The 108243-nt window shown below is 42.2% G+C and overlaps 1 protein-coding gene across 1 annotated transcript; it reads left to right on the top strand.

The window, feature by feature from the left end:
* The first annotated feature begins 21403 nt into the window (after positions 1-21403).
* EFHC2 (EF-hand domain containing 2) lies at positions 21404-82911 on the top strand. The gene is made up of 15 exons (XM_050902055.1): positions 21404-21462; positions 30793-30981; positions 35370-35520; positions 43349-43572; positions 46447-46698; positions 48306-48416; positions 48747-48885; positions 56832-56997; positions 58031-58173; positions 63301-63497; positions 68045-68178; positions 71562-71759; positions 72327-72419; positions 80043-80148; positions 82596-82911. The coding sequence occupies exons 1-15, from the start codon at positions 21421-21423 to the stop codon at positions 82689-82691; spliced, it is 2241 nt and encodes a 746-aa protein (XP_050758012.1). The 5' UTR covers positions 21404-21420; the 3' UTR covers positions 82692-82911.
* Positions 82912-108243: the final 25332 nt, after the last annotated feature.

Raw genomic sequence — 108243 nt, 5'->3', positions numbered from 1 at the left:
AGAAGGCTTCAGTGGTCACATCCAAGCAGCACATCTATGGGACTGTGAAAGTAGGTGTTATCCCACTCAGCCCCTCAGTCTTTCTCCTGGGTTTAGCCTCATGTTCCTGCACATCTGAATATACATCATAAATGCTCTTCTGTGGCTGGTCTCTTCTTATTATTCACACTAATCAGGAAAAATAGATGCTGAAGGTATGTGGTACTGCAATTAATTCCAGTTTTTCACTTAAAAAAAAAAAAAGCAAATTTATTTATTATATCAGCATTGGAAAGGTCAGAGACCTGCCAAAGGCTTTTTGTGATATTGGATTTGCTTATAGAAAATTAAGATCTTCTGATAGGTGACATACAGGAACTTGTGTACATGTGTGATTTCCTTGGAGGTGTTGCAGCAAATTCTCAAATATGGAACAGCCAGAAAAATTAATTTCTTTTTTTTTTTTTTTTAATAGGCACTCCTACACTGATTTAAAAATAGTAAACTGGAGCAAGGTAAGTATCACGGAGCCTGATGTGAAAAAGTACATTGATAGAAAATAAGGAATAGAATATGTGATGAAGATTGACATCGCAAATGAAAAAGGAAGAGGAAAAAAAATAACACAAAATAACGGAAGATGCAGAGTGATTAGGGAGCACCGATAGAGAGACGGGAATGGAAAGTTGGTGACAGATGAGGTTGATAAGGCAAAGGGCCTAAAGGAATTCCTCGCCCCAGTAATCTCAGAGGCAGCAGAAGGCAATATCCCAGGACCTGAGATTTGTTTTCCTCAGGGAAAGAAGGAAAATGTCAAAAGGTTTTACTCTTGCACTGGAGTGGATAATAAGGCAATTAGTACTATTAAAAGTTGTCAGCGCACCCAGACTGGAGTGATAAATCACATCCTAGGATTGTAAAGGGAGAGGGAGGTGCTGGAAAGCTTTTGTGGAGCAGTTGTGATAACTTACTGGAAAGAGAATTATTGAGAACTGGTGTTTAATGAAGTTTACACCGAAAAATGAGAGGGAGCACTGCAATCCTGGCATTTACAGATCTGTAAGCTTGACTTCACTTCTGCAGGAGAAACTAAATACTGGTGAGTCATGGCTGTGTACATTTGTAAGTGGCAAAATGAATATATTATTAAAAATACATTGTTTTAACATACATGCCACAGGAGAAGTACATACAATACAAATGATCTGGAGTCTGCTGCACAAAAGATTTATGCAAATAATCTCTACTAATAGGATTTCTCAGTGCAAATCCTTTCTTGTCAATATGAGAAGAGGTTTTGGCAATGTTATGCTCATGATTTACCTTTCCAAAGGGTTTCTGATGTTTCTACAGTTTCAAATGTCGTTTTTCCCTACATTAATACGTATTATAGAGGAGGTAACTGCTAACCTTTCGCAAAGCTCTGTAAATATGTGAACTATGCAGTTTATCATCCGCAGGTTGAATAAGAAGGGAGAGGAATACAAATACTCCGTATGCTATACCTCCACGCACCTTCCCTCGTCTGGTCTCCACACCTTTTTATTGCTTGATCTATATCTTTAGATAGGAATGTGGGTCCTTTATGAAATAGTTGAACTGCTGCTGATAAAAATAAAATAAAAGTAATGGGCAAACTTCTCCGCTTGGTATTGTGGGCTGATTAAATCCTGTGTTGCCCAGGGAAGCAAGATCCTGTTACCCACATTTATCCCCAGGGACCGGGGCAGCAGGGGCCCGCCATGGGAGGGCGGCAGGGCAGGGCCTGGCAGCCTGGGGCCCACCCCACCGACCCAGCCCGGAGCAGCTGGGGGCACCGGGGCAGCCCCAGCCCTGGGCATTGGACACCTCCCTGGGTCGGGGACGTGGGCCCGTGGGTGGGGGTCAGGATGAGCAGGGCCCGTGGCTGGGCAGGGCTGCACCACAGCTTGGGTGGGGACTGGGACGAGGGTCTGCACTGGGCGGTAGCTCCCCGAAGAGGCTGCCCACAGCTCCTTCTCCCACAGCCCTCTTCCCAGCGCCGGCTCCAGGGTCAGGTGGGGGCTGCCCTTGGGGCCCCCACCATCAGCCTGCATCTCCAGAGATGAAGAGGGGCTGAAGGAGTGAGAGACCTGGTAGGAAGAAGGTCACAAGCTCTGGAGAGTGTTTCATTTACCTTCTCCTACAGCTGCATGTAGTACCTTCCTCAGGAAGCACCAGGGAGATCTCTGCTCGAGGGGAAAAAAAGGAGATAAGGAAATGGGCTGGAAAAATCTGAACCCCTTGAGGGGAGCTGCCTCTGCAGAGAGCAGTTGAATAAACCAGTCCATCTCCAGCTGGCAGGAGGAATCATCTGCCAGAAGATGCCAGCTGAAGGGGGGCAAAGATGCTTTGCAGAGTGTTTCCACGGTGCCCAGCACCAGCAGCACTGCTCTGACTGGGCTGGCTGAAGAAAACCAGGGAGGCAAGAGCTCTGGGAGCAACAGACTGTGTTAGAATAATCACCACTGGGAAAATGAGAGGAGCGTTTAGGGACACCGAGGCATCCTTCAGGTCCTCCCCATCTACAGCGACCACTCTGCCCAGTACACTTACATAGCACCTGCCATGAGAGGTTTCTTCTCCAGGACTGGTGCAGGCCCAAATCCTAATCGGATGTCAATGGGACATGGTCATCACCACAGGGTGGCCAACAGACCCTCATTAGATACCTGCAGTTGTTGTGTGGTTCAGGCACGTGCCCAAGGCTGGGAGACCTCATGGGACCACTGTGCAGCTGCATTGCAGAGGCAAAGAGCTGCCAAGGCCAACCTTGCCAGGATGCCCGGAGGCATGACCACCCAGGGCTGTGACCGTGGGCAGTCCCCGTGTCCTGCTCCCATCTGAGGAGGAGCTTCCCTCCTCCTCAGCTCCCCATGGACACCAGTTCATCCTCCAACATGGCCTCTGCTCTGCTTGGCAGCTGCTGTGCAGGTTTGGATGTCCAAACACATCTTTGGCTGAATTTCAGGACTCGGGAAAAATAAAGGCACAACTTAGTCCAGCTGGAATTAGCCCGCTAAGGGCCAGAAAATCTGGTAGCAACCCAGTGAGTGGCTCTGTGTCTGTGCATGTGTGTGCACGTCTAGACAAGCACCATGTTCCTGGGGTTTGTGCACTGGTCCAGCAAGCATGACCCACCTGCGTCCTTGCTTCACCTCGAGGTGTCAAAATTAACACCTGCTTTTCCATGCCGTGCTGCTCAGACAGGACATGGCCATACCCCTGGTGCTGTTGCAGCAGCATCTCTCCATGCATGGAACAGAACCCCTGAGGCTGGACATCTGGGGCTCAAAGCAGGCTCATGCACCTTTGCTACAAGGGACGACGAGCATTTCAAAAAGCCCGTTATCTCCATGCAGTGGGAGGTAACACCAATGATGTGACTCGACCATCCCTAATTTCTGACCAGCTCCCAAACAGCCTCACTTTTTTTTTTTTTTTTTAAAGGATTCAATACCTTTCCCTGCAGGTATTTTCCCTCTTGAATTCTTGAGCTCTACAACAAGCCTGTCTCAGCATCCCTACCTCTGACTGTAATTTTACCTCTCTTATCTGTGTGCTGACTTTCTCATGGCTCTTTCTCAGCAGCCCGACTCAAGGTTACACAGCTGTGCCGTATCAGAGTGGGGCCTTGGGTCCTTGATACACAGGCAGCTGAGCTCCCTGGGGGGGAGGTTACAGAGATAGGGGGGTACAGCACTGCACTGCCTGTGTTACAGTATGGGTATTTCAGGAATGACGACCAAGCCTTCAAAACCATGCTTTACTCCTCAGGTCACATAACGGATGGGCATTGCTTCAATTCCTATTGACTTAGGGGTGACAAGACAGTGCCCACCGCTCTCACCCATCACTTTTGCTCCTCCTTGCTATCATGTCACACCACTGAGCAGCTATATAACGTGTAAAACTAGTGTTTTCTGAGTGAAACTTGAGCACAAGTATTTCTACAAATGGCTAAAAGTGATACCATTCCTGTGCAATATATATTATTCTCAATTTTGGGTTTGAGTTTCTTCCAGCCTGCTCAGTGTCAGGAGACACGCAGTCTTGTTTGCTGCTTGCTTCTTCCTCAAACCAATCCCTTTCAAGATAACAAGCAGTGATGGACTTGATCTCCCCAGCTCCATAATCTAAACTGGAACGGTAGTGTGAGGCACCCACAGGTTTTGCGTTGCTTTTCAAAGGCTGTCAGCGCTTCTCACGGATGAATGGCAGCAGTGCCAACTGATTCTGGATTTCAGACAGGATTCCTGTTCCTTGATAAATAGGTTTCATTTTTCAGAAAAGGCAAATCGAGTTTTGTGCAAGAGGTTTCTTTTTGAAGAGAGGAGGAGACGTGGACACCCGCAGCCCGAGGTTTGCACCAGAAGCCAAACACGCACAGCTGAAGTGGCAGCATCGGTCCTACACAGCTGAGAAAATGCTCCTGAGTGATTTCTAAAATCAGTGTATTTTGGTTTTGTTGATTATCTGCACTGCTTTTCTTAATCTCCAGCTTTGTAAGAAGTGGGAAATCTATTGTGTTACTATCCAGATTACCTAATATAGCTTTCCTTGGCTCAGCAACTAGTCACTTAGGCCACTGCAAGTTCAATAAGGGATCAGAGGCATCAGTCAGTTAAAGTCTCCAAACATTTTTGTTGGAACAAAATTGCAAACCTTTATCTCACTAGAAGGATTTACAGATTACACATGACACTGATAAATAAGAGTATCAGTTTAATGTCTGACAGGTTGCCTCTCAGAGGACTAAAGCCTGCGTTTGCAGAGGGATAGAGATGCTTATCAAATGATCGTTCCTGTCTCTTTCTTTTATGAAAACTGCCTATTTTGTGGCCAAGTGGTACAAAAGCAAAATAATTTGGAAGAGTTATTTTAAGGCCAAAATCAAGTTCTCAGAAAATCTGTCTCCCAGTCTTCCAGTCCGTACAAGGTTGTTATAAAGAGGATTATGATCAACTGCTCATCATGTCCATCAAAAGAAGGACAAGAAGAAATCAGCTTAAACTGAAGTAAAGAAGATTTAGGCTAGGCAATAGAGAAAACTTCCTAATGACAAGAATCATGCAGCACTGGAAGACATAACGCAGGGATGTTTTGTTCAACTTTTCAAAGAGAAGATTAAGGAAACATCCAGTACTGATGGTTCAGAAATGCTCAGCCCTGTCTCAGTGCATGAGGCAGCATGGGTTGGGAGGGTGTCCCTTCCAGCTGTGAATTCCTGTGACTTTGGGATGCGCTAATTAATGCAGGGAGAGGCTTTTCAGGTAGCCTAGTGTTGCTGAGGGATTCACAGAGGCATAATGAAGTCCTTCAGGCATTTTGCCCTCTTAAGCATCCAAAATTTCACCTGATGGACCTCTTTAGTACAAAGTGCCATCCCTGCATGCATGCAATTGTTTATCCAGGATGTTGCCCAGGGTGCCACCTCATCTCTGGTGGGGCAACAGAGGGGGCAGGACTCAGGTGCCTGAACAGCGGTGTCCAGCGGCCTTGGGACACCTCAGGATATCCAAGCCATCCATGTGAGGTTTTGTGTCATCTCTACCAGCTATATATGGATGACTTGGATACTGTAGCGTGTTTCACATGGGACAGGGTGCCTCTGCTTAGACAACTGAATCATAGCCCCGAGAGATCCAGCTTGTCTCTACAGCTGGGAGTCTCACCCTCACCTCTATACAGCTCCTGTTTGAAAACATGCAACCAACTCCCAACCTGTCTTCTTTCCCAAATGCAAAACTGCTGAGCCTGAAATGTTTTTTAAAAAGGGGGCTGGGTTATTTTTCCAAATATCGTCATAGTTACTCAAACCTCCTGTAAATTATCTGCAGCAAAATAGAGCAAACATTGCACCCCGAGGAGTCTCTCAGCTGAGAGAGGAGTCATGGCCAGAACGATCACACTCCACATGGAACGATGTCCCTTCCCTTTCCCAGGACCTTGAGTTGATATGATACCTGATCTGATCTGAAAGGCAGATACTTTCTGTGCTCAGCTCTTGCTGGCAGCTTGGCCCTGCAAAAATCTTCATGCTTTAAATTACCAGTGCCTCCATACCAATCCTCACCATGGCTGACCAAGCACTGAAAACGTAGAAAACTGTGGTCAGCCATAGCACAGGACAGAACACGACTCATTTTTCTTGGTAATGGGCTGACATCATGCTCTGTGCAACTTGTCACTTGATGTGCAGACTGTAAAGTTGTGATTAGATAACCTCCCCTCACCTTCATGTTCTCACCTAAGAGAGAAACTTGACAAAAAAATGGAAAATGTGATTGCAAAGCTATATAAATTAGCAGAGGGATCCCAGGATCTGTTAGTTCCTGAGTTTATTTAGAATTATTTTTTTTTAACTGCCTAATTTCAGTTTGATGGGTCCCTTTGAGAACTAAGCAGGTCATGTAGCTAAACTAAGCAAGAGCTTGTCTTCTTCATGAACTGCTTCTGAGTCATGTTTGTACTCAAAGGGAACAGTGTCATGCATTAATTGAGTCTCACTGGTTTAATTTCCAATTGACAAGTAAATAGTTCTGGTTCTTAAAAAATAACACAACAGAAAAAACTCTCAGTAATACTCTGGTGACAGTCTTCCCAGGTACGTATTTTTTTTTCTTTCCAGATCAGCACAAACCGCAAACGCAGTTGATATTGCATCATTCTGTTTCAATGGATGTTATTATAGTTCATTGTATTAATCTAATTATACTGAATTTTGGCTCTTATTTACAGTTAAATTAACTTTACTTATTTAATACAGCTGCATGTTTAACACTTAATGAAGTTGCTAACCATTTCAGTGAATCTGATTTTGTCCCAAAGCAAAATGCATTAAATCTGCCAAACTGCTGGGTGAGGAATACGGAAGAAAAGCAGTATGGACACAGTTTGAGGGTCAGCCTTTCCCAGCTGTTTACAGATGCAGAAGAGAATTTAGGCCTGTTGATCTCTCCACAGGGAACAAGAAAGTTGGAGTGCTTATTTTCCTGATTATAGACATTACAGAGAAATCAGCTTCTCCTTTTGCTAGTTCTGAGATTGTGCTAGGGTGAAGGAGTCCTGGTGGGGGAAGACAGGAGGTAAAAGGGGATTGTGGCTGGGATCTTCTATGTATAGAGGTCAACCCATCACCCTAGCTGGGTAGCACAAACCAGCCCAGGCCACTTTTGCCTCAGTTGCATACTTGCTTCTTGATAGGAGACTCGCAGCACAAGGGAAATGTGTGAGATGGCAATCACCTGAACACAGAATTTTGTCAGAAGCCTGGTAGGTACTTCAGGAACAAAGGTATGTGCAGAGGAATGGGCCTCTCTGTTGGGGTGTTCAGCTCTGGAGGTCTGCGGGCTGAGAGAGAAGGTCTCCTGCTACCTTCACCCCCCCCATCCCCTGCCCACCACAGCTAGGAGAAGACCAGTGGGTAGTGGTGGACATATCCGCACCTGGAATACCTGGGGCTCTGCACAAATAAACCTCCTGCCAGCAAGCATGAGGTCCCATCTGTGCATGCACCCAACTGGCTGTTACTTTATTTCAATATGACATTGCATCTAGGAAAAAGACTGCTTAGTTAATCGTGAATTTATTTATATACCTGGGATAGGAATCTCACGGACTCCTATCAATAGAGTCCAACTATTTGAATAAAATGGAAAGTGGCAACGATCACAGTATACAGATCGCTGCTTCTTGACATTTGCCTGTCCCGCTTGAGACAGCTGATGAAGAGAGAGGGCTTTGGAGGGATCTAGCACTCGCCTTCCCACACCTACAGGGAGGTCACTGAGATGAGGGAGACGGGCTTTTCACAGGGGTGTATGGCAGGACGGAGAGAGACAACGGGCAAACATTGAAACAAGAGAGGTTCAGACTGGACATGAGAAGGAACTTGTTCCCCATGAGGACAAGCCCGAAGTGGAGCAGGTTGCCCAGAGAGGTTGTGCAGGCTCCGTCACTGGAGGTTTCCAAGTCCTGACTTTCTCAAGCCATGACCAACAGCGGTTGATCTCAGACCAACAGGGGCTGATCCCTCTCTGAGGCCCCCAAGGTCCCTTCCAACCTGAGTTATCCTGTGATCCTATGATGACTTTAACACTCACTGTTGGCAATGCATCTCCCACAGGTGGGATCAGCCTGACTGGAGCTCTGCCCCCCAACTCCCCTCTCTGCTGCTATCTCCCCTCCCAGAGAAAACAAGTTATCCTCTGGCCAAGGCTACTTGGTGTTGTGTCACCTGTTGCAAGGCTGGTTGTATGTTCTAGGTGAGCAGTAACTCACCTAGACCAAGATACGGGACAAGATGTGAAAGGGGGAAAACATATGGCAGGTTAAATTTGAGCCTTGTAACTTCAACACTGTAATTTCCCCCTTTGGTAAAACACACAAATGTGCTTCTCCTTCTGTGTTATGTGCCACATTGTGGGGCACATTTTGCAGGTCATCTGTGGAGGTAATTCCCTCATGTCAGTGCAGTTGCACTACTGAGTATATAGTGGAACTGCTTTTGCAAAAATAGCCTTTGCTATTGCTATTTGATTATTGGCAAAAATGCCTTTGATTAGGGATATTACTCATTTACTTCACAGTAGCAATTACAGAGTCTTGATGCCATTTAGGAATACATAACATTAATCTCAAACTATGTTTTCACACCTTGTTTTCCTTGACCAGCAGACTATAAAAAAATAAGAATCCGTTCCTAAGAAACTGTACCTTTATAAAGTATTTTGCTTCACATATAGAACACATTTTAATTTACTCATCTGTATGAATTGTGTTCTTGTAAATTACTCAAAACTGTTCAGTATCTGGGTTGATCATTGTAGCTTAGCTGTGATGGCTAGCAAGAACCACAAATTTTTACATCTCCAAATCTATGACTATGATGAAGCAGGCACAGAACACAATTAATATGTTCCTACTTTATTAAAGAAGAAGGGAGTTTCACTCATCCAAACATGTCCTAAATGTATAGGTCTTAGAAAGATGGCCTCTCTCCCCTCTTCATCATAAATTAGAAAAAAAATAAAGTCCAAGAGAGAATCTTCTACTGCATCTCAAAGTCCCTTTTATGTTGTCTGTCCAGCCAGCATGGATCAGAAATGATGCTGCATTTTCTCTGTGCCCATGTAGTGATAGTACATTTACCCAGAGACTGCATCCTTGGTCAGAAAAACAGTCCATCTAGTCCAGAATCTATATGGCCTCCTAAATGAGAAGGGGTCCTCTAAATAATCATCTGTATACCCATGACTAAAACCTACATTGCTGTACAGAGGGATTTAGATCACAACTACATAAGAAGCCTTAATCCTGGCATCGCCTATCTTTGTAACTGGAATGTTTTTTCAGTCTTTTTTTTAGATCCTGTATTAACATGCCAATGAATTGTATAACGATGAGTGGTATTTGCAGTATCTCTTTGTGATCTAGAAAAGAGGTGGGGGAGCAACATCTGAAGGTGACACAGAGTTACTTAGGTTAGGCTGAGCCGATGGAGAGAAAAGAATTCCCAAAAGTTTTGTCCAGCCTGAGCATGTGGGCAGTGGGAAGATAAAGCTATGTTGGTGCTCATTAATGCAAAATCATGTCCAGTGGATGGACTAACCTGAAGCACTCTGCACAGTGCTTGGTCCTAAATCACAGACAACAAAGTCAGGGAAAGACTGGGACATTCACCTGGAAGCTCAGTGTAAACCAGTAGTCAAATCACAAGCAAGATGTTGGGGTACATAAGGAATGGGATGGAAAATATTATGATATTACAGTGCCATTAAGGTTTAGTGATTCACCTGTGCTGTGAATCACTATCCCAGCCAAAACCAGCACAACCTGGAATACTCCATTTAGTTCTGGTCAGCCTAAAACTCTACAGAGACCTACTCAGAAGAGTTAATTTAGCTTAAGGAACTTACTCTCCCTGAGACCCCTCTGCAGGCAAGAGCGAGCTTTGGGCTCTCTCCTACGAGGTGTTTCAAGCATCTCGCGGTAGGTTACTGTTCTCCACCATCCTTCAGAATAACCTGGCTTTCTCCATTAAAACAGAGGCTCATGTCAGCCCTTTCTCTATCAAGACACACAGAAATGTAAGGCACAGTTAATGAAAATTGTTAGGGAAGTTGGGGAAAAAAAATTAAGACTGAGGAAGCTGTTTGATTTACATAGGGAGCAATCAGAAGTATACAAGCTAAGGAAGTCAAGAGCAGGTAGACATCGCGCTTCTCCCGAATTTTTCATAATAAGACAGCAAACCCCATCAGTGACACTGAGAGGCAGAGGATGAGAGAGGAAGGCTGTTCCACTCAGTAAGGGGATGAAGCTTCATTGCCTCGACAGCCTTGCAGGATTAAAAAAATGTCATCCACTCCACAACTGACGAGACTACCAACAGTCAGTTGCTTATGCTAGCAAGGGTTAAAACACGAGCAGTCTCAGGGCTTGGGTAGCTGTGCTTCAGATGATTACGACTTAACTTCTTAATGTAGAAGCTGGATTCTCATATTTGCCCTTCTTGCACCGACGAGCAGTTTACTCACTGGTTACCCACTCACACGCCTTCAGCATTTCTCCCCGAGGCGTTTGGCACAGCCGCTCCCAGAGACAAAATATCCCACCTGCTGGATCGGTCCTTGTGATCTCCTCAGCCACTTCCGAGCAAGTATACAGTTGCTAGCTGTGCAGAAGGAAAAGAGACCACAGGCACAAGCCTGAACGTGCACCTCAGAGCAAACGATAAGCCAGATTGCCATGAGTGAAAGGCCGCCCATTCCCTCACCTTTCCCGTGGGGTTCCTGCCAGGCCATTACTGCAGATACACATCATCATATCCTGGGTGAAAAACAGTGCTGAAAGAGACTGCGCAAACTCATTTACAATATCCCACTGACCCTGGGGTGGATCAGCTGTACCTAAGCCATACCTAGCGGAAATCTGTCTAAGCTGTTATTATTACAAGCACTGGAAGATGAGGACGCTCTGCTCAGCAGGGGTGTGACACTTTTCTTCGCCATCCTCACCACCAGAGCATTTTTCTGCCGTGACAGGATTACTTTTTGTCATGTCTTATCCACTACAGCCATTAAACATATATAAAGAATCACAGCTCCAGAGAGATACTTTGAACTTTGGGCTTTCTTACATGCAGCATCTTTCCCCACATTTGGTGCTCTCCTTAAGGCATTGGCCCAAGCATCCAGGATGCAGAAGCACAGCAAGATGCTGTCAGCACTGGGAAGGCTGGCTCCCTCTTATCTGCAAGGCTTTTAGTGTCTTCTCCTTGGCCACACCTTTTCCTGCCATTCAGCTCAGAAGCACAAGGTGCTCAAAGCTTTCAGCTCAGAAGCACAAGGTGCTCAAAGCTACGCAGCAAACAGCCCCACCAGCCCGCAAGCACTCCCTGCGTCCTCCCCTCCTCGCTGCGCATCCTCTTTTTTAAAAGGGCCACAACTGCTCTCAGCCGCAAGAGCACTGCAAGAGCGCACCCACCGCTCATGTCTCCTCTCTCTCCCAGCTCCTTTCAGCTCTGGTGCTCCCTGCATTGTACAGCTATTACAGACCGCACAGTCTTCAGCGTAGGCAGCTGCATAAGCACTGGTAGCAGGAACCAGAGGGGATCTCACATTTTGCCTCTGTTTGAAAGCCCCCTCCAAGTGTATTTGTGGTAGGCCTGTCCAGTCCCCCCCTGACTCGCAGCGCGCGCACACACACACACACACCCCCCCCTCGTGTGTGGCCCATATTGTCTCTCTTGTACCTACAATGCCTGTTTGCTTGTCATAAAAGGAAATTTGGTGGATTTGGAAAAAGGCAAATCATATCAAGCTGCATCTCCTTTTAAAATTTCGTGGAATTATAAATCACCTGATTATTTGTTTTAGTCTTTTCTCAGGAGTTACAGGGATGGTGATTATATCTAATTCCCTGGCTCCACAATTCCCTGCCCCTACTTTTAACAGAAGCACTATGTTTGTCCTCTTCTAGTCCTCTTCAAAAAAGGTGCTAAGCTCTCTGAGCTTCTCAGCATCATCTGCCGATTTTCCTACCCATAGGGTAATTCTTCCCGTGGTTTCCCTTTTTGTTACTATCAAAAATGCCCTTAAAATGCCTTATTAGTATAAGCAAAGAATAGGAGCATTTTATTTTGTGCCTTAGACTTTCTGATTTTGTCTCCGTATGCTCATGCTGAGTTTTTTTTAACATTCATTTTTAGATATTTGACCTAGTTTCTATGTTCTGTACACTCCCTTCTTGCACTTGAGATCATTGAAGAGCTTGTGATTTCACAGATATCTTTTACTGCATTTTCTATCCTTTCTACACGCTGGGATATTTTGTGATTCTGCTCCTACTGTCTTTTGTTTATTTATTTATTTCTTTAATGAACCATCAACTCTTTCTGGAGCAATTTTCTTCCACAGATTTGATTCCCAGAGGAATTTACCTGCTAATATCCTCTGTGTTCATTAAAGTCTGCTGCCTTTAAGTCCTTTGCCTTCAGGTTTGTGTTATCCTTCCTTCATTCCCTGAGGCTTACAAATCCTGTAACTCTCTCACCAACATTGTCCTCCACCTTCACACTCCCCAGCTGTTCCTCTCCTGTGGTAGGAACTGACTCCAGGATCGCCACCTGGGAAGCTGCTTTCTGTACTGCTGCATGACAAAATGCCAGTGACACACTCGTCAAGCAGGCTGAGCCCTAGTTTATCACGTTTTTCATAACTATTGGAGTAGTTAAAGGATGCCCCCCCCCCCCCCCCCGCCCCAATCAATCAATATCAGCCCTGGTTTTTTTTAAATTATTCTGCTAGCTGCTCAAGAGCGAGCCTCATCTATCTGAGTTTCTTAGTTAGGGGAAAGAAGATGAGTGTAATGGATGTGATTTTTTACCATATTATTTCCTGCTACTATGTAGAGATCAGGTCTATTGCGCTCTACACTCTTTGTCTGAGAAGAAATGTATGTATCTGCTTTTCCCTCGCCAGTTCATATTTCTCCAGTTCACTGCTTTCCATTTCTTCCTCATGTACGCAGTCTCATGTAGACTCTGCAGAGCATCCTAATGGGAGGGGAGGGCAGAGCTCTGGCAGTCGCTGAACCTTCCCTGCTTGTGAGACATGGGAGTTGCACAGAGAAGTGCCTCTTTGCAGGCAAGACCTCTAAGTGAGACTACTTCATCCTTCCAAAAAGTCACATAAATTAGGCAGTAAGATTTTGCCCAAACCAGTAGCCATGATTTGACTATGAGGACCACTTTATTCTGCGTTTCTTTAATAGGCAGCTTTTCTTCTTGAACCTAGACAGTTTAAAATTTGGTGCTGAGACCACGCTGGATCACTCAGTTTAGTCTGATGATTTGATCTTGTCATCTTCATTATGAACTGACCCTGCAATCTGAAACAGAAACATCATAGCTACATTAAATACCAATAAAATTACGTGCAAATACAAAGATTAACTCATTCTAACTTGACTTTTCGCTGCATGATCCTGTCCTCCTCATCCACATAAAAGTTATTCAGCCGCAAAAGGCCCTTGAGCATAACATGACATTTACAGCATCTCTGAGTATTTCTTGTTTATTTCTCATAAATTTCCTTTGGTAATAACTTAGTCACTCAGCAACACTACAGTATACACACACATGACATGATTATCTCATATTTTATAAAACACACATTAAAGTCATTAATTTTCCCAGGCAAATGTCATACCATTTAGTTCATCGTTAGGAGCCAAATATTTGTGCAACCAATTGTTACAAATATATGCATAACCACAGAACACTTCAGCTCTGTGGTATTTATTAAGTGTAATTTAAAGGGACACTGGCGAGGTTGTTACAGTCTCAACTTTCACATTAGTTTTTGTTCCACTCAAAATTCCCTTAAGGATTCAACCTGAACTCATTTATTTATTTGTTAACTATCCTCGCTACAGCATTTAGCACACAAAAATAAACATGGTCTCACTGTGGTGTGGAACATGCTAACGACCAGCTAATGTCATGCCCTAGCATGACAGAAGGGTTTCATCTCTCATTTAAACCTTCTTTATCCTTGTCATTGACGAGATCTGGAGTTTGCCCCATCTTTAAGGTAGAACCATAGCAAATAAGAATAGGTACCTCCTTCATAGAAGAACTGAGTTTAATCACAAGTTTAAACTGAACTTCAAGTTAAGGCATTTCTTTCCGTGCTAACACAGGTTACCTCCAAACAAACAGACAAAACCCCATCAGGACAGCGGCTCTAATTTCAACAGATGGAAGACGAGTTAGCCATGCAGCATCAGGACCGGTTGCCTTGAAAAATACATTTTAAGGGCATGAAACCACCTCTGATAGATAGTGAAGTCTGCTTCTCCTATCCCCTAAATTAGGTCTTACCCCTACTCCTCACACACTGATACAAAAGCCCTTCAAAGCACATTTAGAGAGAGGAAGAGCAGCAGTGGAGCTGTGCAGTAAGAAATTGTGCTCAGAGACTCGACAGACTGAACCAGACGGCTCCGTTCAAGCTAACAGCCCAATAAATCCTATTCCCCGCAGACCACTTATTCTTCAGCACGTTCAATCAACAGGTTTGGAAAGGGGGACCTGACACTTTTCTCACTTATTTTGGCCTTTGATGAGAAAAGCAGCAGTGAAGAAAAGAAGCAGAACCAGAAGCGGTACAAATGGGAATGAGAAGGGGTAGGAGGAAGTGCAAACCCAAGAAAGCAGAAAGACAGGAGAAAGAAATATTGAGAAGACACAGCAGAGCGACAGCAGAGATGAGAGTGACTGGAACAGTGCAGCACCTTGGTGAGACTTCTTTTAGGTTATTGTGAATAGCTACCTTGATTCAAGGAAGACGCACTCAGACTGGAACAGGCAGAGAGAAAAGCAGACCTGGTTGTTCAGAAGAAGGATGAGTTATCACACAAGCAGAGGAGTGCCAAAAAGTCTGGATCGCTAAACTTGGTGAAAAGCTGAAAGGAGATGTGATTGCTATCTGCCATTACGTAAGGAGCTGGCATCAAATGGCAAAAAAGAGATACATTATTCAAAGGACAATGCCAAAACAAGGACAAAAAGGATATGTTTCCCATGAATGCCTTTAGGCTGCAAGTTAGAATAAAGTCCTAATCAGCAAAGGAATTAAGTCTGGGGTAAACCTCAATTCGTAACTTATTCATAATTGACTGATTTCAGTCAGTTTTGAGAAGCTGGTATTGACCAAGACTTTTGATCCATACAGATGACCTCACTATCATTAAGACAGAGATTGATTAATTTAAGAAACAATTTCTGCTGCGGTGCCTGCAATTGCCAATGTCTTGGTCTCTGTGACGGAGGGGATTACTGTCACTCCTGTTCTGTTATTATTCTGGCAGACTTCACCAGTTTTGAGACCACTGCTTGGAAACCCAAAATGTACTTGCTGCTTTGATATCTTACACTGCCTTCATTTTTTCTATGGACAATGTGCTATCATATTTGAAGCAGAATGGATGAGTTCTCAAAGCAGCTTTGATCTGTCTTACATCCTCAAAGCAGCCTGCAAGGATAGCTTGAAAGCTTTTTATTTAAAATAAGTGGCATTTCCTCCCCTCCCATTTTAATTGAAATAGATGCTGAATGCAGGGCAAATTGTATTGTAAGCTTGATTGCAGAAAGCAAGTATACTTCTAAACCAGCCTTGATCAATAGCAGTTTCTAGTAATTGACTGTAATCTATCTATCTATTTATTGCCATAGGAATTTTAAAAATTGTTGGGTTTTTTTTGTTGTTTTATCCATCAGCTGAAAAGATCAAACTGGAAAATGGAGGATGGGAAGAGAAGGAGGAATTGATCAATCATGCAGCCTCAACCGATGGCATATCCTCAAGGCAACTTGCAAGACTTGGAGAAATGCCGACAGAATTTTCCTAGGCAGAAGGAAGCAGACAGGCAAGTCTGGCTGAACAGAGCCAGGGCTGGTGTTTTCGAGTGTCTTGCGGTGCCTCAATGGCTGGATGGGAGAGCTTTGACAATGGGCATGGAAATTCAGGCTACAGGCAAGTTACACCACTGGTGGAAAGAAGGAAAGATGTGTATTGGCACTTCTGCTGAGCCAAAGCCCTCGTTTTTGTCGGCAAGGCAGTGTGAGAGCAAAAAGAGGAAAGTCAGGATATGTTCGTGATTTGGATGGGTTCAGTCCCATTAACATCCCAAACAGGTCAGGAGTAAAGGAAGGAAAACCAAATACAGTCAGGAGGGCAATAGCTGCCTCCCTTCTTTATTGTGGCCGTGAGCGTGACCCACCGTTCTGCAGTGTCTGACACTGTCATCAGGTGTCTGGATGCTGCAGTTGAGGCGATAGCGGCATTTCCCTGACTTTCATGGGGCTGTGTGGGGGTGGCTGCCCTTTTAGGCTGCTCCTGTTAGAGAGTCACCATGCCCCCCTGCCACGGGGGCTTTGCGTTCCCCAGTTATTTGTCTTCACTCTGAAATAGATGTTACCGGGAGGGAGGAACGCGTGCTTCGCTCTTTGCGCAGGTGACAACATAACTTGGAGGCCTCGACTGCATTCTGACGAATGGTTATGTTGCTGCCGAGCGCTGTATTCGTACTTTCCTCCTGTCGGTTTGTTAGGTGTGTTACTTATCGCGGGTTTTTCCTACTCTTCCCAGCAACTACTGTGTGCTGTATTAAATGCGTGTCTATGGTTTAATTGCAAAAAATCTGCATTCTGCTTCTGAATTAAATTAGAGGCTTTTCTGTCAGGTTCGTTTTGCTGGCGTGGCTGCATCTCAAATCAGCCCACGTAAGGAGGGTGAAGAGGAACCGAACAGCTACTCTGTACTGCAGATCTCACTGAATATATGCAGCGGGGGCAACTCAAAGGTATCTACCAGGCCCAGAATATTTCTTTTTTGTGTACTTTCAGAAGTGTGGGGGACTTAGGAAAGCGGCCCCTCATATTCTTCCCGACTTCAATGACAGGGAAGTCAGGCTGATTGCAAACATCCCTGAAAAGCTCACACCTTATGTAAAAGAGCTGGGTATCAGATGAGTCGGAACTTCAAAATGCTTTAAACAGGCATGGCAAAGTGAAACGCGCCCACCGAGCTTGTTCTGTGAGACAGCAAACTTCTTCCATCAAGTTTCCAGAGGCTGATGAATTTGTGAGATGGTGTGATGGGGTGGGGACAGAAGGGGAGGAAAACCAGCCTACTGCACGGCCTCTAGCACACAGGCTGCACCAGGGAGGTAGCACCAACGGGGGTACTACGGCTCCCACCCTGCTCCCTGCCCAACACCTCGCTTCCCCAAAGGGCACGGCAGACCTGAGCGAGGTGACTCATGTGCAAATGTGCCGTATTAGGACACAGTGAATTGGAGCAATTAGCCGTGGAAAGGTCACTCTGGCTAAAGGAAACCTTCCAGCGAGACCAGGCTGGATGTAACTGCTTTTCTGTTCTCCTATCCCCCACAGCATCGCCAGGAGAGAAAGTTATGGGCCATGAGCTGTGGAAATTCATGCTTAATACCTTGCCTTCTTGGGGCAGTGGGCAGCTGCAGCAATAATGCGCCGAGCACCCATGTGGTACATGGCCAGCACAGACCCGCGGCCGCAAAAATGCCCAATTTTCCCTGTGTGGGTTTTCTGGAGCACTCCACAGCTGCAGCCAAAAATGGTGGTCTGAGCGTTGTTTTCTGGCCACTGAAGAAGTATCTTCAGACGCTACATGTTCACTGACCCATGAAAACAAAATGAATGAGGTAATAAAAGACATGGGAAAACATAAGGAATCCACATTTATAAGGATCATTCATTGATGGTATCAGTTGACCCACACTGCACCGCAATGAACAGCCATGTCAGGATTTGCCCTTTTCCCCCTACACTAGCTAGCTACAGGTAGGGCTGTAGCTCTCTCTGTGTGTGTGTATGTGTGTTTGGTTCCTCTAATCCTATCCCCTATTGTGATGTCTGCGATGACTGTCACAGTGTTTGATATTTTTCTAAGACAGGCCTAAGGAAGAATGTACTAATAGGTAATAATTTTCCATTCTTTATTTCTGGTACCTAATTAAGTGTATGTCAGAGTTCAACTTATGTTCAGGTTTTAGTGTGCTTGCATGATGATCCACATAGGGCCATAATTCACTTTAAACTAGGCAGCCTGGGAACAATCGGATTTTGGACAGCCCAGCCTTAACATGGCCTGTAAAAACAGTCCCAGAAAGAGGATGAAGTAACATGTATGACGGAAGCAGAGACATGTCTGCACAGCGAAGTGACACTAAATTATGCTGATTTTAGTCAAACTTTCCTGGTCTCCTCTTCTTTCCAAACTTTCCTATTCTAAACTGACACAACTTGGAAGTGGAAGCCGTGGTCTTCCACTCAGACAAATGGACTAACAAGGGTCTGGAGCCAACAGCATTTGGTCAGAGTAAAAACCAGTATTTTTTAAAAAATTAAGTCTTTTCTGGAAAGTTTTGGGTTGCTCAGAAGTTTACAATTTGAACACCCTTACTGATTTCAAGTTCGCTAGTAAAACTCAATCCCAATACAGAGACTAGAAACTCTTTTTATCACAAAACCAGTATTATCCATGTTTTCCCCAGCTTTAGCTTCCCTCCTGCTTTCTTCCTCCTTTGAACTGTACAACTAATGCACTCTTACATACATTCACCATTATCCATAGAGTACTGTCAGAATATACAGTTAATTTACTACTGCCAACTGCTTGCCTTTGTTGTCATTAACAATCATTTAATAAAAAGCTTTTATCAAAAATGGTTTTCCTGTAGTACTTTTATTTTTCCCAGAAAAGGCATTAAAATTAATTTGTTTTCACTTGGTCTGTATTCTTGAGTGAATATAGCAAGGACCAAAAAAGATAAACATGTGAGAGAAACGCCAAAGGGAAGGTAATGTAGAAAGAAACAATTTTGTTCTAAAGTAGAATATACTCTTCTTTTTTTTTTCCCACTTTTGAAAGCAAAAAAATGATTGAAGACTGGTAGAAAACATCACATTGCAACCATGCTTTTGGCGTACAAGGAAGATGCTCCCCTTCTCCACAGCTCCCTGCGGCTTCTTCACTGCGTGAGGCAGAAGGTAATCCTATGCAGAAGGATTTGACCTGAAGGTTAGGGACAATTCACGGGATTTTCTGCTGGAAATGCATTGGACTCTCTATGGACGCCGTGCATGTCACTAACCTTCCTAAAGAAGTGCTGCTGCTTCCCTTGCGTGTTTTTCGCATACAGCCTCTGCCTGTACTGCCTGAAACCTTGGAACAACAGTTTATTATTGGTATCAGAAGAGTATTAAGACATTTCAACCGCCCCGCTATGTAACGAGCCACAAAAACTAAACAGGAGATACCAATTCTGGAGGATGAATGAAGTGAAGAGAGACACTAACTCTTCACTATCGTGTTTTGACGATGGTTACTACCCCAAAATGAGAAGTTGTGCCATTAGTTGCAAGTGGCCTATGGGGATTCTGCACGAAGCTGCAGCTAGGCTGGTTCACTAATCTCAGAGACACATTGGCGCATACACGTCATAAAATGCGTTGGATCCACTTTCTGAAGATCCTCGCTCTCTAATGACAGCTGCCAAAACTGAAAGGTATGTTTCATGAGTATGCCAGCTGTCTCCTGTGCAATGTTTGTCAGGTACATAAAGACATATTGAAAGGATATGGGGGGATCACATGAACGTGGCATGAACAGCGGGCGATGCTGAAGAGCTTCACTGCTGAAGTACGGCAGTGTTGCGTGCCCTGCAATGACCCTTTCAGAATTTGCACAGCTTGCTTTCCTTCCTTCCTCTTCCTTTCCTTCCCTTCCCTTCCCCATTCTAAACTTTTGGCAAAAAAATAGAAAATGAAAGAATTTGCACTGAAATTACAGCTTTTGAAATCAGAACATTTTGGCCAAATACCAATTCACAGAGATAGCGAATGCTGCACAAGCGCTCCATGGGAGCTGTACGGGGAGCGCCTCCTAGACTCGTTCAGACCGAACACATTGCCCATGCTGTTCCACCAGCCTCTGTTTCAGGGAGGAGAGATGACATGTTATGGGAATTTCATGGTCTGATGCACTATACAGTATGAAATATGGCAGGGGAGATCCACTCCATCTATGAGAATAAGGACATTAAGCAACTGAAGTACAGCTCCTCTGAGACAGCATGATGGCATATCAGAATTGAAATATTTGGGTTTCAGCTATTTTATCCATAAGCTCATTTTTCTGTAAAAAGCACTTCTAATTAAAAAAATATATTCATGAACAGCTTTATGTAAAATGGAGGAACATAACGTAGCATCGTTGCTGTTCTCCGGAATAGGCTTTGGAGGCAATCTGGAATGCATCCTCCCTTATTAACAAGGAAAATGTTACTTCCATTAAAAGAAACAACCCTTCCCCCCCCCCCCAAGCCATCCATGAGAAACTCTCACTGTATTTTCTGTTTGAAATTTAAATTTGAGCGTAATACCACCCACTGTATGAAATGAATGTGATTTAAATGATGGTTCCTTTTATTTTCAATTAAAATAAATTTTAAATGTTTACCTTTCTGCACTAAATGCAAATGCAGGTGCATAATACAGCACTGGGAAACCAGAAAGTGGAAACCCACTGACCTAGTTGCACCATCCCGGTGGACTAAAATGCAAAAAAACAAACAAAAAGATGTAAAAGCATCCCACCCCTCACTCCCCCAAGCCCGCCAGGGCCACGAAGTAAAACATGCTGTATAAAAGTCACAAAACGAAAAACATTAAAAACTAATTCGTGCAGAAAACGGCAACTGTGGTGGGATTTGCCCCATCCATGACCCCAGTTCCAGAGTTATTTTGGGGGGGAAACATGTTCAGACAGAGGTTACTGCACCCCGGCAGGCGGGCGGGAGGGAAGGGAACGACACAAAGCTTTGGGCCTGACGTAAACGTTGAGATTTGTGAAGAAGCCGGCAATGAATTCTGAAAAATTAAATAAATGGATTCGTATTGAGTTCTACTTCGGTCCCAAAGGCCGCAAACCCTGACTCGCGCCCCCCCCCCCCCCCCCCCCCGCTTCTGGGCCCGCACCGCCGCCCCTCCCGCACGCCCGCGGGGCCGGGGCTCCTGAGGACGAAGGCGAGGGCCTGCCTCCCTCCAGTACCGCCTGGGCGGGCTATAACACCAGGGGAACCGGCGGCAGGGCCGCAGGGAGCGGGTAGCGGTGAGCCTTTGGGGCCCGCGGCTCCCGGCCCCCGCGGCGGCGCGGCCCCACCGGCCCGCTCCTGCCGCCGCGGGGCGGGGCCCAGGCCGGCAGCGCCTCGCTCGGCCCCACCGCCCTTCGCCCCGCCCGTGACGTCATCGGCCGGTCTCCAGGCAACGGCCCCCCCTCAGCGGCGCGAGGCTCCCGGCGGGCCGGGGCAGCTATGGCGCTGCCGCTCCTGCCCGGGGCCTCCCGCCACCGGAACGTGAGTGACAGCGGAGGGGACGCCCCTTCCTTCCCCTCCCCTCCCCTCCCCTGCCCCGGTGCCGGGGCTGCCGCCGGGGCCCTGCCGGCGTCGGCGTCGGTTGGCCCGGCCGCCTCCCTCAGGCCAGGCCAGGGCAGGCCAGGCCGGGGGTGACGCGGCCGCTACGTGGTGGGCGCCGTCGGCGCTCCGCTGGCCTGAGGGGTGAGGAGGGCGGAAGAAGATGCGCTTTGGCTGTCGGTGGGGCCGGCAGGAGGGGCTGAGGCGCGGGTGCTACCTGCGAGTCGGCCCCCGGGTGGCGAGCGAGCGCCGGTGCCACGGCGAGGCCTTTCCCCCCGCCTCCTTACCCGGCAAGTGGAAGGCGGGATGCTGTTGGGTGTACAACCCTCCTCCGGTTTTACCTTGAGAGTGGGAATACTTTGCAGCTAGGCCGGCACTGAGGGAGCTGGCAACTGCTGTGGGGCAGTTTGAGCTCTTGTTGCGTCTCTAACAAAGCAAAACGGGGAGAGGCAGATGATACCCTCTAAATAACCCAAAAAGTCTTTGTGGGGGCGGGGGGGGGGGAATGCTAGGGATGATAATGTGTCTTTTCAGAGCTGCCAGTGCTATTAAATACCGATGGCAGTCTGTGAATATGTAAGATGGTATTTTTATCATGAGCTACAATAGCAAACAAAAGAGAAGGCTGCTGTCACTACTTCAAACTTGATCAGCAAGGATAGCTAGAAATTTACTGAATACAATCTGTACTGTGTAATGGTGTGGTAGGTAAGGAAGGATTTGGGCATGGCACTGTAGCTGGTGCCTTTAGGACACCAATGAAACAGTGTAGACTTTCTTAATAATGTTAAAATATCTGGAAGGGAATCTGTGGTTTTCACACTATGAACATGTTCTGGCCGTTAGAGCCCTCATTTCTGCATCCTGACTGCTGGGATGCTTTGCTAGCTCCTGAGTCTGGTCCACCCTATGAGGGAGTGTATGGAAGGTGATAATGTAGTTCAGGGACAATTTGCAAATGATTTGTCAAGATGCATGTATTAATGCCTATCATACCATAAGTGTCAGTACCCCTTCAATATGAGACTTCTCCATGCTGTTAGCATATCTGGAGCCTACTTTATGAGCTATGAATCAGCTTGCATTAAGTGTGGACCAGTATAAAACCTCTGGCAGCTCTCTAAAAACACGAGACAGGTAGATACAATTGTAGCCGCCCAGGTGCTGGTACAGGGAGCATGAAATTGCATAGAAATATGTGGACTCCCCAGCCTTACTTGGTGTGTCAGCATTGCACAGGTGTGTGCAAACACAGGACCTCTTGCAGGAGGAGCCCAGCTTACATGCAGTGAGGATGTTTCAGGCAACTTCTTCCCTGCGAACAGCAGGCTGGGTGCCATTGTTTTAGAAGGAAAAAAAAAAGGGGGGTCTGGTGGTGAATACTCAGTCTCTCTTTCTGAACTCAAATTTGTATTGTAAAGAGTTGGTTGTGTATATAACACTTGAGTTAGCTGAGTAGGCATATCAGCAACGTTGAAATAGGTGTGTACCACTGGTATCTGCTGGGTGGAAGCAGAATAGCTCAGCTCAACGTTATCCGTGACTTTATTGTTCTCCAAATTTCAATTTAGCTTGATAGGGATTATTGGTTTTGGAGTATGATGGAGTAAGTTGTGTCCAGAGTTTCACAGGAGCAGTGAAGAGTCTTTGTGATAGACATAGTGCCTCCTTTTTCAGAGAAAAGGCACAGTATTTGGCTTCACATGCTTGGGAAGAGTTACATATAGAGAGCATTGAACACCCCATGCTGAAGTATATATAGTGCATATATGTGTTATGAGAACGAAAGGTGTGAAAATCAACTCACAATTGCCACAAGACAGCATTGTAAAACCATGATTATACCTTTACCCTTGCTTTGACAGGGCCGTGCTCACATAAACATTGCTGCTTATCTTATTGTTTGAACAGTCCATTGACAAGACAGCATGTAAACATGATTATACTTGTAACTCGCTCTTTTCATTGAAAAGCATTTCTGTAATCCCTTCTGAAGCATTCTGATCTTAGTTGTTGGCTATTAGATTTAATTTTATTTTCATATAGTTCCGCAAATGAGAGGCTAAGAAGAGCATATTTAAAGGGAAAAAAAAAAAGTGTCGCTACTATAGATAAATTGAAAAGGAAGAAAGTATTTTCACCTGTTAGTACTCTAAGCATTGCCATCAACGCCTCTTATTGCACAGAAACAACAGTAGCAAAGCATCCCCTGAAGAAGGACGAGCAGAGGATGGGATTGCTGTTCCTGTCAGCCCTTGGTTTATAATTATCGGTATTAATTCCACTTTCATCACTGTTCAAACTGCTGCTGCAATCCTCTTTTCTCTGCCCCTAATACTTCCACCTGCCTCATATATAGGCCCACGAAAGGCAGTGGAAGAGGAGTACATATGTGTTTTGTCTACCTTGGATGTGTTTAATAAGGCATCTGGGCTGTCTCCAGAAAATCAGAGCTTTAAGGTAGTTAGGGACACAGAGTCTGACTTCAGGGCAACAGGGACTGCATTGGCAAAGGGGAATTAAGAAATCTTTTTGCAGTGCTTAGGTCTCTGGATCTAAGAGCCGCTGGCCCTTGTATTACCCCTCTGTTATGATTATTATTACTTCTAGCTCGCTCTAACAGGAATGATTACTTCCTCTCCAGCCAGGAGCAGAAACGCTTCATCTGGCTGGGAGCAAGGGCAGTGAGGCTGGGCAGCTCGTAGCTGCCTCTCGTGCCAGCACTGCGAAAGGCAGCAGCCGCTGACTGGTTTTTACTATTTTTCCCTCCCTTAACTGTAACTGACTGGTGCCCGATTCAGCAACATCCCTGAGAGCGATGCTGCTGCTGCAGTCCTGCGTAGCTGGGACAAAATCTTGCTGCTCGGGCATCACAGCTAATGAGACTGGAGGGAAACATAGGGAGGTGATAGGCACTTTTAAAACAGACAGAGTGGTTCCTACGGTAACGTACGGTAATGTTTCCTTTGCACTAAATGAAGAGCAGGGATGAAAGGGACAGGCATAGCACAAGCAGTGCCATGTTTGATGTTTGGTTTGATGGGGTGGAGAAGAATGACAGCTAGCAGAAGGTGTCAGGAGCATAAAATATTTACTGTCTACAAAGAGAGTAAAAGGAACTGCCCCTATTTTTTCAAATCTCTTTAAAATCAAAATTACAGTAGTTTGTGTACACGTAAGTCCACCCATCAAATAAACCCCCTTACCTCCTTTAAAACTCCTGTGCCTTGAACAGAAGTCCAAAGATAAGCTGCTCGTCAGCAGTGCCTGTCATGTTTGCACGTGAGTGATCAGGAGATCTAATGACAGAGCACGCTGGTGTTTTGAGCACAGATTAGCCCATCTCCTGCCTGCTTGTGAGGTCCCCCTCTTCAGGGGGCTGGCTAATGGGCAGAAGTCAGGCCTTTCCCCTTTGCAGAGGCTGGGGAGGCCGGAGTCTGTGCTGGGAGTGCTGCTGCCCCTCGGCAAGGCTGGTGCTCCTCTGTCCTGACAGCCTTAGAGAAGTGCCCTTGTCTGCCCGGCAGTGGCAGTGGCAGGATGTGGTACTCACACACCATTTACCATCCTGTTGCATTAAAGAGTTTATTCATTTTTTTATTTTCACAAACAGTAACTTGTGGGTTACCCCTTTGAAAATTTTGCTACCTGTTGCATACCCTCGAAAAGGGGAATTCCTCAATTCTTTTCTTTTGTTCCTGCCACCGAAGCCAATGTTTAAGAGCCACGGGGAGACCTAGGTACTGTGGCTTCTGCCTGCAGAGCCTAACTGATATCGAAATTGTGCAATACTGAGATTTTCAGTTTTGTCCATACAAGTTATATGCGTGTCGTCTGTTTTGTCAGGACAGAAAATCACAGATCTTGATAACCATGTTTAATCCTGCATGTGGTGGAAACATAGCATATAATAGGTTTGTTCTGTTACTGCAAGAAAAAGTTTGTGCATTTGGAGTCTGGACTGTGTTAGGGATGACGCTGGTTGCAATGCAACAGCACTGTTACTTCCTTTGTTAGAGTTACTGGTCTACCTCCTGTTCTCAAAGGCAGCTGCCCCTTCTGATACCAGATTGATGTTCTTGCCTTATATCAGCAGCTAATGGAGAGGATCACACATTCGCGTGGGTCAGATTTACCAAGTGCTAGCTGACCAGTGTATTTTCTTGCCTGAGGTTTGAAATCCCTCTCAGAGAGAGAATTCTGTGCAACCATTCTGCATGGCATTTCTCAGAGAATCGGACAATAAGTTTATAGATCTCAAGGGGAAAATACATCCTTGAGAATATCAGTTTCTATTGCAAACTTTAGTGGCGCAGCAGAAATTCCACATCTTCCTTGTTTATTGCAGGAGCTTGGAATTGCCCTTGACTGTGCTACTGTTGCTGCCTCTGTGTTTCCTGGCTTGAGTATTTTCTGCTGCTCTGTAATCATTGGCGCCAAAACAGGACATTAGTTTTTCTTGACAGAGTGCTTGCCAACCTCTTTATAAGTAAGCCTGCCTGCTGTGCCTTCCCTCCTTCTTTCCGTGGCCTTCTTTCCTGAACCCCTTCCACTACCTCCTGCCCTTCAGCCCCACTCCCCCAGATCTCTGTTTGTTCACAACCCCCAAACCCAAATCTTCCTGTAGGTGCCCATCAGGGTTGCATTTTGGACCCTTTACTTTATTTCCATCTGTTGTCTTCTCAGGCTGTGCCAGCTCAAGCAGTAAGAGCAAGCTAATAGAATCACAGAATCATAGAACGGTTGGGTTGGGAGGGACATTTAAGGGTTGTCTAGTCCAACCCCCCTGCAATGAGCAGGGACATCTTCAACTAGATCAGGTTGCTCAGAGCCCTGTCCAACCTGACCTTGAATGTTTCCAGGGATGGGGCATCTACCACCAATCTGGGCAACCTGTTCCAGTGTTTCACCACCTCATTGCAAAAAATTTCTTCCTTATATCTAGTCTGAATCTATCCTCTTTTAGTCTAAAACCATTACCCCTTGTCCTATCACAATAGGCCCTGCTAAAAAGCTTGTCCCCATCTTTCTTATAAGCCCCCTTTAAGTATTGAAAGGCGCAATAAGGTCTCCCAGAGCCTTCTCTTCTCCAGGCTGAACAACTCCAACTCTCAGCCTGTCCTCATAGGAGAGGTGTTCCAGCCCTCTGATCATTTTTGTGGCCCTCCTCTGGACCTGCTCCAACAGGTCCATGTCCTTCTTGTGCTGATCCAGGCTGTTAGTGTTGATGCACCTTGTTCTGGGATGTGTTAGAGGGGCACCAGAGTTACTGGGAACAATGTCTTAAGGTATTCCTCCTTTTACAGTACCACTTAACCTCTGAACATACTGAAACCTCTGCAGCAAGCCGGGGATGATAAAAGAGTTGAAAATTGGTCACATGAATTTGACTGGCACAGTGTGCAGCATTTGCTTTTATTTCTGTTGCTTAGCCGAAGCAACCAGGAGACCGTGTCAGCAGCCTAGAGTAGTTCAGAAACACCACAGTTCATCCTGATAAAGGAATTGAGCAGGACCTCCACAGTGCAGCTGCTGTTCTCAAGGTGGGAGTTAAAAATGGATATGGGGAAGAGACTGCTACCAGTGGCTTCTGCCATAACTCCCTGTGGGACTTGGTTAAAAACACATAGCTCCTGAGACAGTGTGTGTCACAGGGTTCCCTCATCGCTCCAGCCGCTGTGGTGAGAGATTTCCAGTTGTGTTTGGTTCAGCTGGAACGTGCAGCTCCGTGATGAGTTTGCTGTGACTCTGTACCGGAGTATTAAAGAGTAAGATGGAGAGAGCACGAGGCAGTGTTCCCCAAGGACTGCAGTGGCTGAGTTTGCAAAGCCAATAGCTGCAGTCAGAGAATCCTGACCTTTGCATTAGTCACTATTGAATGTATCCTCAATATTTATTTCAGGCTCACCGCACAGAAAGTGGCCAGCTTTGTTCAGCAGATCTACAGCCTGTTCAGTTTAGCTGCATTAGCACAGCAGACACAGTAAAGCTCTTTCCCTGCACTCTCACAGAATTCTTTTAGAAGTCATTTAATATTGCTGTGGAGGTAACATGATGTTCTGTCACTATTTTAGGCTGGATGTGGTCTGAGTTCATTAGCTGAAGTTTCCCAAATGTAATTTTTCTCTTTTGTGATCTTCAATTATAACTACTCTTAAACTTTCTTTTGTTTTTTGTTTATTGTTGTTTTGTTTTGTTTTTTTAAGAAATAACTGTATAGACTTTTAGAATAGATTATTTTGCATATGGATTTAGGTGCTTTTCATGGAGAAGGGGCTTATAAGTAATTCTGTGATAAGGAATCTAAAATAGTCTTTCTGTCGAACCCTAAAAAGTTACAAGAATGCCACAAAAGGTTTTGAACAGAATTGCAGCTGTTGGGCCATGTATTTTTCATATCAAATTGTGAATGATGTTGTGATTTCATCCCTAAATTCTGGAAAATTTCCAGCAGGAGCAAACCTGGATTACTTTGATGAACACTTTACCACACTGTTGCTCACCAAAACCCAGAAACAGATGAACAGCAAATGCTTCTAGAAGAAGCTTTGAGGACATGAAAAGCTTTCCTTTGCCTAGGAAAACTGCCACCCTCACTGTGCTTTGATAACTGTGCCTTTCTCCCTAACTCATGCTTTGGTAATAGGGGGAAAATAATTAAATACTTGCTGTGCCAAAAAGTGGATCTGTTCTATAGCACCTTCAGTATAAATCAGATGTTTCTGCCTAGAAATTTCCCTTTTAAAACTCAGCTTGACTGTAGTTATTCCACATTTGAACTGATAAATGCAGAAAGCTCCTTTCCATTCTGACTTCTCCCCAACTCTTTATGAGCTCACTGAGGAACAAAATTATTAAAAAAAGAAATAGAATAAGAAAGGGCAGCTCAGTAGCACCCAAAGGACAGGGAAAAAACATCCCAGGTGCAGAAGTGTTACAAAGTGGGTGCCAGACCCCATCAGTGCCCGTCTGTTCCAGACTCCTGTACCAGGAGAGCACCTGTGCTCACTTCTTGAGGGAGGAGTGGGATGACCACATGAAGAGCTGCTCCTAATGCCTAAATGTCAGTGCTTACACTGCGCACCGAAGCATGACATTTTATATCACAGCTCAAAAAAATGTGCTGATATGAAATATTTTATTTTGGGCATTATTCCTGCAAATATGCAGCTCTCTTTTTAATCTTGTTAAATTCCTGGCTTGAGCAATGCTGTGTGGCGGGGGGCCCGTGGGCTAACTAGTCATTGCACAAACAAGTATTTCCTTTTACTGATTTTTCTTTTTTATTCAGTAACCCTTGTTCTTGAGTGATAAACATATGGTTCAGGAGTACTTCTTGTACAACCTTACCTTGTTTTGCAATGACTGTTTCAAAGGGTGCTGGCTAGCCCAGTTTTTGTTAACCTAAGCAAGGTATGGCCATTGATTATTACGGTATTAAAAATAATAATTTGTAAAAATAGTAAGTAATTTATTATTTTTCATACCACTGTCCTTGCAAAAGTAGTATGCAAAAGGATTTTAAGCAAAGGTTAAGCTAAAGTAGTGATTGAGCTGTTTGTGTCAAGGGCAGCTCTCCGTCCTGTGTCGTTGGATTTAGAGCACTGCAAGGCAGGTGAACAGTTCAGGTTGTAACCTTCAGTGTGCAGTAGTTCGTATATATGAGCATTGAATGTTATGAGCCATGAGGTTGGTTAGCTGCCTTTCAAATTCCTCACTCTCATATTGGCAGAATGAAATAACTACTTGGTTACTTTCAGATTTTGCTGCTTCACTGCTTGCACTTGTTCCCAGAACGGCTGTGCTGAGCGTGTGTTATGTTATCTTGGAGCACCTGAACATTGCCATGATGAAAAATGATTATTTGTACCATTTTTTGATTTATGATAGTAACTTAGTGTTGTCTACACCTTTCTGGGAAGTAGCGGTTTAAATATATTTGTGTGGTAATTAGTGATGCCCAGTCTTCCAGATGTAGCAGGGGGAGGCAATTTTGGCCCTCTGCTACTTTACCAACATACCTGCTCCGGCGCTGCTATGAAAAATTTTGCTGTCCAGCCTTTTCTTCTACGCAGGGCCTTCTCTGTGCTCACCCATAACATCAGTTCCTCCCCCTTCAGCCTCATCTTCCCTCGTGCTCACCCAGTCCCAGGCCGAGGGAGGGCACAGCTGCAGTAGTCTCCGTCTCCCCTTACTAGGTGTGCCGGGGTGCAGTTACCCAGTGGCCCTTCTCTGCCTTCCCAGTCAAAGTGTCTTGAGGATTTGAGAGGGCGAGGAAGGGAGGAATAGTTGAGCGAGAGGAGCTAATGAGTCAGGATTGCTGCTCATGGGAGGAAGGGTTAGTGGAGCTTTCTGTTGGCTTTTCCTATTTCCCTATCCTCTCATGTGAGACTGATGTGTGGGGTCATTAGGGGATTGCTGCCCGAGCGCAGCTCACACTGGCTGCCTCCGTTCGAGGGAACTGGCCAGCAAAGCACGCAGCTCATTAGGAGGGACATTTCTACAGGCAGGACTGATATTCATGTGAGGCCAGAGGCTTTTCTGCGTCACTTCAAGACTGGCTCCAGCCCCAGCCAAGAAATGCGAGTAGGCAAGATGGGTTTCTTTGCAGTTGGTTGTGCACATTTTTTTAAGCACTCCATCCTTAATTGCCTGAAAAAATAGTAATAATATAAAGAAATCACTACAGAGACCTTCTTTTGGAATAAGCCCAGATGGAATTAATGTTCTGTCTTTTGATTCAGATCCAACCTCCCAAAATTCAAGTGTGTTCACTAGTACAGAGCTATGTATTTTGCACTTGGGGATGCAAATGTAAATAAGATCTTTGACATAAGTAAAGAGAGCAGGCTGTTCTCCGAGTACTCCTGAACTGTTTCCATTTGTCCTCTGGAGATCTATAGAAAGGGCTTTTCCCCCTCTACCTTTTGCAACAGTTCTTGTGGGTGACTTGCTTCTTTCTACCACACGCCTCAATCCTTGTTGCAGGGAAGGAGGTGGGGGAAGAATGGCGGGTATCATCCTGTGTCTCAGCCTGGGTAAATCACTGAATGGAATATTTTTCCATTTTCATCTGTAGGGCTGGCAAACTGACTACTGAAATATGTCAATTCACTTACACCATTCCAGTTGTTACAGGTTTTTAGACTCTGTATTAGAAGTAATTACAGAGGAACTTTTACATGATTAATCCCCTTTGCCTAGATAGTTAACTTAAGGATTTTAAAACAAACACACAGACTTTTTTTTCCTCCTTTTTTTCCAAACTTTTGACAGATAGGGAAAGAAAAGTTCCACAAGTCACAGCACTGGGGTTACTGCAATAATGTTGCTATGCTGGTTGGAGAAGATAAACCTGGAATAGGAGGTGAACCGTTACCTGGTCAGAAGCTGAAACCTAAATACAGTGTGTTTCCTGAAGGGATGGGAAGTGATGCTCCTGCTTGGGTAGCATTTGACAAGCAGGTACGTAGAAATCTATATCTGTATGTTTTTTATGAATAGCTACAATATGACAAAGACGGTATAAAGGTGAAATTCAGTTAGTCAGATACTTCAGAAGATTATTTTGTGCATGCAATAAAAGCTCCTAGATAGACAAAAAGAGTCATAATATCTATTTTTCCATCATATTGGTATATTGGACAATTACTATAAACATATATCATGCCATACAGCAACATATAAAAATATTTCTCTGTTGGGGTACATCTCCTACAGGATATAATAAAAATAAGGGAGCGGTTGACATATTTGTTTTTAGTGAAAATGGTGACAGTAAAGGAATTATTTGGCAACCTGGTAAGAATGAATGTAAGGTAGGCCCCAGTCCAGGAGAAAATGTGCATGGGCACTCGGCAACCATTAACCTTAGTGGAGTGCTATAGGCTCGGAATTAGCTTATGCCATCCTGTTTGCTTGCTCAAAGTCCTGTTGACTTTTGTGTGATCTGTTCATGTGTAATATAGGTAGATTGTGTCTGTTATAGATACAGGAATTTAAAATTAGTATTTTTTTATTTTGCAAGAATGTAATGACACCTTTAAAGTTAGAGAGTTATCAAATAGCTGTAATCTGTGATGATATGAATTTTGTAGCACATTGTCATTACTTTCCATGTTTAAATTTACATTAAATTCTACTTAGCGATGTTTTATTTCTAAAGCAAAAAGCCTACAATCAGAGAAGGAAAATGATCCAGAAAAAGAAATCATTCAGCCGATTGCAGGAATGTTGCATGACTAAATTATTACAGTATTTAAATATTGGGAAGAATGTCTAATCTCATGATTTTTCCTTTAAAAGAAAAGCCACGCAGGTAATTGCAGTACAATTACGCATTCGTCTGTTTGGCAGACCAGAACTACTACAAGAAAATGTAAGGTTTGAACAGATACACGTGGCTTCGGTTAGCATTGTCTGTGAAATCCCTAGTATTGCTCACATAGTTTTCAGCAATGATGTGCTGAAGTATGAATTGGTCTAATGTGCCAAAGCGTTAAGGCTTCAGCCAGTCCTGCACTTGCTTTATCTGCACCCTTCTTTCAACGAGGAGGTGTGCATTGGCTTCTCAGGGCCATATGTAAGTTAGCAGGACTCGGACCCAAGTTTATGAAATAAAGGGGTTAGGTAGGAGGCAGTGGGGACCTGCCACTGAGCATCAGGCCCTGAACTTGGCTGGTGAGATGAGCTAGCTGGCCTTTTGACGTTCCTTCTCTAATCAGTGTATTCCTCCCCAGGGCAATGCAGGACAGGAGTTTGCAGGTTCGGAATTGGCCTCTGGAGGGCTCATGTGTTTGTATTAGTTGCAGACTGTTAAAGGGTACTACCCAACTAATTCAGCTTCCCCAGTTAAGAGCCTAGAATGCAGCTATGTCCTCCAGTGCTGCAGTTTGTGACTCAGCAGAATGGACTACATGAAAAATGGTTTGAGTAGGTGTTTATCTTTTTAAATGTAGTCTGCTTTCTTACCATTTTTCTTTGGTTTCTAACTTTCAGCAGTACCATAGTAATTGGAGGAAGGACAGGCATAAAACTTCATTATTAAGTAGGTTGAGAAATAGTTTTTGCAATTTCATATGCCTAATAGGAAGCAGGTGTAAATGTGATTTCTTCTACGATTAAGTACACACACGAGGCCTCCTGGGCTTGAAACAATGTTTATAATTTGACTACCACAGGTGCCAGGGAAACCTTGTGCCAACTTTACAAAATGCCACAGCATTTATTCAATGTTTGTTACTTTTGGCTTTCATAGGTAACATTTAATTTTTTAAAGAGTGGGATGGGAACTTTGCACACAGCAATGTACTACAGATGAGACATGAGTTAGAAAGTGTTACATTTCAAGTAGTTTTAAAATTAGCTTTGCGTTAAAATGAAAAGTAAATCATCATCTTTTCTGTCCCTTCCCCTCCTCACCCTTCCTGAATCATCTGTTTTGATCTGCAGAATTGCAGTTGGCTGCTGCATATATTTCAGTCATACACTAGCATGTTGATAAGGGTATAAAGAGAATAAAGTTTAAGTGCAGAAGAACTTGCACAAACTTCTCGAATGGAGTAAACCAGGACATAAGTGTATGCTCAGTGAAAGAAGTAAATACAGTGTATTTAGGACCCGATTGTGCTTGGAGATCTATGCAAACAGACCATTTTGCCTGGCTGGTGTCTCATGAGACAGCCATTCTCAGAAAAGATCATCGACAAAATTAAGAACAATTAGTAATCAAATAGGGCATTTGAACAATATGTTTGTCAAATGACTATACTCTAGTAGGACTAGCAGAATAGGGAGAAGAGGGTATAGCATCTAAGGAAGTTTCCAGTGGTTGCATGGCTTATCAGCAGCTGGGCAAGAAATGAAATTCAGCTCCTTGTCAGCTGAACCACAGGATGTTCAGACTGGGATATAGTGGTTCCACCATAGTACCATTTTATGTCCCCTGGAGTATTCAAGAGATTTACACAGGACTCCTGGTTGTTCCAGAATAGTGGCTGGAGGCCAGGAAGGATACCTTGGTCACCAAAAATGGTGGAATTTACCATTTACCATACGTTTACACCAATGTTTAGACAAATGGAAGGAAGAAGAGGAAAGGACGATAGAGTTTGTGTTGGCTCTGTTGTATGTCAGATATTTTATCCAGTGTTTTTGTGTTTGATACATGAAACAGTGGAATCCACAGTTAAAAATTACATGTGGCCAGAATGATTTTTTATTTATTTTCAACTATTTTGTCTATAGGTTGTACAGAAACTTGCCTGTTGTACTGCTTAAACAAACCATAACTGATAGTGTCTAGATTCTTTTGTGTGAAGATTTAATGCCATCAGGTTTAATAGGTAACAGTTATGTCATTTGATTATAATTTAAATTTTATTTCTCTAATGGTGGCAGGTCACAGTGCAGGAGAATTGATGCCAAAAATGTGTCTGCCATATTGTTTAATGCATGCTGAAAATCAGTGGGATCTTAGCCTTTGAAATAGTTTGTGGAAACAGAGTTTTCCTCATCTTGCTCTTAACCTGCCTGAGAGAAGGGAGAGTGGCCTATTGAGAAGTCTGACTAGGACACAGGGCAGCTGTTCTCGTGTGTTCCTGAGCAAGCCGCTGATTCTCTCTCCCCAGATGTAGAAAAAGAGGTTGTGTTTGTCCATTAGGGTGTTTTAAAATCTCTGTCGCTAGTATTCCTGGAAGTACTTTGAGGCTCTCAAAGGCACGTGCTAAAGGAATACAGACTATTAACCGGTCTGTTCTGTCATACCGGGATCTCGGCCAGCTTACTAGTTTTCAAACATTTTCAAGCCATGGTCTGCCAGATGCTCATTGAAACATATGGAACAGCTAAGTTGTCTTTTTTTCAATGCTTCAGTTTGTCTAATGAATCAAGAATAAAGGTAATTGAATTTATTAAATAGCATCATCGTGAAAAATGAAGTACGAATTAGCACTGATTTGGCCCAAATGTGTTGGGGGGCAGGATGGAAACCTTTTTTAATTAATGCCTTCCTGCAAATACTTACCACAGCAAGCATCCTGGTAGATAATGGACTACTAAGTAGATACTTCTTGCACGTTCCCTTAAAATTGGTCTTGGTGATTAAAGAGTATAAATGATACCAAGAAGTGCAAAACTTGTGTAATGGTTTGCCAAGTTTGAGCTGGGATCTCCAAACATAAAGGCCACGGTAGTAAACCACTGAGCACCTCATCTATGAAGGTTTTTTCCTTGCATTATTGCTATTGCAAGAGACCATGAAGACCAGTTGGTGTACTCTCTGAGATTTCCCCACTCGCTGAATTGCAGAACCAGGTAAGTTTTGAAATGCCACTATTGCACAGCTCTAAATGACTCCTGAAAAACGTCATTTCTCTCTGATAGTCTTCAGTACCATTTATTAGACAGCTTGCAGGATCTGCTTAAAAAGAACTCTCCTTTCCACTTACCTCAATGGTAAAGCCATTACTGTCATAGTGCACTTTATTTTCCAGCAATTCATTGAATAGTAGTCTAAAATTTGCTTCAGGACCTAGGTAGCTCATTGTGTTATCAAAAGTGCTTTGTTCAGAAGATTTTCCAAGCAGCCTGCTGATAGTTTTATGTTTGATTTATTTCTTTACTTTAGAGTTCCATCTCTGCTTAGATGTTGTGATAATAAAAATGCCAAGCAAAGAATTTTATATTTATGTGATTTAATGTGGATTTCTGTTCTTACATTTCTGAGAAATAAATCTACCTCCTGAAATTCATACATTTAGTTACTTATAATCTAAACAAGTTTATTTTATTGACATATTTTGCAAAGGCATTGGAGATTTTGCTGCTTTATACTTATTTATTGTTTTTAATAGGTATTGTCTTTTGATGCCTATTTTGAGGAGGAAGTGCCTGACAAAAATCAAGAGCTGTATAGAATCAGACATTGTAAAATATACTTCTACCTTGAAGATGATACAATTCAAGTGATTGAACCCCAAGTGAAAAATAGTGGCATAACTCAAGGTATCTATTTTTAATAGCACTCTTTTTTTGCCCTTTATATCTTTCTTCAGTACAGTCTTGGTCCATTCCAAAGGATATGTAATGTGACTTCTTGTAGTTAAAATGGGATGTAAGTGAGCAGCTATAATTGCCTTTTCTTGTTACGGATCATAATGTGAACTTTTTTATTGTCTTAGTTTCTGAAGATGTAGGTTTTGTAAGGCAGAATCCCCTCCCATACTCAAACATACATTTTTTTCTCTAATATAGTTGTTTGTAAATCATATGATAGTAAGTCTTTTGTCAGTGTTGTGTCACTTCTGCAAAAGCAATTTGTGTTCTAGATCTCCGTTCCTGAGCCTGGCTCCTCCCATCTTGGCACTGACAGTAAGTTCTCTAGCGGCAGGTCTGTAAGTGTTCATTAGCCGCTGCAGTATCTCTGCCATTATTGAAGGAGAGCGCCTTTTGTGCCTCTGGCTGTTGGTTCTTTTATGATTAAAGTGCCCTTGGTACAGTAATTTTTCCTTGATGCCTCTGAGTTAAGAAGCTGCCTTGCCTCAGTGTCACATGACTGCACTTGGGCCAGCCTGAGGACTTTTGGAGGAGGGTTTACTGAGCTGATTTACTGGAGTATTAATGGACTTGGTTTACATTAAGAAAATGTGATCTAGTGGTCAACATCCTGTTGCAGAAGGGGAACACAGCTGCTGCTTCTTGGTGTTTATGGGTCACTGCCAGAATTAAAAAAGTTTTCAAGGGATATAGTCCAGATAAGCAGGATGTCTTGGGATGAGTATCTTGGGATGACTGCGCCTCCCAGTCCCCAAAGATATTTTGTACATTCTGGTGGATTTTAGCACAGCAATTTTCAAAAATAAGTTAACCGTTTAACTACCATATTCTTTTCCAAGTTGAGCAGATACTATCAATTTCTATGTCTACAGAATAGGATGATATTTAAAGGTGTTATGTACATCATTACTGTTAGACCTGGGATAAAATTACCTGTGAATCTTTTCTTAAACCAGTACTTCAGGCCCTGCTCTCCCTATGTTGAGTAGTTCTTCTTGCCAGAAATCTTGTTGGCTCTTCAGCAGGAACTGATTTTGAATTCAGAGGAACCTCGTCCTACTCCTACCTGGGCAAGTGCTTTTTCAAGACCTGAAGAAAAGCATGTTGGATCTCTTCTCCTGGGAACTTACACGTTACTTACCCTCTCCCTGCACTCATATGCATGAGGCAGGAGACATCATCGGGTTTAGGTTTTTCTTGACTTGCATGTCACAGGAGTGGGATTGGCTGTTTCTGGATTTTGTGGCTTAGAACAAATGACCATCGACAAAAGAGGTACAGTTAATCTGAGAGGCAGAGGCGACATCTTTGAGAGGGAAGGTGGAAGCCAGGTTCATTAGAGCAGGATAAAGCAAATTCAAAGCTGATTCCTTTGAATCTAGCTATAGGAATGAGTCATTTTCATTGTCTTTGTAGTATGGGTTATGCAGGCTGCCCCTTCAGGCCTGATGTTCCTGGCAGTCTAGTCATGTTCCTGTGGTGACAGGAAGGCTACAATTTCCCCCTATTTCCTTGGTTGTGTCTTGTGTTAATGGTTGGAGTCACCTTTGGTACTGGATCTAAAATTAACTGAATAGTATTAGAGAGAAACAAGAATTCTCTCAGTCTTCCATGCAAGGATGTTTTGAAGGCCTCTGTGACTCTGTATGAGTACTTTATGTGGGATACATGTGTATACACAATGTATTAAACTGATGGATTAAAAATAAATGTTCCAGGATCTCAAAAGTGCACTTAATTTATTTGTTGCTGGTACCTGGCCTGGTAAGAAAGCTCTATATATTGATTGTGTTTAGGAAGGAAGAGATACTGTAGATTGAAAGGCCCAAGGACTATTTGGGATGTGTTTAGGCTTCACAGTTGATGAGAAAATCTGGGGCCTATACTTTATCATAAACATCTACATAAATATTCTTATTATCCTAGAGATTAATATGATGTAGAGGGAAAAAGGTGGTGGAGATGCCTATCAGAGGATTCTTTACTCACTTGGCCATTGGCTTCATGCTCCATAACTGAAGAACAACCACAAAGTTGTTATGTTAAAGGCACTAAATATTTGTTGTTGAATATATGCAAAAGCAGTGTTTCTTAAAAAGAAATCCCAAGCCATTAACTGCTAGTCTTATTCCATTTTCAATCAAAAATTGGCCCATTCTCTCTTTTATTATAATTATATATAACTCTTATATTATTCAAATTCCCTGTCCTGACTGGGAATTTGTAAGCCTGAGAACAACAGAAGTGTAGCTGTCTGCATTGTGAAGCCGGTAAACTGAAGCACAAAGGAATGAAAATCTTGCCCGTGATCATGCAGAAAAGGTCGTAACAGGATGAGGAACTGAACGGAACTGAAGTTCAGGATCTTAACCGTAATGCTGTCCTCTGCATGTCTGCTGAAATATGACATTTCAGTTAATTAAAATGCCAGGGGTTTGTAGAGGAGAGTTCAACTGTAGGAGAGCTTGAGTTGTTGAAAGGCAAACTGCACTGAACAAAAGAGCACAGGTGTGAGGATGTGGTTGAAGAAAGAAGTGTGGGAACATCAGGAGCAGGATAGGCTCAGTCTGTGTGAACAGTGGGAGTTGCAGTGGTAGGAAAGGGGTTGTGCAAAGGATGAACAGCAAAAAACAGTGATGGAAAAAGTGGAATTGAACTGTTGAAGGCAGAAGGTGGTGGTGACCTTAATTGAATGTTTACCTCAGCGGAAAAGATGTAAGAGACAGCTGAAATGGCTGTTCTCAGGAGTCTTCTTGAAGAGTAGACATAGCAGTGGTGGGGTAGATCAAAGGCAAATGGTGGGGTAGATCAAAGGTAGATCTTCATAGCTTGGCTGATTAATGCCTTGAGGCCATGGGATTACCAGTGCTTGTGCCATAACCCACAAATGAGAGCTTGATGGTCTGAATGGGTGTCGCTGGGCATGGTGGGATCAGAGAAATGTAGTAGTTTCCCACTGTACTCTCCACTGTGGGTAGTACTTGTGGCTTTGCAGAAAAATCTTGGAGAGGCTTATGGACTGCAGGAAGATCTGGTGAAGGAACAGCTGTCAAAGAAGTTAGAAGAATTTCTAACTTCGATTATGATTTTACAAAACTAAACCAAATTGACTTCGGGGAAAAAAAAGCACCAGAAAATGTGCTTTTACCATTGATCAAAATCTCAGAGTGACAAAGTAAATGATCTGTGGGCAATGTATTTCAGTGACTTTAAAAAATGCTTTATGGAATTGGCTGCTGTACTTGGACATGAATTTGGACAGATAAGGTTTCTACTAAATAACTGAAATTTAAACTTCATTTAATTTTGGAAAGTGCCTTGCTATAGTTTGAACTTTGGAAAATATTAAAAGCATTAGAAGAAATCTATACAAACAGAGAAATTCAATGCAAAACACAAAGGAATGCAGAGGCCAACCTGAACTTGAGAAACCAGAATCAAAGCAAAAAATACCAGGGCAATCACAGTGCGCAAGAACTAAATAAAGATAAGGGAGTACAGAGTGAAGAGAAGGACAGTAAACTCGACCACATAACAAACTCCACTATGTTCTTTCAGAGCCAGAATGCTAATTATTCTTCCCACATAAAAAGAAATTCTCCCATAGAGAGCCAGGCTAGATATGGCAGTGCAAGTGTTTTGTAGATCTAGTTCCCAGTTAACAGGACTGTGGCTGGCTGATACTGTCTTATCAAAAGGTCACTTATGTCCCATGGGGTTGATTGTAGCTTCCAGTGCAATCCAGGCCCTGCAAGCCAGAGCAGAGTGGAGCAGCTGGCTGGTTTCCTCAAGGTCAGCCAGCTGAAAAAGAGAGTGGAGCTGCCTGCTGGCTGGGTTCCCAAGGCCGGCTGGCTGAAGAGGAAAGTACAAGCAGGAAAGTGAAGTCGCAGTCAGCTCCTCCAATATAACCGATTATCTAAGAGTTTAAGACCTCCCCTGAGGCCTTGAAATAATTGTGATTTTGCTGTACTTGATGGTGGCCAAATCATGACCTTGCTGTGTTCTGGGATGGGCGAATAAGTGAATGCAAGAAGCCCCCTTGTTTATTGGGGTGAACTCTTTGTGTTGCAGGAATAGTAGTGGTTGCTTCTCCTCCTTTCTGTGCAAGCAGTCAAAGAGTGTACAAACTCCAGGTGTTACCCATTCCTCTCCTCTCTCTAATGCACTCGAGTAGTGCAGAGGGAGTCAGAAAGCTGTGCTGAGGAAATTCTTGATACCACTTTATTTCTTCTGCAGAGCGGTGTAGCAGCAGAGACCAAATCATTTGCTGCCCAGCTTCATGAGCCGCCCCATAGTTAAAAGGCAGCCACTACTATTAAGGTCTCCTTAAGCCGCTGCTGTAGTTGCCAAATAATCAGAAGCCCTGAAAGAAAAGAAGATATGCTACAAATTATGGTGTGGGAACTCGATGCCACCACCACTGTCAGAGAAAAGCAGTACCCCAACTCCCTTTACAAGAGCACAGTAGAGGAGAGCTTTAGCCTGACCAGATGCAAATATTTAAAATAATGCTTGGTGGTGCAGTAGGATAGCCTGCTCAATAAACTGACAGCAGACAAAAGAAACATCAAGAATAGCCATCCATCCTGAGCAACCTAAGTGTTGCACATGCCCAGATCCTCCTTTAACAACTTGTAGCAAATTTCTAGAAGTAGAAATGTAATTATTTTCCAGAAGGAAGGACAATTTTAAAAATGCTGAGACCTAACCTCAGCTGATCGGGTTTTATTAAATTTCAAATTCAACAATATAAAATGTATCCTCTATGTGTGTAGCTCAGGCACAGTGATACCTAATAAAAGCAAAGGATTGCTACAGATATCTTTACAAGACATTTTCCATTAGGAAGGAAATTCTTATCCCTCAGAACAAAATGGGCATGTGTATTATACTTTGAAAAGTGATATGAAGAACTAGCTGAAGGCTTATTCACCAGTTCTGAGGTGAATATACCCTCAGAAAACACCTCATATTAGAAAATTGTCAGCCATTATATTTTCACTAAAATGATGATTCAACAGGATTTGCATTTATGTAGAGAACTGTTCTAACTTAGCACATTATCTGTTGATTTTTGTAGGAGTGACCCAAGGATTAGCCAAAATCAGGTAACATATTTTAAAGTATGTGGTTTTGTTAATGCTAATGTGATGCAGTTTTGCATTGTGTTAAAATGTGCTAATTACCATGTTTTCCAACTAATATTTCCATGAGGATGCATCTTAAATAAATGTATAAGTATGTTTAAGGAGATAGAGGTTCAAATTTATTTTACAGTCAAAAGTCAGTAACCAGAATGTTGGATTTGGTACACGTGAAAACATCAGGATGCTGAACAGGTCTTAAATAATTATTTTAATGGGAACATAAAGTAAATCTGCTTTGTTGCTTTATTCCCCTGAAAAATTAAGGGTATGTTTTCATTGTAGGAGTTAGAATTTAACAAACAACTCTGATAATGTAGTAGTTGAAGGTAGTTCATACAGATTAGTCCTTAGGGAAATAAAGCAAACAATAAAGAATTTCCATGGACTAACTTAGGAATAAGGCCCTTCAAACACCAAACAAAAACACACAGCAATATCTTTCTTCCTCCTCCTCTGCCTCTCTTTATCCCCTCTCTCCCCATGCCCCCGTCCACCCCCGCCTACCTCCAAAACAAAATAGCAGTGCTGGAAAATCATCAAACGGGACTCAGTGGGAAACACTACCAGATGCACAGCTGAAGGGCACTGGAAAGAGATCCAGTTCTGTAGTGAGAGATAATGAGATAGACCTTTGAGATAATTGTGTCTAATAAACTATTATTGTAGTAGTAGCTTAGTACTGGAACTACTTTTAGTTTTGGAATTTTTGTGTGTTTACTGTAGTTGTCTTAAAGTTGCACCTTCTATAATTACTGTAATTTTAAAGTTGTTGAGAACCTATGATGGCAAGGAATTATTATAATAGTATGGGTTGGTGGTTCCTGTCTGGTCTTAGCCAGTGGGTATCCGCATTATAAAGCTGGTGTTACAGAGGTGTCTGGGTTGGTAAGCACAGCAAAGAGCCTGAGGTTGAAGACCGGACCATCTTCTTATTCTCTGCAGGGTATTTTCACACAACTATATTGAGGTATTGATGTGGCAAAACTTTCACTGTTGTCCTTTTTGTTCTCTCATAATGTTGAAAAAAAGAGTTTAATCCCAGCTATGCTGATCTGCTGTTCTTTGTGAACTCTAACTTCATTCAAAATAAATCATAGCTTGTCATACATGCAGCTGCATACCTTTCTTTAATGTATGTGTTACATATTTGTTTAACCTACTGAGGCTGTAGCTTATAAGTTGTTTCTAAAATACTTGTAGTATCACAAAATTGTTGAGGTTGGAAGGGATATCTTAAGATGGTCTAGTCCAACCCCCCTGCTCCAAGCAGGATCAGCTAGAGCCAGATGCCCAGGGCCATGTCCAGTTGGGTTTTAAGTATCTCCAAGAATGGAGACTTCACAATCTTTTTGGGCAGCCTGTTCCAGTGTTTGATCACCCTCACAGTAAAAAAGTGCTTTCTTGTGTTCAGATGGGATTTTATATCTTTTCATTTGTGCCCATTGCCTCTGGTCCTGTCAGTGGGCACCATGGAGAAGAGCCTGACTCCATCTTCTTCATTCCCTCCCATCAGGTATTTATAAACATTGATACGTTTCCCCCCCAAGCCATCTCTGTTCCAGGCTGAACAGATCCAGCTCTCTCAACCTTTCCTCATATGAGAGATGCTCCAGTCTCTTAATTATCATCAGTGAGTACTTTTGAAGCATTACCCAATTCATCAATGTATTTGTGAGTTTTCAGCTGATAGACCAATAGCAGATTCCTTCTCTTTTAATGTGGTAAATGTAAACAAATACAATGCTCTCAGAATAACAGTCCTTGTATTTAAAGACTATCAATAAGAAAATTTAAGTGTGTACTTACTTTAACAAAGTTAAAATGTCTCTCTTTTTTCTTATCCTCCCCCCTCCTCCCCTTTCTTTTTCTTTTGGATAGTGTTCCTGTTAGACTATGGGTTATGAGTTCCTGGCTCCGTATTTTTGACATGGTTTCTTTACTGCAGCCCAGCAATGAGCCCAGCAATCAGCCCAACTCATCTCTGTTGTCAGTGTGCCCCTTAAGGAAGCTCAGTGGAAGGCGCCTGCCTCCATGCTTGATAGGTCACACTTTTTTCCTTGGTAGGGCAGGTTTTTTCTGTAACCTTAGTTACATATGGCTCTCCTCACCCTGCAGAGCATACAGACAAATCTTGTCCCTCCCATACACCCCCACCACAAGTTTTTTGCACAACTTTTTTTGTGGTTTTTTTTTAAAGAAAAATTAATGTTACTAGTGAGTACTGGAGACTGCTGTTGCTTTTCAAAAAAAATGAAAAAGATGTCTCTTTTCATAATGAGAAAAAATACTTTGAAAAAACACTAACTGTTACGTTTGCACCAACAAATGGGAATTTATTCCAGTGGTTTCCTGTTTGCTCCAGAAGGTGGTAATTTTCTGTATTAGCTTCAGTCAAATACTAGAACTTGAGGTTCCAGAAGACGATCAGTGTAAAGTATTGTTGTTAATAAAAAGGATCCTCTTACCTAATAGTTCTTTTGCTGAATGAAGGATAATTTTGTTTGTCCCGTATGGCTTCATCTGTTTTGGTCATATCAGCATAGAAGATTAGCAAGTCTGTGAAGTGATCCTTAGAGCAAAGGGTCTAATTTATTATAATTATTATTGAATTTATTCTAATTCTTTTACAGGAACTATTGTTCAACGGCATCGAATTCCACTTCCACCTCCTCATGAAGATCAGTTCTATACTATAGATCATTTCAATATCAACATAGAAGTAATCCTTTATGCCCGAAAATATAAGATTATAGATTGTGACCAGTTTACAAAAAATTTCCTGAGGAAGATGGGAGTTAGATTAAATCCTCCCACAGGTCGTCCAGATGACCCGTACACCAAAGAGCGGCAAAAGGTCAGATGAGGCAGTAATAGTGAAAACTTGATTTTAATAGAAGTGCCATTGCTATTAGTAATATGCATTATATAAAATATTTCTCTAATAGCAAATAGAAAGTAGCTATTTCAACATAATAAATCCTGAGAGAAAACTTGCTTTTAAAAATTTTATTATATGGTCATTGTACTAACATAGTGAAGTCCCAAATATAGCTGATTTTCTCCTGATGTGTTCACACACCTTTTGAAACAGAACAAAATTAATTGGTAAAAATAAAATAAACCTTTTCAGTATTAAGCTGAAAAGAAAAAAAAATGGACCTATTATTTGTTCTACTTATGATTTTGCTTGAGCTAATTTAATGATAATAAACACTTTTAAAGTGTTTAAAGGAAGATCTAATTGGAATTGTGGTTCAAGCACATCCATGGCTTCCTGCAGACTCACTTGGTCTATTCATATGTCATCTTTTATCTCTACCTCACGTTATTAACAGCTCTTTGCATGTGTAAAGCAAATTCTTCTACCACACAGAACCCAGCACTCTGGAGTTTTAAGACTTGTGAGGTTTTATTTGAACACAGTTCCCTCTTTTATGAGTATATGGGAACACATACACACCTCCTCCAAGAATCTCACTCACAGCACCTAGATGCTATGTGGATTCCCCTCTGCAGGATTTGGGGTCTTTTCTCTGGGAATAGTATGGGAGTGATGTTTTCTGTAGGGAGTAATGACAGTTTCTTTCAGTTCTGTTTTTCTTGATTAATATGAGTGCAGGTGGCACTGTATTTTTCTCTTGACCTGACTCTGTTAGGACTGTTGGCCCACGATATGCAGCCTATTGTGATAGATCCAGCCTAGTACTCTGAAAGCAACAAATACTCCATGTGTCTGTTGCATTCAACTTAATTCTCCTATTGAGAAAACTGCTGCAGGTCTCAGCAGCAAAAATGGAAAGTAATTATGACTGAGATGTGTAGGACAATTTGCATGTCTTTGAGGCACTCTCAGGCCAACATGTTGGTTTCACTTCATTCATGCTTTCAGGCTTTTTGCAGTCCCCCGGTGAAAAGTAGTATTTGTAATACGTCTCCTGGTTCTGCATAGTGGTGACTAAGGCTGGCCATGGGTTGCTTTTCCCTTACTCAGGCCTTGTAGGTAGCAGGTGTGTATTAACACATGCTGAGTTGTCTTGCTATTGGCAGACTGTGTCAACATTATATATAGTACTGCATAACCTGCTTAGATTTTTTTTTTTTTGTAAAAACAAGCAAAACATTCAATTATTGTGCATATGTGTGCCTGAAGAGAATGGAGAGGGGAAAAACGTTTGAGAAATAAGAGTACCAGAAGACCAAAAATTACTGAAATCTATGTCTTAATATTCTCAGTTGTTGAGAAATTACAGAGAAGTTATCATCTAGCAAATTCTGACTGCTTTATGCTCTCACTTTCCTGTGACTAATTTGTGGAAGGTAATTTTTTTTATTTATTAGGGGTGTATTGCTCTGGACTGCTTTGAGCAAAGTTAAATCAGTTTGCACCAGATTCCTAATAGAAGGCCAGAAAATGAAGGTACAAAGGAAAATGAGGTATATGATGAGATAGAAAACGAGACCAATGAAAAAGTGTAGCAAACCCCTTAGATTCATATTTCTGTATTGTTGGAGATAGTGTCCCATGGATAATGATGTTATCTGGCTCTGTGGCTGTATTTGGTTGCTCGTTGCATCTTCAAGGATTAGGAAGGAGGAAAGATGGTATTGGGATGGTAAATACCTGAGTTGTAGCATATGATGATGATGAGGCCGGAAATGGAAACAGCGCTGCAGATTAGCAGGGACATTGGCAGGCGAAACTTGGTTCGCTTCTCCTTATTTTAAGATTTGATGCTCTGAAAGAATGGGCCTTTTCCCTCTCAGATTTTTAAGGCCAGAATATGTATCAGTGGATAAATAGAAATTTAGACAATGATATAAAGTGCCCATAGCCAACAGTTCTTTCTGTTCAGGCAGTTCAGCTTACATTGTCTCATTGATGTCTGTCGCCATTCTTCTTTGGAAGCAATTTTGTAGAATTTTGTACATTAGAAGAACTGTCTTGCCTCTTTAACCCACGTTGAACATGATGGATTTTGACTTAGGAAAAACACCCTGTTCAGGTCACCGTTTATATATGTGACTGTAACAGTATGTAAATGCAGTCCTCGGATTGGATCATCATCCTAGGATCTGATTTAATGCAATGCTACTGGTTTTGCAGCAACCACGACTGTAGATAGCATCTTGTCACAGATCACATTAGCTTGAATATATCTTTAGTTGGAGATTTGCTATTCCTTTTCAGACCTATGGATGTATATTGAGAGGAGAACATACATACCCAGTACCTGCCAACTGTATGACATGAATCAAAAGTTAATAAACTATGTTTTAAAGCTAAAAGAAAGACAACACCAAAGGGAAAAGAAAGAATTAATTCTTTATACCACATCATCTATAAAAAATAATTTTTAAGGAAGTGAATTGGGAAGGGTGATGCTATTTGGAGTTGTAGTCATCTGATTACCATGGGCAATTTGTTGAAAATGTGAGCTGTACTATAAATAATTTAACAATTCTCTGATCTGAAGGACCTTATTGCAAGAAAAACAAGGATCAAAACCAATCCAAAATTGTTTTCGTATATTTTCTGAGGGCACAGCAACCCTGTAAATAGTTCTTTGGTAATGGCGTAAATAGCGTTTCATGTATCGTAATTGTGTGGTGTTATTTGAAAACCCTAAAAGCATGTTCTAAGATTAGACGATACCCTGCACTTTGGTATCCTGTTTTTAAGAGCAAATAATTAAAAAGGTGTTTCTCTTAATTTCTCCTTTATCTGCAGATTCTGGATAGCATGAAGCCATTGCGCCCTTATGAGCGCATTGACACTTTGAAACAATTTCTGGAGCATGATGGACATGTTTTACGTTTTTTCTGTGTGTGGGATGACCCAGAATCCATGTTTCATGACCCACGGGAACTTGTTCTGCACTATTATTTGTCTGATGATACTATTGATATAAAAGAAATTATACCAGTAAACTCAGGCCGGGATGCCGTTCCACTTTTCCTCAGAAGAGATAAGCTTCCAAAGGTGAGGAATGAAAATTTCAGCTTATTTCAAATTCTTCTGCTAATTAAGAAATATTAAATGCCTTGTTTTGAAAATCCTGTATTAGGATTGTAATGATATTTAGAAAGTGTTATCAGAGCATTAATCATAATTGCATGATTTAGGTTTTGCACACATATTCATATAATAACTTAGTAAGTGATGGAAAAAAGTAAGTTTAGGCTTGTCATGCTTAAATTAAAAGGAGAGAGAATTTAGGCCGAAAGATATCCTATGATTTCCTTTCTCCCATATTAGTGTATTAAGGTAAATGTATTAATAAAGCTCTGCAGTAATGGAAGTCCAGAAAATTAATTAATATTGATAGATAAACTAATGTAAAACTGAGGTGAATTCAGATTTGATCCATATGACTTATTTGGAACCTTTGGAAAAGTCCAATTTTAATATTCCATAACATTACTTCTTTGTAGCAAATCTAGAGAGATTTCTTAAAATTGAGTTCCTAGATTTGGGACCTTATGCAAAGCTAGTTAAAATCAATAGGAATCCATGAATAAGCTTTGTCAGGCATTAATCAGGTGCTTATTTGAGAAGGCTCCTCTCAGAGAAATCTTCAAGGGGTTTGAGTCCTCTGTAACCTATTATGATTATAAAATTAACGAGCTGGATACACTTCTATATCGCTCCAGACAAATCCTGATGATAGAATAACGTCAACCCACAGATGGAGTAAAATTCTGGGGAATCGTTTCCTTCCTTTCCTTCTAATACTGGTAATCTATTTGTGATACCATAGATGTACATGAGATTTTATGGTAAAAACCTAACAGCAAAATATTGCACTTTTCTCACCTTGTGCATCCTGTGTTCCGAGATGCTGATTTAGCAGTGGCTCTATGTTAACAGACTCCTTCTACCATTGAAGTGCATGTTGCAATTTTAAGGGCTGGCTTCTTCCTCTGAATTCAGTGGAAGTTTTGAGAAGGACAGCAGAGGAGATCAGGCAAAAGTTGGGGTGTCAGGGAAGGTGGTAAGACAAAATAACCCACTTTGGTTACCCTGCATCAGCAGTTTGTGCATAATTTGAAAAAATGTAATGTGTTTGTGTATTAAGTTTGATATATTGGGATAAGTTACTATTGTGATTTTGAAACTCACAGTAGAAACAAAAATACTAACATTTTTCCACTAGAATCATGCTGACTTGAATCCCCTGTATTTGTGCAGTGCTTAGCACAGTAGGACCAACCCTGAGTGGTTCTTTTGCATGTTTTTATAATTATTACCAATCAAAATAATAGCCTTTAGAGCAGGTGTTGACAACGATGTGCTACTTTGGGTGTGCTAACCTTTGCTTTCTGTTTGCTTGCAAGAAAAAGGAGACTTTACTCTTGGATGCACAGGGAGATTCTGAATGCTTCTTCTGGTACACCTTCTGGCTTTTGACATACACACTGGCTTTTAGGTTTGGTGGTGTAATATTACCTTAGAATTTACTAAAAATTCTCCCAAGAAAGTACTACAGTAACAGTCAGTCTGTAAAAAACCTGCGAGTTCTAAGGTAACTGAGTTCTCTTTCTTCACTGTTAACTGTATTTCTTAAGAATTGATCTCTTTTCTTGCAGTATGCTCCCACCGGGCTGTATCAGCTGGGCACGATCACCAGTCGCACTGTTCTCAATGTGTTTGGAAAGTTAGTAGGAAACAGAGGCCGTTACATTCTGGACAATCGTAAGGTCAGATATTATTGAATGCCTCCAGCTGTTGAATGTCTTTTGTAGTAGTTTTTGTAATTTCCGTGGTTGTTATCGTCTACAACAAAGAGAGTTATTTATAAAATTGTGTTGCCACTGGAGAATAGCTCAAATGAAAACCACTGAGATTTACTGTATGTAAATTCTGCATTTGTGAAAATGAGGTAGCTTAGCATGGGGTGAAAAATACTTGCAAATGGACTACGAAGGTTATATTTTAAATCACACGCACTAAATGACCTAGATTTTAAGAAAGGTTGTGGGATTCTGAGATTTATAGAGCTGCTGTATAAATGTTCCCTCTTTTATTAGACAGGAGCAGTGCATCAGGAATTTTACAGAGACAGTGACCTGAAAATAGGAGCCGTAATTAATGTTTGGGGAAGGAAGATAATACTCTGTGATTGTGATGAATTCACTAAAGAATATTACAGGACAAAGTACGGAATCGGTAAGCAGTGATAATTATCCTTTCCTTATGAGCGTTTTTATACTTCTGAGTTTGACAGGGCTGTCTTCGAATTTTATTACTGACAAAACATGTTCATTAAAACCTTTAGCAATAACAATCTGTTGTAGGCTGTTAACAGCAAAGCAGTAATTTTGCAGGTGATCCAGAAGGGCTTTCTTATATGTTACTCCATTGAAAACTAACACATAACGTACATGTTCTGTTCCTAACTGCCTCTATTTTAAAACTAGAATGACAAAATAGTCATATGGATAGACTGCCATTTCTTTTCTCCTCTCCCATTCCAATAGCTGTGTTTGCAGTCAGAAAATAATAAAAAGCACGTAGTGAGTGGGTAAGTAGAATGAGCTCAATTATTCCCCATTATACTATGTTTCATTTTATATGGATGTCAGAATCCTCACATAATAAGATTTTCTGACATAACAGTAGTAGTCTATCACATTATTGGTTTTTACAATGCAGTTTTGTGTATTCTGGACCATTAGAGTATGTATCCTGTGAAGTTTCAGCACTGAATTCTGGAAACATTTAGCAACTATGTCCATAATGGAAAAGCATTTTGGAAATGTGTAACAATAGGGGCTTTCGTTTATCTGTCTTTGAATTCCCTCAGTCAGACTTGCTAATGGTTCTATTATGGACATCTTCCTGCAAAAACGACTTAGTTAATTTCTGGCAGTTTAGTCATTCAATAAATATGGCTAAGTGTCTGACTGTTCAGAGATGGTTGGAAGAAAACTACTATGGCCTTTCTCTGACATTGTGAAACAAAATACCTGAGTAGACTATTTCTTTCAGCTTGACTTGTGATCAGATAGTGTGTAGTGTTTGGATCAAAGCTTGTCTGCTGCATTGGGGGAATTAAATGATGTAGCGCTGCCATTAAAACACTAAATTTCTTAATTGGCAAAACATGTCTCATTAGGACTTTTTAAATAATAGCTTGGCATGTCTGTACCAAAGTAAATCTTTTCTTATACTAGCCAGTGTGTGAGGAAGCCATATTCAATAACCATAGTATTATCTATAGTAATAGGTGTCTAACTCCAGAGATGCAAAACAGGGGGTTCTTCCCTGAGAATTTCTTCAGCCAAGACCACTGCTGCTGTTTGGCAGCAATGTCCTCTGTCTGAGCAAAATATACTGGAACAGTGAATGGGGATTTCTTACTCACAGCAGGCAATAAATGAAATGCAGCTGACCATTCTGTATCAACCAAGCAATGCAACCAAGTGTTACACAAATGCAAAGACTCTTCCTCTCCTATAATGCTGGCTCAGTAATTACTGCTTATGTCTCTGGATGTTAAAGTTAAGTGGTTTGCAAGTTAGGAGAAGTCAGAAGTTGCTGATGTGCAGAATTCTAGAAAATTGGGACCATAGGTGATCTAGTCTATTCCCATTGTTCTGAGGCAGGATAGTGTATATATATAGGTTGTCACTGCCTGATGTTTATATAGCCTTTTATCAGCATCCTCCAGTAGAGGAGATTTCTTTGCCTCCTGAGGTATCTTGTCCTAACCTCATAGTTAGAAATGCTGCATAATAGCTACTCTGAAGCTGCTTTGTGTAAACTGAGAGAGTAACTTTTTTGTCTTACCTTTGTTGGACATGGAGAAAAACTGCTCAGTATCCTCTTTTTGTAACAACTTTGTACATATTTGAACACTATTCCAATACACCATCTTACTACCCTACCCCCCTCCCGGGCCATTTGCTGCTAGGGGAAACCCTTCAGTCTTTCTCCATAGTCCATTCTTTTAAATCTGTGATAATTTTTCTGGTTTTTCGTAGTGCTGTCTCCAGTTTCTCTGGCATTGCCTTAACACAAAACACACAAAGATGTACTCTAGCTGAGACCTTCGGGAAACTGGGAAGTGGTTTTGCACATACCTTTAAGGATACATGATGGCAGAGATTGTGGCTAACACGAAAAAACCATCCATCTTGATGCAGCTGTCTTGTTCACAGAGAAGACACACTTTCTTAGAGCTGAGAGATTTCACAATTTGCTGTGAAATTCTTTCCTGCTTTCCCCATCAGGATTAAAAAAATGTAGGTATGACTTTTTAACTAGAAGGGACTAGGAGTAGAATCAGGGTAGGTTTTGGCTTAGAAGCAGGTTTTGAGAGAGAAGGGGTGAGGGTTCACTTTTTTTCTTAGTGAGTTACAAATTTTGTTTGTGTCTGGTGGATGTACAAGGTACTCTCAGTGGGCTCAGTCCCACAAAGTGCCCAGCATTCTGCTCCTATCCAATTAAACACTGAAGCATGCTTAATTGCAGTTTGAATCCAGGGAGACCATTTACTTGAGTGAGAGTAAGCAAGTAGATAAATTAGTTCTTAGATCAAGGCACAGTGCTCAGCACCACGTGGCATCAATCCAGCTGTTTGTTGTTGTGTTTTCACATTACTCCCCTTCAATTTATACTCTTCTGCCAAAGCCATTAAAGAGGCCAACATTTATTTTTGACTCTGCAGTTTCAGCATCAGTTGCTTGCCGATGGAATTTGCCCTTTAGGAGAATTAAGGGCAGTTTAGATTTCCCTTAAAGTGCATGATTATGATATCGGATATATTTCCAATGTTGGTTTTGCCTGTTTTACTCTTTATACTGTTTGTGAAAAGCAAAGGAGAGCTTTTCCATGGGTAAACAATAGATAATGCCCTTCAATAGGAAGCTAATGACATTACTGTCATCTAGCAGTGCTATGAATGCAAGAGAAAATGCCTTAATGTGTGATCTTATCTGTCCAGACTTGCTAGTGCAGCCTCAGAGGAGGAGAAAAATACTCTATAGCCATGTAGGTGTTGTGGTCACCCAGCTGAAACGTGAAATATACTGATGTGCAGTGGGGGGAAGCTGATACTTGTTCTTCTCACTAAATACAGTATCTTAGCACAGAGTTGTGTATGAAGTGTTCTCTCTTAAATAACAGATTGTTCCTGAAGGAACAAAACCAGTAAAATCTGGTTTCCTACTGATTTGTATTCAATGTCCCGGCACCTCCCAAGCCCGTCTGTTACGCCTTTTCGCAGCACCCTGCGATCCCTGTCCTCTCCCAGCTCTCCTCGCCCTCCCACCCCCTCATTTCTCAGGCTCCCTCTCTGACCCGCTGCCTGGGCAGAGCAGCGTGCGCAGTGGTCGGCTGGCCAGTACATGTGTGCTTTTGGCCAGGCAGCTGCTGCTGGATAACAGCTGACTTCTTGCTTTTCCCTCAGTGGGGGCATTAAAGCCTGCTGCCAATTTTCACTAGACTCGTCAGAGATCAGAGCCTCTCTGGCGTCTAACCTCTCCGCTACATGTGGTGGAGACTGAGCAGCAGCTTCTAAATATAATTGTGCATTTACAGATGCCTTTTTTCCTCAGGTAACTGGAATAATCATGAAGTAAGGCTCTGTAAAAGGAGATTTTCTTTGAATCAGAATAAACACCGTCATGTTTTAGCTGCATGGATGGTTCTGTGAGCACTAGATTTTCTTTAATCCTGCATGTAAAAGTTGTGAAGATGGTGCTATTGCTTTCTTATTTTACTTCTTACCTAAATTGTGAAACAGACTCTCACAAAAACCAAGTCTCAGCTGTTTGTTATACATCTCCTCTTATGTATAGAGAACATCATGTTAACAATGTCATCCCTTCAGGTTATCACCACCTCTTATATTGTCCAAGGCTAGTGGGATTTCTTTCTCCTGTTCTAGGCTGTAATGCTCAGAGGTGTCTGTCCTCTTCCTCTGAAGGCAGAATTTCTTGCCTGCCTGCTGTATACTCATATTGAGTATGGTTATCACTCTAATCCAAAATACGTAGCACTTGTCTCTTCCTTGAAATATGGTTTTATCTAACAAACACATGAGGGTTTTTCTACAGTTCTTCAACTGAGGGCAGAAGGTAATCTTAGAATGTATACCAAAATCTTACAGTGTATATTGAAACTGAAAGCAAACTCATTCAAGCTGGTTTAATGCTGCCTCTGTGGCAACAAATTCTTCTTGAGGAGTTTAGTTTTTCTTACTGAGAAGGCCATGCTATCTTCAAATTGTTTATATGCTAAAGATGTGGCTGGAGCTGTTTTGTTTCTTGCTGTTCCCAGTGCTTCTTCAAATCTCACTCAGGTTTTGATGTTGTGAGAAAAAGTTACTAGTATGTGGTAGATGTTTGATATACTAGGTGAAATAAACCCCCTAGTGCCAGCCCATCCCCTGCTGGGCATCAGTTGATGCAGTAACAAGGGGTGAAACTGTCCATGGGGAAAATATCTGTGCTATTCTTTCTGGAAATAGGAATTTGTAATCCTGGACTTTCAATTTACCCTCTACCCACTGTAAATTCACACTGAAAATGTTACAGCCTGGAAGAAGAGAGCGTTGATTCCTTTTCCAGACTGGACAAAGGTAATTTTCTTAAGAAACAGTGATAACCTTGAGAGGAGTGCATTTTATGTGTAAGTGCAAGTTGTCTGTCTGATTCTACCCTAATGGTGCGTGGCAGAGCAAAGATGAAACGAGTTTTGAGCTCGGGTATGGCTACTAGTCTACTGCACCTGGCTGGCTGTTCAAAAGTTGCAGAAATGAGTTTTTAACTAGTTTTGTAGACTGTATTTCTCCATGGCAATTTCTTTCGGAATTTCCTCATTCACAGGAGAGAATCTGAATACGTAATGCTTTAAAATCCTGGAAACTGTAGGTGGCACAAGGCTGGATGCTTGCGTTGTTCTCTTGAGTGGATCTGAATGACGCAAGGTCATTTTACTTCGGGGAAAGGATGGGAACCAAAGCACTGAACTTCTCTTTGGACTTCGTTTACTCCAAGCTTGGGTTGTGAGGGATTAACATACTTTCTGGGGCTAACACAATATTCCTCTTAATTTGTAGTTTCCTTCTAGTTTATAAATCTAATTTTCGTCCACATGTGCTAAAAGTACATACAAAGGGAAGTGCTTTAGCATTTCTTAATGAATGCCTTATGTGTGAGCGTTAAATGTGTGTACACTGTGACCTGCGTGTAAACGCATTAGCTTGTCTTCTGAGTTTATCAGTTCAACTGAATGTCCTGGCTTCCCAAACGCTTTTGGCAGGCAGCGTGTTATTTGCAGCCATGCGAAGAGAAGGGGTTTGTTTCTGCTAAAATACGCTGTTACAAACCTCCGCACTTCGAGGGAGAAAACATTGGTGCAGATTAGCATATTGCGTCATTGAAAAATTAGCGTTAAGGTTTATAAACAGCATCAGGGCGCTAATGAGGCGGCTCTGAGTTCCGGACCTCAGCGCCAGGCGGTGAGGGGAGCGGAGCGGCAGTGCCCTGCCGCGCGGCCACTAGGTGGCGCTGTGGGAGCGCGGGAACCGCCCGCGCGGGCCTGCCTTCCCTCGCGCCCGCTCCCCGCGGCAGCGGGAAACCCGTGCCGTGAGACCGGCGGCTCAGCTCCCCGCCGGCCAGCGCGGCGGTAGTCACGTGGTGGCCGAGCACACACCGACTCGGGGCCTTTGGGTATTGGGGGGTTCCTTCTGTCTCCGTAGATGTCGATTTGTCGTACCAAGAATGGCATGTATCAGTTACGTAACGGGGCACACTGACAGCGTCTCGAGAGGCAGTTTTTGTCACAAACAGTGTTTAGAAAATAGTATTTTGGTGCATGTTCACATACACACATACTCTTTTATGGTGAAGATGGCTTTGAAAATTTCTGAGGGGACTTTCTTTTGCATACGGGTTTGGCCTCTGTACTTCTGAATCACAGAAAGGGCACGTGTCGTTTTTATGGAGAAAAATGTTGGCGTGGTTTTGCAAAACCCCTTTTTGACTGATGCAGGTGAAGGTGTTAGCTTTTTGAATCAGACCATACTCTTCTAAGAGGTAAAGGCCAAAGGAGATCCCATTGTGTTTTCAAGTTAAAGAAGAACTCTGACATCTGAATGCTTTTTATATTTTTTGACTTCATACTGCTGTTAGGCAAGTCAGATTTTAAGACAGTATGTTGCTTTGATCTTCTGATACAGCCATGTTTAAAACATTTTAATCACAAACCAATTCAGAAAATGTTCCAGCTGACAACAGTTTTGTCATTCTCCTCTATTTGCACTGAAACCCATGCTACAAGTTTAGGTTATTCATCTTTCTTCAGTTGTGGGTAGAAAAGTTAACTTTTAAAGAAAAAACCTTTATTTCATGGGATCCAGTTTTATACACTGGTCACTTATATCACTCTGCCCCCTGGGCTGTGGTTTGTGATCCATCTTCTTCCAGTTTGCCTCATGTGTTTGTCTTTCACTTACTAGCCCAGCCAGCTCTCCCTTCTTCAGGGCAGCACCTCCAGCCCACCCAGGTGCGGAGGTGATGCAGCTCCATTCGAGCAGTGCTGCGCTGGTTGGCTCTGACCTTCTTACCGTACCCGTGTTCGTGTGGGAAGGGCTCTGTGGGTTGTGGGGGGCAGCAAGCTGGGCTTGGGGCCACAGCAAAGAGGGCCAGCCGCAGCCTGGGCTGCCCAGAAATCGAGGAGAGTGACTGTCCCCCTCTGCTCAGCGCTCATTAGACCTCTTCAGGCCAGGAAAGATGTGGACCAACCAGGGCGAGTTCAGGGGAGGCCCCGGGATGGTCAGGGCTGAGGAGCGCCATGGGGAGCAGGGCTTGCTCAGCCCAGGAAGGGCCCTGAGCGGCTGCCTGCACCCACCCATGGGGAGGTTGCTGAGACCAGGCAGCCTGGCTCTTCACAGGGCTACACGGCGGGAGCACACGAGACAACATGCACAAGTGGAAACAAGAGGCTCAGAGTTGGATATCAGAAAAAACTTTCCTCCCTGGGGCAGGCTGCCAGGGCAGGCTGTGCAGGCTCCATCCTGGAAGGTGTCAGGCCCCAACTGGACACAGCCCTGAGCAGCCTGGTCTGGCCTGGGGCTGACCCTGTCCTGAGCAGGAGACCATGCTAGATGCCTCCCGAGGTCCTGTCCAACCCGAATTATCCTGTGTTCCTGTGATTTATGTCTTCATTTGCTTCAGGTCTGCCCATTTACTTTCTCCCATATACAAGTTACTTTTTTCCTCTCACCTCTTCCATTTTCCATTAACCTTATTTAACTAGCAGACTGTGTTACTCTGCTGAAGTTTTATGCAACCCCCACTGGCAGCTGGAAGCTGTATTGCAGCGAAACAGCAGTGCAGGGAAGCAACAAGGGGCCAAATGGTACAGCAAGTACAATGGTACTCCAAGAGAGGAGTAAGGAGGGACCATAGGGCAGCAGGGCTTTTGGGAGCAACCCCTACGGGAAGTGAGTGCAAGTCCCTGACCAGACATGTCTCTGCTGAGTCAAGAGAGCTCCTGCTATGTATCTGGATTAGTCAGGACCATTGATCACTGCAAGGAAAGACTTGAGACTGGGGGAAAATGAAGAAGAACAAAGCTTCCTAAACTCTGGATAAAGTGAGATGTGGACTGAAGCTATTGGCTTCAATGTACCAAATTCTTCTCATATATGTATGATTTAAATAATGAATAAAAAATTATTTATTTATGTATTTATTTTCCTCTGGAAAAAAGTAGAGGGCAGGAAACTCATAAGCCAAGTATTTACTTAATCAAGTTGTATCAAAGGATAAAACTGAAAAATTAATTTAGAATTGTTAATTTATTATTTTATCCCATTTTGAAACTGTATTTGTCTTTCCTTTTGCCTGTGTATCTTAATGATATTTGTCAAACATTTTAAGATTATAGATGAAATCCGGAAACCCTTGAAGAAACAATAATTTCACTGTCGGCTTCTATGGAGTCTTTTTCTACCCTGTAACAGTAGGAGGGATTCTGGTTTGACTTTGATCAGTGCTTTGTTACAGAAATAAGCTAATAAGTATTCATATTGGAAGTTTAAATCCTTAGTAGAATGGCTTCATCAGAACAGTAATAAATAAGTCTTGCTGTCTTTGTTGTAGAGGATTTCACCCCAGTTCCATATAAGGCTCTACCACCTCCAAAACCAGAAAAAACGTTTCCTCCTTATACTGGATTTGGTTCCGAAGAGGATTCTCTGTGCTCCTGTATGGGTCTGCTTCCCAAGCCTCCCCAAAAAGATTTCAAGAAATTCATGGAGAAAGACAGGTATTTCAATGAAAAATAATTCCAACTTTTTAATTATGTCTTTTTGTGAAGGAGATTAATGTTAAGTAGGGGTGTCATTTTTTCAGCAAAATATGCAGCTCATCAGACTTTTAAGGGACAGGTACATGAGGACTTGTTTAGTGACATGGTACTCCAATTTTCTCCAAACTCAGCAAAATGTCTTTTTTGAGAAGGCAAATATTCTGACCCTCCCATCCCCTACCTTCTTCCATTCTGCTGTCTTCAGTGGGAGTTTGATGGAAGTCTTAGTCCAGGAATTAGTCAGGAATTTTGTATGCTTCAGCAGTCCAACACTGATTTGTTTTTCTGTTTGACTTTCTGGCATTTACTTTTTTGGTCTGCTGAATTTAATGTGGTTTACTGTAGCAATATTAAAGCAGTACCCCTTTACTTTCCATTATGAAATGGTTTGTCAGGCAGTGGTTGTTGAAGCCTAAGCGGAAAGCAGAGTCACATGCTAGAGATTCACCTGTAGAACCTCTCTAAAAGAAGAAAACTACTAGAAAAAGGCTTAGGAATGTATTGATAGTGCATATAGCGGTACTGTAAATCATTTAAAACACAATCACTTAACAAATATCCAACTAGTAAGATCATCTGGTGGGTCTGATTTTGTGGAGATAATCCTGGTGTGTATTGCTATTCAGAATTTGATTTGAAAATACACATACCTAACTGTGTTCTTCCTTTATAAATTTTCTGGAAAGAAACTTGGAACTTGATTTGTGACTGAATTTGAATACAAATTCATTTCATTCCAGACCTGTGGCAGAGAAGTAATTTTCCCCTGAAAATGATTCCTTTCTATCTATCTGGCTTACTCTAGCTGGTTCTGTTAAATTAAGCTGAAAATGGTTTTTGACGAAGTAGGGAATCTCATGCCATTTCTCTTCTTGGTCCAGGAATAACACAATTAACGTATGTTACAAAACTCAGGAGAATGCATCTCTTAGTGATGAAAACTTTTCTCATACTCTGTTTTTGATTTCTCACCTCTTCTTTTGCTTTTTAGAAGTGGCATGGAAAGTAACATACTGCGTTTTCTTGCAAAACTCGTCACAGATAGTCCTATTGACAAAGATCGGAAATTCATTATTTCCTACTTCCTGAGTGATGATACCATTTCAGTTTTTGAACATATGCAGCAAAACACAGGTAAGATGTAGTAATGTCTTGCAGTCAGTCCCAGTTGCCCTGCTTATTTGATTAGAGTTTACAGTAAACGTTGTGGCCAGACTCAGCACTAGCAGAAGCAGGGATGTGGATTTTTAAATGCAATGGGAATTACATCAGCAGGTCTACTGCATTATCTTGTATAGCTGTATGTCATACTAATTTATAATCTTCATCGCTCAGAATAACGCTGTTCATTGTATGACAGTACTTCACAATATCCTTTGGGAACTGGAAGTTTAATGCATTAGAACTTTTATTACATTTTAATTTGCAAGTTTGGCCTTTAAACATTTGCTTTTGTTGTGGATAACATACAGGAATTGTATTGTAACTGATGATAAATTGGGACAGGAAATGTAAGACATCAAGAATGAAAGAGTAAATCCTTTGCTTTGCAAGATTGTGTTATGGTGTTACGGAGCCTATATAGCATCCATGGTTAGAAGCAGCTCATGAAAGCAAAACAGCTGTGATATTTTTTAACATACTTTATCATGAATCATGTAGTGTTGAGTATATAAAGAGTGAATATTGCCCTGTGCTGGTGTCTGTATGTATGTGTGTGTGCATATAATACTGAACTGAATTTCAAGAGCCAGAGTACCAGTGTTTAAGTGACAAATGCTTTGTTGCTTCTCAGTTGCTTGATCACATTTATCCTATTGCTGGAGCATGGTCACCCAATGTTGTCATGGTTAAATTCTTTTGACCACTGTTGTCTGCTGTAGGCTGCCTCCAACTGAGGATATGAAAGGTTTTGTGATTTTCAAGCATCTTTTTATTTCCTTGGAGTGTCTTGCACACAGATGGAAGGACACAGCACTGGGAAGGATGTCAGGAAGTCATTTTGTAACTCTGTAAGAGAGATAGAGAAGCCCTGGCTAAGCATGACCCTGTTGGAGAGATTCGTGTATTTCTGTGAAGCCCACAAAACATCTACAGCGACAGTTTCAGAGCAGTTAACATCCAGAAGTGCTCTGGCACCTCTCAACATGTGCAGCCAAAGGACTGACTCTTAAAAGCTGCTGTCAGCCTCTGATAAAACCATAGAGAGAAGAAAATCAGGAAATCACATTCTCTCAAAGACAAGGGAAAAAGAGTAATAGAAGGTTTCCTTAGTTACTGTGTTAGGCTCTTGTGGAACCTCGTGACTAGCTCTTTTGATACCGCTTGAATTGCCCTATATCAGCTTCTTGGCACAGAGCACCTTAGTATGGTATTTCAAGTACACCCTGCAATGGTGACCAGCTCACTGTGCTCAGTACTGACCTATTTGGTAGTTCCAGCTCACTCTCTGGAGCAAAGACTGTCCTAGGGAGAACTGTTCACTCCCCTTTGCTTCAGGCTCTTGTGCCAGCAGTTGACTTTCTAAGGTCCAGTTATTCAGCTTACAGTTAAAGACTAAGTATTCTTGCGACCCTACGCTTAAGCCTTTACTGAAAATGATTTCTGATGTTAATCCTTTTCAGACCTATGATGAACATCACATCCATAAAAATTGAAGGTGTGGTGAATATGTAGACCCTTCTGTATTCCTAGAGAACTCTTTTTGTTCCAGTGGTGCTACTAAGTAATTTTGAGTGCCCTGCACAAGAGTAGGCTTTTGGGAAGGCCTGAGCCTTTTCAATGCAAGGAACTTCTAATGGTATCTCTGCTTGTATCCAACTATATTATGAATGCATAAATAGTGACCTCACCCCCAACTAAAATACAAGCAGTTCTCTGAGAAATGTTTTGAAAATGCATGGAGTACCTGCCTAGGCTTCAATGAGCATTCTCAGTTAGCCCTGCTCCACTGCAACATCAAGATTTAGCACTGCTTATGGCTGCAGTGTCCTGTCATCATTATTTTACTAGTTTCCTGCCATCCAGTGACCTGTAATTTATGCAACTTCTTTTATTACAGCTAAAGACGCATACACTTATATATATATTTATTATGTAATGCTGCTGTGACACTCAAGAGCAGCTCAGTTCTCCACTAGTGAATGACATGTTTCATTGACATTCTTTATGTCTGGACACATAAAGGATGCTAAGGGTACAGCTGCACTGTTAAATTAAGGAAGTCCAGGGAACAGTTTGAATCTTGGACCCCAATCGTATGTATTGCCTGTTTGGTCACTCCTGGTTCTCCTTTGCACCATTCCAACTAGATGGCTCCAGAGAGCCTGGGGCCCCTCCTGGAGGATGCTTAACTCCAGAAAACTCTCCTGCAAGGCAGTAAGGACAAGGCTGCACCAGGTTTGGCTTGCTCCACCCTTACCAGTCATCTAACACTATCCCAGGAGGTTTTGCACACTCAAAAATTCAGGTCCTTCTGACACACCCAGGGGCTGCAATACATACCCTCAGTTTTATGCTGTAGAACACCACTCTGTTGGACTGCAGCACAGCCCTCACATACCTTCAAACAGTTTGAACACACAAAAATAATAGGTGTGTCTTAAGGCCCCAGATTTGTCACGTAGCACCCAGAGCAGAGCCAGAGCCACACACTGTGCAGTGGAGATGTGGTCAGTTGGTCAGGCTCTCAACAGCATGGGTGCCAGGCCAGAGATTGCTTCCTGGCTTCCTTTTATTTTGGAATGAGAATATATGCTGGGATTACAGCTGGGAGCCCATTGAACATTGCTAGTCAAACAAAATTTGAAACAATAAATGGGCAGGTTGAGCAACAGTAAAAAATGCTTTAAGATGTGTGTGAAAGGCAAGTATCTGTACATGGGTTTTTAACTTCCCTAGGATGTTAAAGTGGATGGAGTAGCTGACTTTCAGAGCTGGTAGAAAGGTGAAGTGGAAGGACGTGGCTAAGAACTGGCCATTGGAGAGTTTAGTGAGAACAGCCTTTAAGAGGCAGGGTAAGAAGTAGGGATGAGGGGGGAGGTAGAGCAGCAGTTGGAAAGAGGCCTAGGACTGCAGAAGTTTCTTTGTTCCTACCTTCCTTCTTTTCTTTCTTCTCCCTTTCTCTTCTCTCTCTGTATCCCTCCTCATGTTAGTCATGTCTGAAGGAAAAGTGAATGGGTTTCTTCGAGGTTAAGAATGAGAAGGCTTTGCAGAGGTCAGATAAGAGCAGCTAGGAAAAAGGACTAAGGCATGCAAAATGGGAGGGAGAAGAACATTTATGTCTGAGAAGGAAAAGTGTTGAAGTAGATGGGGTGGGAGAAGAGTAAGTTTGAGCACATCTTAGAGAGGGGATGAGTTAAAACATTAAATGACTCCCAAAATAACAACTTGACCATCCCTTTTGTGCACAGGTTGAGAGCGTTATTTTTGCCTTTTTATTTGCATGAATTGATATAAATTGGCAAGTAAAAATGTTTCAAATCTCAGTCCTAAGGTGGAAGTAATAAGTTACTCTTACTTTTCTCAGCCCAACAACCTGAAGGTTGCAGAGAAGTACTTCACACTAGTAGTAACACTGTGAAACTGTATTTGAAATGCACGGGGCTGGACATCTTGAAGCACTTGTTGAGATGGGGGTCAAAGCATGAGAACTTTGGCTCCCCATGCAGAAGATTACAACCCCTTTTTTACTCAGTGTAAGACCAAGCCAACAGCTGTACAAACACCTGCAAAGTCTGATCTGATCTTAATGGAAGAGAGTCTTTGATTGTGGTGTTTATTTTGTGCTTTGAGCCTGGCTCTTGTAGATTTCCATCAAAATTTCTCATCAGGTTTCAGTGTAGAATCTCTAACCTAATGAGATATTTTCGGTTGTTTTTCTTTATACCTCTTGAAATGTACTAACCTGTAACGTTTAAAAAACAACTATGGGACAGAGGTATTAAGGTAAGTTTCCAATCTAAGCGCCCAATTGCAGGGAAACAGAGAGACAAGAGTGAAGTTCCAATCTTACAGAGACCAGTTCTGTTTAAATATTACAAAGAGTTGCCAGGATTATATAACCTAAAATTTCATATTTGTTTGAATAGCTAGGTGAAAAGGAATGTGTTAAGATTAGACTTACATTAGTGATTTGAATTGTTTTTTGATTCAAGCTGGATCTGACCGTTACCATAGTGTATTTTTTGTCTTTTGCTTTTGTGGTGCTAGTAAAGCAATTAAGAGAGACATCTGCTCCAAACTCTGGTTTAATAAGTAGTTTGGGTTTCATATTCATTTATAAGTTTGACTATAAAAGGCATTTTATTACACTGTTCATCAGCTTTTTGTTGGACTTGCATTGCTACCTAATATGTAAGATGTCATTAAATGTTACTAAAGTATGCTTTTTGGCTTTTGGCTTGGAAGTTCAAATATAAACAGGAAACAAAACCCAGGCACTCTAGAGTTGTTGTAGGGCACATATCCTGATGAAACTAAACGTGTGACAGAATGTTTTCTAGAAAGCTTGGTACATGCAATGCAATTTGTGGTGCATCAGAAGATACTACTGGAAAGTGAAATGTTCGTTTTAGTATCTTACGTACCCTTGAGCACCGCGTGCAGTTTCCAGTGGCACGAATAAAATCATTATAATGTGAAAAGAAATAATGTGACATACCCAGCTCACAAAGGAAATAACAGATCGCAATTAAATTGCATTGGCAGAACAGTATGTGGAAGATGGTGTCATGTCACTCCTACTTTTTTTTTACATTCAAAAGCCCTTAAAAACAAGTTAGAATTACAGTGTACCAGAATTCATGATCTTCATAGGGCTGTGCTATCCTGAGTTGTGAATTTTTTTTTTTCCTTTTTTGCTTTAACAGTTCAAGGATAATTGCCTGCATCTTACATTTTGCATCTTACATTTCTCAAGGGTCAGTCCCAAGGCTGGCAACAGGGTTATGGGAACGATTTGAAGAGGCATATTTCTGTCCCATTTTAAAGAAAAGAAAAAAGGGAAGGTGTTTGGCAGGCATTCAAATGAGACATGTCACAGAATATGCACAATGTAACTGTCGCTGTGGACACTGGCAGAGACAGTTCTTTTAGGAATGAGAGGGAGAGGGAAAGTATCTTATGAGACAAGAAACTCAAGGGTGAAAACTGGTATTTAAATACAAACCAGCTGGTTTGGGGTGTCTTTGGGGTTTTCTTTTGTGGGTTTTTTTCCCCAAGTAAAGCCACAATTAATTATTTACAATTCTATTCCCATAGGGATACTTGGTGGGAAGTTCTTGGAAAGAGGTCGCATTAAGAAGCCTGGGCAGGAGCTCTTTAAGAGTGAGCCATCTGAATACTTCAAAGCTCAGAATCTGTTTGTTGGAGCCAGAGTTTGTTTCCATGGTCACAACTTTCTTTTGGTGGATGCTGATGAGTACACGTTCAACTACATGGAGAAGCATGCAAATGAGGTGAAGCAGGCTCTTGTTATTTTCTTTATCTTTAAGGACTGTACCTTATCTATATATTTTTCAGAATTATTTATACCTAGTTTCTTCACCCAAAGTTCACAGCCCAATGCTGCCTGTCTAGCAATGGATTTAGGAGATGCTAGCTAGGGATTACATGCAAGCCTGGCCACTCTTTACCATCCATTCCCCTTCTACTTTCTCTGCATCCACTCTTATTGTATTAGGGGTTGTTAGAAGGTATATCTCTGCCTATTCCTTCTTGAGACTGTTTATGGACCTCATGTGCCTGAATTGATCTAACACTTGTGCCTGAACTGACCTAACACTTGTTGAACCTACAGATACTGTCTGTTTCCACAGTTTTCTGTGGCAGCAAGTTGAAAAGTTCACTGCCTGCTATGTAAAAAAAAAAAAAGTGATAAAAGAAGTAAGTATCTTTTATCTGGTTTAAACCAACCTCCCACTAGTTTCAATGCCAGTTCTAGTGTTCTGGGGTTTGGTGAAGATGCCCATTCACCTTGTGCATCACCTTCATAATTTTGTAAATCTCAGACATTCTTCCCCCTCAGCCTAATCCTATCCAGTGAAGAATCTCACCCTTTTTAGTCTGTCCTTGCAAGGCAACTGTGAGATGTGGAGACTGGAACAGTGCACAGTACTCAAGATGTGGGCACATCCAATTTACAGTCTTACCAATGAGGCTATTTTATTCCCTGATTTGACTTTTTGGGGGTTCATACATATTTATCTGCCAAAACGTTTGCCTTGTAATATTAGAAATTTGTATCACAGTCAGGAATTCAAGCTTACAGTTTGTACTGAGTTTCACTATCTTTTGGTGTTGCCTTCAGAAGGGAGAGCAACAACAAATAGAGAGCTGAGGTGCTTCTGCTGATGTATACTTTATGCTACCAGTCATTACACAAATGGCTGGTAAAGAAGCCCTCATTCACCAAAGCCAGAAACATATCCAATAGGAGGAAATTGATTGTCCTATAGCAATTGTCACAGAGGTCAAAAAGAAAGGATATGGAGATGGAGAACCACAGAAGAGTCACAGAGCGTTTTGTAGGATTTTATGTTGGTTTGGTAAGAAATGTAGATTACTGTTTCTTTTTATGATTAAGTTTGTGCTGCAATATTTGAATAAATGTACCCTGGTATACTTGGAAATTCCTGTTATGTGCAGCTCTGACCCAGGCACTCTGAGAGCCAGCTCAGGAGCCAAGGCATTTCTGCATCCCAGTCCCTCTTGTAGATCGTTGCTTCATCACAGTATGATCTTGAACATCAGCCTTTGGACTAGACTGTGCTGTGAGGACTTTGGGGTGGTGTGTATGCTTCATAGCTCATGGTGGGGCGGCAGCATGAATTGTGCCTTCAGCAGACCTCCTCCAGAGCTGCCCTTTTGCTTAGGCTTGCTGAGAGCACGCCTAGGGAAAATATCCAGGAGGGTTTATCAAGCTATGGTCCTCTGCCCATTTGTCCAGACCTTTTGTGGATGGAGAAGGGAGAAGGTTCTTAGTGCAAGTTTTAATTGTTCCCTGTCTGCTGGCTCACCAAAGTGAGTGAACCTGCAGGACTTCCAAGATGCCAGTGGGCCTAGCGCAGTCTTGGGGACTGCGAGTCTTGATGCCATTGTGCTGCTGAGGCAGAGGTAGATGCAACCTGACCCTGTGCTGCCTTTGGGCCACACGTGCTGTTCTCACTAAATGAAAATAGCAGAACAGAGTGATTTCTTTGTAAATTAACGTGGAAGTAGCACCACCTGCCTTCCCTGGAATAATGAGGAAGGTCTGCAAAATGCTTGTTGATCTAAAATGCTACGACTGCTAAATGCTTTAAGCAGTAAAAAACAAAGCTATATACATTATGTTTTCTTACTGCTGGGCTGTTTCTCCTCCTAGTAGAATCAAAACCAAAGCTATTCTCCAAAATGCAGAGTGCATCATTAGATTGTAAACGTTCTTTGAAACTGCTGTTTGCATTGTTTATCTTGGATCAAACAGGTGAGATATTAGTTTTCCAGACGGAATGATTGTATATTATCAAAATAAAATCTGCAAAACGGGAAGAAGCAACACTAAAAATACTTCTTTAAAGTGAATTTTGAAATGTTCTTTGCACAGTTAAGATTTTAAAACAGCTGGCAGAGAAAAAGGTTTACTCTCCCAAGGACAGATGCTTTATTCACATCCTTTGAATTGAGCTCCAGAAGTAAGCACACACCTTGTTTGCCTCAGTTCATCAGGGGATTGCATACTCAAATCACAAAAACTTCAGCAATTATTAGAGAAGAGCAGAGCTGGAAGATGGTTTGAAGAAGGGGAAACAATTTTAAGATGACTATTTGTCAGTTATTTCTAAAATTAGAAAATAATTTTCCTTCTGAATAGACAGAGGTTTCCTTTCAGCAGAACACATCAGTCTGTTTTCTGAAAACTGGTGAAAGAAATCCAGATGGAATGTTTTTCTTCTGGAAAATGCTATTTTGACCACATTTCTATAGGCATATGTTGATTTAGATGAAATTTTGATTGGTAATCATAGTGCAGGTGTGAACTGATTTTACTATCATTGAAACATTTGTTTGACACCACATGAGAGATTTGGAAAGTTTTAATCTTCTGTTTCAAAATTGTATTTATTGTATTGTTTTTAAGTTTTGGGGAGAGAAAAATCACTGAGTCTTGTCATTTTGATTGCCACCTGTACTGAAAGTAACTTTAAGGATCTAATTCTCAAAACTTTTCAACACTTTTAGCTCCTTTTCCAATTTGAGGAAAAAAGATGTATTAGGAAGCGTGACTTTGCTTGCAAAACAGAACATGTGCGTTGTGCGCAGTCGTACTGGTATTATCCAGGTTTGAGGAGGACTCTTTCAAACAAGGTGTCACTGTGCCTCTTTGGAAATGAATTCATCATCTCTGAAACAGTTTCAGTTGTTCAAACTTTGCAGTCTTCTGCAGCACAAACATGGAGGTTGATTTTACTTCCATTGAATTCAACATAATAACCTCTGACTTAAGCAAGACAATCAAACAAATTTAGATTGTGGCTACTAGCATGTCAGCAATTACATGAGAAGGGGGGAAAGTGGGTAAGGAGTTATTGCCGTGCTGCTTGGATACTCACTGTCTACGTAGGTGTTTGGAATATGTAGTTTAGAAAAAAGATGTAAAAATAACTGTTTTGATAATGTAGAGAAGACAGGTTTTTAAATAGATGGAACACTTTGTCCGTCTTTAAATACTCTGCTCATTGATTCCTTCTGCCCAGTCTTTTCTCGATCTCTGTTCCTTGCTTTTTCAGCAAAAAGCTGTGTGCTTAACGGCCCAAACAATACTAACTTGGGGAGGGGACTGAAAAAGTTGCTGTCTCTCAAACTTTTTGATTGCTGGTCCAGCTGCTCCACACCACTGCCTTGCGTGGCATTGCATGCCAGGGTTGTACCTGGAGTTTTGGCATAGGTAGCAATTGTCTTCTCTAAGTCTGAGCATGTTACCTGCAACCACTGATGTATTAATTGAACTTGGATCAATTTCTGCGGCTCTGGCAGTGTCATAGGGACTTTAAATACTCTGTTCTAGATCCCTTTGAACTGATACAAAGCTGTAGACAGACTTCAGCATAATTGGGGGTGAGGCCCAATCTCTGTTGTGATTAGGTCCTTAATAGCAGTCATACCAAATTTCAAATAATTGCTAGTTAAAACAAGATTGCTTACTGGAAGAAATGGGAAAAAACTATTTTCAGACAGTTCATTATGATTTGTAAGTTAGGTAGAGCATGACAGATGTAAGGACATATCAGATATTTATACTTGGACTCAACCCCAATTTAATGATGAAATACATAGATGTTTTATGTTAAAAATGAGTATAGCAAGTAAATCTTTGGTAGAGCTCTAACACAACAATCTGAATATAGGGTGGAAGCTTTAATGCTCCATGTTCTGTTTATCTAAATTCAAATTTATTTTAATGGCCTGTTTAGGAAGAAATAAGCGTTCTTACATGACAGGGAAAATTGGTTCCTAACAAATTTCCAATCTGCTCATTCTGAGTACGTAAGACAACATAGTCTAATATGAATGAGAATATCTGTTGGAACAGTTCATTGGAGCCAATGGTGAAAAGATGCTTTAACTTGGTGAAATTTATTAGTTGAGGTGCACCAACATAAAAGGAGGACCAAGTTATTAGAACTGTACTTTAAATGTTTCTACTTCTGCTTTAACAATACAATGTTTGAAGCAAAAGTGGATGTCCTTTTATGTAGCTGGAATAAGCTTTCTGAGAGTGCATGATCTGATGATTTTTGTTTAATTTTTTATATGCGCAGTAGGAAGCAATTTTTTTCAGTAGCAAGCTTCCCTCCAAACTTAACACAGTGCTGATTTATGCATTTGAAGTGAGACAATGAAGAAACTAATAATACTTAGCAGTTCAGCATTGCCCTGCATCTTGACAGCTCTTGTTGGTACATGCATAGTTGGTTGCATAGTGCTTTTCCCTCTAATCTATGTCTTGCTTTCCTCTGTTAAGTTCTCCATGGCTGATATTGGTGTCATCCTCAAGAAACTGAAAGACGTATCCAAACCTCATTCCCGAGAAATCAGACAGATGTTTGCAGCCACTGACCCTGAGCATACCAAGGTGATTGAGTATGACCCTTTCAGGTAAGACAGTGGATTTTGTTTTTTAATATTTAATGAAGGCACATTCCCCAAAGATGTATAGAGCATGACTGTTTCTTGATGCTTTCTGCATGTGTTAGAGGACAAATGGCATGCATTTGTTTTGCATTTACTTGGAGACTGTGTGTGCAAAAGAAAGTGAATCCATACCCCAGAAAAAAAGAGAAATGTGATAGCTTCAAGTAAGCTGAAAAGCACAACTAATATCTGTCTACTTTTTATGGAGCTGGCACAGGGTCTTGTGAAGAAGGGCAAGTCAGCAGTAATACATACACTGAAAGATAAAGAAAAGTCCATCCTGAGAGTCAAACCAATTAATTAGTAGTTCTCAAATTCAAGAAGGAATGTTTGAAATACACCTATAAGTATGATGTAGTGAAGCAGAATTGTAATTATACAGTTTAACTACTTTCAAAACCCAAATCTATGGCACATCATCCAGGAAATAAATACATGGCATACACTGAAGCTATCCCCTAAGCTATCGTTGAAACTATTGAAATTTTTGTTAAAAAGAGAAGGAAAAAATAACTAAAACTTAGATGCCTGTGCATCGCATGGTCCTATCCAGACTGCTTTTTCTCATAAGCTACTGGCAAGACCGTTCGCTGTTAGACACAAAGAACCACATGGGTTTAACAAAGATGCCTATCTTCAATTCAGCTTGAGAAACAGCTCTCTTAAGCAGTTAATTATTATTTCTTCTTTCTGTACCAAATTCAGATTGCAATCTGTCTTATTCTTCTAGAACAAAAAAAAAGCAAAACAAAGGATAACTAAGCTGTGGGAACAATTGTTGCAGCTTGTTTCTGTCAGGAAGAGTTTAGATGTAATTTTGTTTGCGAATCTTGGGTCTCACTCATTAGTCCCTAGCAATCACTAAAATATTCCTTAATTCCCAAACGAGACAATAATTTTGTCTGGGGGTTTTGGTGACTTGATTGTCACTGACTGGCTTGAGAAAATAAAAGACCTTTAAAATCCTGACACTGGAAAAATCTGTGCCATGTATGGAAATCCAATCTGTGGAAATACTCAGATGGGTGATGTTATCTACATGCTTTCAGCTTCGCCAGCCCAAGCATTTAGAGTGCCAGGCTTATCAGGCAGTATTGTCCTCTTCTGTGTGTTTGCAGTAGTATTACTGTAGGCTCCAGGAAAGAGGCTCCAGTTTTGACTGGATCTCTGAATGCTGCTACAATATAAATAATAATATTCAGTAAGTGGAATAATAATACTGACAAGATAATGATAATATTAATATATGGACCAAGTTTTGGTCATTGAGTTTGCATAATCTCAAATAAGGTTTGCTACTGTCAATAACTTGTCTTCTCCTAATATTTATCTCCTGCCACAGCAAATAAAGGATCTTTCTGATTTATTTAATATGAAAAAAGCAGCAGTTGAATCAAAGTAGACACTATACAGCGTGTAGCATCCTTTTTTGAATAGCTGTGTAAGTGCAATCATGTTCTATGAAGAGATATCTTCATTTGAACAGGACCGCGCAAGCTTCTGAAAGGAAGCAAGTGAAAAATTATGTTTGTTGATAAAATTTTGCAATTTGAAAGGGTACTAAGTTTCTGTGCTTTCAGTTCACATGTGGATGTTAAGAGACCCATTATCAGATTCATTCAAGAATTTAACTATTCTTCAGCCAGCAGTTTGAGTCTTGTGTCAGAACTTTGTGCATCACTAATAATTTCTGCCATTTGTTTTCAAAGATCGGTATATAAACACAGTGATGCAGTACCCTCAAGGGTACCACAAGGTACAGCTCTAATTGCATCAGCAATTACGGTGAAGTTTATTCTTAGTGCAGTTTATCCAGAAGTATTATATATAATTAATCTAATTTTGACTTGACATCTGGGTTTTGCCAGAATTCTATGGAATTAGTCTTATGGGAATCAGCTACTGATACTTATCATTATTAATGAGATTCAATTTTTTTGCATTAGTTGTTCCTAATGCACGTAGGGCTATGTTGATGCTTGCTGTTAAAAAAAAATCCTGTTGAACGTGAGTTCACCAGAGGCAGACATTTGGGATCATAACGCCAATGTAGTTACACTAAACCAGGTTTGACAAGAGGCTTTGTAACAGCTGAGGTAACCTACAGTTCAGGCCAGTTTTTTCCAGGAGATCAGGAAGCCTCCTAGGTTTCCTTGCATACCTTGCTACTGGTGTTTTTCTTCCCTTACATTATGTCAACATCCAGGACTTGCGAAGAACTCTGTAATGATTGAAGGCAACAAAACCTCTACTGCAAAGACAATGTAGTCTTTAAAATTAGTCCTTCTCCTCCCCTCCACCAACAATATAAAGCAGAGGGAGATTGTTCTGAACTGTAATTACTAGTCCTGGTTCTTAAGCTCCAAAGCTTGTGTCCATTTGCTGATATACTACAAGTGCCTTCAGGAGCTTACCCAGAAATCACTCCAGCTCTATTATCAGCAACAAAGTCTTGATATTAACAGGAATGACTAGTCATTCAGTGCCGGCATTGGGCCATCAGATGGATCTCAGGAACATTTCTTCTTCTTTGGATTGGGCTGATTCATCTAAGCAGCACAAGCAATCTTGGGAGAGCGCATCTCAGGCTCTTCCCTGCATGGGATCTGATTCTCCACTGACAGTGTCCAAGCATAAACTGGTCTTGCTACTGCCTCCTGTCTTCCATTCTTGCCAGGAGGGCTTATGATTACAAGTTGGGTGTAATTTTCTGCCCTCTCTCTGTGGCCAATTTCCGTTTCCCTTCCCCCAGCTTTCCCCTGAAAGCTACCCATCAGCACCAGCTTTCACAATACTTTGTGAAGTGTGGCTTGACGCTTGATTAATATTCTGTTCTCCATTGGGATCTTCTGCCCGACTTCTCCTCTGCCATTGTTAATTCTCTCTCTCTATTTTATGCAACTGTTGTGCATGCTTTGTGTTTACAGATAATTAATCATGTGCTGCAGAATGCAAAATATAATTAGGAACAAAACAGAGTAATACCTTGTTAATTCACTATCTTGTTGGATAAATGCAATGACAAAATTAATCTCTGCTAATATTCCATGCCAGTACAGCATCTCTGGTAAAAGGCTTCAGTCATGATTATTATGTATTTTGTATGTATAGCCAACTACTGAGCAAATATGGACATTCTGCAAAAGTTTAAGAGTTCAGGTAATTTCCATTATACCTCCTTGAACAGATCTGGATTTCAAATTTAAGTAGATACATTCTTTAAAGATCTAAATACAGCGTTTTATAATGAGTGCACTTTAATTCTTTTTTCCTCAAAATTTAGTGATTATTAACTGTTTTTAACGCCTTTACTTAAAACTAATGTAGGCTGTTGTTTTTGTGAACAGAAATTTGATAGTCAGTATCACTGATGGAGCGTTTTCAGAACATGAAATTATGACTCTCGGGCGCTATTACAGTGTGAGAGATGAATATGAAATGGACCTCCACTTCCTCCTTGCAGTGGCTCAAGAACAGCTTAAGAAAAATAGCTTTGAGAATTTTGAACAACTGTCTGCGGTGCTTACGTACAACGACCGTGAAAAGTAAGTTTCCTTAATTTATCCTAAGCTGTTATTTGGGAAGCTCTGCTTGTAAACCTACCTACTTTCTGTTTGTTGCTGCACAAATGATATATTGTGGCCAAAGAATGTTATCTGTAATGTTAAGCCTCTCTCAGCACTTGACAGTAAACAAGAAAAGGATAGCCTTTTTGTCTCTCTTACATTTTGTTTGTGGACTTTTTATTATAGCTGCTGTACATAATAAGATGCCCGTTCACAGGCAAAACAGTATTTTAAATCGAAGAGGAAAAATAGTGATTTAAGGGAGAAAAGAAAGGATTTGTATCTGATTCTTTATATGACTCATTTGCCCTTTTTTTTCTGTGATGTCACAGACAAAGAATCACAGAGAATCACTAAGGACCTCAGCGTGGGGGAGACAGGCCACCATATGCACTTCAAGTTTCTTAGCTTTGTAGTAACGAAATTCCATAAAACCTTGTTTTCTTTACCTCTACCCTGATATTCCTCATGTGTTTTCCTATTCACAGCAACATTTACTTGAAGGACCTAATGTACTCTTCTCCACCTCTCTTTCTGTTTGTCTAGATGTGGAGTGCTGCCTCATGAGATGTGCAGGACTATTTGCAAGTCCTTTAAGTTGCCACTGGCTGATGCTGATCTGCAAGCTTTACTGACCATGTAAGTTAAGGGCAGATAGTATGACCTGCATGCATGGGTGCAAATCAATGCTAAATATTTACTGCAGACACAGTTCTTAAGAATTTGTCATTTATATAATATTAACCATTTCATGATGCTGATTTTGTCTCTATACACATGTGGACTTTTCTAGTTATAGAATATTTATAATCAACTGACGTGCATCCATCTTAGCAACTTCTCTTCATTTTGTCTGGCATGGTAGATCATCTGGGTTTTGCCAGAATTCTATGGAATTAGTCTTATGGGAATCAGCTACTGGTACTTATCATTGTCAATGAGATTCACTTTTTTTGCATTAGTTGTTCCTGAGTATATGTAAGGGAAAAACAATGATCTTACAAAAGCACATTATAAGAGTTTTAAGAAACATACCAACATGAATACAATGAAATGTCCTTGAATCAAGTAGACAGCATCAGTAGTAAATAAAAGTGGTTTGCTACTCCTATTAATCTCACCTGAAATGTATGTTATTGTAATTTTTAAAAAGGAAAAGGAATGTTGGCATGGTTTTGGTATTTTTCCATAGCACATTTAATTGTTTCGAGACAAATTACTTGGCTAGCTGTATTAATGGGAACAGAAGTGAAAATAACTAGTATTCAGTGCACTTGTGTTAAAGGCTAGAGTTCAGAGTAACCTGTGGTGTTTTGAACACTCATGTCACGTTGAGTTTGGTTTTCATGGCCAGATTTTCTGGTAATAGGTTTAAATGCATGCTCATTGGTGTCTTCTTTCCCTTGTGGGAAATCCTTAAATGTTTTGTCTGTGCCTTCATACTGTGTTAAAAGCAGGAGCAGGTTCTTGTCTTCTGTCATGTTTAGATGCTTTCAGGTAGGTATGCTTCTTGGTATCAGGAGGAATTGCAAACTAAGGATCTGGATTTATCAAATAATGAAAAGACTCTTGTCAGGCAGAAATGTGGAATCCATTTTAATAAAGCATCTTTGTACTGCAAGCAAGACTTCTTACTTAAATCAGTATCAACAAGACTGCTTTAAGAAGCCTAAGGGGCTATTTTTCACAAAGCCCCTGTTTCCAGACCAAAAACTTTCAGAATAGTTCCCTGCAGTAGCCAGATAGACAGCCTTGGCAATTTGTTTGCCATTCATTGCTTCTGACCATGAGGTTACAAGCATTAGTCATCAGAAGCATGTCTGAATTCTAGCATTAATCTAAAAGTCATTTTTTAGAACTCCCACTAAGCTGCCCAAAACAAAAAGTGTTGGGAGGACAATTGACATCCTGTACTAGACAAGGGGTTCTCGTAGTTTCCGCTTCCATAAGGCTGAAATTGAATAGATGCACAGACAAGGGACTGGAGGTTTTCCTTTATGTAGTAACTCAATGCTGATGAAAAACAGACAAGCCTGACACATCATAGGCTCCAGAGACATGTTTATTGTTTGTGAATTTATACCAGGGAAAGCTTTCATGAGATGAACCTCTTCTCTCCTGAGGAGTCTCAGTGTAGGAGTTAAAAAGAAAAAGCCCAATACACTATAATAAAAATTAGAGATAAGCTTAGAAGACAAGGAAGAGACTAAGGGCTGGATTTCACCCAGCTTTAGCCAGGTACCCATGACAGCTGAATTAGGATTCAGCTGCTGTACGTTCTTTCTGTAGGCGATGGAGAAGGAGAGAGTTATCTCCTCAGCCTGTATAAGAGCTGGATTTCTAAATTACCATCCATTTTCCTTTGTTTCTAAAGGGGCTGTGGCCAGCCTGTATTGCAGATTTCTGTATGAGAAAGGTAAATGGTATGAAGCTGTGCCTCAGAAATCAGTGTGAGAAGTACTTCATATGATAGAGTGCTATGGGTAATACCAGTTCTAAGTTACAATATCAGCTGCTTCGAGGCAGTTTATGTGGTGAGTCACTGCACTGCAGGTAAGAAGGAAGATTGTCACATTCTTAATGATATGTGCAGTTGGCACTGCTTGGTAAGTTTATTGTTTCATGAGGGTGCAGAGTCAGGGAAAGATTTTTTTGAAGTCTATTTAATAGGAGTTGCTTTCCAGTAATCTGGAAATTGAAGAGTAGAGTTGGCTGAATGAGATGATTGAGACTTTTCTCTTCCTTTCCTCTTGCTTCCTGTAGTTTTCTCTGAGACCGAAGAATCATGAAACAGGCAAGTTTATTGTTAATGAAGAATAGTCTCATTCTTGGGGAGTATGCAATTCAGTGTGGGCAAAGTTTGTCAACAATATTCTTTCTCTGTTTTTTTTTTTTGGATGAGGAAACATTTAATTTTGTGTCCATTGATGTTTCTCTAGCAAGTGGTGGTGGTGTTCCTACTGTGTGTATCTGTATTTATGAAGGAAGAAAGTGGTACAATAAAAGTTGTTGGATTGATTCCCACAAAATCAGTATATATAGCTAATGCACTAGCTGGATCCTATTCAGCTATAAAATGATGCTAGACGATGTGATCAGATAATAGTTGAAGACTGAAGCTGTATGTTTATTCAGCTTTGCTATCTGAGATTAGGTGGCAAAGACTTTCTGTAGGACTTAATGGTTCTATTTTTCCATTTTGAAAGGTAATACTCTTGAAGTATTTATTATTCACATTTGTAAATTATATTGCAATGATCTGTGACTTATTAAAAGCATGGAATGGGACTAGAAGTTACTGTCTAATTTTGCGGTCACCTCCAGATGACCCAAGACTTTGTTTACTGTACCCAAAGACCATTCAGTTTCCACAGAGTGCAAGGCGAATTAGCACAAAGACTGCGGTTTCATAAGACCCTTTCATATTGTCTGTCTAGAGTAAATTTATATTTTTAATTGTGGGATGGTGAACTAGTAGGGTTTAGGTACCCAACAATGTGTCCATTTTTACAATTTACCTGAGCTGGCTTATTAAAAAGTATTTCCTTTCTCCATCAGCATTTTATCACTTAGTTTTTTAGTCACAGGGCAATACAGACTTTTAATCACAATGTATTAAACAGTGCAGATGGTACACAATTGTTTCTGCCAGAAAACTACAGTAGTCATTTGTCATGGTTTAACCCCAGCTGGCAACTAAGCACCACACAGCCGCTTGCTCACTCCTCCCCTGTCCCAGTGGGATGGGGAGGAGAATCGAAAAAAAGTAAAACTCGTGGGTTGAGATAAGAACAGTTTAATAACTAAAGTAAAATAAAATATAGTACTAACAATAATAATAAATAATAATAATAATAATAATAATAATAATAATAGTGATTGTAATGAAAAGGAATATAACAAAAAAAAAAAAAGAAAGAAAACCCAAGAAAAGACAAGTGATGCACAATGCAGTTGCTCACCACCCGCTGACGGCTGCCCAAGCAGCGATCCACCCCCCCTGGCCAACTCCCCCCAGTTTATATTCTGGGCATGACGTCCTATGGTATGGAATATCCCTTTGGCTAGTTCGGGTCAGCTGTCCTGGCCGTGCTCCCTCCCAGCTTCTTGTGTACCTGCTTGCTGGCAGAGCGTGGGAAACTGAATAATCTTTAACTTAGGATAAGCACTACTTAGCAACAACTAAAACATCAGAGTGTTATTAACATCATTCTCCCACTAAATCCAAAACACGGCACTGTACCAGTTACTAGGAAGAAAATTAACTCTATCCCAGCCGAAACCAGGACATCATTGTAAACATTTCTTTAAATTTATGCAGGCATAATGAACAATTATAGTTTGTTTAATAAATAAATGTTGCTAAAGTGCTTAAGTAATGAATTTAAGGTTTTTTCCTGTTATTTTTATTTACTGCAATGCTAAATGTATGCTAACAAGGACTTAAAAAGATGCAGTCCTTCCCCAGAGGGTATATAAACAGCTGGCAGATAAGGAAAGAAAAAATGGAGGGAAGAAAGAATGGATGACAGGTTTACAAGTATTACATGTTGATTGTTCCCCATTAGTTTAGTTGTTAAGCATATGTCCCTATTTTTTAAAATATGTGTTTTAATTTCTGTTAAAAGCAGCTGTGTAGTTCTTCACCTCTCCACAGTACTAGGGGGAGACTGTTGGAATCTGGAGGGGGGCTTGTTATTTTGAAAAAGTTAATCGCTAGTGTCTCAGGTAGCAGTGCCTGCTAACAATGGGCCTCCTACGTGGTCATCCCAGTTCTCTAGTCACTAATAGGCCAGGCTAGGCCACTCCTGCGTGCTCAGCTTTTCCCTGGTTTGTGGCTGGGTAATAATTTTTTACCTAGTTGCCTACCTGTAATGTTTTTTTAGGGCTGACCTATTGCTTTCAGGAAGCAAACCCTCTTTTCCTGCTACAGCAAGTGTCCTGATAGCAGGAGCAAGATTGGAAATGGTCATAAGATCTTTCTCCTGCACTCTGTCTTCTGCTCGTTACCTTTGATGCCTGAGACTCCCTGTGCCATTTGTGATTAAAAGACTGTCTAGCATTAATATTTGGATCTCTTAAAAGAAATTATTTCTGTAATTCAGTATACTGAGGAACTGATGGTTCAATTTATAGTTGTTCAAGGCGTGAATAAATGTATATGCGGGATGGTAGCCATTACTTAATTCATACTGATCAGCTGCATAGACTTGTCCGTGCTTGCTGTTTTAAATCTTTTCATATGAGCTGTTTATGACAATTTAGGTGTATACCTGTGTTACACAGAGACTATCAAACAGGCTGAAGAATCCCAACATTTTCTCTAAGGTTAAAGCAGCATGATACTTCTCTATTATTATCAGATTAACTTCTTAATAAATGTTATTCAAAACTAAGGAATTAAAAAAACCTCTGCATGTATGTTAACTTTTCACATAAATGTTTGGGTTACAGATTTCTTGATGGGAAAGAAAAATATTTGTAAGTAGCCTTTACTCACCAAAGCATCCTCAGGAATGGTCATAATGTGATTTAACCAGATTTTCACATATCTGGAGTATTTCATTATGAATATGTTTTTAGAAGTAGAAATGTGCAATTATTTCTGTAATGTCAAAGAAAAAAAAAGCTCTGCAAACTATGATAGGGATGGGGGAGTGACTTCCATAGTCTAAAATCACATGCACTGAAGTCATAGGGCAAAACTGAAGAGAACCATGGTTTCAAGAGATCTTTGTTGCATCTTCTTGATAAGACAAATCTAATTTCCTTTCCTGAAGAGCACTGTCAGTTTCAGTCATATTAACTCCAGCCACTGAAATGTATGACATCTCTGTCCTAATAATGCACAAATTGATAACATCTCCTCAGTCCATCTGGATACTCTGTGCCAAATTGCAAGTGTGTGCTTTTAGGAGATTGATACAATAAGTCACAGCAGGAGAGAGATCTAAAGAGTAGATTTTTTTTTTTCTTTCTGGATTATTCTAAAGTAGTATTTTAAGCTGCCTTCTGTAGCTGTTTAAATATGGGATTTAGGAATCCCATTTCCTCTGCTCATGTTAAAATCTTTGGTTATAGTTAACTTCATGCCCATGTTGTCATCTCAGTTTGCTAGTGCTGTCACATCAAAGGACTTTTCTCCTTGTTAATGTTTGTTGAAAGCAGAAGCAATGCTTTCCTTGACTTCATTGCCTCAACATAAAGTTTAAGTAGTTACACGCCTTCACTTGTTTTTTATTTAAAAATCCTGCTTATACAGCTCTGCATCTTGGCAGTAGACTTAATCTTTTGACTTTTCACAATGAGCAAAAGATAAATACATATATAATAAAAGAAGAAAATAATTGTCATGATAGTTCTGAAATTCAAAATCTGTGTGCCATAGGTTTTTTCCAAGAAGTGTAAGCTTTTTTATTGTCTTGTTACTTCTAGTGCAAAACTCCTTTCTTTTCCCAATTGCCACCTGCAAAAAACCTGAAACAAACAAGAATCCCCTAGAAGTGGGAATGATAATTTTCTTGTATATTAGATATATTCCCCAAAAGCAAGGCTTTATGAAAATGTTAACTTGCGTGTGAGCTATTATAAAGAAGCAAGCTATCATAGGAGGATTTCTCATGGCAATGTTTCAGGCTCCTCTTTAATACTGGTAACAGTAGCATTCTTTTCTGACTTTGCTTTCATCTTCAGCATAACTCACTGTACTTAACATTCCAGTTTATCGCTAGCATCTCTGTTTATGGCTCTCAGTATATTTTATTATTATCTCTCCTGCTGACTATTAAATGAAAGGTGTAGGGGGAGGAAAAGGAAAGGATGAGTTGCAGTTTATTGCAGTTTATTTTTGTCACTAGATTTATTTCTCCTCTTCTCCGGTATTGTTTTCCACGTTTGTGCTGTAAATTCTCCCTTAAAGTACCTTCATGCTTAATTTTTACCAGAACCCTCTGCAGTGACTGAAGGGTTTTGAGGCTCGTGTTTTGTGCAGTGCTATTTCTCTAAGAACAACATAAAATGATTTTCTAAAAGACTTGTTTCCTGGAGATGATCTGGCTCCTGTGCAGTAGTATTTATCTCACCAGATTACAGGGAAGAATTGTTTAACCTGATCTTTCCCACCAAAGAATAGGTATTGAGTCTTGCTCGTTGTATATGTCTCTCCATAGACCCCAGTGAAGCACAGACACTTCCAGGGTGTGCTTATATGCCTAAACCAGGTCCCTTTTATATGTAGGTAGTGTTAGGTGAGATAGATATCATTCACAGAAGCTGCTAGTACAGTATTTGTAGCAGAGCAGTTAAGCTGTTCATTTAAAGAACGATTTGCATGGTAGCTTCAGCTTGTGGATATCTTTCAAGCATTTGACTAGTCCCACTGAAGTAACAGTGGTTCCCAAGTGCCTTAATCACCTAAATGTTTTGCTGAATTGAGGATTTTTCTGAAGCTGCTTCATCCAAATCAATGGCAGAAGGATGACATGGCTTACAAATCTGCTCCCATGGGGTTTATTAGTGCAGGATAATGATTTTAGAAATTTGAGAGAAGGAGATAGCGTGTTCTGCATGTACCTGTAGACCTTAGCTGGCAGCATATATATCTTCATGCAGTTAGGGGAACCTCATAACTGACACAAATACGCATTTATTCCTTGGAAATAAAGAACAATTCCATAAAACAACTACCAAATGACAAGGCTTGTGATTTTTAAATCTGGCTATTATTTGATAGGTTAGAGAGCTGTGTGTTTGTCGATTGTAAATTGATCCTAAGATGTGTGCAAACAGCATTTTTGAAGGATTGCTTATTTTCAGGAAATGATTGTAGAAGCCATATAAAGCAGATCAGTTGTGTTACAGCACAGCTCTCGTATCATTCTACCTGTTTCTTTTCTACACAAAGGAATCATACACTGATCGTCCCAACTCTATGTTTGTCACCAGTTGTGAGATCCCAGTGTTGGAAAAGGTTGGGCAATACTTCAAAAGTAAAATGAAATTAGATGAAATGTAATAAACCTTAAAGAAGTTGAATTCTACTATGAGAGACAATAATAAGGTGTAAGAATATGGAATAGAATGTATGATGTAGAAGTCCTGACAGTTTGGTAGTGTTTTTCTGTACTCCTGCCAGTGTTTGGTAATAAAGGAGTAAAAAATTTTTATCCAAAAGGTAATGTATTAATATGCTGTAGATAACATGATACAACTTTGTTAAAAATTTCCTTTAACCTTGAGTCATCTTATGGATATTCTGCTTAGGTTTGAAGATGACCATAAGCAAGTGAAATATAAAAAGTTCGTGGATGGGCTGAACTGGAGAGAAAATCAAGTCCCTGCTTTCCAGACGATAAAGTTTCCTCTCAAGGTAAAACCAGTGTATCTGAGCAAAGACACAGTACAGTACATTGATATAATTTGTCCAACTTTAACATGAGTGCTTTATCCGATGGAGACCACCAGTTTTCATATTTGCATATTTGTGCCTGTTTTCTTCAAGTAAGTAATTTTTTCTGGGAGGTTTAGAATGAAGCAGAGAAGTCAAACAGGGACGAGGAGCCCTGTAACACCCCCGTGCCTAATAGGTGTCACATTTCTGTGACATTTTTCTAGAAGAAAAAAAAAAAGAGAAGGGGAAACAGGTGTATTTGTCCATGAACAATGGGCGTGAATACCGCTTCACTCACAAATATCGTCACATGTCAAACAATCTGTTCGCTTGCTGAGATAGTCAGGAAATACTTTAAACTCCACTGACACTGCAGAAAATAGCTATGTATTTTTTATAACTCCACAGAAACTTGTACATAATACACCACATCACTGGTAGGCGTACAGCAAGAGCAGTATTGATGGATCAGCTTTGTATATCTCCACCAGCCTGCTACTTAGGGTAAATAAAAATGTGGTATCAACAAAGTGCAGAGATTAATCTGATCGTGCCATCTTGTGCTGAATGGAACACTTTAAAATAGATGGTGCATAAGGCAATTATGCTGATTTTGAAAAACTTCCTAACAGATAAATCCGAAGCCCTTCTGCCAGCACATAGTTTTGCTGTTCTGTCCTAGCCAATGTGTTGCTATGCTTGTACAGAATGCATTTGATTGTATTCAGACCGTTTAGAAATACAGCATTCCTTTAAATTCAAGTTCAATGCTGACATAGCTTAAACCAATATTCCTCAAGTACTGTGCTATTATCTTGACTCCTCTCTTACTTGGCTTACCAGCTCTTTCTTCTGTAGCATCTCAAACTGTCGGCGATGTCTAATGAGGGCCCAATGCTGCTGGTTTGCTCTGCTTTCCGTAGTGGTTTATTTTTCACTTTGTCATTGAGAAGAATTTTTCCATCTTGTACAGATAAAATCAAAGCCCTTCCACATGTTTTATACAGCAGTCCTGTGGTTCAAAGTGTGCATTAGGTTTTGTTCAGTGGGTATTCTGTGTTTTTACAGAAGAATTCTGTGCTTGAGTTATAACTCAATATTTAAACAGTGACTGCTCTCAGGAGGTTGTGTCAGGGTAAGAGGCCTTGTGAGCCTCAGTACCATAGAAACAAAAAGAAGGTCAGAGCCTGTGCCCAGATGATTTTTGCCTTGAAGATGGTGCTAAGCTCTGTACCAAAAAGCATGGGTGAAGGAAGCAGAGGCACAGATACACTTGTGGTTGAATGTGTTTGACCATTTTTTTCCCCTCACAGAATGGTTTATCTAGCCATCGAGCATGACCTGATTTCTGGCAGGTGAGGGAAGGAGATGGCTCCTGTGGGGTGAAGGTGGGGTGCAAGTGGTGGTGGAACCAAGAGGCAGCCTTCACAAGTTGAAGGTGTGGAGGAAAAGGTGCTTGTGAAACAAGCAGGAGCTTGAAGTTGACGTTTGTGGTGACACGTATGTTCTGATCGGCATAAGAGATGAGGTTTTGTTTGGGTATGAAGAAGACATTGTCTTTGCTTGGAGGACAGCCAATGGATGGGCTTTCCAGGAGTGGCTGGTGCCTAAGAGCCCCAGTTGAGAACGGTACATGGAGTTCTGGGAGGAAGGTTACAGCTGAAATCAAACAGGAAGAAGGAGCATCAATAGAAATTAAGATCAGTCATCATCGTGCTGGGATAATCAGTTCCTCATCAGCTCCAAAGCCTTGCTGTAACTGTCATACTGACATATAGCACTGTTTTTAATGAACTCTGCCCAAGTTGGTGCCAGTACAGTTTACTGAATTTTATCAACTTTATTATTTTGTTAGTTAGCCGCAATACCTAGGCTATCTTTGGTACAGTACAAGAATATTTTAATGAAGAGATCAATACAAAATGGAAAAAATCGGAGAAAGGAAGGGATTTAAATCTTGTTCAACTTTAGAATCCAATTGTCATTCTGTTCATGACTTACTGTGAATTAACAGCAATATTTTGGGGCTACAGTACCTGTATTTGACAGATTTCAGCAACAGAGTTGTTTAGCTGACTTTTTTCTTCTTTCTCTCATTATTTTGTATGATTTTTGGTGTTGAGACATAGATGACTTGCAAGACGTTCAAGTATAAGCGTCTTAATGAAGAAACTATAGCATTATTTAGTTTGAAAATATCTGCAAAAGAGCTAATGATAGAAAATATTTTTAATAAAATATTCTGCAAGATTGATAAAAATGTGCACGTAGTAATCTTTTAAGAGGATGTGCTATATAAAGGTCCACTTTTTCACAGATTTGTATGTGGAAATGAAGGAGCTCATTCAATCTTATGTTGACCAGCTTTTAATAATTCTTGTTTTCAATATTATATTCTAAGATATTCTCTGGGTTACTAATTTCAGAATGAAGATGACTGGAGCGGACAACCACCATCCTTTCCTGTGAAAGCAGTCAAATACTTACCTCTTCTGGATGATCTGTTTGGCAAGGAAGAATAATCTGATCTGTGCAAGGCACTGCTTTTGGATTAGTGCTTCAGCTCCAAAGCTTACTTAGACAGATACTGAAAACATTCCTTGTAAAACAAAAAAATCAGATATAGGTTTTATTGCATTTAATTTCTTATTCCAACATAGATGTATACTTTGTGTGTTTTTGTAACTCCTTTTAAATCAACAGTACTCTTTCATACTTATATAAGCATAATTAAAACTGTATCCTCTAATCTTTGTGTCTGGTTATATGGAGAATTTACAAGTATTGAGAAATCTTTGAGTCAAACGGAGCAAAATCTGATTGACCCTGCTTTGTTCTGCAAACAAAGGTTGCTGGAAGACCTCTTAAAATATTAGGTCAGACTATATTAGCACAATAAGGTAATTCCATTCAAATTTCCTCTCTTGCTCTTTAGCTTATATCTGTGTTTTTGGTACATACCTGTGGTGATGCTTAAGTACTGCTTGTGTCAAAGTTTGTTATTTTATGGAGGAAATACTATCAAGGTTTTAGCACAGTATAAAGTTGCTCTGGTATCAGAGATAATTATAGCCTTCCAGTGTAGAAGTAAATACTTTGCAGGCACGGCATGGAAGCTATCAGTTCTTGCTTTTTGTTTTAAATGTGACTCAGATTAGTAGCCAGAGACATGTATGAAGAGAAGGTGTTTCAGTACAATTTTAGTGTGCAGCTTTCTTGCAGTAGCATTGTACTTGCCCGTTGAAAATTAATTGATGCCTTTCTCTTTGCTCAAAATCACGATGACTAAATGGAGTTCCTGTTAACATTTTTGTATCTTTTTAAGCGTATGCCAGCTCAAAGCCATGATTAGATCTGAATTTACTGCATGCTTTTGTGAGAGAAGTAGTTACCCCAGTTTAAAGAATGGAAGAACTGAGGTGAAGCGGGGAGCTGACCCATCCACAGCGATTCCACAGGGGAAGGGGAAGAGGTGTGAGCCAGCGCACCTCTGCTGGTGGCTGGGAAACTCACACATTCAGTAGAGTGAGAACCCTGCGCTTTCTGTAATCTGCAATTACAGTTTCGGGGAGGAAGTGTTTGATTTAGAAGGATGAGAATTCAACGTATCTAAATCCCCAAACTGAGGGAAAGACAATAGTTCAAAGAATAACTTAATTCAGTAAATCTGTATCTTTTTGGAAACTTGGAGATCCCTTTTGGAATTATAATTCCATTTAGAAATACCTTGCTGCACTTTTGCATGATAGTGTAAATGAAATTTTTAATTGTATGTCTTCTCCCTAGCCCCCCCAGCTCCTGAGAAGAAATTCTTTTCCCTCCATATGGCAAAATATGAAGCTTTTGGCAGCTTTTTACCTTTTTTTGTCAGCAAAAAAGGACTTGAGGGAAGGCATAATTATGTGCATTGCTGCTACTTAGGAAAATGGGTAAGTGATGGTCTGTGTTCAGGGGGTCAAAAAGAAAACTGTTAAAACTTGTTAAAGTGCTCCAAGTTGTAGACAAGACCATGCACTGCTTTTGGATCCAAAAGAGGAAGATGGCTTCTTACATGAGAGGAAAAATATCTGACCACAGGGATAGTGTCAGGAGCCAAAACAATAATAACTTGCGTTTGAAGCCAGTTTGATGAAAGCTGAAGATTTTTAAAACATGCCACCAAGACTGAGCTTGACACTTTCAACAATTCATAGAATGGTTTGGGTTGGAAGGGACCTTAAAGATCATCTAGTTCCAACCCCCCTGCCATGGGCAGGGACACCTTCCACTAGACCAGGTTGCTCAAAGCTCCGTCCAACCTGGCCTTGAACACTTCCAGGGAGGGGACATCCACAGCCTCTCTGGGCAACCTGTTCCAGTGCCTTACCACCCTCACAGTGAAGAACTTCTTCCTTATATCTAATCTAAATCTGCCCTCTTTCAGTTTAAAGCCATTACCCCTTGTCCTATCACTGCATGCCCTTGTAAAAAGTCCCTCTCCAGCTTTCTTGTAGGCCCCCTTTAGGTACTGGAAGGCTGCTATAAGGTCTCCCCGGAGCCTTCTCTTCTCCAGGCTGAACAACCCCAACTCTCTCAGCCTGTCTTCATAGGAGAGGTGCTCCAGCCCCCTGATCATCTTCATAGCCCTCCTCTGGACTCGCTCCAACAGGTCCATGTCCTTCTTATGTTGGGGGCCCCAGAACCGAACGCAGTACTCCAGGTGGGGTCTCATGAGAGCAGAGTAGAGGGGGAGAATCACCTCCCTCGACCTGCTGGCCACGCTTCTTTTGATGCAGCCCAGGATGCAATTGGCTTTTTGGGCTGCAAGCGTACATTGCTGGGTCGTGTTGTGCTTCTCATCAACCAACACCCCCAAGTCCTTCTCCTCAGGGCTGCTCTCAATCCATTCTCCGCCCAGCCTGTATTTGTGCTTGGGATTGCCCTGACCCAAGTGCACTTGGCCTTGTTGAACTTCATGAGGTTCGCACAGGGGCACCTCTCAAGCCTGTCAGGGTCTCTCTGGATGGCATCCCTTCCCTCCAGCATGTTGACCGCACCACACAGCTTGGTGTCATTGGCAAACTTGCTGAGGGTGCACTCAGTCCCACTGTCCATGTTGCCGACAAAGATGTTAAACAGCGCCGGTCCCAATACCAACCCCTGAGGAACGCCACTCGTCACTGCTCTCCACTTGGACATTGAGGCATTGACCGCAACTCTTTGAGTGTGACCATCCAGCCAATTCCTTATCCAGCGAGTGGTCCATCTGTCAAATCCATGTCTCTCCAATTTAGAGACAAGGATGTTGTGCAGGACAGTGTCAAATGCTTTGCACAAGTCCAGGTAGATGACATCAGTTGCTCTTCCCTTATCCACCAATGCTGTAACCCCGATGTAGAAGGCCACCAAATTTGTCAGGCACGATTTGCCCTTAGTGAAGCCATGTTGGCTGTCACCAATCACCTCCTTATTTGCCATATGCCTTAGCATAGTTTCCAGGAGGATCTGCTCCATGATCTTGCCGGGCACAGAGGTGAGACTGACTGGCCTGTAGTTCCCTGGGTCTTCCTTTTTTCCCTTTTTAAAAATGGGGGTTATGTTTCCCCTTTTCCAGTCAGTGGGAACTTCCTTGGACTACCATGACTTCTCAAATATGATGGATAGTGGCTTAGCCACTTCATCCACCAGTTCCCTCAGGACCTGTGGATGCCTGTCATCAGGTCCCATGGACTTGTGCACCTTCAGGTTCCTTAGATGGTCTCAGACCTGGTCTTCTACCATGGGCGGTTCTTCATTCTCCCAGTCCCTGCCTGTGTCTTCTGCGACTTGGGTGCTGTGGCTGGAGCACTTGCCAGTGAAGACTGAGGCAAAAAAGTTGTTGAGTACCTCAGCCTTCTCCATGTCCCAGGTAACCAGGTCTCCCATTTCCTTCTGGAGAGGGCCCACATTTTCCCTAGTCTTCCTTTTATCACTGACATACCTACAGAAGCTTTTCTTGTTGCCCTTGATGTCCCTGGCCAGATTTAATTCTATCAGGGCTTTAGCTTTCCTAACCTGATCCCTGGTTACTCGGACAATTTGTCTGTACTCCTCCCAGGCTACCTGTCCTTGCTTCTGCCCTCTGTAGACTTCCTTTTTGTGTTTGAGTTTGTCCAGGAGCTCCTTGTTCATCCATGCAGGTCTCCTGGCATTTTTGCCTGACTTCCTCTTTGTTGGGATGCATTGCTCCTGAGCTTGGAGGAGGTGATCCTTGAATATTAACCAGCTTTCTTGGGCCCCTCTTCCCTCCAGGGCTTTATCCCATGGTACTCTACCAAGCAGATCCCCGAAGAGGCCAAAGAACTCTGCTCTCCTGAAGGCCAGGGTAGTGAGCTTGCTGTGCGCCCTCCTCGCTGCCCTAAGGATCTTGAACTCCACCATTTCATGGTCACTGCAGCCAAGGCTGCCCTTGAGCTTCACATTCCCCACCAGCCCCTCCTGGTTGGTGAGAACAAGGTCCAGCATAGCACCTCTCCTCGTTGGCTCCTCCATCACTTGGAGAAGGAATTTATCATCAATGTATTCCAGGAGCCTCCTGGATTGCTTATGCCCTGCTGTGCTGTCCCTCCAACAGATATTGGCATGGTTGAAGTCCCCCATGAGGACCAAGGCTTGTGAACATGAGGCTGCTCCTATCTGTCTATAGAGGGCCTCATCTGCTCGGTCTTCCTGGTCGGGTGGCCTGTGGCAGACCCCCACTATAATGTCACTTGTCACTGCCCTCACTTTAACCCTGACCCATAAGCTCTTGGTTGGCTCCTCATCCATCCCCAGGCGGAGCTCCATGCACTCCAGCTGGTCATTGACATAGAGGGCGACACCCCCTCCTCGTCTCCCCTGCCTGTCCTTCCTCAAGAGCCTGTATCCTTCCATTCCAACACTCCAGTCATAGGAGCCATCCCACCATGTCTCCATGATGCCAGTAAGATCATAGCCCTGCAGGCGTGCGCACACCTCTAACTCCTCTTGTTTATTCCCCATGCTATGTGTGTTTGCATAGAGGCATTGAAGTTGGGCCCCCCGATGAAGCTGACTTACTGGCTGGAATTCCTTTGTGCTGCTCTTCAGGTGCCCTCCTGCTGACCTGTGATCCCTCTCTGGGCTCTGGGCATCTGTTGCTGGCACTGGCATCAAACTGGTAGGAGTGGGATGGATTGAGGTTCCCCTCCCCCAGCAACTTTAGTTTAAAGCCCTCTTCACCAGCTTGGCAAGCCTATGACCGAAGATGCTTTTCCCCTTCTCTGACAGATGGACCCTGTCAGCCCCCAGTAGACCAGGTTTCTCAAAGCGAGTCCTGTGGTCGAAGTAGCCAAACCCCTGGCTGTGCAGCAGTCCTGTAACCATTTGTTGATTTGCCAGATTCGACTGGCCCTTTCAAACCCCATCCCTTTGACCAGGTACCTGTGCTCCAGTCCCTTACCGCCACTCCCAGGGCTCTGTAATCCTTGATACTCCTCAGACTGCTCTTGGCCGTATCACTGGTGCCCAGGTGAAATGACAGGAGCGGATAATAGTCAGTGGACTGTACGAGGCTTGGTAGTCTCTCAGTGACACCCCCGATACGAGCCCCTGGTAAGCAGCACACCTCTCCAGAGAGTGCGTCAGGTCGGCAGATGGATGCCTCCCTACCTCTCGGAAGAGAGTCGCCTACTACTATCACCCGTCACCTTTTCTTAGTTGCGCTGGTTGTTACATGGGGAGCAGATCGGGCTGCCTTACTCAGCTCCAGCGTCTCTCCTGATGCGACGGGTCTTTCCTCTTCAGTCTGCAGAGCGGTGAAACGGTTCTGCAAGGGCACCTCAGGCTTCAGGGGAAGTCTCTTTCTCCTGCTGGTCCTTGCCATTGCAAGCTTCCATTCTTCTGCATTATTGGCCCCCTTCCCTTCTGTTGCTCTTGTGAATTTTTAGTGTTCCCTAGACTTCAGAAGGATATGTTTCAGTTGTGGAAATCTTGTACAGCTGAGGGTTTCCAAGAAAGATTGACTCTGAACATTTAGAACTTCCCAATTAGCTTTTAGAGATGGGAAATTCACTTTAGTTTGTTTTCCTTTATGTGTATAGGACAAAGAGGAGCCTCGTTTCAGCAAAAAAAAAATTAGTACAAGAAATATGATTTCTTATAATTTCATGTGGAACCCTGTGTATAGGCATGGTCAATCATGGTCTGGTCATGATCAAGAAAGGTGACTGCAAACTGGAACCAGTGCAGAGAAGAACTAGAAAGGTGACCAAGAGAATGGAGATAAGAAAGAAGAGTAAAGGAGCTTGACTTATTTAGTGAAAGAAAATGAAGTCTCAGAGAGAATATGACAGCTCTCTGTAAATACATTATGGCCAGGCGAGTAAAAATATCTGTTTCAGTTAAGAACATCGGTAGTCTAAGAACAAATGGGTATAATTTGCCACGAATAAATTTAAACTGGACAACAAAAGGTGATTTCTCACTTCTAAAACAAGGAGGGTCTCAAACAGCCTTCCAAGACTAAAAAGTACTCTGTTTTAAGGTTGAGATGGGTCATCTGATGACAGTAATTTTAGGATGTTTATTAATACCCTTCTGAATTATTATTCTCACTTCTCTTTCTCCTCTTTTCCCATGCATCTTGCGTAACCCTGGCGAGCACAAAAGGATGTCGTAGGAGCAGGGCAGACAGGGCCTGAAAAATATTTTCGGTGCTTGTCACTGCGCTCACAATGTGTCATATGCTGTGGTCTGATGTGTTATAAACACTTTTCACCAGGTTTTCTTTTTTACAAGCAGCAGTGCTTCCAGAAGGGAAAGCCCTAGCCAATGAGCAGTCCAATAATACTCTTTGTATAATGTGACTTGCAGCATATGCTGCCCAGAATATTTCAACCTCTCCTCTAATCCTGCCACCAGCTTCTTCTCTCTTTTCACATTGCTGATGAGGGGCCTGAATGAAGACAATACCACAAGATTATGTTTCAAGATGGCAGGAGGCCACAGCTTTAAAGCATGCATCGCATAAAGGGGAAGGCAGCCCTCACAGTTGCCATTAATCTCAGCTCTCGATCTCTGTAGGGGAGCCAAAGATATCTTCTTTCCAAAAGTATCTGTGCTGTCCACGGCAGGAGCGAGGAGATTCACATTACAGTACCGGCTCCCCATCTCACTGCTGGGGTCTGCTGCGTGTTCAGTGTTAATTTTTATTTCCTCAACTTGGCATTTGAGAATAAGAGGCTTCAAGTTCTCCGGAATAGCTGCTGCTGCAAGCACATGGCAGGCTGCAAATATAGCAAAGAGGACCTGTCCTTGTGTGCAGGTGGTGCGCTGGTTAGCTCATGGCCTTGCATCAGCTTCTCCTCCTGACCAGTTCAGAGTGCCTGCTCTGGTCACAAGCAGATGGGCCCCCTCAGACATGGTAGCCACAAGCAGCCATAGACAATCTGTGGACAAAAATGAAGTTCCTCACCAGGCAATATTTTCCCGTGTCCTGCCATCATACAGGCATCTACCGTATATTTCTAGACAGAGCCATTTGTACCAATGTCAGACAGATCTTCATCTACAGAAATGAAAAGATGTTGAAGTCCTCCTTCTGCATTTGTCCCGCCTGTGCTGATGTGAGCTGATCCTACTTCATGGCAGGAAAGCTCTTCACAGAAAAAGTTTGGGCTCAGTTGACTCGTATGTCTGCTCTCTCAGTCTTGTCCTTTTAGCCCAGGAGACATTTCTGCTTCCCAAAGGTGAACTTTCTGTGGGAAAACTGCAGGGATCCTAATTCCACAATAACCAAAATATTGGATGTTTTCAGTCACTTGACAGCATTCAGAGAACAGCAGTCCATATATCACTAATAGTAATTCACTGGTCTCTTGCTGGCTGGACCCTTCTATGTGTTCCCGTAGTTTGAGACATGGAACTAATCGTTAGAAGAATTTTCCAGTTTTTAACATCTTGTAGTCATACATAGGTTATTCAGTGACGTGGAGGGAAACATTAGTTCTTTAAGCAATAATATCCTGTACCCTCAGTAACTTACCCGTTGCATATTTACTCGCAGCATTTCTTCCTCTTTGAGGTGGCTTAGCCAGCAAGCCCCATTACAATGAGAAAGACAAAGGTGTTTGTGAAGAGGTTACAATATCAGGATTAAAAAATACCACAATCTGAGCTCGGTCAGATTTTTAAAATTATTTTTGGGTTTTAGAGGGCAGTATAGATAACATTTGAGAGAAAACTATCTTGAAAGAAGACTTTTTAAAGTTACTGTTTGCTCTGAATTAATTTCTTCTTGTTGTTTGTTTAGGGTGGTGACTCAGACCCAGTCAGAAGCAGCACTCATGTTTTAGGCAGTGGTCAAACAAGTCAGATATGGGTGTGGGGGGAAGCCCGTGTCCCTACCAGTTTCCCATGTAAAGTTTAAAACCAGTGAGGGAGCATAATTAAGATGAGGAAGGAAGTTAATATAGATATAATATATTAAGCTTATAGATTGATTCTATAAACTCTTTCTCTGCACAGTCGGTCATTTCTGAATCATCTGGAAGTTTCTTCTGGTATGTATTACACACAAATAAACTAGCTATCCTCATCTGCCCTTCACCCTAGCCATTTGTCCTCTTTGCTCTCCTCTTTCATCAGGCTAGTTTCATATTAAGAACTACAAACAAAAAGAAGTAAAGGAGCTGATTCACAGACTTCTCCGAAATCTGATGCAGATCCCTGGCAAGCAGCATGGTGGGATGATCTGTAACAGTAAAAATTCATTGTATCACCTAACAGTACTTGAGAGAGCTCCCACTTTCAAAGGCAAATCTGTCAGAAGAATGACATTGTCTTGAAAGACAAGAGGAAGACCTTTTGCAGAGCTGCTGTAGCACAGGTGGGACACAGCCTCCTCTAAATTAGCATGAGGTTTATGGGTGAGACTTATGTCCCTTGCCTTCAGATGTCTACAGTGCAGATGTCTGCACCTGCACTAGCTCTCTGGATCCTTTACTTGCCGATGGAAGGGCAATGGGCACCTCTAGGGAGTGACTAGCCTACAGGAATATCTACATGAGGCCTGTTATCCGTACACTGCCCCTCCCTCTGCACTGACTGTGAAGGGATTTAAAACAACCGGCTAAATGTAGATGTTTGCATTGCTGTCAGGTGAGATGAATCCCACCCTTGGTGTCCATCAGCATGGCTAGAGGAGCACTGAGGTCGAGCATGGTGATCGCTTGGTGGCTCCCCACCCTTGCTGCAGGTTGTGGCCACACATGTACGGTACGTGTAGGAAGGGCTGAGCTTCAGCCAGCTGTGGGTAGTCCGGGTTGAGCTGGGCAGACTGGGCAGAGGAGAGCGTGAGTCCACACTACGTGCTGAATGTGCATGTGATCCCTCTCACGGGGTATTCTGGAGCTTAGGCTGAGCAGAGAGTCGGCGCCATGCTTAGCAGGTGGACCTGACTGTCCTCAATGAGCTTGACTCAGGCTCTGGCCAGTGGGTCTTGGTCAAATTTCAGTTCAGCTAGGTAAACAAGAAAACCTGGGTTGATTTAAATGGAACTACAGTTTCTCTTGTTAGAGCTCTCTGAGAACCTAATTTAGCAAAGTATTTAACTGTATGCATAAGGCTGTCCCTTTTGCACAGAGCCACTCGAGTGTGTGCAGAAGGCTTGCTAAAATCTGTCAAATGAAGCACTGGTGGAAGTGCTTTCCTGACAAAGAGGAATTCCTAATTTGTGGCATTTAGGAATTAAATCATTGTAATAAAAACCCCCACCATACGAGAAAGTAGCAGTGAATGGAGGTAATATAGAATTGTCTGGACATGTTTATACAGGCTATATATTGTGTGTTGTTATTGTAGTTCTTCTGCAATATAAGCTAGCAATTAGCAATTAAATTCCCATTATGGGATCATGTTGGTAATTGAGATAAACTGTAAGCGTGTAACTGTTTTAAACCTTTCTTTTAACTAACCCAAATACTGTAGTACTTATATAATTTAGAGATAATATCCCCATTAGTAGAGTTTATGACTCAATAAACAGCTCCCACAAGTTCATAAAAGCCAAAACCATAAACACCAGGACTATTAATGCAATAGAAATTCTGTGCCTCCCTCTTTTCTTGGTGGTCTAGGTAGAGCAAAGGGAAATGCTATCTTAGAAAAAAAAAAACATTTATTCTGGCTACATAAATATAAATGAATTGTCTTAAAACCCATCTGGAAATTTCCTCTCCTCCCCATGTCCCAGGTGGTCTGGCAACAGTGATGCATTCTGCTTTTGTCTGCAGGCAAGAGCAAGAGCTCCCATTTGAAATAATTTACATGAAAGGATTGCATGTAAAAGCGCTGGTGGTATCCTCACCCTGCCTCTCCCTTCTGGAGAAATGGGAACAAAATCTTCTCTAGAGCTGGGTTTCAGTGTACTTTTTTTTTTTTTTTTAAAGGGAAAGCCTTATCAAAGTGCCTGGACTTCACAGTTTTTGAACCTCTCTGCTGTTGGCGTTTTTTCCCCATTTTGACAGCTAAATGAATTTTAGGGAAGAGTGTCTGCTTACCTGGAGGTTAATACAAGCAGAGCTTTTGTAGCTCAAGCCTCTTTCCATTTGGAGCTGAGGGAAGAGATTAATTAAGCCATTTGCAACAAAAAATGAACCCTTTCCTTTGTCCGAAAGAGCTTTATTTCTCGATGTGGTAGGGTGCCGTTCTGCTTAGCAAATCATTGCACAATGAACCACCTCCGTCTGGTCCCTTACTTTGCTGCTGAAGGACATTTCTTCCCGTGTTGTTAAAATCATATTGTTCGAGTTCATGAAAATGCAGGAAGTTTTTGTCATCCCTAGCCAGCTGGGGTCAAATGGATGTGAAAAGCTGGAGGCCCACAACAGAGCCACTGCTCTTGCCCTCCCTCTCCCTGTAGGTAACTCATCCTGGGACGAAACACACGGTTTTCATTTGTTTTGCTGTTGCATCACGTCTTCTGTTTTTGCCACGTTTGTGTGAGAGTTTGTTTCCAGAGTAAGCATCTCAAGTGGCTGTTGGGGTTCGTGTCTATCACCTCGCCGCTGCTGGATTCCTGACCTTTACGCCTACGAGGGAGTTTGGCCTTTAGGACCCCAGGAAAGCTCATTTCCACAAAAGGCAGAAACTCAAGACATTTTGTTCTGCGGAAGTGTGGTAAGTAGTGAGCAAATACAGCGGTCTCTCTTGGGCTTCGTGCCATTTGCATTTCACTGGCCTTCCCGGTTTATCCTAAAGTTGTAAGTTTCCATAACAATGGTATCAAACAGGGAGGCACTCCCTCGGGAATGTGCCTGCCCACTCGCTCTTGACCCACACATAACACTCGCTCTGTAAAGTTTCATGGCCTCACAGCAGGTTCAGAGATGCCCCTTTTGATTCCCTGTTGGCAACCACATAATGAAGACAACCCAAGACCTGAAGCAAATCAAATATTCGAATTAGAAAGACTCAGCATATTAATGAAGCAAAATTCCTTTAGGAGGCAAACAATCATGAAGGACCTGAACTGCTGCTGCTGAGGTCCCAACAGTTTCACTGTTGATTTCTGCGGGAACCAGGTTTGGCTTTACTTTCTGGGAAAGAGCAATTGCTTTGCTGCTTTCCTACCCTTGCACACAAAATCCTCAACTCATCTCAGGGTAGTCCACATGCTTCAGCTGCAGCAGCCAGGTCCTAGGACTGGGTCAGATCCTGGCAGATTCCAGTTCAAAATGCAGTATTGCAGATGTGCAGGTATGGGGGTCAGTGATGGATGCACTCGACTCCTTAACCAAACTAGCTGTAGTTTGGTACAGGCTCCAAAGGAGGTAAAGACCTAAGCCGTAACCAGGCCGAGAACTTCTCTAGTTCCAATCTGTTCTCTGAAAACCCACAAAGGAGTAGAGTGACACAGTGAGCATCGATGCATATGAGCTTGGAACACTGATCATGCGATTAACACATGAATAGGGGGGTGGCTTTTCCAAGACTCATTTATCAAGGAACAAAGAAAGTTGTGGGTACAAGGAGTCTCGTGCATACCTTTTCTATTGCATGTAATTTGACTACAAGCCAACCACTTTATTCCATAAATATGACAGCCTAAGTGAGCCTTCTTTGAGCTTTCCCTGCTAAGCAGCCTGGCTGTATGGCGGTGATCTCCCTTGAGCTAGGACGCCTCTCAAGTTTGGTCCACGAGGCAGAAAGACCTTTCACCAACGGCAGATCTTTGGTAAGCGACCAATATCACACATAACGTTGTATTATGGTAACTTTGATTTGTGTCTTGGTAACTTTGATTTGTGTCTTGGTAGCTTTGATTTTGTCTTGGTAACTTTGACTCTGCCTTGGTAGTTTTGAATCATTGTTCAAATGGTTGTGCAGTACAGTAATAGACTGAACCTTGCCATCGAACTTTGTTGAGTCACCCTTTTACAACATATTTCAATAAAACCACTTTTGCTGATACCTTTGACAGTGGTTCTTTAAGCAATCTAAATTGCCCAGTCACGACAGGGTGGCACCACCTCCTCCTTGGCTGCAGCATTAGTGGCTCTGGCTCCCGGCACCTGGTGAGACGGAGAGCCAGGAGGAGCCGTACTCTGGCTCCGAGCAAGGCGAGAGGCTGGATCAAAGCCTTGTGCAGACAGGAAAGATGGATGGTGACTCCAGTGCCAGCTCCAGCCTGTGAGTAGGGAGATTTTGCAGGTAATGCTAGCAAGACTGCACAGGAATGGGAAAAGGAGTAATTCCTAGGTATGAGATAACGTCCCTGATGCCATGTAAGTATGTTGATGAGCAGGACAGAATCTGAGATTCTGCATCACAGAAAAATGTCCATAATATTGTCTGCCTGATCTACTACATCTCTATCATCCTGTGTCAACGGAGGGGATTGATGGAGTAACAGAGAAATTTTCATGAGAAACTCTCATAAGAAGAGAATTAATGACTTTTCATTATCCTAAAGTACACCTTTTAATCTAAGTATGTGGGTGGGCTGTTACTTGAATTATAGAGAACAAAACTGGACTTCTCAGATTTTGACTCCATTGTATGACGTTATGAAATGCTCCAAAGCCTCCTGAGAGGTTCCTGGTCATTTAGAGGGAGTAGGATCAGGCCCTTCTCTCAGGTTAGAAACTCATTTGAAGTCTGCGGGTGACTGCAGATCTCGTGGGTTGCCCAAGTCCCTGCGTGTAGCTTGGGAGGCAATAGGGGGCTGTTTTCCCAAAGCAGGCCCAGCAATTGCAGGATTGCCTCCTCACCAAGGAGGGGCTTCAGCTTTTTGATTGTTCTTTTCCCTCCTGGGTTGCTCCGCTCAGTTGCACAAACCTACCACTTTCCCTGGGTAAGAAGCAACGCTCCCTTTCTCGTGGGTCAAGGCGATTGCATAGTCTTCCTCCTACTTCATCAGCTGAGGCTTTCAAATACTCTGAGACTGTTTAGCCCTGCCCTGCAAAGCCCTTAGCCAAGCTTTTCCTACTGATGGCGTGTGGAGAGCTATAGAAAGAATGAATGGCGTGAGTATTAACACCTGACAAGCAGGAGGAAGAGCTGCACAACTAATGCGTGGATGTTGATGAATGCTTCCCTCCCCTCACATTCTTTTTGTAAAAATGTCCTGTTGATGGCATTTGAGGCATTTCTGCCTCAGTGTGCCAAAGGCCTCTCATATTGCAGGAGGTAAACCATAAATCACAGTGCGAGATACAATTTTTTTGATTTAATATTGCTAATTTAATCCATGTTAGTGATGCTGAGCATGCATCAGCTAAGGAACGCAATCAGTTGGCCATCTCTGGGGAGCATTTTCAGAGTCTTTTCAGGTCCAAAAGATGGAACCCAAGTTTATGGAACAGGACGCTTCCAGCACAGGTGAGTGGAAATTGTTCTCGGGGTGATACGGTATAATGTTGCATTTATCTCAGGAGTACAACTAATAGACAATGTACCAGTGCAAACAGATTTTACAGTATGATGTCATAGCAGCCTTTTATCTGTGTGCCTAAATATTCACACCAGAATAGCATCCTTGAGGGAAATGTTTACTGTCCTTCTGGAAGATAATAATGCAGGATTCAGCATAAAAAGGTGGCCTTGTGCAGTAGACGGGACTACATCAGTTAAAACAATGGTGGTAATGTAAACAAAAGGTGGGTTTATTAAGATAGTAATGGGACTGTCACTTCTTCCCCTCTCCTCTTTGCATCACTCACTGTATGTGCTCTGGGTACTATGGTGGAGAGAAAATATGGACCTCTGAGTCTGCCAGGAAAGAAAGGGTGGGTTGCACCAGGGCATGTTGTTTCCGAGAGTCAGGCCGTTTTAGGAAGGATGAGCAAGAAGCACTGGGAAAGACTTGCTGCACAAAGATGATTATATTTAGGTGAGTAAGCCTTACTTTGCCCACTGGGAACTCATGGCTTTTGTTTCAAGAAAGCCAACGTGTCAGATGGCTGAAGGCAACTTGTTAAACAACATATGCTAAAATTATTCTAGTGTTGTAGATAGAAGGATCAGGAAGGGAAGGAGAAAGAGATAATGAAAATTTATTTTCTTTTAACAATACTGAAATAAAGCTTTTTTTATTTTCAGGGCCAGCTCCTGAGGTTGCTATGCTCCCTGAACCTCTGTTCGTGGCCATTGCTGTTCCTTATCCAGAGTAGTCTTCCACATAAGGTGAAAGCCAGCGTTATGAGTTGGGTACTGGCCGGTGTGACCAAGGAAGGCTGTGTCTCTGCCAGGCTGCACTTGCCATTTAAGTGGTAAAGATTTCAATCTGTATTCTTTTCAATTCAAAGTGTGATGCTGTAATGTTGGACTGGTGGGAACACTGCTGCACACAGTTGCTAGGGAAACATCTTCAAGTTCATTTTCCTTTGAGTTTTGTCATTCAACTCACAGCATGGCCGTAATTGTTCTTTTAAAAGTGGGACATGTGGGCCATGAAGGGGTGCCAGTCACTGATGTAAGAGCTGGCATTGACCAAACGCTCTGGCTTGAATCTCACCAAGGGCCTTAGGGTCAGCAGAGAGGTTTCTGCAGGTGCTGGAGGGGGATGGGAAGCAAAACAGCATCAACATGGATTTGAATAATGTGTTGAGAAACTCCTTCAATTATACCTGCAGCAATGACTCAAGTTCAAGCTTATATGCTTGAGATGTTTTGCTAGACTTTGTATTTACATTTGAGTAGCCTTTTCTTCTGGCAGTGATCCCCCTTGTTTTGTTAATGAGTCTGCTAGCAGCGTATTGGTAGGCTCTGTAATGAAAGAAAATGTGACAGGAGTTATTGACACAGTACTCAAAACTGATCAGAAAATTCTCCTCTAAAGAGGAAGTGAAATGACAAGCCTTTTTCGATTATTCAACCTTGAACGTCATTAAAATCATCGCTCATCAGCATGCCACAGAGGCAGTGATGGAAGTTGCAAACACTAACCTGTGTGCAAGAAGAGGCCTCTCAAAATAGGTGCGTCTCCCAAACACTTGTATGTCTAAACTCTCCCTTGAAGAGACAATCAGGCACAAAATCACTCACCCCTCTGTAGAGAGTGAGCTGGGACTAATTTTCTAATGGACAATTCTAGGAGTTGCTCTGTGAGCAGAGGCAACACGGATAGTTTGGAAAACAGTTGCAGTTTTGTCATCATCTCTCTGTAATGCCTGTATGTCAGCAAAATTGTGCATGGAGCATCGTTGTCTCATTGCACAGACACAGCAGGAGTCGGCTTGTGATCCAGAGATATTGCCCTTGAAGTAGATCAGACAAAAGTCGAGAAGGGGTCCCGAGAAGTGAGATAAAGTGGCACATCCAAGATTAGCACCGCAGACCCGAGGCAAAATCCTGACTCTCCAAACCCCTCAACAGCACCTTCTCCAGTGGGCTTCATCTTTCCCTTTTTCTTTTTGGGTCTACAGCCCAGGTAGTATCTTCAGAGGATGGCTGCTCTTGCCCAGAACTTGCCAGCTGAACCGGGATGGGGTCTTCTGTGGGTTGTGCCTTCCTGGGGTCCCAGTGTCCTGTGCTGGGTGATGATTTGCATCACGCAGAGGGAGACATGAGGGAGGCAGACACACCCCCCGGGGCCGTGCTGGAGGGTGACCCCCTCCAGGCCATGAGCTGCTCCCGGCAGGCTTGACCACTTCTCCTGCTCCTGTCCTCGGTCTCCTTCACAGCCACAGGCTGCCAAGCATAAGGAGGCTTTTTTGGAGTGAGATGGGATCCTGGGCGTCAGGAGAGAAGAAGAATGATCCTGCACTGGCTCCCTCATCCCCGTCCCCCCCTTTGACAGAAAGTTGGGTCAGTGTTGTTTTTGTTTCTGCTGCTTTCTCCCTTGCCAAAGAAATCATTGTGACTAACTCCTCATCATACATGTTCGACAGTGTTTCTGGGATCAGGTCCTTCTCACGAAAACAAAAATAATCCCTCTTGCCTCCCCTCCCAGCTATCCCTTAACATACGTAAGTGTTCAAGGAAGCCAGGAATGTATTTTAATTCCGATCATTATTAATAAGTTCAGGAGCTATGAGTTTTCCCCTCTTCATTCAAAATGAATTATGTTTTGGAGAAAAATATATCCATCTTACAAAGTTTTAATCCGAAGGGACACCTCTTAATTAAATTAACCAGTGAAAAGGAAATACTTGTAATAAGGGTGCAAGATAAATATTTGTACCATGTGCATTCTAATTTATCACAGCCTTAAAAGAGTGCATAAGGTTTGTTTTTCTTCACTGAAATGTGACGCATTCAGATATCATTCTCATTTATAAATTAGTGTATGCCACATGGGATACCCCCTATGGGTTAAGGGTATTGGCCTGTGAGTGATATACTGCAGCTGAGAGTGCTGTGAAGTGAAGATGAGTAGTCCTGAAACGCAAGCCCTAAATTTAACATTACCCAGAGGCAAACACAGCCCTGAACTGACTCAGGGGTGGAGGCAAGGCTGCACAGCCCTGATGTATTATCATGTGGGAATGCACAGTGTGGTGGTGCTGCTAATTTTGAGGGAGAGAGGTGAAAGCACTCACACTCCCTCCATTAATCTGCATTTGTTTAACTAGGTGGTACCATGATGATACCTGCAGAAGCCCAGGGTAGGTGAAATATTTAAGCATGAGCCTATTTTTAAAATGCCTGATAGGTTGCATTAATTTCACAGACAGTGCGTTCATATTTGTAATTATGTTCATGATTAAATACTTGTTGCCTTCACTGCTATAGGTAACTACCTCTTTAGATTTTATTTAGCATTTTTTGAAATAAAACACAATTGCTGTACACATAACCTTTGTTTATGCATTCACCTTCTCTAATGTCTGCATGGATGCTCATGCAGTGTTATGCGCACACACGCACGTACACACGCTCAAGTGTATAAGACAGACAGATAAGTCAAATACAGACCTGCATATTTTTACCCTATGTTATACATTTGACTACATTTTAAAAGTATGCAAATTTCTACTTTGTGAAAGTGGGGGTAATTGTGCTGAAGGAAAATATGCTAAAACATCAACAAATATGCACAATTATTCCAGGAAAGGAGTGTGCACAGGGAAGGCTGTACCAATATAACTGAAATTATAGAAGCAAAATAATACTAGTGCATTTCCCAGTGTAAGAGGGCTCTAATTAATTGTGAACTCAGATCACAGCATTAATTGCAGATGCCAAACTATATGACAACTTCTGGATGTTCAGTTGATGCCTTATATTATGTTTGACCCCCAAGAGACTATAGGAACAAAACTGTGAATACAAAAATGGAGTTTATCACTGTCGTGAACCCCAGCTGGCAACTAAGCACCACGCAGCCGCTTGCTCACTCCCCCCCCACCCCTAGGATGGGGGAGAGAATCAGGAAAAAAACCTCGTGAGTTGAGATAAAGACAGTTTAATAGGACAGAAAGGAATGAAAAACAATGATAATAATAATAATATGACAATAGTAATACTAAAAGAATTAAACTCTACAAAGCAAGTGTTGCACAACGCAATTGCTCACCACTTGTTGACTGATGCCCAGTTCCCGAGCCGCGATCCGCCCCTCCCAGCCAACTCCCCCAGTTTATATACTGGGCATGATGTCATATGGTATGGAATAGCTCTTTGGCCAGTTTGGGTCAGCTGTCCTGGCTGTGTCCCCTCCCAGCTTCTTGTGCCCCTCCAGCCTTCTTGCTGGCTGGGCATGAGAAGCTGAAAAATCCTTGACTTAGTATAAACACTACTTCGCAACAACTGAAAACATCAGTGTGTTATCAACATTATTTTCCTACTAAATCCAAAACACAGCACTATACCAGCTACTAGGAAGAAAATTAACTCTGTCCTAGCTGAAACCAGGACAATCATAGAACCATAGACTTGTTTAGGTTGGAAAAGACCTTTAAGGTCATCAAGTCCAACCGTTAACCTGGCACTGCCAAGTCCACCACTAAACCATGTCCCTAAGCACCACATCTACACGTCCTTTAAATACCTCCAGGGATGGTGACTCACCCACTTCCCTGGGCAGCCTGTTCCAATGCTTGATGACCCTTTCAGTGAAGAAATTTTTCCTAATATCCAATCTAAATCTCCCCTGGCTCAACTTGAGGTCATTTCCTCTTGTCCTATTGCTGTTACTTGGGAGAAGAGACCAACACCCACCTCGCTACAACCGCCTTCCAGATAGTTGTAGAGAGTGATAAGGTCTCCCCTCAGCCTCCTTTTCTCCAGGCTAAACAACCTCAGTTCCCTCAGTTATGGGAGAAGAAATTGTCAGTGCCTTTTGTAGTGCAAAAACTAAATCAACGCTTTATTCAAGGAACAAGGGCAACTTTCCAAATATTTTAGTTGTGGGCATACTTTGTCCCAGTTTGTGGAAGAAGTTATGCTTTTAACAGGGAAACTAGCACAGATAACTGAACTTGCTTACAGGGAATATTTGTTGTCCTTCTAATTATTAATAAAACCTCACATTTGAATCTTTTATTCCAGATATATTAACTATAGCTAGAAATCATTCAAGAACGAACCTGAGAACTGCAAACTAATATGCTGGCCTTCTATACTGGGCAAGGTATTGAAAATTATATCACAGATTAGAATTGATAGACATGGGTGGATCCCATATGTGTGAGAGATGGTGAAAGGAAAGAAATGTTGCTTCTGTGGGGGAGAGTCAGACTTCGCAAATCTGTTGGCAGCCTTTGCAGAGGTCAGTAAGTAGGTGACTAAGCTAGGCATCACCAATAAAGCATATCCAGCTTTCCGAAAATGGTACTTTGCCCCAGGCACATTGGAAAACCAAGCTGCAGAGGGAGAAAGGCCCAAGTCCTCTCACGGAGCTGCTCTAATCTAGAAAACAGTGTAGATGTATGTGGTATACTCCGATGTATTAATCAAAGATGTGGAAGAGGGGATAAATAGCAAGTTAACCACATTTGCAGATGATGCAGAACTCTTCAGAAGAGTCAACAGCGAACAGTTGCAGGAGGACCTCACACTGCTGAGTGACTGGGAGATAAAATGACAGGAGAAAGCCAGTGCTGGTAAGAGCAAAGTAATGAAACAGAGGGGAAGTAACAAAATGGCCATTGCTTAGCCAACAGTTGGCTCTCAGCAAGCTGCTGCCTTTTAGAAAGGAGCTTGGAACAACGATGGAAAATTCTCTGAAAACATGGTTCTGATACTCAGCAATGGAGGAAAAAAATAGGCAAATTAAGTGCTAGATACTACCAGGAAAGGAAGTTGTCGTATGAATCGTAAGTCCAAGCCATGCCATGCTTCAACGCCCCTAAAATGGATACAGGAGAGCCAGAGGTACAGAGAGAAGAAAAACAAGAATGAGGAGGGCTATGACCAAGCTTGCACGAGAGGAGTGATGAAACAGCTTATGAAAAAAAGCCTATTCAGTGTTTCTCGTAATGTAAGAACTAAGAGTCTTCCAAGGACATGATCAGGTTTAAAAAGAGGGCAAGGATGTATTAATTTCACACGCAGTGTAGCTGCCTCGTGCCTGTGTCTTTGGCAGAGGAAGCTGCAAAGGCCAAGAGGGTAGAGGGGCTCAAAATGGGATTAGACGAATTTGGAGAGGACCGGGCCATTGGTGACTGTCAAACGCAGCGGTCCAGCTGCAGCTCCAGCTCAGGAAGCCCTGTGACCACTGAGCACTGGGAGCGCAGCGGGGACACCAGGAAGGGCCCCTGGGCGCTGGCCCTGTTTCCTCTCTGCTTTGCTCTGAGCATCTGCTACTGGCCGCTGTCGGAGGCAGGATACGGGGTTGGACCGACCCTTGGTCTGACCTCGCAGAGCAGTTCTTATGTGCCTCTGTCTCACTGAGAAATACAGATGTGCTGTGCTGACATCTAAATAAAATAAAATAATCTAACTCTAAATAAACTGCATGTTCTCCTTGAACTAAAAAAAAAAACCCCAAAACAAAACAACAAAAAAACCCCAAAATAAAACCAAGATAATGTTTATACTGGGAAATGTGCATTTTTTTCTTCCTCGATAATTCAAAAACAGCTGTAGGGGTTTTATTCAGACTCCCCCCCCCTCCAAAGTTCACTTTTAGGTTGAGACAAATGTTTTCAGTGCCAAAGAAGACATTTGAAGAAGGCTGTAAATTAGAGAAAACAGAGTTAAGTTGCAAATTGCGTTTTGCTGCAACCTTAACCAGTAATTTCACCATTTACAGTAATTTTGCTAACATTTGCTTATCTTCAAGGAGAGAATGGCTCTGATTTAGCGGAAGCTGTGTTTTACCAGGAGGATAAACAATGGTCTTACTGACTAATCAGGATTTCCCAATGTTGTCTCATGAAGATTTTAGGAAAAATCTCCTCAGAATAATGCCCTTGATACTAGGGCTGAGAGATCTGAAAGAGAGCGTTAGACCTGATAGTGCTTAGCAGCTGCTGGGATGGGCCCTGTGCATGCCACAGAACCTAAGGAAATCTGGAATTAATCTTGGTGGCAGGCGCAGCGGGGGATTTTACCTTCTGTAAAGACAGGATTGCCCAACACTTCCCATTATAAGCTCTTGCTTATGCTTTCTCATAACATTGGCAAACTTTAGCTTTTCGGGCTAGAATTATGCGCATCGGATATCTTTTCCTAGCTTACAAATCTGGGAAAATGTCGATGCAAATGGAAACTTCGGAGGCGGAGGAGAGAGTGGAGACAGAAATGGGGGCTTACAACCCACCTGCCAGCTCGTTCCCGTAAAGGTTGCTAAGTCCCTCTGGAGGTGCGGCAAAGACCTGAAACCTGGCAAAGGAGCTGGTGTCAAGAAAATGTGTTTTCTTGCTGTCACCACAAAAACGAGCTGTCAGTTAGTTATGTGATGCTCTAAAATCCCTTTTTTACATGCTTAGAGATGAGCAGAGAGGCTGCTAATGCCTCAGCACTACTGGAAATGCTCCTATCCCATTATACAGTTCCTGTATGGCAGGCACAGTCCTAGAGAAGGGGAATTACCCTGAACAATGTTTTGAGGGGTAGGAAGAATCATGCACTTTTGATTTGGCTCTTCCCCTTGCAGGTAACTAGAAGCTGATTTTATAAGAGCACCAGTGGCGTGACTTCAGGCCCTGCTGCATTAGGGAGTGCTGGAACTGAGTGTGCAACCTTGACACAGCTGGACTTCAAGGACAAGGTCCCAGAACTTCAAGAAGTCTCAGCACCCTCCCATCTTCCTGGTGGGGTCAACCTGGTGCTCCAGCGGTAACGTCAGAGGCAAGATTGTGTGTTAGCAGCCACGGTTCTCCCCCTCTGAAGAGGGGATGAGAAATGACCAAGGGTGATAAGTACCAAAAAGCTGTTGACGTGCATTCAGGACTCTGGGAAGGAATGTAGGAAATTTGCGTTTCCTGTTCTGCCAGAGGCACATTTGATGAAACTACCATAATATATATGTGCAGAAGGTTTGAATGAAGGGTCATTATATGTTAAATTAACTGTATTGCAAGAGCATTAAAGAAAACATGAACAGGAGAAACCCTTCAATCCATGAGAGGATTTGTGTGATGCCTCAGAAAAATAGATCTTCTTGTTAGCAGGAGGCCTATCATTCTTGCGGGGTCATTGGAAGAGACCCAGGGCCTTTTGCACTCTGCATGTGCAGCATAAAATAGCTTTGCATTCGCTTGATCTTTTTCATTACATTATACAACCTTGAGGAAAGAAAAGCAAGCATCGAATCTGTGATTTATGGCTTGATATTTACTTGCCGTATCCGGGTGTGAGACCTAGTCCAAGAAACAAAAAGAGACTGTGAGCCCAGAACAAAAGCTACACGCTTAAGGACTAAATGTATTTTTCTTGGAGCGCTGTCACCACTAGCTCTGCTTGGAAAGCCGACCGCCTGCTCACCCTGCGAGGGTTTCCAAGCTCATGTGCTTCCACATTGAAGTGTCTCTCTCTCTCTCTCAACACTCTTCGCACTTGGCTCAGTGGACCTTAACCCCCATCCTCACTGCTCCTGGTGGAGGAGATTCCTGCACCCATGGCTGGGCTGAGAAAACCCCTTTTTAATAAATTAACACAGTATGATGGGATGCGGGAGCATCTGGCGCTCCCAGTTCTGATTTATTTCTGCAGCAACACACAAAACATCGAGTGATAAATTATTGAAAGTCAATGGGCCCTTGGAGAACAGGGCCATGATGAATAGTGAGCAGTTGGCATCCCACATAACCATGTGTCCCAGAGGGCTACCTAGGGAGACAGTAAGGGAAAAGAAAAGGCCGAAGCCTTTGAAGGATACAGCTGTTAGGAATGTCTTTGTTTCAATGAGAGATTACGTTGATTTTTAATGCCTTATTTCAGCAATGGGAAATGAGATTAGTAGTCGGCTGGGAATAAATAGTAACCACTAAACTCACTTTCACCTGCAGCCCGGTCTGATATAGGATGACAATGAAGCCAAATATTGATTTACCATAAATGAATTTTTCATTAAGGACACCAGGGGCTCCCTTAAAAGATGTTGCAGATACCAGAGCTGTCTTTTGCAATTTCCAAGGCAGGGAAATTCACAGTCTGTGCCTCACCAGTAAAGAAGTCACAATGTGCTTGTTTGGTATGAAAATCAGAATTATTTTGGAGTCAGTGTTTAAAGATACCAGAACAAACGCCAGATAGTGTAAACACTTCCCGATTGCCCTGATTGTGTAGGACTTTCACAAGGAGCAGTGCAGAAACCACTGAGAAATACCTTTCCTTAATGATCCTGGAGCTTGTGGTCACGGGGAAAAAATCTCCAGGCGAGGGGATGTGGTGACTGGGATCACTGCAGGGGGCTGCTGGCTGGGGCTGCTGGGTGGCACTGAAGCAGGTAATCAGTCCCTGTGCCTCCGTCCCGTAACTTGGGCGCTGGGGGCAGAAAACACACCATTGGTCATGAAAGACCAGTTGACAGAAGGTTAGTTATACATCAGATAGTTCCAGCAGCCTTTTCCAAGTCTGTACGTATCATGAGCTTCACTACATCCTCTGAAGCAGAATATGCCCATATCTTACATACATGGGTGTGAGAGTTAAAATGAACCCTGTGCCCAGAAGTGGAAAAATTGAGCCAGAATGAGAGCAAAAGAGGGTAGTGCTCTGGGCCCTGACCACCCTGCCTGACTCCAGCTTTTCCCACTGGATTCCCTTCAGGAGGGCATGCAGGTACCTGTGCATGGACATCCAGAACATCCTTGTGCAAGCACTTCAAAAATTTTGAGCTGGTGCTTCAGCCTGTCGTGCTTTTTGAGTGATATGACTTTTTATCTGTATTACAGCTGGCAGCCAGGGTATATCCCACAGTCTTATTTGGGAGCACTCTCATTTGCAAAGATTGTATCTATCTGGCAATTAGTGATAACTTCACTTTGGCTCCAAAATTTTCATTTCAGTTGCCTCAGAAGCCATCAAATGCCGCAACTTCCTAGCTGCTTCTGCTTCAGACAGCTCTGCTTTCAGATACATGAGTTTGGGGGAGTTGTTCACATGCGTACCTACCTCAATGAGAAAAAAGTCAGTACAACATTTTCATGTTTGTTTTCTCTTGTTCGCATCTGCCTCCATCTTCTACTAGAATGGATATTTGTATTTATTAGTTATTATTCAGTAACTGGGGAATTTCTTACTGGTAGTGTTTTTTCTGCTGTGCTTTTGGCTGAACTACATGTTTTGGAAGTCCCTGAAAATTGCTAGTTAGATGATTCTCATAAACCGCTATGAGTTATTCTAAACAAAAAGGCAGAAACACCAAAACACCAGTGTAATTTATAACTGCTCATTGGAAAACTCCATGCGGGTTTTTGTTGTAACCGTGAATTGCTCAATGGGCCGGTTGAGCTGTTTGTTTTAAAACGTCGCGGCCAGTTGCAAAACTGCAGGTGTGGAGCGGGACGGGTGCCCGCAGGGTAGAGGGGGTGTGGGAGGAGCCGGCCATGTACACCCCGTGTACATCAGCGGCAGCTCCGGCTTTCCCTGCCCAGCCTGGGCTGCGACAGCGTGTTGGCTGACGAAAACTAACTTTGACTGCACTAACTTGGGAGTCACTGGGTGTGGCGTGGAGTCTGGAGTAGGCAAACTTGTACTACTTCTCTGGAGGGTTTCACAGCCCAGGCTCGGCTCTGGGCTGGCAGGGGTCGGTTCTGGCTGCCTCTGGTGTCTCAGACTTTATCCACTTCTATTTACACCCTTAGCACTATCTTATTGCAGCTATCACAAGGCAATGGTTACTGAGTTGCCCCTATGAAGGCGCTTATAACACAGCCATGTCAGGATATTTTGGTGCCAATTTAAAACCTTCCTCCTTGCCTCTTACTCTGCTTAACTCTATTTCCAGCCTCTCTTTCTTCCGCAGTGACATTGGCGCAGGTTGTCCATACTGCCTCGCCTCCCTTCCCCTCGATCCTTGCTGCCAGCCTGTGTTTAAAGCTCCAGCAAAGAGACGAGGATCTGAAGGGACATTAGAGACTGAATTACTTCTGACAACCTATTATTTTTGCCAGGCCTCTGAATGCACCCAGCAACACCGACTCTGCCTCCTGAGCTGGGAGACACCATTGGGGTTGTCATGCTTTAACCCCGGCCAGCAACTAGCACCACACGGCAGCTCCTCCACCCCCCGCCCCAGTGGGATGGGGAGGAGAATCAAAACCAATTAAAACTCGTGGGTTGAGATAAGAACAGTTTAATAATTGAAATAAATAATAATAATAATAATAGTAGTAGTAATGAAAAGGAAGATAACAAAAAGAGAGTGAAATATAACCCAAGAAAGACAAGTGATGCACAATGCAATTGCTCACCACCTGCTGACCAATGCTCAGCCAGTCCCTAAGCAGTGATCCGCCCCTCCTGGCCAACTCCCCCCAGTTTATATACTGAGCGTGACGTCATATGGTATGGAATATCCCTTTGGCTAGTTCGGGTCAGCTGTCCTGGCTGTGCTCCCTCGCAGCTTCTTGTGCACCTGCTTGCTGGCAGAGTGTGGGAAACTGAAAAATCCTTAACTTAGGATAAACACTACTTAGCAACAACTAAAAATATCAGCATGTTATCAACATTGTTCTCATACCAAATCCAAAACACTGCACTATACCAGCTACTAGGAAGAAAATTGTCTCTATCCCAACCGAAACCAGGACAAGGGTGTAGCGGGTATCTACTCTGCTCACACAGGATTTTGGTTTTTCTGTAGCTAAACCAATGATTTTCATTAGTGCACTGCATGAAAGAAAAATACAGCACAGATATGTCATTTGAAGTACCTTGAGTAGAATAAATCCACCACTAATGATATCAACAGTGTCCTTCTTATAGCATGAAAACAAAACATTTATTCTTTTTAATGGAGCTTTTTTTCCCTCTGCTTCTCATATCAACAGGGGCTTATTATCACCATTTCCACTCCTATATTCCATATGTGACTCCAAATCAAATCCTGAGCTATTTCATTTCTTGCCTGGAAGGGTCAGTTTAACGTATCAAAATCAGCCTGACTTACATCTGCTTTGCAGATCATCACTGGCATACTTTTAAAATTGTTATATGTCTATAACGACGCCTTCCTCCCCTCCCCCTATGCTCCAGTAATGT

This window comes from Gymnogyps californianus, chromosome 1 (assembly GCF_018139145.2).
Source record: "Gymnogyps californianus isolate 813 chromosome 1, ASM1813914v2, whole genome shotgun sequence".
Lineage (NCBI taxonomy): Eukaryota > Metazoa > Chordata > Aves > Accipitriformes > Cathartidae > Gymnogyps > Gymnogyps californianus.
Note: the sequence above shows the minus strand (reverse complement) of the source record. Positions and strands in the feature narration are given on the sequence as shown.

Bases quoted from the DNA above. Each gene is read 5' to 3' on its own strand.
- EFHC2 (XM_050902055.1), top strand. From the start codon at position 21,421: ATGGCGCTGCCGCTCCTGCCCGGGGCCTCCCGCCACCGGAAC. The intron at 21,463-30,792 runs GTGAGTGACAGC...AACTTTTGACAG, and splicing joins GGGCCTCCCGCCACCGGAAC to ATAGGGAAAGAAAAGTTCCA. The intron at 71,760-72,326 runs GTAAGTTTCCTT...CTGTTTGTCTAG, and splicing joins ACGTACAACGACCGTGAAAA to ATGTGGAGTGCTGCCTCATG.